The sequence below is a fragment of the Onychostruthus taczanowskii genome, unplaced genomic scaffold, assembly GCF_017590055.1.
Source record: "Onychostruthus taczanowskii isolate IOZ18803 unplaced genomic scaffold, ASM1759005v1 scaffold118, whole genome shotgun sequence".
Taxonomy (NCBI): Eukaryota; Metazoa; Chordata; class Aves; order Passeriformes; family Passeridae; genus Onychostruthus; species Onychostruthus taczanowskii.
Genome location: NW_024498329.1, coordinates 611,959 through 714,891, shown reverse-complemented (window position 1 = coordinate 714,891; position 102,933 = coordinate 611,959). Strand labels below are relative to the sequence as shown.

Here is a 102,933-nt window from a genome sequence, read left to right as displayed (position 1 = left end):
CGCGCGTCCCGCCGCGCTGACGTCATCGCACCCCGCCGCCACCGCCCGCCCGCAGCCGTGCCGGCCCCGCCTGCCCGCCCGGCCTGCGCATGCGCGGCTGCCGCCGGTGAGGCGGTGCCCTCACCTGGTCCCGCACCTTCCACCCGCCCCGCCTGACGCATGGCCGGCCCGCGCCGCTGAGGCGGTGCCCTCACCTGGTCCCACACCTTCCACCCGCCCCGTGCCGCTGAGGCGCTGTCCTCACCTGGCTGCACACCTTCCACCCGCCCCGACTGATGCATGGCCGGCCCGCGCCGCTGAGGCGCTGTCCTCACCTTGCCCGCGCCTCGCCCTACCCTGAGGGTTCCCTGAGTCGGTTCCCGCGGCCCCTTGGGCAGGGCCAAGCTCGGGGCTGCCCTTAGCCCCTGAGGAAACGCTGGGTCACAGAATCGATCCGCTTGGGAAAGGCCTCTGAGACCATCGAGTCCCACCTATGACCGAACACCACCATGGGACCTAGACCATGGCACCTATGACCGAACACCACCTTGTCACCTAGACCAAGTGCCATGGCTACTCTTTCCTTAAACACCGCCAGGGACAGTGACTCCATCACCTCCCTGAGCAGCCTGTTCCAAAGTCTAATCACTATTTCTGTGAAGAAATTCCTGCAGATGCCCAACCTAAATCTCCACTGGTACAGTTTGAGGCCATTCCCTCTCATCCTGTCACCCTTGCCTGGGAGGAGAGACCAACCTGCAGTTGGTAAGTTGTGGAGAGCCAGAGTTCCCCCACACCTCCTTTCCTCCAGGAGCCCCTGCAGCTCCCTTGGCTGCTCGGGGTGCTCCAGACCCCAGCTCTGTTCCCTCCTCTGGACATCCTCAAGCTCCTCCATGTCTTCCTTGTAGTGAGGGGCCCACATCTGACCCCAGGGTGTGAGGTGTGGCCTCAGCAGTCCCAGCACGGGTCACTGCCCTGCTGCTGCTGCCGCAGCACTGCTGTTACAGCCTGTTGCCCACCAGCAACCTTGTGGCACACCTGGGCTCATGTTCAGCTGCCATCAGCCTGATATGGCTTCCTGTGCCAGTGTGATCAATGAGGTCATGGCAGTCAGCCCCCAGCATCCAGCCCCTCCCCACTGCTGGGAGCAGTAAATAACTGTGTGCAATACATGGGGTACAGGTATAACACAGGCACTTAATCCTGGGGTGTAACACTGAGGTGTGATTTGGGCTACTGCGTCCAGCTTGGCTCCTGGGAGCATGTGGGGCTTGTGAAGAGGCCAGCCTTCCTCATGGGGTCTGAGGCCTGGGAAATGTGATTTGTGAGGAAATACAGGACAAGTGGAATCTATTAAAACGAAAGGAGATGTGGTAGGAGTGTTCAAGCATGTAAAAGCATGATGTGAAGAGAATAATTCATTTCCCTCAGTGTGACAGGAATAGCAAGAAGAAAGAGGCCTAAATGATAACCTGGACAGCTCAGGCTGTCATCTCAAAAACATTAAAAGTCCTGAAAGGATGGCGATAGATGGCTTGGGAGATCATACATGCTTCAGCTGGATCTGCAGCAGCAATAAAATCTCTCAGAAACTACATCACTCGCCCGTGGTTCAGAGCAGAGAGCTGAGCCATGAAGGTCCCATCCCAATTCCTCACAGTGCCATCCTTTGATACTGCACTTATTATTTATAAGCTGCCTGCTCAGTGTGTGGCTGAGCTGAGTGCCCTGATACTGTGTTGCATCAAATCCTGCTGTTCTGGTTTGATGCCAAATCAGATATAGCATCAGAAGAATCTCCTTTTATAACCTATTTCCTCAGATATTAATAACTGCACTAAATGCAAAGAACTAGAAAAACAGGTCAGTAATGTCTGCAGAGTATAAAATACTTTCTGCAAAGGCTTATGAAACAATTAGAACATTCAAGAATTCATATTTGGGTACTACTAAAGCAAACTACTGTCACTTTGAAATCCAAACACAGGGTATTTAAATGTGATGATCTTTATAAATAAATTGCTGCTCAGTTTTTTTCCCTTACTTAAATCTAAAATCAACAACTTTTATAATGGAAAAAGGGAGGATTATCTTTGCATGCAGGTCTTAGATAAACCGTCTCATGCAGCTTAAAATGTTGACATGTGATAATAAGGGGAATATGTCAAAATGGAAGTCTATCTAAATAAAGCTACTGTCAATCAATTTATTCTGACAGTGTATAAATGACATACATTAGAATAAAATGAATCAAGCCTTATTGAAGTCGAGCAGTGATTTATAAAACTGAAATGTAGAAATGTCAAAAACTTACAGTGAACACCAGATGGATAACTTGACTTGTTAGAAATAACTGTTCAGGGGCTGGGGCTTGTGCTGCTGGACAACTGCTCTCATGCAAACAGTCCAACAGACCCAATTATACTCACAGAGAAGAAATTGTGTTGAACATGACATTCTAACATTCTTTTTTTTTTGTTACCAACAGAATGGCTCCAAATAGATTTGTGACACACTGCATGTGATTTGGCTTAAGGGAAGGCAGATTTTCCAGAAAAGTTAGGAAGTTCACCACATAAAAAAGTTTTTATATAGCATGACTTGTATTCTGATTTTAAAATAGCTTCACTGATTCTCCCTTTTAACTTACAATAGTGATGTGTTTGCTATGCAAGTGGTTAAAATAATGGAGGGAACAGAAAAACCTCTCTTTTCCTCACCTGCATTCATACCAGAATGGTCTTGAATTTTATTATACAACTGGTTTAACTGTGTGCTGGGAAAGGTCTGGATTGTATTTTGAGGTGGAGAAGAATATGATTTCCTCTGCTTTCCCCCTTGCTGAGATCCAGATTTTTTTCCTAATGTATAGGATATAATGAATTTCATAATAATAAATGTGGTCTTGCAGTTTGGGTAGGCACTGAAATGTCCAGTCTGATACACTTGTCAACCCTTGAGTGAAGATGTTTTTTGTGGTGTTAGTAATGCATCAGACAAAGAAAACAAAGCATCCTGAGTGCTATTTCAGAAACTAATCAAATTGTATTTCTGTCTTGATTGCTCATAGGATTTGCTTTGTCTACACATGCCACAAGTAGTAGGACTTAATTCACATTTTGTATATGTGATTTATTAAATACTGATGGGAAATTTGACATTTAAACCAATAAAAGATATTAGACTTAACTCACTATTAGATTTTTTAATGGAAAGACATTTCTTATACAGGCAGGAAATTGCAATAACACATTTACTGATTTATTGCAATATTTTACTCTCGGATCTTCAAAATGAACTGTCGTAGCTCTTCACAGTTAATAGAATTGGAGGTGAACTGGGATCAGTCCATCGCTGTCGCCATGGAAGGGACTGGACAGTGCAGCAATTTCCATTACCTTGGGGCTCTGTCTAAACAATGGTGTTCGTGGAAACACAGGTAGGTTAATCTCACTTCTTTCTGGCTAAAGGAGGAATTTTGGAAATACCCTTGTATTGAAAGGAGAAATAACAAATCTAACAATGGTCCTACATAAATCTCAACCAAGTAACAATGATTAATTTGACCACAATGGGGTCGGGATCAGAGCAATCCCAATTTCATGTGACAGCTGTTAGGAATGATATTCTTGAGGAGGCCCCTGCTCATTTACTCGATGTATTTTCAGTTTGTCTGAGTGGTCAATGAGGCTAAATTTATTTTACAGCTTTCTATTATCTGTGTTGAACAGATATTAAAACTTGTATTGATCCAGTTATTAACTCTTACAAAGCCTCGCTTCCCTTTCTCTTTGCCTCAGAAGCATTACTTGTGAGTTGCGCCCTTAAGCAAGACTAATGCTTGTTCCTTTTTGGTATAAAGCTTTTGCACACCTTGTTTCCTGATCATCTTCCCCTTGTTGATGCCTGCCTGAAATTCTGGTAATCACAGAATCACAGAACGTGCCGAGATGGAGGGGACCCATCAGGATCATCCAGCCCAACTGTGCGTCCTGTGCGGGGCATTTCAAAGAGTCACTCCTACCATGTCCAAACGCTCCTGGAACTCAGACTGTGGTAAGTCACTTCAGTCTGACAGGCCTCACTAATGTTTAACAGTTGGATAATTCTCAATATATCCCGACGGTATTTGGTGCCTTTCCGTGGTAGACCAGAAAAGCCTGGGCGAGAGAGGCCGGTTCCCGAATCGCCCGCACGGCGCGCAAATGACACCGCCGGCCGACTGCGGCCGCGGGCCCGACCCTCCGCCGCGGGCCCGACCCTCCGCCGCGCCCCCCGCCCGGCCGGGCCGGGCCGGGCCGGGCCGCTGACGGGGCGTGTTGCTGTGCCGCAGGAGGAAGCGGAGGAGTACGCGAGGCTCAGCCCGGAGGAGCAGCAGCGGCGGCTGAAGAACATCGTGAAGAAAATCGACGCGGACGCGGACGGGCTGCTCAGCGAGGGTAACGACGGGGGCTGGGAGGGCCGGGTTGCTCCGGGCGGAAAACGCGCTCTACCCGTGACACAGCCCGTGGCTCTTGTGCTGGCGAGAATCCCCGTGGAAAACATCACGATCCCTTGCACAGTGAGTTAGAAACACTGACAGGCTCATATAGAGGCTATCTCCGTGCCTAAGGCTTCTGTTTGACTCCAGAAGAGACCACTGAGAGGGGACCCCACTGATAGGTGTAAATACCTAAAGGAAGGGCGCTAAGAGGATGGAGCCAGGCTCTGCTTGGTGATGCCAACTACTTGGACAGGAGGCAGTGAACAGAAGCTCATGCTCAGGAAATTCCACCACAATATGATGAAGAACTTCTTTCCTGTGCAGCGATTGTGCATTGACACAGATTGCCCAGAGAGGTTGGGGAGTCTCTCTCACTGGAGGTACTCAAGAACCTTCTGGACACAATCCTATGCCATGGTGCTCTGGGATGACCCTGCTTCAGCTAGGAGGTTGGACCAGATGACCCACTGTGGTTGCTTCCAACCTGACCTATTCTGTGATGGAAGGAGTGTGGCCAGCAAGAGTTAGTGTAGGTCAGAGCAGTATCAAGTTGAAGGTACCTCCTTTGCATTTGTACCTGCTTCTTGCGTATCTGAAGCTACTTGGAATCAAATGGGTTTCCATGTTTGTAATCCTGATATGTGCAAATCAGAGAGCAGGTGTAAGATGGAAAGAAAGTACTGCAGTCATAATTCTGCATAGGTATGCTTCAGTACCTGGTGACACTAAGTGACATTGAAGGATCATATTGCATCATAGTACAGTATCAAATGGCTCTTCCCAGACAGGTTTTCATCAGTCAGACTTAGGAGCTCCATGGTAAACTCAGGCCCTTTCTTTCAGTACTTCATTATGATAATCTTAATTTAATTTTAAACCTCATTATGAACTTTTTTTTTTGTTCTGCTGTGATTTTGACAAAAAAGTCTCATGTGTGCATACACAAAGCAAGCAGAATCCTTGGTCAAATGCCAGAACATTATTTCATTAAAATGACACTAAACATGTAGGAAGCTTTCTAGGTGAGAGAACAAAATGCACTTTTAAAGACAAGATTGACTGTCTTTTGAATGCTTTACACTTTATACACTGGATTTAATCAACTGCACCCTTATTTCAGTGTTCCTGCATGGGCTGTGTAAAGGTGAGATAGTCTGTAGCTTCAGTAGGATGGCTAATCCCTGTCGTCATCACAGGCAGCATGAAGGCTTTAAGAAAAAACGTCAATATAAAAGTACAGGAATTCCACCCATACTGTGTCCTCATGTGTATTTACTGCATCTGATTCTCAGTCTAATGAAAATTTGCCTTACTTTCACTTCCCAAAGGTAAAACTCAGTGGAATGTGTTTTTTACAGTAAGAAACTTATGGTACTAAATCTTTTTGAGCTCAGTTATTCCTCAGTGTATTGCAAAATTCTTCAGAACATCTTCCTTACTAGTGCCTCCATTTGGAGGCTGACAATGAGAGAAGATGAAATATATTAATGCTGCTTCTCTAATCTTGGAATATTAAGTATTTCTGATTAATGGCACTGGCTATTATGTGGTCACATGGCTGTGCCTCACACCTTAAGTGCTGGGAAAGAAACCATTAATTAATGGTGCCCATCTTTAAGGAATGTTGCAGTTTCTTGTAAGGCAGTGCTGGTTTGTGCACAAGCCTAGCTGGCACACACACCTCTGCATGTTCAATCGATTCACAGAATCTGTTAGCAAGCTGGTCCCTTTGCTAATATAAATTCAGTACTCAAAATGTGTTTTAAAAAATCCCTTGCTGCTTTTCAAGGATATTTAAATAAACCTAATAAAGTTGTATTGATGCCTCTGCCAAGGAAAGGATAAGATACTTTAGTATTTAATAAATGCTGCAAGACTTTTCTGTATCAAAGTATTGATTTCTATAGGACTTTTTTTTTTAGTCATCATGACTCTTCAGAGCAGGATTTCAGTTGAGTTGATTAGGATGTATAATTTTTGCAATGCAGAGGAAGATGTTTTTCACTTCCAGGCACCTGAAAATAACGGAGAGATACTGGGAGAATATGTTCTCCCAGTCTTCTCTAAATGAAGTAACTTTAATGTATTTCTGTCCGTTCATTAGTGTGTTAAGTTTTATTTCTTTTAGCTACATTTGTATAAAAACAAGCAGCTAAAAAACCTTTCCAAACTATGTGAGGCTTGATTTCGGCCCCAAGTAAAGGGAAAATAGCACTATAGAAGTAGTTAATATTTTATTTTGGGTAATTAAGGCAATGACACAAAATAAAGTGGTTTTTATTTCAGTTTGTGGATTTTTTTAAAAGAAACCCCAGAGTGATGGGAACAATGGTTTTTTGGGGTACCAAATTAGATTGAGAGTTGTTTGTCTAAACCATACTCATCATCATTTTCATAAAGCTCTGGAGAAAAAAGAAATGATGCTAAAGTGTTAATTTCCTTCAGATTAGAAAAGACAAGGCCACATAACCATTAACAAACTCCCTGAAGTCTGTAGCTGTGATCTATTCCATCATTCACTTACCTTGGAAAAAACCACAGCATGGAGCAAACAGACTGGTTTGCTTTAAGTAACCTCTTGCCTATATGTTTTCATCTGAATTGTAAAGTGTATTCCAGACAGAATAGATCTGTGGGATCTTCACAATTTTTATTGTGCAGATGATTCTGATTTTCTTTATTTTACTGTATTTTTAATGTTTTCCACAGATGAGCTGAGCTCCTGGATACAGCAGTCTTTTAAGCATTATGTTACACAAGAAGCTAAGCAACACTTCAGTGACTATGACAAGGATGGTGATGGACTGGTGTCCTGGAAGGAGTATAACTTGCAAATGTATGATCGTGTAATTGATTTTGATGAGAACACTGTCCTGGAGGACCAAGAAGAAGAATCATTTCGCCAGGTAAAATGTTTCAGCAGCAGCTCCTGTGAGCTGTTGGCCAAAGGCAGCAATATTTGTTCATTGTGACAGAACAAGATGGGTAGAGAAAGCAAAGCAGCTGGCATATGGTTAACATGTTATGCTATCTGAGATAGGGGACTAATTAAAGGAAAGTAGTGGAGTATTAAAGCTGCTACTGACAAAATAAAGACACAGTGAAATGGTACCTCTTGAGTGTATTTTGCTGGCTGAGTGGATCATAAGTCTATTGACAGTCTTACAGCAGAGCATGGTCTGCAGCCACCATCTTAAACCCAGGCTGCAATCCATTGGGTGAGGTCTGCAGCCTGACAGGGTCCTGCCCTCAGCAGGGGCCAGCACCAGTGGGGCTGGGGCAGAAGGAACCTCTTTAACCCCTTGGTTGCACTGTTTCAGCCATTCTTTCAGTTACTGCTCAAGCACTCAGTATGGGCTGTCAGTATTGCCTGCTGTAACATTGCCTGTCCATTAGAAACCCACAGAGAAAGCAACAGCAATTCAAACAGTTTTAAGCAATGAAAATGCAACTGTCACAGCTAAAAATGGATGTTTAAACACAGAAGTTGTCTGTGAGTCACGTCTATGAAAGCAGATGCTTAAGCAGGGAAGGAGGCAAGAGAGGCAGGGAGAAAAGGTTCACAAGAGCTACCATGTAGCAAAACCTGTTTCCTTTCAAGTTCCCCATTTATAAGTACATGTAAATGTTTCTGAGAAAGAAAATAAGTGTGGTTTTAGACTATTCCGGCCAGAGGTTTATTTTTTTTCTGTGAGGGTTGCTTTGTCTTCTTTTAGTAAAGTAGTAGTAGATAATATAGGATGTTAACAGAAGTTAAACTATATAGTGAACAGGGGATTTTACACACTGAAGAAACAAACTGTAAAGCTTAGAATGTCACATAACTGAATAATTACATAGCTTTTAAATACCACGAGGCTTCCCAGAGGAACTTCCAGTCAAAATATTGATTCCATGTGTGAGACATTGTCATCACAGATACATAGGGAGCTATAAATCTGTAATCTAGGATAGAACTGCTTGCTGATGTTATGACTTGACTGCTTGCTGCGTTTGCCTGCCTGCTGACTTCTCCAATGTAGATTGTAAATGAGCAGCATTGCACAAGCATCACAGGTCAGGCACCTTCAGCATTTTCCTTACGTTTTCAAATTAGTGGTCCTGCTCTGATCAAGGTGAAAGATACAGTTTAGAAGTGACATTAGGAGTTTACCAGAAGGTGGCGGCCTTGCTCATCACTTCCCAAAAAACACTGGAACACTTACTTTCTCCCTCAATGGTTCAAGCTTACATTGCAGTATAGTACTGTCTGTAATTCTTCTGGATTGCCTTCCTAGTTAAACTCCCAGCTAAGGTCAGCTTTTCTCTAAGAGGACATTGAACTATTTTGCAGAATAGTTAAGATCTTACACTTTATTTCTTACATGTTATGCTCTGTGTTCATCAGCTTAGCCTGATTTTGAGAGAAGTGTCAATACTCTCTGGTAGGATATAAACCAGAAGTACAATTTCAGATGGTTATTTGTAAAAAAATGTTTATGTCCTCTGATTTGCTGGCTACTCCCGTACCCAGATCACTCACACTGATAGCACAGCACACTTAAGGATGGGATTCCAAGATTTTTATAGTTCACATGATCTGCAGTTTGAGCAGAGATTGGTTGTCAATGGTGTGTGTCTAAAGAGATTGTACAAAACGAAACAAGAAAAAAATAGGAAATCTTTGCACATCTGGAAGACAGAAATAGGAAGTGCAAGACATTCAGAAATAAGAACTTGCCTGCTTATATTAGATATTATTTATTTTTTAATGGCATGCTAATACATGTACTTGAAACAGGTTAGAGAAGTGACTTCTGTTTAAAATGATCCCGTGTAATGGACAGCAGTCCTGTAGTAAAGGAATGTGGCCTTAAAATGGCTTCAGAAAAGACATTTTACATACATATCTTTCAAGACCTTCTCTGAACTACAGACAGCCCTTGATGTAGATCCAGAAAGTTAAGTGTCTTTAAAATGTAAATTTTGGAATTCGCAATGGCTGCCATTAATTATAGTGATTGTACTCCAGTTTATTATTTTAGAAATTGGTGACTTTTAGAAGAGGATGCACATATCAAAATGTGAATTTTTGGTCTTTTAATTATCTCTCTTTGGTTCATTTTAAATGTTTCCTTAAATTGAAAGAAGCAGGGGGTTTTGTGATTCTTAGAATAAAACCACCTCAATTAAAAGTGTAATTCCTATTGCTCTCAGTGAGCCGTTTTTAGTGAAAATTTAACATCAGTATAGTATGAGTAGGTAATGTGAAACAATATCCTAATGAACTTACAACCAGCTACTATTATGTTGTTTTTCCATTCCAGTAAGGGCTCTAACTAAATCTATTTTCTAAGCTTCATTTAAAGGAGAAAAAACGTTTTGAGAAAGCTAATAGAGATGATGTTCCTGCTCTAAATGTGGATGAGTATATTGCATTCGAGCATCCCGAAGAGGTGGAGTACATGACGGTAAGATTTAGGGGAGCACCTTTACCAGCCTCTGTGTGTGGGTCTTTTCAATGTGTGTCCTTAGCCTCAGTAGCACTGAGGAGGTGGAGCAGTTATGGATATAGTTTGGACAACCCAAATTAAAATCAGGTCATGTCTTGTGGATCCAGTGCTGGAGGCCAGGAGCTGGAGCAGGAGTTCAGTGCTTTCCTTTGAAATCTGTTTCAAGAGCTGGGATTGCACAAGTATCCCCTGCTTTGGGGACTGGACTGACTTAGCTGCCTCTCAGCTTTGTTAGGCTGCAAATCCATCAGTGAGATTTTAGCTTTTGGTTTTGGCTCTCTGGTGGACAAAAGACCAGCCAGTTCTCCTGACAGTTCAGTTAAGTTGCAAAAATGCAAATTAGTGAATCTACCAGATAAGAAAAAGAAAAGCTCTATCATCTGCTTTGTACATATTCATGTTTCTTCGTTGCTTTTGCAGTTTCAGTGTTGAAGGATTCCAGCTCTATGGGCACCTTTCAGATTTGGTTTTCATGAAATCTGACATTCTGAACTCTTAAGGACAGATCTGTTTTATTGCACAGGAAGCAATTACTGCACTAGTCTGCATAAAACACAAAAAGAGATTTGAAAGGAGGCAGTCTTTCATTTAAGGAAATTAAGTCATTGCTCTAAAATGATTCAGTGCTGTTTCTCTTGATCACGAGTTGCTAATTTTGCTCTTTGTATGTACACAAAAGGACTTTGTTATTCAGGAGGCTTTAGAAGAACATGATAAAGATGGTGATGGATTTGTTAGCCTGGAAGAATTCCTTGGTGATTACAGAAGAGACCCAAGTAAGGAAAAACGGGAAGGGGCATGAAAGAGGGAAGTAAAAAACTTCTGGAATGGGGAGAATTGGATACACCTTTGTTTTCAGCTTTTCATTGTGGATCCAGTGCTGGAGGCCAGGAGCTGGAGCAGGAGTTCAGTGCTTTCCTTTGAAATCTGTTTCAAGAGCTGGGATTGCACAAGTATCCCCTGCTTTGGGGACTGGACTGACTTAGCTGCCTCTCAGCTTTGTTAGGCTGCAAATCCATCAGTGAGATTTTAGCTTTTGGTTTTGGCTCTCTGGTGGACAAAAGACCAGCCAGTTCTCCTGACTGTTCAGTTAAGTTGCAAAAATCCAAATTAGTGAATCTACCAGATAAGAAAAAGAAAAGCTCTATCATCTATTGGATGATAGAGCTTTGTACATATTCATGTTTCTTGGTTGCTTTTGCAGTTTTGAAATGTGTTGAAGGATTCCAGCTCTATGGGCACCTTTCAGATTTGGTTTTCATGAAATCTGACATTCTGAACTCTTAAGGACAGATCTGTTTTATTGCACAGGAAGCAATTACTGCACTAGTCTGCATAAAACACAAAAAGAGATTTGAAAGGAGGCAGTCTTTAATTTAAGGAATTGCACTAGTCTGCATAAAACACAAAAAGAGATTTGAAAGGAGGCAGTCTTTCATTTAAGGAAATTAAGTCATTGCTCTAAAATGATTCAGTGCTGTTTCTCTTGATCACGAGTTGCTAATTTTGCTCTTTGTATGTACACAAAAGGACTTTGTTATTCAGGAGGCTTTAGAAGAACATGATAAAGATGGTGATGGATTTGTTAGCCTGGAAGAATTCCTTGGTGATTACAGAAGAGACCCAAGTAAGGAAAAACGGGAAGGGGCATGAAAGAGGGAAGTAAAAAACTTCTGGAATGGGGAGAATTGGATACACCTTTGTTTTCAGCTTTTCACATTAGACCTACAGACTCTGAGGAAGATTTTCTGCCTTAGAATAATTCTGTTTTCTGAAACTGAGCATAGTAGACTCCTTATTTCAGTCTGCCCCATGTGTATTTGGTGATGGTTTGTGTGTAGCCCATTCCACAGTTTCCTTGCAAGTTGCTTCTTGTTTTCTGAAAGACTGAAATGAATTCCTGACCGCAGAGGATGCAGCTGAAACAAGGTGCAGGCCTATTTGCCAGCTGAACACCTCTGCAGCTCCAGCTAGTAGGAATGTAAGGGTGAACTGCCCTGACCTTGATCGGCCTGAGCAGGCAGCTGCCAGCCTTGCTTTGGAAGGACTGAGCTGAGTGTGTTGTGAGGGGGATGGACAGGTAGTGTGAGGAGTCACTTCGCTGTTCCAGCTATCAGAAGCCTGATTGCTGCCTTTACTCTTTTGTTTGTTTGGGTTTGTTTGTTTTCCAATCTTGCCTTTCCTTAAACTTGATCTGTTCCTTCTTTGATGAGAAGAAGGACACTTACCTGATGCTTATCAGTATTTCTCAATGAATATTTTACACACTGTATTTGATTTACTAAAAGCTAGGGCAAATAATTCTACCCATTCCAAAAAGCCCAGTAGCTTCAATTTTGTGGAAAGTCTGCTTGTCCCAAAGAAGTGCTAATTCTGAATTGCATCCTAGCTGTGGAGAATTGTGTAAGCCACATGAGGATATGGAGAACCAGGGGAATAATCTGTTTTTCTTCACTCTAATCAGCCACCTGGAATTTCACGTTTTATAACCATCTTTGTTTGTCAGAGCCAGTAAAAACAACTGATCTCTGATGCAGCTGCAGGGTTCTTTATCTTTTTCCTGCTCTAACATGAAAGAAAGCTTTTCCAAGCCAGTCCTTAAAAAGTTGTTGGAAAGGAGTAAAATTGTTGCAGTAATAGAGAAGATAACAGCTTTGTCATTACAACTTGTTATCAAGACTTGAGAATCAGCTGTGATTGTACTTCAGCTTTTCTCTCCTGGAGACAGTGTTCCTGCAGCACTCTTTGAAATGACTAATAGGCTGCATGGGGGCTCTGATTCATAATTAGCTCATGATTTGGGGCAACACTGTATGGTGAATTGTGACATAAAGGGAAAAATCTCCTTTCAAAACCAAATGTGAGAAAGGAAGGAGAGACTTCACTTTTTCTTCTTTAATAACAGAATTGTAATTATTTTGAAACTGTTGCTTACCTACTTGTGATACCTGCTACTTTTCATAAGGCTTAGAAAGCCAGTTCATGCTTGTCTGCAGTGTTTATAATTTTGATGAATTACTTCTCAATTCCTTGAAGAGTTAAGGACAAGTCTAAGATTGCTGTAGGCTGCAGCATGCAATACCTGTACATTGGGTAAGGATAAAACAAGAGTGCAAATAAATACTGACAGTAAATGAAATTGTTTTCCTTACTTTCCTCTGCCCATTAATGTTTGTTTTGGTTAGTGACATCACTTCTAGGTAATGTTTTATGAGAATAAGTGTATTTGCTTAGGAGAAAAGATGAAAACCTCTGCTATAAAGTGAAGAGTAGCTTTAAACTTTACAATTGTGTCTTACTAGCTGCAAGGGAAGATCCAGAATGGATACTTGTTGAGAAGGACCGGTTTGTGAACGACTATGACAAGGATCATGATGGAAAACTCAACCCTCAAGAGCTGCTGTCTTGGATAGTACCCAACAATCAGGGTATTGCACAAGAGGAGGTTGGTGGTTTGACTGCTGGTTAGGTTTTAATTACTGCAGGAGAATTTTAAGAATCACAGTGAAATGAGAGAAACATTCAGATTTATCATGTCTTAGTTATTGAAAAAAAATGTATCAGTAGATCTTTGCATATATTTTTCACTTCACTTTGACAAGGAATGCAGGTCCTTTAACTGCATTAGGCAAATGTGAAGTTCCCATTAATTGTGTAAATGTTTGTAAATTAACAAAGTGCTTTTGTACATGTTTAAATAGCTTATCTGCTTTGACTCAAGGGTACAGAATTTTAATAAGTCATTTTTAGTTGTTGTAGGTAAATCTAATGAGATGCACTACCTAAAGAAACTGCATAATTTTGAAATAAGAAATTGATTGTAATTCTTCTAACTGGATAAATCATCATAATTGTAGAACTAAAAACTGGTTTTAAGTACAAGAAAATGGAAGTACTCTGTGATTCAAGATGGTGTAAAGCAAACTTTGATGATGCTAATTAAAATGGTTTAATCAGGGGTAGAACAGCATAATAGCTTTTAAGTGGATTCTCATTTTAGCTTATTTTTTGTGGCAGTTTCCAGTCCCTGACTCCAGTAGAGAGGATTTCTGCCTTTTTTCTAGTAACTTCTCAGCTAAATTTTCCTTGTCTTTGCTTTACCCTGGAGGATTTTGGTGTTCAGAACGGCAGGAACGCCAGATCTTGCCACGGCCTCATGTTCCTGGGGAAGAGAGGCACCTCCCTGTGTCAGACACTCAGACACACAGCCATGTGCTGCTCCCTGAGCTGCCATGTGCCCTGCTGGGCTCTGGGGCTAGGAGCAGCCCTGTGGCAGCAGCAGCAGCAGCAGCAGCAGCAGCAGCAGCAGCCCTGGGTGCTGCCATGTGGGACCTGTGGGATGCTGAGCAGTTCTGGGAGTATTGCTGTAAATGGGGATCTGTGAGCCTTTGCATGGCCTTTTCTGGCTGCGGTCACTTCTTAGTTCACAGAAACTGTTCTGATGTGAGCTCTGTGTGCTGCTGAGGCTGTTCATGCCTGTGGTAGCTTCCTTTGGGGTTTTTTTAGCTCTTCTTAGCAATCTTTCAGATTTTGGCTTACAGCAAGGCCATGCTATAGTAATAGCTCAATTCTGCAACTAATAATTTGTTTTATTTGTTTTTCTAACTTGCTATTTTTTTCCTTTGGGTAATATAAAGGCTTAGCAAAGTCACCTGTTCTAAAGAGAAAGTAGCATTGATTTCAGTCATAAACTGCTGTTTGAAGTCAGAGTATCACACTTCCGTTTCAGCATTTCAAAATCACTTGAGAAACCCAGTAGTTAAATAACAGAAAAATAGAAAAAATACTATCTATTCCATCTTCAGGAATTGACCTGTGGTGGCCAAGATGTCTGTCATATTAATCTTTCAGCTTTTGCCATGCAGAGTGCTTTTAAAATCCCCTTGGCTGACGTTTGTCCCCGTTATTTTTGGCTCGGTTACACTGAGCCAAACCAATCAGGAAAAGTGGCAACAGAAGGATTCTCTAAATCACAGTATTTGTAGATGCTCAGCAAATGAAAACAAAGCCCATGTAATAGCAGGACTCCTATTTCTCAGAAATAAGAGGTGCAGTAGAGCTGCTGCACAGCCTGTTAGCTTTGAACTATGAAATGAGCTACAACTAAAATACTCTGCATTTGGCTCTTCATCTTACTGCTAAACTTCCCTCTATTTATAATATATAAATAAACAAAAATCAGAATTGTTTTAACTTGGTGCATGTGGTGGTCTGTTTCTTTTACAGGCTCTGCACCTCATTGAAGAGATGGATTTGAATGATGATAAAAAACTTTCTGAAGCAGAAATTCTTAAGAACCAAGATTTGTTTCTTAACAGTGAAGCAACAGATTATGGTAGGCAGCTTCATGATGAACGTTTCTACCATGAAGAACTTTAGGTTATTTATTTTGTAATCTTTTTTTCTTCCCTTTCTTTCATTTGAAGCTTTTGTTAAAAGCACTCATCATCTGCATTGCAAGTTTCATGCTGTAATTACAATACACTAATGTTTGTGTAAATAATTTGCATTCAGAATTAAATTGCCCTCCTGTAAACTTCCTAGGCCTCTTTTAGCCTTCAAAATTAATTTGAAATACTTGCTATCAAAATTCTGTAGTGTTGGGAAATAAATTACTTCAGGGTAGTACTGTATTGTGAAGAGTTGTTCTACTGTACTTGAAGAAAATGGAGAATCTAGATGGTTCTGAAAGAATGCAAAATATAGTAACTGAGACTACTATTTTTCTAATCAATTAAATTAGGGCAGAGTGTGGGGAAGGTGGGGGGATGTTTAGAGTTAGTATTAACTGTGTTTTGTTTAATACCTTTGGAGAAATACTTGCATAAATGCCTCAGTTGTTTAAGAGGTTTCTACTTGATTTTGAATGGTTTCTATACTGTGTTTTACTCTATCATAAAACTTGCTATTTTTACATCAATAGACAAGAATTATTTTTAATGTACAGTTGTAGAGCGTTAGCAATGCAGTGGTATTTTACTGTGTCGAGACCTTCTTCATTTGTTGGATTAAAACTTAAAATGTTCTATCTTTCTGTGTTTTGTACATCTATTTCTCACCTTGGGTCACCCATAGCAGCTCCTGGAGATGTGAGCAATGTGCATAATGTCCAGTGGCAGCATTCTTGGCTTTATTAACCAGAGATTTGTCATCTTATCTGGCTGCTAAAGAAGATTCAGAAAAAAGCAAGGTGTACATTTAGCATTTTCTGGACAAGTTTGCAAAAGCAATTGTGTTTATTTTTTTATTTGTAGCATATGGAAGGCTAAAGCTTCAAGGCATTACATAAATAATATTTGTAGTAATAACCTCTGAAAGTTAACCTCAGCTGAAAGCTCCACAAGTGACTGCTGTCCCATTTTGTGATTATTTGAAATAAGGGTTAATGAAGGGTTAATGGCACTATAGGTTCAGTGTAGGAAAGTCCAGATATTCACTTCTGTCTTCTGGAAAGAAATGAGCTGAGTATTCCAAAGACTCACAGAACAGCTTGTGTGGTGTGTGTTAGGGTTTTTTAATTCCTTTATAAATAACTCTTGTAGTGCTCTCACAGTGCTCTCCTTGACTAATGTTTTCCTTCCTCCCAGCTCTGTTGAGTGAAAGCAGCTAGTTCTGCCTTGTTTTTTTCCCAGGATACCACCTCTTAATTATGCCCAGAACAAACGGAATTCCTTTTGGGGTAAGTGCTAATGTGTCAGTAGAAGGTTAGAAATTTTGATTCAAAGCAGAACCATGTACACTATATTTTTAGATGTCATAGTAATAGAAATTCAAAACACTTTTTCAATTTTAGTGGCTGAATTTTTTTCTACCCATATTTTTTTAATGTCAGTTCCTTGGGAATATGAGTACAGCTCTTGCCAATAGTGGTGGTGAGATCTGATTTTCAAAAAAATGAAGTCTAATAAATCCAGTGTGCCTAGAAATATTAAAACAAACAAAAAAAATTGTAAACTGACTGGTGGTGTTTCTAAATGAGCACATATGCAGAGTATTGGCTAAAATGTGCTGAAGGAAGCTAAAGTGTTGTCTCCCATGATGCTGAACAAATCACTGCTGCTGAAGAAGGGACATTTGGTCCAGAGGCAGACTTGCTGGAGATGATGTCTGGGACACAGATCCAAGGGTCCTTTTGAGACACAGAAACCTTCTCAGCAGCACCTGCATTGCCTGCTTGGCTAATGAATGTGCAGTACTTGCAAATGAGTAGTGATTTGCTGTGAATTAAGGCATAGAGAAAGACAGTGTGTTGATAAAGCATTCAAAAGTTGTCAGAGAAATTAAAAACATCTTTCAGAAGTTACCTGAATTTATAACAAGAAGAGGGCGCAAAAACCCAAATAGTTTCATTTTCTCTTTCACAAAGTACTTTTATTTTTCTCCCAGGAACAGCCCGATCCTGTTTGTGCTATTCAAGGCCCCAGTGACATTGCACTTCTCCACAGTTCCCTTTTTCCTTTGTTTGCCTTTGAAACATCTTCAGGGGTAATGATAGTTTAAACCCATACAGAGCACAAAAAGACCCCACATTTCTATGATACAATTATGTTATATACAAAGTATCACAGTGTTAATTCTAGAGGAAATCCATTCATGTTCTTTATGATTATGGCAGAGGCTGATGATCTTTCTCTTGGGTAAAACAGCAAAACAGGGTCCACCTTTCAGTGATGGCCTCTATCAGAAACTGCTGTGAAATGTTGCATAAGAGGATTTTACTGAAGCAGAAGGCCAGCAGGACTGTCTTGCACTGCGAGACTGCTTTTGGAAGGCTGTTGCAGCAGTTCCCTCTAACAGGAGCAGAGGGAGTTCAGTTTCAGGGCCAAACAGAGCCTGGGGTGGGGTGTGGGCTGTGCTGGAGCAGCCTCCAGCCACAGCCACGATGGCCCAGAGCAGCTGGAACAAACCAAGCCAGGTGTTCCGAGGCTGCAGTTTCAGTTTCCATGGGAACACAGACTGGCTCCTCGCAGAGGGCAAGGTGATTTCAACATTTTGAATGGGTATGATATGGGATCATTTGCAAGCCCCTGCCATTGCCTACGTGGAAATTCAGAGCTCATTCGTATGGAATCAGAGCACAGCAGCTGAATTGTGTCTATTTCAGCCATGGTTCTCCTCTGGCAGTGGTTTCCTTGCCTTTGCTGTCCCCAGGCTGTGGGGCCCAGATGGACACCAGGAGCTGGGCTGTTGGAGTTTGGACATGGCTGCACTGCAGCTGTTGTTTGGAAGCCGTATGTCAGATGTAAGGTTCAGGGGGCTGGGAAGGACTGCACCAGTGCCTTCCAGTCTCCATTGGCATTTCCCAAAGCACCATTCCAAGGGACCACAATACACCTGAGGAATTCTGACAATTGTCTTCTGCCTTAAAGCTTTTCATGGACTCCCTCATCCTCTTGCTATGTATAGTAAAAGTCAGAAACATTTCCTCTGAAGAATGTCTTGCTTGGCATCCTGGATGAGCACAAAAATGTTTGTAGATGCTATTTTCATATTTTACCTACTGTCAAATCCAAATCTGCCACCCAAATCCCTGATAAAAAGTTTTGCTCAAAGTAGTATATAGTCGAAAATTAAAACTGATTTTTTCTTAAAAAATCAGACTTACCCTGACTTTTTACTACAGAATGAAAATGGTACATTCTGCTGCCAACCAATTTAATTACTGGGGGGAAAACCCTCAGGAAGTGTGTTCTTGGCACTATGAAACAGAACACCTGATTTTTAACCTCTAAGAGCAGAGGTGGAAGGAGAGGCAGTGGCTGTCAGGCAAGAGTTCCACTTAAGGCTCCTTGTTGACACTGCTGGATTCCCGAGTGAGCCTGTCCAGTCAGGCTGAAATCCCGTTAGTGCTGGAACCAGGAACAGTTGCTTGGAACTCCCCAAGGCTGGCGCTCGGCAGCCAGCTCGGCTGGAGCGCGGTTCTCTTACATGGCGCTGACGGTCTGCGCGCTTCGTCCTGATTGGCTGAACCCGCGGCCACCCGGCCAGCCAGCCAATGGCTGCTCGTGTCCGCTCCGGTTACACAGCTGAGGTCATTGGTTACCTTTCGGTTATGGCGCTGGGGTTATGTGTAACTGTGAGGCCTTCGGGCCAGCTGTTAGCACCACAGCCTTGGTGTCCTGTTCCTGCTTAGAGCAGAGGGGATACGGAATTGTGTCCCCCTTGTAAAGCCCTGCAAAGCCTGGCTACCCCTGCACGGCGCAGCGCCCCATGGACATAACCCAGCGCCACCAGGACCTGGGGCAGGGACCCAAATCAACCCAAATCTGCTTCATCACAGCCGGGGCTGGGACTCACACCAGCTACTCTGACAACTCCTCAAAGTACATGGACTGGAGACCTGCTCAGGGCTGTTCCGAGGAGCTCACCACGGCACAGTGAACTGCCCGTGCTGATGGCGTTGGAGCCAGCATCCCTGGGAGCTGCTGGGAGGTGACTGTGCTGCACCAGAGCTCTTGGGTGGCATGGGTGCCGGCACAGCCCAGCGTGAGGTTCAGTCAAATAATTGGCTTTGTGGTTGGAGGCCAAACTAAAAATAACAGGAAAGTAGTGTAACATTTTAGAGGGCTAAAACACGCTCAGTTTATTTTTATGAACCCCTACAGCAGCAAAGATGGTTTCAAAACACAGCTGTAACTTGGAAATAGCAACAGGAAACATTTGGGTTTGGAAGGACTGAGATAAAACACTCTAAAAAGATCCTTTTATTTTTGGATACAGATCAAGTATGACCAGTGCCCATGCCCTCAAAATACATTTTTTCAAGGAATTTTCCCTTCTGGAAGAAAGCTTCACTCCTTTCTCCTCAACACTGTCTGCAAGTGAATCCTCACATTTCTCCTCCCACTCTCATGCAATGATGCTTTCTTCCTGCTACACCTCTGACCCTCCAGACTCTCTCTACTTGCACCTCATTTTCCCTCACAAAGTCCCTGCACATTCCCTGTCTTCTTCAGACCATCAGGAAGAAACCTTGCAAAATCTTTTAAACACCAGCTACAGGAGTGAGTAGGGGCAACTGCAGCCCGCAGAGCTCTGAGCAGAGCCCGAGCCCTGCTGGAGCCCAGGGAAGTTGCAAGACTTCCTCACTCCGGAATGATCTGCCCGGGGCTGCTGCTGGGGGCAGCAGGGAAACAGCAGCGCCCAGAGCAGCGCCAGTCAGTCGGTTGGAAATCAGTAAGTCCTGATGTATTCTTGGTGGGGACAGACAGCTTTTGCATGGGCAACCACCACAGGACTATTTTTCTTTTCTTTTCCTACACCCCAAAAATGCGAGTGAGTATTTAAAAACAGGTATTTAAGAATGCTTAAAACATCCTAAGAAGGTGAACAGAAGCAACCTCACCTAGAGGAATTTCTAATCTTCTACTGACACTAGAGGATAAGTGCTTTGGAGAGGGTTTCAGGGAAGCTTTAGTAGCGTTACCCTGTGCTCAGGTAGTTGCAGCTGTGTTATAACAACTGGAGGAGCTGATTTGGGGAGCTGCCTGAAATACCTGGTGTCAGCAATGTGCTGAGTGTGGTCTGAGTGCTGCTGCTTCACTGGTCTGTGAGGCTTCGCTCAGGTCCTGGTAGTAACAAACTCTTAGCTCTCTTCTTTTTCAAGACTTTGGATTTTACTTCTGAATTTCACATATCTTGCATATTCATATGAACGTTTATGTGAGTGCATGCAAATCAGGAGTGTTCTCAACATTGACATCCAGGTATCTAAATGTGTGCAGACACCTGCACACTTCTCAGGGTTCTTAATTTAGCCTGAGTCCTGAAAAGCCTTTCCAGCTGCAAAATGCAACTTTGAGCTAAGCTTCTTGTGTGCAAGGGCATGGGCCTCTGCCAGCCCCAGAAGGTGCTGCAGAAATGGGGCACCTATGTTTCTTTTGCTTCTTTTTCTTTGCAAAACCACATCTTTAGAGAATAGCTTGTCTCTGTGTATTGTGCTGGTTTCTTTTGCACTGTAATTGTCCTCTCTCTTCCTGCAGCCGATCAAATCATATCACTGAACTTAGTGCCTTTTTTTCCCCCTCTATTTTTTTCCTGTCCGCTCACATGCACCCATGGCAAGGAGCGGCCTGACACCATTTGACATCTCCTTGCTTCCTCATTTCAATATTAACTGTTCACCAGAAGAGAAACAGGTTTGGGGTGCGGGTGCTGAGCACTTGCCTGTCTCTGCGTGTGAGCCACAGCTCTTTTGCCCTCTGTCCCTCACAGCCACAGGTCATTTCTCTGAGCTGCCTGGGACAGCCCCATGCTAGTGGCACCAGCCTGACTTCAGGAGGGACAGGTCTGTGGATGTGCTGCACTCTCTGCTTGGGCTGGGGTGCAGTGACAAGGCTCAGAGCTGTTCCTGCTGCTGCTCTCACCCCACAACAGACTTGCTGAAGGATTCCTACCCCTCCACAGAGCAATAATAATGACCCAGCTGCAGTTTAAAGATGCTTTTTGGGTAAGTGAGCATTTACTATGCGTTTCCTATATTCAATGTATCTGTATTTTAAATTTTTTAAAAACACAGCTTGGTTCTATATATAGTTTAAAACTAATTTAATGCTGTTCTGTGTTCCCAATTTAGTTTAGTAAAAATCCAAATTTGTCTCCAACCAAAAACATGGTGTTTAGTAATGTGTTTGATCCTGGGCAGAAGGATGCAGTGTAAAGAATCTGTCCAGTCCCTATAAAACCACTGGCATTCCCAGTTCCTGTGCTAGGGCCAGAAACCACTTTTGAAAGGGACATGGATTTGTCTGTCTCACAGTGCTAAGAACCTGCTTGCAGTGAGTGTCCTCAGCTCTAGAATGGCTCCCAGAGCAGGTGAGCTGTTGCTAATTATAGGCTAAATTCCCTCCTGTTTAGTGAAGAGCAGAGCCAGCAGCTGTGAGCAAAATGCTCCCGCACAGCTCCCTCCAGGCTCCCACCCTGCTGCCAGGAGCATTCCCCGGCATGCAGAGCCCAGGAGCTGTGAGGCAGCACAGGTTAGAAAGGATCAGCAGTGACACTCCACAGCTAAGCCCAAACTCAAAGCTGACCTAAAAAAACAGCAAATACTGAAATGAGAAGATCTGCTCCATACTTGTTATTTGACTTTTGTTTGAAAATCCTTTTGGTCTCCTGTTTTCAAGCTCTTTCCCTGCAGTTACAAGGTAAAAGGACCTTAGTCATTTCTCTCACTATGATAATCTGAGGCTCTCTTGCAATTGGAGAAAGTCCAAAATCAAAATTCTGTCGTTGCAAAGTCGAGTAAACAGGATGTTATGTGGTTGCCTCTTTTCTGGGCAATCATTTATCCACATCAAGGACTGACTTAAAGAAAGACATGAAGCCGTATGAATTTTTTCTGCCATTGCCTGGCTGTTCTTTCTGCTTGTGCTCTCTTTCTCTCCACCCACGCTTCAGGGTAAACCCTCTCTTGGTAGAAAACAGAAGGGCAGAGGCAAAAACACATTTCAGTGAACCACCATCCTCCAAGCACTTCCAGGAAGCCCTCCCCACCCCCACTGCAATACTAGATTTGAACAGTTAAAAAGAATAAAAATACAATGAGGAAATACGAAAGTCAGTGTTGATGTTAGGACTAACTGTGCATGACCACACCTATGTGAGATTCTCCTCATTTGTGCACCCACTGAGTGCACAGTGCACTGCACAGGGTGGGACACAGCTGTGGGCCAGTGCTGCCCTGCGAGCTTCAGCCCTTGCATTGCTGAACTTCCTTGGAAAACAAGCCACCTGACTTTTAGAGCTGGTATATTTGGTATAGTTACTTTTCAATGCCTTGGTCTTCAGGGAGAATCAATCAAGCTCTGGGAGTAGTGTGAGGGTGATTAATGCCAGCTGACAATCTGGCCAGGCTGGTTCTTCATGGCTCTTCTTCCCTAAACTTCTCTCCTGTGCTTAGTCACATTACCATGACTCAAATCCTTGCTTAGCTTTGAAGCTAACAGCTTATTTAAAGGAAAGCATCTTTGGATTTCTTTATTTTTTGGCTGGAAATGTATTGCCCAGCTTGATTGAGAGGGCAGGAATGTATCTGATTGCAGCACAGAAGCTTTAGCTACGCAGTAAGTCTTTAAAAGTGAAAACTTACAGGATATTGCACAACACAAGTGTGCAGCATGCCCCCCAGATCACAAGATCAGCAAATATTTTTGCATTCATAAGGATCTGTTGTGAGAGGAAAATGTATTCATGTGGTTTGCTTCAGCAGGCAATTATTTCCTGTATTTGGTCTGTACACTGAACAGAAACTGCTTTTCTGATTGACACCCAAAAAGTGTTTGCCCCGTGGTGGGTGCCTCAACACAGAGCCCTGATCTCTGATTGCTGCACCCCCTCTCTGTGCTTCACCCTGATGAGGTGTCCCTGAACAACAGCTCCCTACTCCATCATCAGGGAACTTTTGGATAAGCAGGCGTTTCTGCAGGACCTGCCTCAATGTAAAATATGTAAAGAAACCCTAAAAGCAGGAGATGTCCCAACTAGCAGAGAAAGAGCACCATTCATCCCTCCCCAAAGTTCTTCTTGTTCATAGAACAGGGTGTGCTGTCGTCCAGGAAAATGCAACTTGTTCCTCATAACAGGTTTAAGTTTTATCTCTCTTCCAAATAAATGTAGCAGTGATAGTACTATACTAAAACTTCCACACTTAGTTAATTTGTAATTTTTTTTGTAGCATAGCCTGAGCAAAACCCGTGGTTTTTTTAATTACATTTTTATTTCTATATACTCCACACTCTCTGTAATGGTTCAAGGGACAGCTGCTCGAAGTCTGCACTAAAATGTGCTTCTTAGAAAAAGTTTTCTGTCCTCTGATAATATTTTTTGGAAAATGTTAGTGAGATGGAAATTCAGATCGGGTTTGATAGCCATTGCAGGGCAGTTGCTGATGGATTAATATTCTGCTGGGCTGCTGTACAAGCCTGGCAGATGTTACCTGTCTTCTCTAGCATCATATGAGACAGGTAGGGAAATGTCCATGGTAATGGGGAGTGTGTATGTGGCACCAGCCGAGTTCCATGTTAATGGGGTTGTGTTAACAGGCAGAGCAACAGTAATTTTTTTTTGTTACAAAAACCACTATCTGAGAAAATCTTTCCCCCTCAGTCACAGTGTCTTTCTGAGTCTCATTCTCTGTTCTTGCACTCATTGTTGCTTTTCCTTTGCAATTTCTGTCATTGCCTTTTCCTTCTATTTAGTCTCCCTCCAACCTGCTGCTCAAAACTGCAGCTGCAGCCCCTGAAATGCAGCTATTTCTGGCCAAGAGGTAGGAAGGTACTGGCACCACTTCCTGGCTTTCCATACCCACCTGGGAACAGGGAATGAGGGAAAGAGGAGGAGGAGCTGGTTGGTTTTGGGGCAGGCTCCAAAGTGCCCAGAGTTGAGTGGGAGCAAATCTATTCTCTCGTACAGCTTTGAATCAAACTCAAGCAGCCAAGTCAATTCTGAAAATATGTCATGGGCTCCTTAAAAATAAGTGCTTGAAGTGTGAAATGCTTGCTCCTTCTCAGTTGTGGGATGAGCTTGGAGCTTGTGAATTCTCACAGCTTACATATAAAAGTGTGGGGGTGATGCAGGCCAGCAAATATGAAGCAGGCCTTGAACATGAGCTGGCAGGATTTGCTCCCCTGCCCTGCTGTGGGCTGGTCCTTTCACAGCCCTGCCTGTGGACCCGTGGTTGTGGTCAGACACTGCAGCAGAGGGAGTCATGGAAGTGCTCCAGGAGCAGGGACTGTCACAAAGATGCTTAATGTCTGTTGCTTTGATTTCAGGCTATGTTCAACCTCAGGTTCAGTGTGAAGTTGACTTTGTATATTGAGCCTCTCAACTCCTACTGTAGCTTTTTTCACACAATGGTCTGTTATAGACGCCAAAAAAGATGTAATTAGCTTCACAAATAATTTAGCTTCTGATGAGACTCTTAACTGTGGAACAAGAGCTCCGTGGTGATAAAAGTCACAGTAAAGCTATTTCCTGAACTTATTAGGCAACATGCTGAAGAAATACAGCATCAATTGTTTTACTCAATATAGGAAGTTTTTTTATACCAGGAGCTACCCTGTTTTCCTGTAGAGGTTGAGCTTTGCAGGGCCCATTGTTTTGCAGCAGGTATGTGAGGAGGAAGTGATACTGGGCAGGTTTGTTGGGAGGAACTGGAGCTGGGGAAGCTCCTGCCAGCCCAGCACCCTGAGGCTGAGCTCGGGCAGACAGGAATGAAGCTGGCAAACCTTCCAGCCTGGCATCCCAGCTTTGCAAGTGGGTGCCACCAAATTTGATTTAAATGGCATGGCACCAATTGCATCTGACCCTACTGACACAAGGCAGGTTAAGATAAATCATCTCCCTGCACAAGAGCACACAGGTGGAATCTTCTGTCAGCATGTCCTGCATCTCCCTGAGCTCCAGAGGCAGAGGCATGGCCATGGTCCTGCACTCCCTGAGCTCCAGAGGCATGGCCATGGTCCTGCACTCCCTGAGCTCCAGAGGCATGACCATGGTCCTGCACTCCCTGAGCTCCAGAGGCAGAGGCATGGCCATGGTCCTGCACTCCCTGAGCCCCAGAAGCAGAGGCATGGCCACAGCACTGGTCACATCCAGGCCAAGTCATCACTGCAGGATGTGTAGAAATGGGGAATGAAGGGGGAACCAGCTTGGAAAAGTTGGACTGATTGCCCAGCTGATGCCTGTGTTTGCTGTGAGGTCGACTTTATCTCCACAGAAGAGGCTGCTGTACTGGTTTTTTACATGTAATTTCTTCCACCATTTTTCCAGCTGCTCTGGGAAGGACACTTGGCTCCCTGGGGCAATGAGAAGCACCCATGGAGGGTGGAGGGGGAGCAATCACAGCCGTCATTGAAACTAGAGGAAATTACAAGTAGAAAACCTGAGCAGTCACTGTGGCTATGGAAACACTGGTGCTTCACAAGTCATTTCTGGGCAGAGCACAACAGCTGAAATGAAGCTCAAATGAACTAACACTAGATGAATGGATTTACAGAGTTCATTTTGGGTCAGTGACTGAAATAATTAGACAGTTAAATACAGTTTATTATAATTTTCTGATGACCATGTTGCAACTGAGAGGTTTGAATACTAAAATTCGTTGATTGATGAATTAAGTCACTGTGACGACTTTGTTAGTATTTTTACACAACTGTATCTGGTTTGTTTTGATCCATCCTGCTCTGCAAAAGTTGGTTGGTTTTACTTGGGCTCAGGGAAGGGGAGGATTCTTATTTCTGCCAATTTTAAGTGTGCCATGAGTCTGTATTTTAAATATGGAGTAGGTGAGTCATGGACTCTTTGCCCACATGTACACGGCCACGTCTAACCAACACCACTTAAAGAGTGTTTGTCACACCCAGCTTGAAATGGAGCCTCACTCAAAGGTCAGAGGATGTCTCTGGCTTGTTAGAGCAGCCCACTGAGGTGCATTTTCTGAGGCAGAATGGCTGAGGCTCAGAGGGGCCTCTGGACATCTCCAGCCAAGCCTCACCCAGCGCCAGTCCCAGCACGGAGCTCAGAGTATCTCCACAGGTGGAGAAACTGATACTGTGTCTCACCACCTCTCAGCAAAAACCTTCCTGGGCTTAAACAGGACTTCTTGAATTTCCACAGGTGCTCCTTGCCTCTTGCCCTGTCACTGAGTGCCCCTGCAAAGTCCTGGCTCCATCTCCCCTGCTCCTCCTACAGGAATTTAAACACACTGAGCACTTTTCTGCAGGCTGAGCAGTGCCAGCCCTCAGCCTCTCCTCCCACCATGGGTTCTCAGGGTGAATCTCAGAGTGTCCCAGGAATCTCATTTCAATCGATTTTTTCCTGGCAGGACCAGGTGATTCATGCCTGTCCCTTTCCTCCCTCCAGGCTGACACTCCTGACACTCCTGCAGTGCAGCAGAGCTGCCTCTCCTTCTTCAGCCACTGGCTGCAGACACTGAACTTGGGCTGCTTCCTAGGCACAGGGGAACACCTGGAATTTCAATAAAGTAATACTCATTGCATGCTTGTATGGAAGGCAAGTCAGGCTGCTTGGTTATATTTCAGCTCCTTTAGCTCAAGGAGACCTTCTTCTGATTTCATTTTCCTGCCTTGCCACAGCAAGGTAGATTCCAGCTGGCATTTGGCACAGAAAACACTAGTTTCATCTCCAGTTTAATCTAGGTTTTGTAATAAAACTTCTCTCAGCAGCCATAGTTCAATAATGTACAAAGCTTGCTGTGTCGTTCAGTAAGAGTTTGGGGATTTGAGGCTGGGATGAGGTGAAGGCTGGGGGAACAGCTCTGTGTGGAGATCACTCAGGTTTGCTCAGGCTGTCACAGTGAAGGAAAAAACCCACACTGAAAATACGCATCTGGATCCCAATAGCTTTTCAGTTCCCCAGAGAATTATTCCTTACTGTACATAGAGTTTAGTACTTCTTTAAAGTGGTGGAAAAATGTCACTGAACAAGACTGAGGAATTGAAAAGTTCCATAGCTCCTCATGCAACTTTATCTTCGCTTGAAATGAAAGGCAACAGTCTTGGGAATTAAGTGAAAATGTACCAGCTCAGGCTAGCTTAGAGATACCAACTCCTGTGGTTCCATTCAGAGCAAATACATAAATAAACACAAGCTTTTTTTCTTTTAATGTAAGAGCTTTTCAAATCCAGAAGATATTTTGTGCTGCTCTCAATTTGTCCAGGCTTAATGTATTCCTAATATGAAAGAAAAATAAAAAATAAAGGGTGGGGGAAAAGACAAAAAGGAAAATAGGTGGTCAGCAGCTCTGAGGTCTGAGTCTCATCACTTGATGCTCCTCGGAGTAGGTGCTGTAATTACTGAAGGGTTATTAACAAGTCAGGACTGACAAACAACCCTGGGGCTGCTGCTCAGCAGGATGGAAATCCCCAGGAGCACCAGGAGAAGGAAAGGAGGGCCCTGCCATTGAAAGAGCCTGGATGAACATTTGGTTAGGACATGGGGGTCTGACAGAATCTTTTGTGGGAAAACACTGTTTTACTGGAAGTAGGGGTGCTGTTTTGGAAGATAAAGCTGGGCTTTGATGAAAAAGTTCACACCTGGTAAAGGCTTTCTCTGGAGATGGAAAATTAAGGTGCATTTGCTAACCAGAGAGGAGGAGAACAGGCTCCTAAAAGCCCTCTGTAGTTCTGGGAGCTCTGCAGGGGGAAGGCACACTCTGGAACAGGAACTGGAGCTTTCCTTGCCCACAGCCACTGCCTGCAGCCTGAGTGCAGGCATGCCTTCCCTGGGCCACGAGGTTCACCCCCACATGAAACAGCTGGAGAAAGAGGTTCAGATGAAATTCCCCTTCCCTGGACAGGCAGCAGATGGGGGGTGGTGTGGCAGCTGTGGCAGGGGGTGTCTCAATCAGACACTGATGCAGTGTAAGAATGTTGCATCATATTGAGTAATAGGATATGTTGAAAATTATTATTTAGGTGGCAAAGATCTCTTGTGAAATGGAATTGGTAACATGTAGATATTGAAATAATCTTTACTAAGAAGTGAAGTCAATTTTTAATTCATTCCCCTTCTACAGCAACAATCTGGGAATATTTCCTGAAGTTTTACTCTTCCCCATGTGCCAGGGGACACTTGTAACAAAGAGAGCATGGGTTCAGCAGTGACTTTTATGAAGTACCTTTTTCAGAACTGATAGGAAACAATTCTAAGCATTTTAATTCAAGGAGGAAAAAGACACATAGTTTTTTAAAATAAATTAATGTACTAACTAAGCAGGTCTGGTTCCAGTGGCTCTGTAAGACCTGGTGGACAGTTGTCTCTGTGCTTGAGCAAGTCAGGGCTGTTTCAGATTTCACTCACCGTGGCCTGGGACTGAGCTCACAGTGCTTGTAGAAGGAGAGGAGACCTCTTATAACAGAGAAGGAAACTGGAAGTGGATGAACTAAAGAGGAATAGAAACAAAAGTAATCTCTGACCATTATTTTGTGTAAAACAGAAGTATCCTCTACTTGTAAAATTCTATTTCTCCTCATTTTTCTTCCAGTTTCTCTTGTGTAGCTAATGTTACTCAGTAGGAGACTGAAGGAACATCTGATCTCTCCATTGACATGTTTATCTGTCTTGCTTCAGAAGGACCATGGCAACAGTGCTGTGCCTTCTGAAAGACACGTGCAAATCCTCACTTCTGGCCTCTCTGTTGGCTCCCAAGGAAAAGCCACTTTAATTTATGGATTTAGCTGTTGTCTGAAGTCATATGGAGAAAATACAAAGGGATGCTGCCACCTCAAACCTGTGTCATGTAGCCACATCAAACTCCCATTAAAATCTGGTGAGGGATTCTGCTGCCTCCTGTCCCATTTCTTACAATCCCTGTCACAGGTGTTCCAGAAGTTTGTTCTATATGGATTTCCTGAATGGATTCCTAGTTTTTCATCATGCTTTTTGTTGTGATGCATATCTGTCTCCTGGCTCCTTTCTCCTTCTGCTAGCACAGGAGCACTGGGGCTCTGAACTGCACTCAGAATAATGTTTAATCAAATTATTAAGAAGACAACCTAAAACAGAGATAATAAGCACAAGCAGAGTCCTTTTAGTAGGCTGGAATTGAGACTTTCCTATCTCAAGGCTGTTCCCTGTGTGCCATGAGTCTGCCAGCCAGCAAACCACCTGCAGAAGTGAGGCAGGCTTTGTGCAGTCATCACTTTGGATCCGTGCAAATCAGGGGTGATAAAATATGAAGAGAGCCAAACAATATGCTGTGACTGTAAGAATGCCTAATACATAACATATGAGCAGTCTAGGATGCCAGTGAGAGGGCTCGGGCTCAGGAAGCTGAGGAGTGAATTCCTCTGTCAGCAGAACTCTAAATCAGCCATTTCCTTCTCGGAGAAAACCCTCAGGGTCAGGAGCGAAAGACCACTGGGGAGTTGCTGTTCTGATCCGTGTCATTTGCACTGCTACTGTATAATTTGTGGATCCCAATTTCACTTTGACTATCCTGGCTGCTGCAGGTTTGAAGTCTGGTGAGAATCTCACTCTAGGGGCAGTGGGAGAGGCAGTCTAGCAGCCCAGCAATTGGAATGCTGCAGAGGCAGTGATTTTTCCCTTGTGATTTTTGAAGGTCCCATTCAAGGTTCACCTCTATGCTGTTTTCTGACAATAAATACCATTTGCTCCCATGCAAGGTACTGCATGTCAGATTTAGGTAACGGGCTGCAGCAAAACTGCAAAGTAAGCCCTTGTGGAAAATGCCCAAGTCAACTTGTGGAATTATCACCAAAATGTCCCTACCTATATCCTGAGCAAACATTTATGTTTTTGATACACAAAGAGTGAATTTACAAGAAGTGACAGAAATCTTGTACAGCCCGCTTCAATCCACCTACTCTTCCTTGCTTTTTCTGCTTATATGGGGAAAAAATCAATACTTTAAAAAAATAGATTTTTTAAAGCTCATATAAATTCTGCAGTCGGTCTTGGAAAGCACAAGTAACCACCACATTCCCATCCATTCCAACTGATTTCAGCCAGTGGGAAGAAGGAACTCTTACACAATAAAGCACCAGCAAATGCTTTTAAACCCACTAAGCAGTTGGTTATGACATGAACGTGTATGTAAAAGGTCTCATATCACACCCAGCACTGGTCAGGGGAGAACATTTTGGTCAGAGGTTTCCGATGTGACACCACTCTGCTTTGGGCATGGTGACCTTCCCCCATGTGTGTGCTCAGCTCAGAATGGGGTTGCTGAGCTGCCTTTTCAGCTGCTGGCACATTCCCAGGGCCAGGCAGAGGAGGGCCAGGCTGAAAAGCTGGGGTTGGTTTTGGAAAGGGCTCCTTCATGTGCCCCTGCAGTGGAGCAGAGCTGGGACAGCAGCCGTGCAGCAGGAAGCAGCAGCAAAGCAGCTCTCATCACAGCAGGGCACCCCTGAGATAAGAGCTGGACAGGGGATTTCAGCACACACACAGCAGAGTGCTCACTGCTGTCCTGTTTATTCCAGGAGAGTGGGATGCTGCAGAAAGACAGCAGTAAACTACCCAAAACACTATCTGTCAGGAGTATGTTTCTAGAAACACTAGGAAATTTTAAAGTGTACCAGGGGAAAAACCATGAAACATAAAGCAAGTGATTGAATTACAGTGAAAAGCCATGCCATGACAGGAAATATCCAGTCCAATGTACTTAGTAATTACTAAGTAATATTTGGCTGTTAGGTCTGTTTGCTGCTCCTCTACATATACAAAGCCCTTGGCAGAGCTCTTGACAAGGAGACTGGCAGATCAAGGGAACAAGACTTGAAACACTCAGAGCCAGTAGCCAGTGGTATGATGCAAGAATACAATTAATTGATTTAACTCAGTCAGAACAACTAACTTTCAGTCCAGGACTTAGCTATCATGTATGATACCACTGTGGATAGAAAGGATTTATTTCTGACAGTTGAAAAAGATATTGTCAAAATGATGTTTGTTCAAAACTTCACTGTGCCCTGATCTCTCTAAACTTCCTCCTCACACCAGTAGTTATTTCCTTTTTAACTCTGAAAAAGTGGATCTTAAGTTTTTATTTCACTAAAACTGTTATAAGTTTACCTAAACTAAGCTAGATATGAATACAAATACAGTTTGATTTAGAGAAAAATTCCAAAAATACTCATAACATATTCAGTATCAATTATTTTTCTCTTTGAAAATCTGTATTAATAGTTTATTTGAATCAGGTAGCAGCATTTGGCATTTTCAGTCCACAACCATGTGAGAACACTTCTGATACAAGCTTTTGAAAAATATCATTAGGAACCAAGATGAAGAATGAACTTTGATAGCTAAATACTTTCAAACTTAAGCAAAAGGGGGGGGGGGGCGTGTTAAAAGATTGTTTTAAATGTTAGCAGATAATACATTTCAAATAATTCCTAAGTGAGGGCGGATTAGGCTGAAGGAGCCCCTGCGAGCTCTGCTATGGCTGTCATTGCTCGTGCCAGGCCCCCTGAGAGGCAGAGCAGGCACTGTGTGTGGATTCTGATGCTGTGTTTAGCACCAGAACAGCTCAGCACTGTCCTGCTGGGTACTGAGCAGTGCACCCAGTGTCTGCTGTAGAGATTTTCATTTTCCAGCCCCTCCTGCCCATCAGGGTGGTGCCACTGCCCAGCTGTACCCTGGGGTTACTGTCCCTGTTACCTCCTGGACCCGGCTCCTTTCAGAAAGCAGGTGAGCAGGTGCTGCAGCTGGAGATGCTGGGATGAGACCTTTCCTGCTGAGAGGCACAGCTGCAGCTCCCAGAGCCCTGCAGCAAGCCCAGGTGGAGCTCTGGCGCTCCCCAAACAGGACACACAGCCTCAGCAGCAGAGGCTGCCCTGGGGGAGATGCTAAGGTGCTGCCAAGCCGGCTAATCCTGCAGGAGCAGGGAGAGCTCTGAGTTGTGCTATGTAAAGCACCTCTAAACAAAGCCCTGGATGGGGAAGCCAGGAGCCAGCATGGCTAGAAATGCTTCCAGGAGAGCAGCCACAGCAGAAAAGCCCAGAGTTGCCTCACCACAGCCACAATGGCTGATGAGCTCACATCACTGTGACCATCACCAGCTGGACATGCAGGGTGTGCCATGAGTGCTTTGTACATGACTTTGGATGGGTTTGCTTCAGACCATCACCACCTGGACGTGCAGGGTGTGCCATGAGTGCTTTGTACATGAGTTTGGATCATTTTGCTTCAGTTCAGTCCATTGGAAAAGCTATTTACTGAAAGCTGCTTCAGAAACGAGCACAGCATTTTAGTCTTTCTTCCTTGATATTATTACAATAGTAGCCTTTTTACTTCAAAATGTAAACTCTTGTACTTAAAAAAGCCTTGCAGTTCCATCTGAGCACCCAGCACCACAAGGCTCAGAGGAATATGTTCTGGAATAAGGCTGATCCTTAGGGAGTTAAAGGCACAAGGTCACTCAGCTTGGTGCCACCAGAAGGTAAGAAGAAATTGTCACCCCCCAGCAATCCGGGTACTTCCTACCCTCTGGGCAGGGAGCTGACACTGCTAGTCTTCCCTTGCAGACTTCATCACCAAAGCAAATTCCCCGGAGCCTCTCCCTGATGGCTGCAGGAACCAGCTCAGAGTCAGCCCTGAATAATCTCTCCCACAATTAACTCCCAGCATTTGCCTGGGTGGTTACCCATGGAGAAACCTGTACCAGGAGGGACAGGGCAGTCCCAAGGCACAGATCTCACAGGAAAATGCTGATGGGAGGAGGGAACAGCATTGTTAATCCTCAGAGGGAAAAAGAAGTGGAAAGAAGAATGGGTATCCCAGCATGCTCACTGTCATCATCTCTGCTTGCAGGGTTCCATGCCTCCTTTCAAGTGTTCTAGGAAAAACTGTTCTGCTTAAACTACAGCACAGAAGTTGTAGTTTATCCTGTCACATAGGGTAGTTTATAGGGTAGTTTATAGGGTTTCAGTGCTCTAATCCCCTCCACATTTATTTTGTCTCTGAAAGAACAGTGCTGCTCATTGCACTGGAGGGAAGCAGCTTTTTTTTACTGGGTAGAGGGGAGGAAAGGCTGCCCCTCCTTTATCAAGGATTTTCAAGAAGAAAACAAGAAGAAAATCCCCAGGCAGAGAGCAGAGCACACGTGCAGAGTTAGGGGGTGAATTTCAGGACAACACAACTCTGCTCAAAACACTGAAATTCTGTCAAGCATTTCTTGTTGGTAATTATAGGCCTGTTGGACAACAAGGAATAACTAATCTTTTTTAGTAACAAGGATTAAATCCTCTTTCACAGCCACACAGGCTTTGACTACGCAGAATCCCTTTACTGGCAATGAGAGAAATTACTGGTGGTGAGTCAAATCGCCCTCTTCTAAGCAACTAGATTTTAGTATAAGCAAATGATGTTTTACACATTTAATGCCTATACTTATTATCTAATTAAAGCATTTTTCTAATTTCTAAAAAATATAAAATAGTTCTTTGACTATTCATTAGTTCTTAGAATCATAACGAAATCTTTCCTGAGAAGTACCAAGCATTGTCTGACTAGTGCAGCTTAACAGCTTTTGCAAAACCACTCAATGCGGGTGCTAATTATAACACAAAATGGTAAATGGAAAATAGAATAGAGGCGAGACAGCTTAGCAAGGCTAGACAGTTGTTTAATGAGATCCAATCTTGCTGTCTGATTGTCTTGACAAAGAAAATGTGGGGTCAGTTATGGTGCTACACAGGAAATCCTTAAGACACTAGATAAAAACACAACGGGGCTGAACAGACAAAGCAGGGGAAGAACTCTAAAATGGGCAAAGACACTGATATGGGGGAGGTGCTGGATCCTGCCATAAGACCTGAAGAATGGGCTGGAAATAGCTGTGCTTGAAACAAATAGGTAGGATGAAATATTGTACAGGAAGTATCTGATAACCTTCAAGCATGAGGTAACAGAAAACAGATAAAAATCAAAGTTTCAAAGTGCAAAATGGGAGTAAGAGATCAGTAATGAAAAAATCCAATATACTCTGAGACCTTGTTGAATAAAATAGCAGGAGGGAGAGAATTTCAGGTATATCTCTAGATCATAGCTCATTTAAGTGCCACTGCTATGATTTGATAGTGAAAGAAGGCAAATACAATCCTCTGATGGACCAAAAGTGTTTTTTTGAGAGCTGACATTAATGCCATGGTAAAAAGCGTTACTTGGTCTTTACTGGAGTGGTAAAGCATCATCCTTGTCCAACAGGGATTTATTCAGCCTTGAACAGGTGCTATAACAACACATGGGAATCAATGGGATGACAAAGCAGAATGCCAGGAAAGGGCAGAGGAGGTTTGTTTGGATGCAGGGAGAGGCTGAGAGAGGATGCAGTTGTACAACACGTGAAAGAAGAAATAGAGCTGTTGAAATAAAAGAGAAACATTTGTGTAAGTAAGCTGAAACCTGAGTGATTCATGGCTCCCTTGTGGTTGGAAATTAAGAAGCAGTGCTGCAGGATGAGTGACCAGAGCAGCTCACACTTGTCTCACCCTGGCTGTGGCGTTTCCTCTCCCTCTGCAGCCCAGGCAGGTGGCACGAGCTGTTCAGAGCACAGCCAGAGCTCTGCCTGCGAGCCCTGGTTTGGATTTCTGACCCTGGTGGCTCTGAAACAGGGCCTCCGCATTCTTTGGGAACACAGAGGAGGACAAGGAAGCAAATTTTGAGATGAATGCCCCCCAAAATGAAGATAGATTAAATGAGTCCTCCTTAGGAGCCAAATCTCTCGACAAGGACCAGGTAGAGGAACAAACCCCAGAGGAACCTGGCAGGCAGCGATGCTTCCAGGGGCCTGATGAAACTGCCCAGTGGACTCAGCCCATCAGGCTGACCCCAGCACACTGCTGTGTTTGTGTGCATGTTTTTGGGTTATAACAAGTTGGGGTTGCATTCTCTGCTTAGGGAATTTAATAAGAGTTCTCTCAGACATAAAGAATTTGTCGTCCTTTCAGTGTAACAACTGCACCAGTTTAAAAGAGGTGGGGAAAGACACCAGTTGAGTTTTAGCATTCACTGGACAAAGAGAGATATTGAACAGAAAGGCAGACTAACTTCACGATGAGCTTATCACTCTGCCTTCATTGCCTGTGGCAGTGGCTGACTGCTGTGGTGATACCAACCCACAGGATATTTTCTCTTACCTCATGGGCAGCATTTCTGGGACAAGAAAGCTGTGTACACAGCTATGGGATATAGCTGATTGCATCTGAAAATATACAATTAAAATGCTGGGGGTGTGAGTTGGTTGTGGAGCATCTGACCAGAGTTTCTGCCAGGCAGAGGGAGGCATTTATAGTAATTTTTTTTTGCAGCAGCAATGCCTTCTGCCATTGGAATGTCCTCAAAAAAAAAAGAGAGAGGGGGAAGTGCTAAGTCCATTGTCAGGGTATTACCCAGAAGCTTTCCTACTTTTGTCTCTGAATGGCAAAACTTGCTGCTTCTCATTTATTTCACAGCAGGACCCCTTCCTGTGATGTGTATGTAAATTGCCCTTGGAAACATTAGGAAAACTAATGTTTTGGGCTTGAGATCTTGTTTCTTCAGGGGTAATGGCTTTAACAATGGACTGTGACACTGGAAATGTTACTACAGCCTGTAGGTTTACATCGATTGTCTGCAGAAATTTATCCTAGCTCTTAAAGAACCAAAAAAAAAATGTTCCTAGGTCTGCAAATCACCACAGAAGCCCCAAGGCCTGTGTGAGCAGCACCTCACCTGGCTGAGGCTGCCATGGACCGCCTCCATTCATCCCCAGAACTCCCCTGCTCCTCTCCAGTCCCAGCAATAGGAAGCCAAGGCACAAGCCCAAGTGCTCAGCAGTTGCTTGCCAGAGAATCTTTTCCAAGTACCAAAACTTAAACAGCTGTCTTCTTCACAGTGGTGGTGGAAAGTAATAAAGTAACCCATTTATTAAATGGTAACTGCTTAGGGGACAGTGGATGGATGTATAAACTGCATTCAGTTCATATGTAAGGGCTTGTATTGTAGATAAACTGCTTGAGGGAAGGAACACACTCATTCTCTTTATGGTTTCACAGCCCGTGATTTTACCATAATGCTGTAACATAAAGCTCAGAAAACAGTCCCCACTACATTTTCAATAGCATTATCACTATGTACTGGTTAACTCAGGCTCCCTGTGGAAAAATGGCTTGTCCAGATCCTGTTGTGAGGCAGTGGGAGGAGCAGAACACAGAAATGCTGTCCATGAAAACACCGCTGCCCAGGTGGCACAGTCACTGCCCCACAGGCTGATATTTGTACTGAGCTGACTCTGACCTTTGTTTTTAGAAATATAGTAAGAGGAATTAAGAATCAAGAATTACATTTAAGGTAACAGGAACTGATGTGCTTAACAGCTATTACTTTTTCTTTCTGTCTTCAGTGCAAGGAGTTCACCTTCCACACTGGCTACGAGGTGCTCGTACAGCGGCTACTGGAGGGGAAGAAGATGTGCAAAGATGTGGAGGATTTGCTCAAGCAGAGGTATTGAAAACCAGAGTGAAAAAAAGTGTGAACAGCCTCCTTTTTTTGTCTCATTTGGCATCTGGAAGGGAATAGCAGGCTGTTTCTCAGTTTGGTATTGTTATGAGGTTTCATATAAAAACCTGAGTAATTTGAATCCCAGCCTTGTGCTGTGAAGGTCGATAAATAGAAATCTCAAAGACTTGAGAAGGGAAAAGAAGGTTGAAAGAGTCAGAAACCCAGAGCTCCACTAAGCTCCTCATTATGAGTCCAGAAGCACACAGTAGCACCTACATCCACAAGTAGCATTTTTAAGTTTCCCCTTTTGCAGGGCAAAAATGACTTGCACATTTTTGTTTCTCTTTGAACATGCTGTTGCCACAGGCACTGTTTCAGTTTCCTGCCAAAAATGAGACGTTTTTCAAATACAAAGCTACATAAAATGCTACCTAAAGCCTTACCCAGACACTCAAACCAGCCCCTGTTGTTCACCAGCCTTAGCAGGCTTTGAGTAACGATGTTGTAGTTTATGCTCCTGATTATGTGCTTCTTGGTGCTTCTCAACAGCAACTATGGACAGCTGACAATTTTATGGGTGAGAAAATATGTATCACACTGCTGCTCTGGCTCCTTTGCCATTCATTTTTGTAGCTGTGACTTAGAAAAACAGCCCTGAAATTTGGTTCTGTTTTTAGGTGCCTTCAGCAGCTTCAGCATGTAGCATGAAGCACACACTTACTCAGGCATGGCATGCAGGAAAGACCACACAAACAGGGCTTATATATCCAGGAGGCAATCTCAGAGCAGCTCATCTCAGCACTGTCACCTTATGAATATTGCTCTGCCTTCCTGCTTTTTCTTCCCATGCTGTCCCCATCTACTTTTTTGGGTTTAGAGTGTTTTTCTGAAGGCTGATTTTAAAGCCCTAGGACTTGCAAAGGGGTGTGACTTGTCAGACTCAAAGGTGGCCGTTTCACATCCTGTGAAGTCTCCCATCTAAACCTGAAGCTATTTAAGTTGCTTTTCTCAACCACCAGTGGAAGCCTGTGGTATTGGCACACATCACACAGTCCTGAAGTCACATCTGCCTGATGGCAGCTTAGCTGCCAGTGTTTAAAATAGCTCCTTTGTGCCTCATACCTTGCAGAGACCAGAACTGCACTGCAGGCCGTGGGCAGTGCAATTCTGCATCAGATGCTACACACGCCTGTGCTTCTTCCAAAATATCACAGAGGCTTCTGAAAGTTGCAGGATAAGGTTTTTCCTGGTTTATGGTGGAGGCACAAAGTTCTTTCCATAAAGAAGAAAAAATACATGTACAGTCATTTTGCAAATATTTCCATGGGATTTTTCACACCCCCAAGACATTGCAGAGATGGTATGTAGGTGTGTGTGCCTGTGTGTGTACGTGCCTGCTGGGGGGAGGAAAAGGAGAAGAGAATGGGCACCAAGTCAAAGATGTGATTTCCAGTTTATCACTGGCAGATGTTTGTTTCAGCTTGTCCTCACGTCACTCGTAGGAATGACCCAGCAGAAGATCAAAGGATGGGATGAATCTCTCTTCCTAGAGGCTGCCCATACCATATGGTTCACGTTGGAGTTTCAGCAAGGACTCCTGCAGTCCTGAAAGCAGCTGCCCTGGCCCTGGCCACACTAACACTCCACAAAACAAAACTTCCAACCACAAATCCCCTAACTAGCCCAGAGAAGGGCCTAAGAGGTTTGGGAGTGAGAAAGCAATTGTATTCCAGTTGTATTCCAGAACAAAGCCCAGGGTTAAAACACAAAGTATGTTCTATCTCTGAATGGCTGCAGGGAAACCTAGAAGCTGTGTGCAGGACTGCTGGAAAGTGGAAAAAGCAGCATAAAGACGTGAAGAGATGGTGTCAGCCTCCTGTCAAATTCATCTGATCCTGGCCTAATCCAGTCCCATCCATGCTGAGGTTTCAGGAGCTGGGACTGGCTTAAAAGCTGGCCATGCTTTTTTCCATGAGATACCTGTGTACTGAGCAAGCAAAGGGGGAGTAATTACTGGAGTAATTCTCATTGCTTCACAGGCACTGGCACTAAGCAAAGCCTCTGACACAGAAGAGTTTCTTGATACTGAAATCAGAAGAAAATTAATCTGCTCTTCTTCTGCAGCATTATGTGTCTGGAGCGTATTTCCATTTTGATGAAATTTCATTCATCTAACATGAAAAAGAAGTGGTGCCTCTGCATGGCCTGTCACCATGATTTGCACCCTATTCCTCTAACAGGAATGCCAAGCAGTGATGTAGGAACACCCCACTGAAACACAGCAGTTCTGGGTGCAGCAGCAGCACATGCAGTGTTCCACACGTAGCAGCCATGGACAGAGGCCAGGAACACTCTGCTCCTGCTGCAGGGCCAGCACTGCTGCCCCAGCAGCCTGACTGATCTCCTTGGGCTGGGGAGAGTCCTGGCATGAGCCTGCCTCGGGTGCCAGGAGATGTGGGTTTGCACCTGAGCACCTTGGCTGCAAGGCAAGGTGCTCCCAGAGCCCAGGGGCAGCAGGAGGGGCGGTGGGACCCTCTCAGGGACCCACCCCAACAGCTGCCGTGGGGCAAAACTGCAAGACCAGCCTTCAAACTGCTGGAAAAGGCATACAAAGCACCTCCCGGCAAGTGGGAAGATTGATGGGACTAAAACCCAGCAGGGTTGTACGGCCTTACACCCACATCAAAAGAGTACGTTTCTCTAAGGTGCCAAGTTTCAGCCCAAAACAGTTTGAAATGCTTTGAAACTGCTTTTGAGAACTGGACCCTAAACAAAATCATCCCTCCCTCCAGGTGGTAGCACCAGGCTATCTGTTCATTATTTATTATTGACCATCCCATAGTTTTTAGCAGCTGCTCAAGACTGACAACTTGGTTCCACCCTGGTCTTGCCCCCAGGAGAAAGGAAGTAGCACATTTAGTACAAATACTTTTTTTAAAAGAGAATAGAGGTTTCCTCCAGTGCTGGGGGAAGGGAAAGCAAAGGAAATATTTGTATTTCTTTATTAACCATAGAAACAGAGCCACTTTCCTGAGTCACCAGTTACAGTTCCCCATTAGGTGACATTGTCCCTTCCACAAAGCTGCCCCAGCCTCACCACACAACCACCAAGGCTCCTTTGCCCCCAGCCTCCATGGCAGCTCTTCCAGCAGTGTCTCATCTTTGTAATGGATGGAAATACTCCTGCTACCCTTGGCTCCCATTTATTCTCAACATTTCTTGGATGAATCCTTTGGAACCTACTCTTCACTGCCCTCACAGCCGCTGTTTTCATGGATTGAGTCAGCCATCATTTTTAAGTTCCTTTTGTTCTGTTCTGAACACCTTCATATTGTCTCTGTTCACCTCCTTCTTCCCAAGAATCCATGTTTTGGGGGCAGAGCTGAACACAGCATTCCACAGTAATCAAAGCCATGAAGATGGGCTTCATTTTTATCTCATTTCTTCCAGAAATAACTTACCCAAAGTATTTCAGAGGTTAACTAACAGCATTAGGATTGAGGAGACAGAGAAATCAAATAAGTTGCATTTCTGATGTTTTGCACCTCAGGTACAATTACAGGATTTGTGTAAATGTGATCCTGGTACCACTAAGAGAAATTGAGTAAGTTTTTCTTTTAACAGAGCACAAGCAGAAGAGAGATATGGGAAAGAGCTGGTTCAAATTGCCCGAAAAGCAGGAGGACAAACAGAAATCAAGTAAGGAATACTTTTATTATCACTGCAAACAAAATTATTGTGGAAGAAATACCAGACTTCTGTGTTTTGCCTGTGAATGAGGGCACAACCACTCATTTCAGTACACAACTCTTCACAATGTATAGGGAAAGTGGGGAAACACCACAGTCCTTCACAGTGGGATTCATTATTTGTGAATAGTCTCTATTTAGAAACTGCCAGTAGGTCCTTTCCTGAGATTTTTTTTTATTTTTTTATTTCAAGATTCTTAATGTTTAATATTTGCTTCCTAAAGCAGACCAAATGATGGGGAAAAAAGAGAACGGAAAAGGTTGTGAAATGTTGAGGATGGTGGCTTGACAATTCTGGAAAGCTGATGAACACTGAGAGGCTGTGACAGAAATACAAAGAGCCCAAAAATCAGCTTCTGCAGCAGGAAGAAAGGCTTAGCTTAGGAATACAAAATGTAAATTTCTTTGAAGGGACCTAATTTGAAATAATTCAATGGAACTACTGAAATACACTAAGATGACATATATTTTTCTCTGTCTCCTCCATTACTATATTAAATGATGTATAAATTGTGTTGGGAGGGGAAGATAGATATTGGTAAGGAATTTAACTTAATAAACACTGCTGATAAACTGCTGCTATTATTGATGGCAGCTGCAATAATGAGACATTTTGTCATTATTGTAACAAGTAATAATACAGTAATAAGATGGCAGAGGATGAAGATGTGGGGTCACAGAAGACGCTCCTGAAAGAGAAGACCTCAATCTAAACACAAACCAGCTCTATTGATCCCTGGGGCCTGCTCCCCTCCTCCATCCCATATCTCATTTCTTAATTGCAGTCTCCTTTTCACGTTGATTTATCACTGCCAGTGCAAGTGGTTTCCTGTCCATATTTTATGGGGAAGCTTGACACCAAAGCTCTGCCCTGCCATGGCAGGCAGGTGCCAGCGATCCCCCAGCACCGCTGTGGCTCGCTGGTGGCACAGCAAGGCTGGCACAGACACTGCTGTGCCTACCCAAGTGCTGGGTAATGCCAGGGGAATGTGCAAGGCTTGCCCTGCCAGTGCTCCAGCTCTGCCTGGTCCCTGAGCAGCACCCAGGGATGCCACACTCCCAGGAGATGGCTTCTGCCTCCCTGGTGGCTCAGTTCACTGACCTAATCGGTGAAAAGGAAAGAGAAGAAGAAATATTCTGAAATTAAAACTTCAGGTTAAGAATGGATGGGTTTTTCTCAACCCAAAGGCTGAGATCAGCATTCCAGGATCAAAGAAAGGCTTCACCTCAACTCCTTTACTGGCAACACAGGACAGGCAGAGCAAATGTGTTCAGCAACAAGCAGCTTTGGCTGCCCTTTGGTAACTCAGTGCACAATTCATGGGTCTGCTTATTCTCAAGAGATTATGAGAGCTTGATTTAGAAGCAGAGCCAAGTCTCAGTGTTGGGATATGGATTCAAGTTCTCCTCAAGGTGGGGGGAAATTTGGACTTGGGCCCAGCCCCACTTTGATCCAGCAATTTTATAGCTTGGCATGGAGGGAAGGCTGAATACACAAACAAAGCTGTGCTGTGGCTGATTTACTGTGTTTCCATAAGCCACACCTGGCCAGGGAGAGACCAGCTCTGTGCTGATGCTTTTATCAGAGCAAGTGTCTTACTGTGTCTGGTCTGAAGCAGAGAGGACACTTAGCTCTCTCTTATCCAGCATCCTCTGATTGTTTAAGGAATTACACAGAGTCAAGGGCATTTGTCCAGGGCAAACAAAAAATCAGAGAAAACTAAAGTCTGTCCAGGGCTGGAACAACACAAGAAAATGCAGTGTTTGGTTTTGATGCCTAAAAATTGCTGAATTTTCTGTGCCTGTGTGTTCTCCTCAGTGTGAAGTTTCTGTTTGTTTATATGACATTGATTGCTGGCAGCAGTTCTGCCCTCAAGGTCAGTCCTTCAGGGAGACTTGAGGGAGGGAATCTATGTACTCTCTATAATAAGAAAAGCTTGAAAGGACTGTGCTGCAACTGTGCCAGTGCATTTTTCCAAGTGTTTCCTCTTTATAGGACTCCCTATTTTCATCCAGCATACTAAGTACTAATAGAGCTACAAGTACTTGATAGGCTGAGCAGGGCTGTTCACATCTTCAAATGCAGTTTTGGGTAGCAGTATTTCTTAAAGTCTAATGTATTTGTACCTAAAACTTCCATCTGACAATCACCCAAAAAAAAAGTAGCTTCCAGGGTTTTTTTACAGACATTCCTGTGCCATGCTATGTATGGCAGAGGAGCAGGAATTACTAATTTTAAATCATTCAGTCATTTTCTTGCTAATGCAAAATTATTGTCCTCTAGTCTTAAATTTAGCCACCTTTAAAATATCTCAAGATACTAAGGCATTCTGTCACTTCTCCTGGGAAATTCACACCACAGTAGTTGCTAATATCAGGAGGGTACCTGATACCCTTTCAAAAAAATCTATAAAAGGAACATAAAAAATGCATCCACAACAAACACCCAAAACCTTCCAGCATGAGAAAATTCCCAGAAGACCTTAAGAGAAACAACTGCAAGGCTGAGGTTGATATTTCAGCACAGTCAGGACAGCACAAAACAAGGTGCAGGCTATGAGAAGATGAGTAAATGCCAAGCACCAGAGCAGCCTGGAGAAGGTGATGGCCCACTGCACCACGTGGTGGCCACTGCTGCAGAAAACACTTCTCTCCCAAGCCTGCCCTAGATTTTAAAAGCATTTATTTTGGAATCAAAGAAAAGAACAATTTCAACATTTTTTCAGGCTTGCTCCTTCTCCCCCCAAATTCTGCTTCAGCTGGAGCAACTTGCTGAACTCAGCTAAATGTATAAATAGATGCTACTGCCCTTTTTTGTTCACCAAAGACACAGATGAAGGAATATGCTGCTGACTCAAAAGATTGTAAGGAAGGCTAACTGGAATGTAACAGCAACTCTGGGACCACTCTCTCTTGATTCAAGAAGACTCTAGGTGACAGCAGCCACCAGGATGCCATCCTGTATCCCTGGATGTTCCCTAAGCATGGCTCCAGCTGCTCTGACAGAGAGCTTTGTCCCAGGCCTGGCAGGGACAGCTCCAGGCCAGGCACACAGAGCCCTTCAGGGCCAGCACCAGCTGTGACATCAGTGACCTGGGGGAAGAGACGTGGAGTGTCCTCTGAAGACCCCCCAGCACTGAGAACCACTCTGAGCTCAGGGCTAGCAGGGCCAAGGTCTGGTGCTGCTGCTGCAGCAGGGACTGGCCAGGGCCCCTCTGCTCCTGGGCACAGCAGGGCAGAATGGCCCTGGGAGCCCACGGGTCAGGATGTGTCTGACAGCACCAAAACCAGCAAGGCAGACACACTGCACTCGGGTTGTTTCTGGAGTTCCCAGGACAGAGGAGGAATTGATGAATCTGTGTCCTTAGAAGGTTAATTTATTATGATATGACATGACATGATATGACATGACATGATATGATATGATTGATATGATATGATAGAATGCTATACTAAAACTATACTAAAAGATAGAGAAAGGATACATCAGAAGGTTTAACAAGAATGAATCATGAAAACTCGTGACTCGCCAGAGTCCTGACACAGCTGGACTGTGATTGGTCATTAAGTAAAAACAATTCACATGAAACCAATCAAACAATCACCTACTGCATTCTAAAGCAGTAAAACAAGAGAAGCAAATCAGATAATTATTATTTACATTTTTCCCTGAGGCCTCTCAGCTTCCCAGGAAAAGAATCCTGGGCAAAGAGATTTTTCAGAAAATATGATGGTGACACTGCACCTTTTCTTATTTTTAGAAAAAGCCAGGAAGGGGTTTTTTTCTTTTTCTAAAAGAAGCTGGTGCTGGGTACCACTGACAGAGCAAACAAACACACCAGCTTCCAGCTCAAGAAGCAGTTCCCTCTAAGTGCTAACAGCCAAAGGGCACCATCACTCAGTAAGCTGCTGGTCCTTCCAAAAGCACTGCAGCTGGTACAAACTCCTTCCCTCTTCCCAACCCATGGCACAGCTCTCCCTCAGCAGTTGCTACAGGCCTTGGCAAGCCCATTTCAATGCACAGAAGGATGCACACACTTCAGTCTAAGACTGCATGAAGGATCACAGAAGCTCAGACTAACCCCTTCACCTTAATGTTCTGTCCCCAACACTAGATCCCAAGGGAAGCGTAGAACAACAGGGCAAGCACATAAAGATTTTTCTTCTAAACAATCTAGCCATAGCAATCAGTAAGTTCACAGGATGCCACACCAATAGCAGCTTTCTATGGAATAGCCTCCAGTGTTTTCTTGTTTTTATTGTTTGGAGCCCTGAAACATTTTAGCATCCACTGAGTCAATAGGTAAAGCAATGCATGCCTGTTATCCCACTTTTTAAACTAAAAAAATGAAATCTGCATCACCATTTCCTAGTCTCTACTCATAAAAGAAATTACAAAAAGCTGTTGACAAACCTACAGCCATGTTTTCTTGGCAAATGACAGCTTATACCCATATCCAGCAGGGGAGAAAGAACTACAGGTTTTGAAGTTTAAAGGGCAGTGTTTGTACCCTCAGTGGTGCACACATGGGAGAGGATGTACAGAAACTGGGATTTTCAGCCAAGTTACAGACTGAGATCACAGTTGCAACTGTTTGCTGGGAATGTACACAGCAGTGGTGCTTCTCACACTAGAGATTGTGCCTTTAAGAGGAAACACCCTTCTGGCTGCAAGGTGCCTGGGAATTTCCATGCAGTGGCTTTGGGCAGCTCCTCAGCACAGCAACATGAAAGCAGAACATGCTACAGAGCCCAGTTCTGAGCTGCACGCTCAGCTTCAGCCAAACCAGGGCCTCTGGGAACTCTGTTCTTCTGTGAAATAAATAACTGATGCAAACATGCATTAGCTGGTTAAACTCTCCCTAGGCTGACAACAGCTATTTTTGTCATTTGCTCTGCTTGTCTCTTCCCATGTATATGATTTCCTTCATTTTACATCCCTTTTTTTCCACTACCACCTCCTTAGGACCTCTGGAAAGGGTAATTCCTTCAAGCCCATATGTGCTCTGCTCTTCTCTGCAATGCCTGAAATAGAACATTTCAGTGAGTGTGAGGTGAGGGCATCTGTAATGAAATGCCAATTGCTGTTTCCTGTGGATAAAAATAGTGCATCTGTCACTTAATATACAAAATCCTCTGTGTTACTCCACACAAAGCAGGCATTTTTGAACTGAAGCTAAAAGTCAGCGTGGAAGGTCACATCCTTCCATGGTTGCTTATTCTCCACCCAAATGTTCTGAACCCACACAGAATTTATACACTAACACTTTGAACTTTCAGGACTCTGAAAATGGACCTAAGCCTTTGCTCAGTCCCTGTTAAGTTTGATCTAGATAAGCTCTCTGGTGACGAGGACAGGCATTTTTGAGCAGTGCCACTCTCTTTGTGAGAGATGTGAGGAAATTTAGTTTTATGTTAAAGGTACAAAATTTGTTTTGACTGTTTTAACCTTTGATTTGGATGGCACAGCTCATTCTGGAGCCACAAGGAATCTAATTTGATGTCAGGTTTACAGGGAGGAGAAGGAACATGGAGATGTCTTCCTGTTTGCTGCCCTGCCCCAGTAAAGTCTGGGGGGACGTGTGTGCTCCCAGTGCCCAGCCCTGAGTGAGGACACAGCCCCCCTTCCCCTGAGGTCAGGGCTGCTGCCCCTCCTGACACACCTGGAAATAGCCAAGCAGCAGAACGTGGATGTGAACCCCCAGAGCACGAGAGGAGCCCTGCACACAGGTTGCTGCTGCCATGAAAGCCCCAAAATCGCAGAGCTGTCCCTGAGCCCAGGCTGGTGCACAGTGCAGCCTCTGCAGCAGTGACAGAACAACTCGTGTGGCTCCACAGCACAGCCCAGCTGGGGCCTGGACACAAATCCTTCCAGCTGCACTGAGGGCTGGTGCCTTTCTGTTTGTGGCTCCTCTGAGGACAAGAAAACGTCCTGGCAAAATGAATTCTTCAGTGTTTTTACCACATGCCCACTAAAGAAGGTCAGGCAGTGCTGTGTGCCTGGCTGGGACTGGGCTGTGACTCAGGTACTCCCTGTTGAAAGAGCACAACTCCTCCCCTTCATTTCTCTTCTGCAACGCAGACACAGTCCCAGGTGGGAATTAGTTGAGAGCGGATGATTTTGGACACATCTCCCCACACTTTGCTATCCCCACACTGGGTTTCACAGAAGGAATTGTTGGTGAAGCCACACTGGGTGTCCCCTGTGTGCCAGGAGCAGAGGCAGGGGTTAAGGGTGGCCTCGGAGGGGACTGTCACTGCAGGGTTTCACAGCTCTGCTCTTGGCATCCACATTGCTGGGAGCTGAGGGCAGACAGAACTGCTGGGAGCTGTCTGCAGAGTTCATCTGGCACACACTTCTCTCAGTTTCAGAAAATGTATTTTTAAAAATTGCAAGAGCAACTGAACATTGTAGATCGTACCAGCGTCAAAATAGAAACCTACCAAAAAGGAAGGTGGGGTTATTTCACACTTCTATTCACCAAGCAAAGGTAGAAAAGAAAGAAAGTTAAAAACAATCTGTGGTTTTCCAGTTAGAAGAACCTGTTTTACCTTCCTGTGTGCAAGATATAAAGGGACTCTCTAAATTACTCAGTTAACCCAGTGTCTAAAGGCAAAGTACTGGGAACAAATGCCCAAACTATCAAGCTTGGTTGAAAAAATTGAGGTACAGACAAAACAGTGTGGTGCAACAGTGTACGTGGTGAGAACAGCTGCCCGCCAAGCACTGCCAGTAACGGGGCTCTGCTGATTACAGCTCTGGTGAAACAAAATTCTGCCTTTGCTGGCTGTGAAGCAGGTCAGAGCAATTCCTGATGATCCCCGTGGCACAGAGGACTGCTCAGCACAGCTCAGTGTTTCAGCAAAAGCAAGGTCCACAAACAAACAAAGAGAGAGAAAGCATAAAAAAGCACAAAAAGCCAAAAGAAGCGGTAAGAATCTTGTACCACTAGATGGCAACCCCCCACCGAGGATGCTGCGGTGGCTCTGCCTGCTCCTCCTCTTCCAGTCAGGCACTCCTGCTTCCAGCCAGAATGAATTTTGACAAATCCAATCTTTAAGTGTACAACAGGGAGTCGTTTAACAAACACACAGAGTAAATTTGTGTGCAGCCTTATTTTCAAGGAGACACGTGCAGGATTCTCCATGTGGGGGTGCCCAAAGGGAAGGCTGGAGCTCTGTGTGTAGCCAGAGTGGTTTGACAGTCTTCCAGAATGCATGTGAAAATCTCAGAAGTGAACAATTAAAAAAAAAAAAAAAAGTCAGATTTTCAGTGGTGCTTGAATTGTTTTTAACGCTAGGTTTTCTAATTTAGCTACAGGACAAACACAAGAAATCAATTACCACCAGAATGCTAAGCAAGCAGCATCTACTGAGGGTAAAACACTTTCAGAGTGTCCAAGAGAGTGAGATGTCCTCACTTTGGATGCCTCAGAGTAAAGCCCATATCATCCCACTGCAAAGCCAAACCCACCCAGAAGCAATCAGTAAGAGGTGCTGTACATCCACACCAGCACAGATAGAATTAAACCTCATTCATATATCAGCTATTGGAGTCACTTCTATTAAACCCTGTGAAGCACTGAAATATTTCACTGATATAATCAGAACATCCAGGAACAAATCTATAGCACTGCTGCTGCAGCCCAGGAGTCATAAAGGGAGTCCTGATGGATCCACAGGTCAAAATTTGATTGATTTATTCTCTCCCACATGTATAATTTGGCATTATGACATATTTGCTGGCCCTTTAAGCCCTGGAAGGATGTAAGGATCCAATTAACTGATTTTAGAGAATTATTATAAAAATAAGGAAGGAAATGGCTTAAGCCTATTTCAACCTACTTGCACCAGTCAGCAGCTACGGAATTGGCTGGACAAATCCTTCATACAAGGAAGAAAAGGCCAGAGATTTCTGAAAAGGCCATTAGACACCATGCAGGGGAGAAATTCATCCCTCTTTGGGTCACAGCCAGATGCATTATTAGAGCAGAGACCCCCTTGGCCTTACAGAGAGCCAGCAGAAGGAAGGAGAGCAGCTCCCTGGGTGGCGTGTGGCCATGAACTGCTCTGGGAGCTCAGGTGCCCGGAAACCAAAAAAGCAGCAAATTGCTTTTGTCCTTGATATATACTGAGAAAGTGCTATTTTTCATTATCCACTACAGCAATTTGGTCCATTTTTGCATAACTTGAATCACCAACAACAAAGGGAAAAAATCTCTGAGAAAGAGAAATCAACATAGAATGCAAACAGTATGTCCAGTTTGCAACTGCCTTGTTTTTTTTTTAATTCTAGTATTTACCTGTTTCAGGCATGAAGTTGTTAGTACATTACCCACCTCCTATTGGAAATCACTGACTGGAAAAGAAAATTTTATTCCTTGTATATATTTATTTTTTCAAAATAATCCATTAGAAAAAGTTACCTCTGCTGTTGATATTCATCTTGTCTTTTAATGCCAAGCTTTTAATTAGCTGAAACTAATACTGCTTGTTTCCTTTGTGGTGTGAAAATTTAGTTTCCATCAAAATTTCACACCAGACTAACTTTTTACAAAACAAACTTCAAATGTTATTAAACCCTGTGAAGCACTGAAATATTTCACTGATATAATCAGAACATCCAGGAGCAAATCTATAGCACTGCTGCTGCAGCCCAGGAGTCATAAAGGGAGTCCTGATGGATCCACAGGTCAAAATTTGATTGATTTATTCTCTCCCACATGTATAATTTGGCATTATGACATATTTGCTGGCCCTTTAAGCCCTGGAAGGATGTAAGGATCCAATTAACTGATTTTAGAGAATTATTATAAAAATAAGGAAGGAAATGGCTTAAGCCTATTTCAACCTACTTGCACCAGTCAGCAGCTACGGAATTGGCTGGACAAATCCTTCATACAAGGAAGAAAAGGCCAGAGATTTCTGAAAAGGCCATTAGAGACCATGCAGGGGAGAAATTCATCCCTCTTTGGGTCACAGCCAGATGCATTATTAGAGCAGAGACCCCCTTGGCCTTACAGAGAGCCAGCAGAAGGAAGGAGAGCAGCTCCCTGGGTGGCTTGTGGCCATGAACTGCTCTGGGAGCTCAGGTGCCCGGAAACCAAAAAAGCAGCAAATTGCTTTTGTCCTTGATATATACTGAGAAAATGCTATTTTTTATTATCCACTGCAGCAATTTGGTCCATTTTTGCGTAACTTGAATCACCAACAACAAAGGGAAAAAAATCTCTGAGAAAGAGAAATCAACATAGAATGCAAACAGTATGTCCAGTTTGCAACTGCCCTCAGTTTTTTTTTAATTCCAGTATTTACCTGTTTCAGGCATGAAGTTGTTAGTACATTACCCACCTCCTATTGGAAATCACTGACTGGAAAAGAAAATTTTATTCCTTGTATATATTTATTTTTTCAAAATAATCCATTAGAAAAAGTTACCTCTGCTGTTGATATTCATCTTGTCTTTTAATGCCAAGCTTTTAATTAGCTAAAACTAATACTGCTTGTTTCCTTTGTGGTGTGAAAATTTAGTTTCCATCAAAATTTCACACCAGACTAATTTCTACAAAACAAACTTCAAATGTATAAGTATTATTAGGAAATCATTTAAAAATACTCAATCTAGAATGTTCTCCCTGGCTTATCTCAGGAGATTCACTACAATCGAATTGAAATATGATAAAAAATCAAGCAGCTCTTCTTTTTTGTCTGAAAGTCTTCCTTATATTTCTACAAACTTAGATCTGGAATGGGTTTCCAGGCAGTTTTTGCTGAGGACAGGCCCAGCCTTTCCCTTCACTTGTGCATTTTTCTTATGCCTGGCAAGGCAGCCTCCCTGCTGGGAGAATGTTTGATCAGCAAACAGATGTCCAGCCACAATTAACACAGGGCAATTAGGATCCTTCCTGTGCCTCAAAGGGCTCCCAAAATGGCCCAGGAGATGCAGATTTCCATGCCCAGCTGTGGGTGCACGTGGCTGGGAAGTGATAGCATCCTCTCCTGGGCTCTCCAAGAAGAGAGATTTGGGGGAGATTTGGGGCTCTTCATTCACCAGCTCTTCCCTGGGCTCTGCCTGGCCCACACCAGGGCTCCACGGAGAGCCCAGAACAGATTCCTTCCAGGAACAACACACTCTGGGGCTTGAAGAGATCATTTCCAGATCTGAAAAGCTTCCAAGTAACACCCCAGCCCTGGCCTCTGTGTATGCAAACACAGCCGGCCTGCACGTTCAGAGCTAAAGGAATTTATTAAGTCGAAAATGCCTTTTACACACCTTGTGCTCTCTCATCACATCTGTGCTGATGTCTCTGGTGCCTTCTAGAAATGCACTGCCCCAGCCAAAGACAGGACACCAGTCTGCGGCTGCCTCTCGTGTCCTTGTCGCGGAGCCCCGTGCCTGCATCCAGCAGCTCCGCGCTAAGCAGCGCGCCGGCATTCCCGGCGTGGTTTGCTGCTCACGCCGTGCTTGTGGGATGGGCAGGAGCGGGGCTGTGTGCGGGGCAGGAGCGGGGCTGTGTGCGGGCAGGAGCGGGGGTGTGTGCGGGGCAGGAGCGGGGCTGTGTGCGGGGCTGTGTGCGGTGCACACGGGCAGGGATGGGAGGGAGGAGCAGGGCAGTGTGCGGGGCAGGAGCCGTGCACACGGGGATGAACGGGAGGCAGGAGCGGTGCCGCACGGGGGTGCTCGGCAGACACGGTGCCGGCGCTGCTGCGGAGCAGGACCGGGCACCGAGCTCGGGAACGGGGCCGCACACAGCTCCACCCTTCAGGTCACTTCACCCTTCAGGTTTCGCTCCACCCTTCAGGCTACTGCTCCAAAAACCCCAATTCCCCCCGGCCGCCGGCGTTTCATTGGTAGCTACCTGCAAGGTGCAGGACGAGAGAAAGGGCTGTAAACATTCACGGTCACAAATAGAGTGCGACTGAGGAAGAGGGTGCACAGAAGGAGTGGTGCAATTCCCTGCTTCATGGAGCATTTTATTGCGTTTCCTGATGGTAACAGATTGATGCTATTGTGCTTGTTAGCATGGTCAGCTTTTATTACTAGGCCATTAAGGGTTTTATCTCTATGTGGATCTTTGAGGCTCTGAGGGAAGGTTTTTTCCCTGGATTGCCAACCCACCCTTAGAAGCCGGTACTAATAAAGTGTCTTGTTTCTGCCCCACAGCACACTGAAGGAAGCATTTGAGATGCTCAAGCAACGTAAGTGTTTCCCTGTTCCCTTCTGACCTGGGAAACACAGGCACCCAATGTGTCCATCGTGTTCCCCACACCATTCCCAGCTTTTCTTTCACAGCCTGTAGTGCAAAGAGGGGAGAAAAAGGATGCCTAGGTGTGCCCAAGGCTCAATGAAACCCTTTCACTCACACAAAATGCAGCACCATGAGAGCCAATAGGACACTGTAGCTGGTCACTGGCACCTGCTATTCACACCAAAACTCCCTCTTGAAAAGCAGCTGCTGGACTGAGATATTTTTAGGGCCTGGGTAGGGGAGTTCAGTATTTCTGGAAATTGCAGGGTTCCATTTCAGAGGCACTGAAGCTGACAAATGCAGAGCAGTTCCCAGCCATTTCAAACAGCACCAGCCAGGTGCTCTGAAATTCAATCCATCTTGACTGATCCTTGGAAATTCTCTGCATGCAACCTTATCTAATGACTGGCTACTGCTGGCAGCAGCTCCCAAGAGCAGGGACAGCCCAGCAGCTGTCACAAAGCACACACAGGGATGATGGAGGCCAGGGCTCCTTCCCTCCCTCTGCACAACTACTGACCCTCAGTCTCGAAGGAAGGGGGCAGCTGGGGTAAATGGGGCCATGAAGAAACACACTCACTCTGTTCTTGAGCCCTCAGCAATGTCTGCATGCAAAAACACAAGGGGAGAGCTTTTTTAAGGCTGCCCTGCCTGTGACAACTCATAAGGCAGTCACATCACAGAAACATCTCCTAAAAATGTGACTTTAAAGACCTTCCCACTGACTGAATATGAATTCTGATTTGCTTTAGAAATTGAAAGTGTTGGAAACTCTCATATCCAGCTGGCAGTTATGCTGAAGGAAGAACTGAAAGGAATAGAGGAGTTCCGAGAAAGGCAGAAGGAGCAAAGAAAAAAGGTGAGAAACTGGGGAAACGTTGAAAGAGATTGGGTCAATGGGCTGTGCTGATGACCTGTCTCCAGCCGTAGGATGGGAGTTGTGCAAAAGTTGTGCAAAGGACCAGCGTGCCCTGCTCCCTCTATAGATGAGACTGTAGAACAAAAACCTTTTTCTGATCCCAGCTGGAAATAAAATAGTGCTCTGAACTAGGTAGCCAGAAGCTTTAGTCCCTTTTACTCTCTCTGGTGTAACTGCAGATGCTGTTATTATTATTTCTGTAAGAACTTAATCCTTCCTTTCCTCTTTTTTGTACCCTTGCTAATGTTTTTCTTTGATATGACCCTGCACAATCTCCAACACACACTAAATAAAGGCATAACACAAACGTTTAAAAACATGAAAGCAAATTAATGTCATGCTGGATGCAACAGCAATATATGCTGAATTCCAAATACATGGAATAAGTAGCATCTAGTTGATGCTGTACACAAAAAAAGTTTAGTATATTTAAGGCCATTTCATCCCCTTTGACCTCATCAAGCCCTAAGTCTATTGGAAAATAGCTCATAATAGAGACAGCAGTGACCACTCTCACACCTTCTCTGGGTCTGTGGGCTTGAAGACAAAGACAGGACCATCCCTTCACTCTGACAGCACAGAGTGATGGAGGAGTAAAATAAATATTCCTTTCTTTGCTAATTTTAAACAGGTGAAAATGCATATAACCAGTATCTAGTGCCACAAAAATCGTGTGTCTACAAGCCCCTGACACACAGGAACTTGGAATAGCAAAGAATTCTGAATATGAAAGTGGGTGAAACCAGTGCTGCTACTGAGATTTGAGGTTGACAGTGATCTGATGAAGCAAGTGAGGCATTAAAAGACAGACAGTGGGCACCAGGTTCATCAGTGTTTGTCCCCCATTCCCTTTGCCACAGGGATGTGCAGAGAGGCTCCCTCCTGCTGAGAACTGTAAGCCTGTAACTCAACTGGGAGCAGTTAGAGGGGCCTGGGGAAAAAAAAAAAAAGGAAAAACTGCTTTGGAGTCTTAGATAAGCTTTTATTCTCTGTCCAGCATGTGGCTGTGAGGAAGCCAACATTAGACATGCTGGATGGTGTCAGCAGTTTTGGTAACCTCCCAAAGTGCTGTGATTTGTGTTGTACTGAAGCTGTCTCAGGACTGAGCCCAATGTGAAACATCTGGGTAGCCTGGAGAGAGTTTTGCTTGAGCAGAATGTAAAGATTAAAGGACCAAAAGTCCCCCTGAAGAAAGCCATCCCCTGCCAGCAGGAGCATATCTCATTGTCACATAAAGCTGGGCATCTCACAACTAAAGCCATGAAAGAGAACCCAGTGCTGTCCTTCCAACACGGCCCAGATGACTCCAGCATGGAAATCAAATCACACGGAGCATAAAGTTGCCAGAAGCAGTGGAATATACAAGAGACAGGAATTGTTTGGATTGAAAATGGACAACCACCTGTGCTCATGTGGGTGAGACCGTGGTTTGGTCTGCAGAGATGTGGGATCAAGCTCTGGCAGCAGCAAAGCAGCCCTGCTGGCAGAGCCTACTGTGACTGGCTGCTGCAGTATTTCATCTCCTTAAGAAAGAAAAAAAAGCAAGGAAGAAAATGAAGATCTACATCCTCTCTGCTATCAATGGAAACCACTGAAGCAGAATTATCAGGGATTATTTTTTTACCTGGCACTTTGATGGTCTCTGTATCACTTAGAAACCTGTCATTTATAAAAGCAGAGTGAAGTAATTTTGCCCAGAGGGAGGTGGCTTATAGAAAGACCCTGACTATGGTTCTCCTAATAGTGCTGCTGGAAGGGGGAGGAAGAAGTCCAAAGCAAGAACTGCTGACTTGTGTGTGTTTCTTACAGTACGAGTCTGCAATGGAGCGGATGCAAAAGAGCAAACTGTCCCATTATAAGAAAACAATGGAGGTAAGCAGGGAGGGCTGGGCAGGTTTCCTGATGCAAACTGGCTCCAGGAAAATCTGTATCACATGTACCTCTATTTAAAGAAAGGTCAAAGCTGTGTGAGTGTGCAAGAGTGTGTGAGGGAGGGAAGATGTCGTTCCTGCTGTGAGGAGGAAGCTGATCTTCCCTGCTGCACCCACTGAAATGTCTCCAGAAGGTTAATGCAGGGTGAATGGTGCCTCAGGTCAAACAGGATTTCATTCTCTCCAGGCAAGGGTGCTTGGAGGAGTAAATGTAATTTTTCAGTGTGTGTAAGTACAATTTTAAGAACAGTGAAGGAATCTTGTAGGCAGGAGGAATCCTCTCCATCTGAAAATCTTGCAGATACAGAAACCACAGGCAGCTGGGTTTGGTTTCCAGTGGGCAACTGCCTCTAAAGGAAAGTAGTTGCAGACCTGTCAGTGCTACAGCTGGAAATGTGCTAGTGAATTTTTTTTTTGAAATGTGGTGGTTCTAAGTGCATCTCTAAGATACAGAGATGTTTTGGTGCAAATAAAGATTTCTCCTGTTCCTGAGAACTACACCAAGACTGTTGCCTGTGGGGTGCTGGCTCTGCCTCACAGCTTGGAGCAATAGCCAAGGCAACACCTGACAACCCACCCCCTGGCCACCCCGGAATGTGGGCTCCCAAATTCATCTCTCCACGGCTCCTGGGCAGATGCCTGGTGCACCAGTGGTGGTAGAGCAGCCTGTGCCTTCCTGACCCCTGCAGGGAGTTGCAGTAGTACAAAGCAAGCAATTTCAGGGCTGCAGGAAAAGGATACAATTTGTGCTGTCAGCCCCTATTCCAATGTTTCAGTTCTATTTTCCTGCCTCCTTATGGTGCCATTGGGATTTTTTTCTATTGCCTACACTGGGCAGTGATTTGCTGCCCCAGACTGCAAAGGAAGAAGTGGCTGGAACATCTCTGGGGGAAGCCAGCCCTGCTGTCCCAGGCAGACCCTCATGTGTGATCTCATTTGCACCCAGTCCAAGAAGACCTACGAGCAGAAGTGCAGGGAGGCGGACGAGGCCGAGCAGTCCTTTGAACGCACCAGCGCTGCAGGCAACCCAAAGCAAACAGAAAAGGTACCTGAGATGACAGTGCTGTCCGGGGGGAAAAGGGGGGTTTGCCTTCTCCAGCTACAAGAGAATACAATTAATCCATTCTATAGGATGCCAGGGGCTTTGTCTTGAAATTAACCCCAAAGAATCCTCAGAGAAGGGACGATGTTATCTAATTAATTTATCCCAGGCTGTGATCCAATTGCTCTATGAATCCTGAAAGGAAACTGAATGAGATTTTTCTCTGATATTACTCATTACAAAAAAGAAACAAGTCAAAAATATGTCATGCTGTTAGTTTTGCCTTTTGGTCTCTTACACTTAGTAGGCGTAGCATCTTACATTAAAATGCGTATTTTTCCTCAACATTTTTCTCCTCACGGTGAGTTTAATTTCAACTAAATTTACAGACTCAAAAATAAATCGTTGGAAATTAAGGCACTGCAGTCCTTCATTGCATCGTCTTGATACTTGCAGCTGACAATTCACTAACTTTTAATGGGAACATTTTACAGGGAAACAGATGGAGAAAACAAAATAAATGAACTCCCTTCGGCTCGATAAAAATCAGTGCAGTGTAAGCAAAAAGGATCAAAAATCATCTCAAGGAGGGGGGTGGGGTGGTGGTGTGGAGACTCTAAAAACAGCATCAGAACTTTACATTTTATTTCCAGCATTCCCTAGTCTTTGATGAGAAAACCCCTAGAGCTTAGCTGCAAAGAGGGGACGGAATCCTGGCCCTGCCAAAATGACACCAAACATTTCACAGCTTCAATGGCAGCTAAACCTGACCCCGCTCCTTTCGTGCAGAAGGATCCCAGGGTGCTCCATTGCCATTTCTTCCCTGAACATGCCAGCATGTTGGGAATGCACAGAGGCAGCTCCCAAGCTGTTTAATTCTGCTCAGCATTTGCAAACAGTTTGGGCCAGGAAACAAATAAGAATGAACCTTCGGTTCCCAGCTTTCTTACTCCAGGTTTCCCAGCCAGCTGTGATGAGGAATATGATCAGAAGAGCCCCTGCCTGAGCCTTGTCTTCCAGGGCAGGGTGGAAGAATGTATTACACTGATGAGCAGAGCATTACTGTGCTGTCATCCCCATCTGTGCAGAAGGACCTGCTAGTACAGACCTGTCAGTGATGGCTGTTTTCTCATTTGCTAAAAGCTGCAGGTTTTTAAAACAGAGAACTTCTGCTTCGAGTGAATTTCGCTTTTAAGCTTCTGAGTTGTTATGGGAAATTATCTGGCATTTGCAAAGTATTTTAAAAGGTGTGTGCTTTTCATCTGAGTATTACATGAGGAGCTTGAAAGATGAAGAATTTTAAATGCCATTTATTTCTGCTTATAAATATCTATTAGAAAAGCACATCAAACAATTGAGGAAAAAACAGCTCAGCCAGCAGGCACAGCTTCAGGCTGGATCACACCGGCTCTGAGCTCCTCTGGCAGGGATGTCTGAATGGAAAGCTTTCCCTGGAAGTCATTGCATCTATGGCTGCACCTGGGAAATTCTGGTCCCTTCTCCACAGCACACATTCAGCAGAACTGTGCATAAAGGGGGGACAGCCAGGAAGTGCTTGCAAATTAGAGCCTTTCCCCTAGAGGGGAAAAGAGAGCAGGCGGCACAAAAAACTGGGGCAGAAGCAAAAATGTGTCAGAAGTTAATTTGGGGTGTTTCTTTTCCTGTTTCAGAGCCAGAACAAAGCCAAGCAATGCAGAGATGCAGCAAATGAAGCAGGTGATGCTGTTTGCAGCTAAACTGGACTATGAGTCTTCTCAGCAAAGATCTACCAGCACAGGATTTTGATAGAACACATCCAAATCACCCAGGCTGTCAGGGTTCCCAGAGTCATCTACCCAAATATTAATGAAGAAGCCTCTGAACAGCAGCAACCTGACAGTCATTGGCATTCACTCCCCTTTGTGGAAATGCCAGTGTCCTGCTTGCATTAAAGAATTTACAGAAGACTTCCTTTAGGGACTTCACCCAGGGAAGAAAAGCTCTTCTTGAAGCAAGTTTGAAAGCACAGTAGACACTCAGTTTGCCCTGAGACAGCTCAAATCACATCCCCCATGCCCATGTGCATGAGCACAGTAGTGATGTCCAGCCACAAACGTGTGTATGCCCAGGAGGACAGGCCAGCACACACCTGATCTGGCTCAGGAGCTCAGGCTTGTGCCTCCCTACCCATGGAATAGCTTACACCAGATCACGTGGCTCACCTGGCTGGCTTGGAATGGAAAGAGCCTAAGGATGCTCAGTGCCCAAGCATGGTCCAGGCTCTTCATCTCTGAATTGTGTTATCCCTACCATAAAGTTTATAACTGATCTGCAAACCACACCGAGAGATCCTTACTCTAGTACATAGCTACAAAGAAAAAACCCCAATAATTATTGTGCCCCACCAGTTACAAGCTCACATATTCTTGTGGTACCAAAGCAAACCACACGCCTGAAGTGTAGGAATCACAGGAAAGGCCCAATAGGAGGAAAGAGAGAAAGGCTGCAGCACTTTTCCCCTGACTGCTGGGTTTCTGTGTCTGTGTTTACAGAGAACGTTTACAAACAGAACATCGAGCAGCTGGATAAGGTCAGGACAGAGTGGGAACAGGAACATATCAAAACCTGCGAGGTAAACATTGACTTTTTGCAGTGATGTTTGCACACTCTTTATTTTATCCCATTGGAAGATTTCAGTCTAAGGCCTGAAATGCCATCCCAAGGGTTTTGCTGTTTGCTTTATGTGGAGTCTCAACAGATGTCTTTGCAAAATTACTGCAAAAACCAGAGCTTACTTAGACATAGCTGCTCCTGTGTCACTGACGTTCTCCTTGCTTGGTCAGCATCCCTATGTGAAAATAAAGGAGGGGAATAAGTGCAGAGGTGGGAGAGCTGGAGCAATGTATAACCTGCTGCATACCCCAGTCACTCTTTATGTTTCATAGCACTTTAAATTCACCTGCAAGAATATTTGTCCTCTGCCATGAAATAATCCTTCAGTTAAAAGGCAGTGGTAGAGAAGTCTCTATCTCCATTTCACTGAGGATGGACAAGGAGATTTGCACTTGGCTATTAAGTTTTGCACAAGAATTTACAGGAACTGGTTGGCATCCAAATCAGCCTCTCATTTGATCACAGTAATCCTTCAAGTACATTTGCCCATCTGCTAAAGTCTGATTTTGCTATATTTACTTGTTGCAGGCTTTATTTCCACATAAAATAAAATGCCAGGAGGATACATTTCCAGTTCTCTGCTTCCTCTTAAATATTCCCTATCTGAGAGGACTGAAAAGCCCCACAACTGGCACAGACATTTCCACAGATATGATGCCAAGCCTTAGTCTTCCAAAGATGCATATTTTCTCCCTTCTTAAAAAGCCAACAAACCAGTGAAGCATTCCACAACCTCACACTCTTTTTTGTCCCGTGTAGCTAAATCCTGGCCAGCCCACAGAGCTTGTGACCTGCTTACTGCTTAATCCAAATAGCCATTCAGAAAGTCAGGGCATCTTTAATGCCTTCTTTTAAAAGTGCTTGTAGAGAGAAGAACTGATACTCTTTGGGGTTTTTTGTAAACTAGCAATTAGTACAAAAAGCAGCTTAAAATCCTACACTTGTGGCTGCATAGCGGGGAATCTGGAAGTGCTGGGGTTGCTTGGGTCTGTAACTGAGTGCTGGACAACCACAGCCTGAAAATGCTGTGGCAAGTGGCAGCTCTGGGGTGGCCTTTGTCACAGGGCTGGGCCACGTTGTGCTGCAGTGCCCTGGCTCTCCAGGGATGTGGCAAACACAGCTTTTCTGGGTGCTGACAAGGGCTTGAAAGGCCAGAGGCACTACACTTCCCTCTTGGATTAACTGCATTTCCTGACAGGACACAATTTACCTGGAAAATTCCCCATTGGCTCTGGTGCTGTTCAGCAGCCTCGAGGGCACAGGCTTTCTAATCAGAATGAGCATTGAAATACTCATCCTCCACCTGGCAGGCTCTCTTTAAAAGCTTTACTCTCAGAAACCAGTCCCCACAGCATCTTACTCCCTTGACAGATTCCTTTTTCTGGATTTCTTTAGTTGGTAAGTTATTAGATGGCAGGAAGCATACCCAACGGAGTGTTCTGCTGAACGTTGTATACATTTGTGGTGTTCTGGACATAATTACTAGCAAATAGAGATGGAAACAGATGGCTGGAGGCATCTGAGATTTTCACACCTCATAGAAAACCAAAACTTTGTTCTACTTTTAACAGTATAACGTAGAGATCAGGGTGATTTGGTTTTTTTTCCAAGTTTTTAAAGAAAGATCTTATCTGCCTCTTCCCCCAAATCAGTTCACACTTTTCTCTCAGCCCCCTTTCCTCTTCCTAAGCAGTGCAGCCACATGAGGAAGCAGACAGATGAAGGAAGGCAATAACTCTGAAGACAGAAAAATGCCTTCTCTTTACCACAAAAGTAACCTTCGAAATGCAGAGTCAACTCCAGAGAGCCTCAAGTACTTTCAAAAGAGAAAAGTTTACAGAGACATTTTAGATGGCAGAGATGAATACTTTTGCCTCTACCTCTAACATAAATACAACCCTTTCATGGCAGTACTCTACTGACCTGTTAAACATCCAGATTTCAGTGTGATGGGCAGACAGCACCCTGACTCCGAAATCCTCAACAGCAGAAGTAGCAGTCAAATCCAGACCTGGATTCCTCTCCCCTGCTTTGTTTTTGTCTCTAAAATATAACTTTAATTTGGTGCAACCAAATTTTTGAGCACGAACAGTAGATGTAGTTTCACCACCAACTGAAAAAAAACATCCTTTACCATGGTGCCCTCAGCATAGGTTTGCACCCCCAGCCCTGTCCCACCTGCAGAGCCAGTAACTCAATGCCACGAGGCTCCATCACGTTTTCTGTTTGGCTTCAGGTCTTCCAGCTGCAGGAGTGCGACCGCATCACCATCCTGCGGAACTCGCTGTGGGTGCACTGCAACCAGCTGTCCCTGCAGTGTGTGAAGGATGATGAGGTACAGCCTGCCCTGCCCTGCCCTGCCAGCAGTGCTGGCTCCAGGGGAATATCTCCCTCCTGCTCTCCCAGATGCACGTGTGCATGCAGGCAGTCTGTGTCACAGACTGTCACAGTACCTGGTGGCACTGGCGTGTGTCCTCCTTGGTGTGCTGGGCAATGCCTCCTGCTCCCAACTCTGCCCAGTGTATTGGGCTCTGACACCATTTCAAAAAAGGCATCCAGTCATGGCCTCAAAAGTGGGAGATGTAAAGAATACACTAGATTTAACTTTGAATGGTTGTTTCCTGCTATTAATGTCTTTATTGAAAAGTTCTGGACTGCCTTTGTCCTGCCCTCTTTAAAGACCATGCAGAGCACAAACAGGTTTACAAGAATGTTGGTACAGGGGGCAGGCTAAAGAGCAGCCAGGTCAGACATGTACCAAGTATAAAGTGTTTCTTAAGGGGACAATTACTACAAGAGCACTGTTTGCTAATTCAGCATGAAATGTTAAAAGTTAAATTAAGCTCTTGGATTCTGTTTTGTAGATGTATGAAGAGGTTCGGGTCAGCTTGGAGAACTGTGTTGTAGAGTCAGACATAGACTACTTCATTAAGACAAAAATGACGGGAACACAACCTCCAGGTAATTATTCCTACTGATCTTGTCAGATGGTTTGTGCAGTACATGTCCTTTGGAGGTGAAACCAGCTGGAGGAATTTCTGCTCCAACTTTTCTTTCCCACCTGCCATGGCTCACTTCCCCCACACTGTGCTGCCATCACTGCCTGAGTGATGCTCTAAGTGGGATAGCAGAATGATCCAGCTTAAAAATAACCCTCCAAGGAAGAAAAAACTTGTTTTGGCTTTGCAGCCAGGCTCATTTCACAGTACAGCTGAATTGACACCGCTAAGGAGGTGGCAAATTGCCTTGCAGAAATGGCAACTTCAGCTGCCTGCAGTGGTGAGGAGACAGAGCCACCTTACCAAGTCACTGCATCCCAGTGTCCCCTCGGCAGAGGTGCTGCCTCTTCGCTTGCAGCACAGAGAAGTTTTCTGTTCTGTTCCACATGCCCAATGGGGAATAACAAATTTTCTGCTCTCAGGAAGTTTGCATAAGCCAAGGCTTTGGCTGGGAGAAATTCTGAATGAAATTGGCTTTGTCCCAGCACGCAGAACTGCTGTCAGGTTCACAGGCTCTGCCCATTCAAGCCAAAGCTGCCTTTCCCTTGACTTCAGTGTTCAAAACCTCTGGTCTGAAATGGAGATCGACCCAGCACGAGGCAAGAGCAGATGGAAAATGAAAACCTGCTGCTCCAGGGCAGGAGTTCTCCCAACACCCTGCAGGAAAGGAGCTGTCTGATGTGACACATGGCCAGGCACAAACCACACCCGAGCACTTCAACAGGCAACACCAGAGAGTTACACAAACCCTTCCATGCTGGGAGTTGTACGGGTACAAAATCAGCAGTGTGAGGGCCTGATCCCTGTGGGTAATTATCAGCTACAAGTTCCCCCCCTTTGATTTCACTGCAGAGCTCCAAGCTGGCAGGAATTACACCCCAGGCCCTTCTTCAGCAGAGCTGGGTGCTGCCACTAACTCAGCACTGAGCTATCTGAGGGCTGCTTTTCACTCAGCCTTTTTGCCATTTGTCTTATGGTGGCTAAAAATTGGGATTTTGGGAATTTTTAAAAACTAATATATTGAAACTGATGCACTAGATGCCATTTTGCTGCTATAGATTATTCTTCTTCACATGGGGAATTTAAATTTAATGATAAGGAGAATTTCCCCAGGAAAAATTACATTTTCAGTGGCAGAGAGCAGAACTGTGCCTTGCAACAGTGTGAAACAACTTCTGTATACTAAGAAATGTGTAATTCTCAGCTAGGTTTTTTTGGTTTAGGTTTTTGGGGTCTTTTTCCTGTATGAGATTTGTTATACTCCAGTCACCTAGGAAATTTCTACAAAAAGCTCTTGGCCATGCCAGAGTAATTTCTAATAAGAACTAGGTGGAAAAAACCCTTGAGAGCTTTATGAAAGGCAAAGAAAAATCTGACTTGGTTTTTTGTTGTTTATTTTTTCCAGCTTCTAGAAGGCAACATGTTCTGGAAGCAATATCCTAATTTCTCCACAGCTCTGGCTAATGAGTGTGCACTGCAGCACGTGGTGAGCTGTTGATCTGTGCTAGTGTTTACTAAAGGCAGGAGGAAACCCACGTGTAGTTTTGCATTGTGTGGCAGAAAACCTTCATCCTGACCAAACCTTGATGGTCTTGCTCACTTCCTTTTCTACCCAGTCTTACAATGCCCTCTAGGCTGGAAACTGCACCGAGCTGACAGTGCAGAAGGACAACAGGAGACCCTTAAATTGGTCAGAAAACTCCCTAATTACTACGAGTCTTATTTGTAGGGATTATTCACACTCTAGCTCTGCGTGCCTTGGCTGATGCAGTGTGCGAATGTCAACACAACCTTTAGCCCAAGGCTAATGTCTTTCTTAACCTGCTGGTATCGGGGCTGGGTAAAACACTATCACAGGCTTCACTGGTGTTTGTTTGGCTCTCACAGGAGCAGGCAGAAAGGCTGTGTGGCCACCAGCTGTAAGAATTGCACTGGGAGCTCTGAGCTGACAAATAAATCCATCTGTAACTATTTCATCTGCAAAGTTACGCTTGGAAATGGTCTGAATTTCACCCTTAACGACACCATAGGGGAGAGTGAACTGCAACCTAAATGTGTTTGAGAGAACAAAACCCAAATATCTCTGGGTAAACAGCAAATAAGCTTTCGGGAGGTGGATAGGGGAGGTATGAAAGGTGGGGGAACACACAAGCAAACACCAGGAAATTGCTCCTTGTTGCTGCAGGCAATAACACTCAGAAATCTCCCCAGCCCTGACAAAATTCCTGACTGGATATACTAAGAAGAAACAAAATGTGCTGCAGCAAATTCTGTCATGAACACGGTTTAGGACACTCAATGACCATCCTCTCCCCCCTTAAATCCTGAGCTTTGAGGCCATAGAAGAAACAGCCATGGAGGAAACTGCCTTCCTCATTAGGGCAGTCCCAGCTCTTGGAGTGGCCTCAGGCCGAGGGTGCCTTGCACCAGGGCCGTGGCTCTTTACAGCCCCTGGAGTGGCTTTTGTCAAAGGCTCCCCTGAGCCGCTCCATCCTCGTTCCAGGTGAGAGCAGATTCCAGGGGCTGCCCTGCAGTTTGCTCCAGCAGCCCCAGGACACATCCTGGCAGGGAGAAAACAGAGTTTTCTCGCAGCGTTTCCTGCTGGGACATCTCGTTTTTGTCGGCCCGCAGATGCCATCGGCTACGAGAGCTACTACAGCCGAGAGCCGTGCCGGCGCAGCTCCAGCCCCAGCGCCGGCCAGACCTGCGGGATGATCAAGAGGTGAGTGCCAGAGGGCTCCTGCCCCAGCAACAGCCACGCCTGCACAACACCGCCAGGAGAGTCCTCGCTTCCTCACTGCAGAAAGAGGCATTAGGTGAAATGAATGGGCAGAAGACCTTTCTCCTTTTTAATGCCTTTATTAAAGAGATTCAGCTCAGGTGGGGAGAAATCGACGGGTCGCGCCCACGCCGCCGCTGTCCCCAAGAGTGGCACGGAGGAGGAGGGTGATGCAGCTCTGTCCGCTGGTCTGCAGGCAGAGCTGGGGACTGCGTCCTCACGGGAGATTCGCAGATTTCTTCTTTTCGGGCCAACACTTCGGGTCCCCTCCCTAGTGAACCTCCTTGCGGTCAGGGTGAGAAGCAAAAAGGATCCAAGCAGGCACTGGACTTCACGCCCATCCTTGGACATCACCTAGGTCCCCTAGTTCTATGTTGGCTCGTTGTTTTTAGGGGTTTTCCTGGAAAATTGTAAGATTTAGTGCAATGCATTTCTCATCTGCATACTAGCTCTGATGCCACTCCCATTCTCCTGGTACTGCAGGGTCCCTGTGTCGCTCCCTGGCAAGCACCAGGGGGACAATGGCTAATCACCAACCATTAATGGGCAATTGAAGAACTCTTAACAATGAAGCTCCCTTAACAGCAGCCGGTCCAACCGGTTTTAACTCTGCAGCCTTAAACAAAAATAGATAACTTTTTATTCATAACATTAGGTATCAGTAAGTGTGACTTGACAGAAGAAGCGAAGGTATTAAAATGGAGTGAGAGTAATTTTGCCGTGCCCCAGTGGGGAGAGGGGCAGGGGATGAGTTCACCACACAATTCCTCAGCCAGCAGTGGGGAGCAGCCACTCCTTTCCTCCTTCCTGCTGAGTCAGGGCACGTAGCACCACAACAAGTTTGTTCCAGGGAGGGTGAAGGTGAGTGTGGCTGGGAGCAGAGGCTGGAAGAGCCTTCCTTTGGAGCCATGCCTCCATGCTTAAGGCACCACTCAGCTGAGCAGAACAAAGAGCTGCTCTCTCTGTCTGGATCAAAGGGGAAAAGCACAGGGTGGGAAAACTGTGATGATCAGGGAGGCAATTTTCCTCATTTTTGCTAATAAATGTGAGAACATGGATGCAGTTATAACAGCAGAAGAGCGTGGTGCCTCTATTGGTTTAAATATTTTATACTGAAATGGCAAATTCACAGTGGGGAGGGCATCACAGTTAAAGCAGAAGAGATTTAAAATTTAACAAGGCCTATGACATGGCAAAGACAAGGAGCAGGCAGTGATCTCCCATTTGGAATGTGGTCCAGGCTTGCCAGGGAGCTGCTCAGGGTTTTCAGTTTTTTTGTTTTTCAGTTGGAAACTGGATCTTCTCTAATAATGAATTCAGTACTGCATCCTGTGCAGTTACATAAGACAATTGTGCTGCCATTCAGAGCACAACTGTGAGCAGCATGGGCAGGGAGCCTGGAGAGACTGAGCCTGAGTCTTTCAGGAACTCCTGAGAGAGGATATCCATGTTCAGAAAAACGGAACGCTCGCTAGCTGAAAAATCAGACCCTTTAAATATGCCTTAAGCATGCAATGCTATTTCTATCTCTGCTTGAGAATCCTAACCCATTTTCTCACTTTACTTAGTCTTCAGTACCCAGCTGTGATACAGGAAATAACTAGGGATAGATTAAAATAAAAACTCAAACTCGCAGCTTTTAGAAAGGTTTGTTACACAAGCTCTGTATTTTAAATTGTATCAGGGTTTTCCTTCAACACAAAGAGATGTTAATCTCTTATAAGCAACTCTTACAACTCTTATAAGCAATTTTCATAATTTTAACATTGTGCATTAATTGGAGTTTCACACCATGAGCCTTTGGGTCTACAAAAAATATTATCTGCTGCATTTCATGCACAATTTAGTAAAGGCTGATGGTTCAATAGTCTGCTGCACTTTTAAAAATACATTTTTAAAGGATGATAAATATATCTACAGCGTAAAAGAAAATAGAAGGCCATGGGAAGAGATGACATCTACTCTGAAGCAGATGGAGGGAAGGCTGAGTCAGAGCTGAAATGAAGGAATGCTCATACCCAGGCCTGTTCACTCATTTTGGTTTTGGCTTCTCTTGGTTCTGCAGATTCTCTGGACTGCTGCATGGGAGCAGCAAAAACAACACGGAAACTGCCACTCCTTCAGCCCCTCCTCTGGGTATGCTCTGCAGGAAATCAGTTCAACAGATGTGTTTGTTTTAGATCGTGTTGCTAAACCAGGCTTTGACATGGAGCAGAAATGTACAGCACATATTCACATGTTGGCAGGCAAGAGGAGTCTGGACATTAATTTTGCTTGGATGTGTATTAACAAATTTCCCAGCTTTAAGTGCCAAATAATCCATAGAGTCTTCAAAACCTCCATCTAGGCAGGGAGGGCCTGTACATTCAGAGCAGCAGTCTGACACAGATATTAGTTTTCTCCTTGTGTAGCATAACTACCACTAAAAAGCCCCACAGAATACATAAAATTTTTAACACACCGGGCACATGGCTTATGAGTACAAATATCCATCTCACCTTACAGTTATACTGTTGTCTTGTAATCCTTATAACTAGGAATTTATCAGAATGATATTTAAAACACAATATTTTGACTATGTAAAAGGGAACAGTTTATTACATTTTTTATTGGTTTGATAGTAAACAAAAACATTTTAACTGTAGTTCTTACCAAAAGAAAAGTTGTTTTCAAACAGCTTTAACGTCAACTGCCTCTGTCAGCCCTGCCTACCTGGGCACCCAGAAACAGCCCAGACTCTCCCTTGCTGCATTTGGTGCTCAGCAGGGGAAGCCCCCAGACAGATGCTGGGAAGAAACGAGAAGTTTCCCTAATTACAACAAGCTGTATACAAACAAAACATCTGCAAAAAAAGCGATGTCCTTGACAAATAGCTGTGTGAGAACTATAGAAACCATTGGAAAATGTCTGGTGACCCATTGGCACAGTGTTTTCCATTTTTCTCAAGGGGAAAAGTCCTGTGTAAGCCAAGGAACTGCTAGAATTCTATACTGCCAGTAGCAATTTGTTAAAGCATTTTAACCAGTGTTTCCCTCCTTAGATGACTTGGATTGTGTTTTACCAGGGGGAACATTTTTCCCAACCTGAGGCTGAAGCTAGTTTCTGACCTCCCACAAAGTTCAATGGGTGTATTGTCATCCCATCAATGGGGGACAGTTTTTGTGCAAGATTTACCTACCTCTCACAGCAGCTTTTCTATATGTGTGCATCTCCAGGCAGAGAGAGAACAGAAAGCCTTGTATTTGTGAACTCTTGCATATGATCCCACGCTTTTATAAGCAACTGAACTCTTTGTTTCTGTGCTGGGTGTTTCTTCCTTATTCCCCCCCTTTGCAGAGAGAACAGAAGGAGTCTATGCATCCATTTTGGTAAATGAAAAAGCTGAGATCACGTCATCGCAGGACTACAGAGTACTTTATGACTACACAGCCCAGGTAAAAAAAGGCTTCAAAGTAAACACTTCAGAGAGTCACATTTAAAATAAGTGATGCTGACTGAAACATCCTGAAAGTGTAAATTCTGTGAAGGAGATGTTATTGTCATCTTACAGCCAGGGACACGAACTGTCCTGCTCCAGTTTAGCACACTGGTTCTCCGTGCTGGAGAGGACAGAATCCCATAAAAGACATTCTTTCCCTGTACTTCCATGTTGCAAGCTGCAGAATCCCAGGGGATATGGTTCATCTGCCAACAAAAGACTGTTAAAGATAACCTAGATCCTGACCTGGGATATTGAACTCTCCCTGACTCCAGTCCTAGCTAGGCAGAATACCATTAGTAAGAGGCTGTGAATGGACTGGTTATAAATATTTGCTAATTCTGATGGACTCCAGAACCTGGACTCCAACCCCACTTGCTTTACATGTCATGTTAAAGGCTCCTTTTGTTAGTTTTACAGCAAAAGAAGTTTAGTTAGATCAGCAAAAGAAGCAGCATCCAGGAGGTTTTATGTCTCAGTGCAGAGAGAGCCTCACACCAAGGGACCTGCCACCAACGGCCAACGTTGAAGGAACGTGACAGTGACAAAATAGATAACTGCCAGATAAATTATGAAAACAGAGAAAAAGCTCTAAAGGAGCACTATCCTTTCGGTACAGCAGTATTCCAACACCTTTTATTCAACAGTGGGTTTTTTTGGGGTTTTTTTGCTTCATTTTAAACTTTCTTTTATTATTTACATGAATTTTCATGCAAGCACAGTTGAAAGCACCTCATTGTTAATGGCAGTTCCCCTAAGGAGAATACTGGATCACTTCATTACTCAAGGAATCCCTTAAAACTGTGCCACACAGGGATATTACCTGCTGAGAAAAGAGCCTGTTACTACCTTTAGTATATTGTATATTGAGGCCTCTCATTTTTTGAGTCCATTCTTACCTATTCAGGTGCATTAAATTGAGTTTTAGCTGACACCTCAAACATCTCTGGAAGCCTCCCTTACGCTGTTTTCTATTTACTACACTGTGGGCAGCAAAGTGGTTTCCTATGGAAAATAGGACAGCACCACTGAACACTGATGGCTGCCTGGGAGCTCGGGGAGAGCTTATTTGCAACTGCTGCATTTGTCTGGGGATGAAAGTCACTGCTGTCCAAGAGCCACTGTCCCCCAGTGGTTACTGCTGTCCCCTGCTAAAAGAGCTGAGAGACCTATTTCAGGCATGGATTAGCAGAGGCACTGTTATCCCCCTTGGGAATTAAGCTGTGCTCTATTTAGCAACACCTGCAGACTATGCAGGTCATGGTGAGCTGCTTTAGGGGAGAGGTGTTTAACCCCTTCTGGACTTCCCCAGTGATAAAACCATCAGGTTGTGCAGGAGGAGGCGCCCTGGAGGCTGGGGAAATCTGAGCATCCTAAAGAAATAGCCAAAGTGCTTAATCCCTCACTGTGTGGTATTTCAGAACGAGAAGGACACCGGCAAGACTGTTGATGAAGAGCAGGGTTAAAAACCCCCACCAGATATTTCCTGGGCCCTCCTGTTCTGTCAGGCTGTCCCATCTCTTTCCCTGTCTCCTTTCAGAACATGGATGAGCTGGACATCAGTGAAGGAGACACCGTGGTTGTCATCGCAGAGAACGACGACGGCTGGTGGACAGCAGAGAGGAATGGGCAGCGAGGCTTCGTGCCAGGCTCTTACCTTGAAAAGCTGTGATGAAAAGAATCCCCAGTGCTCAGACTTTACAAATATTCTGTTACTGAAACAGCCAGCACACAAGGTCTGCTTCAGCTGGCCAAGAGCATCCCAATAATAATGTTTTTTACAACCACCAGTCAGGAAATAACCAACTGACCATGCTTTTCTCTCCCTTGCTCCTGCCTCATCCCATTATTCTCCTGGCCTACTCTATCTGAAAAAAACTCCTGAGAGATTAGGACTTGCACGTTTTGGCACAGTCCTACCCTCAGCACACTGTGCTGCCAGCAGCGTTTCAAAGCTTGGTGATCCTGGGAGTAAAATCCGGCGCAGATCTCAGCTGTGCAAAGGGAAAGATCGGAGAAGCAAGTGCAGTTTCTGCAGGCTGCTGCAGTTTCTGTCCCCAGCCAGCCTTGGAGCCACCCTTATGGTCATGACAGCCACATTCTCTGCCACAGATCCCTTTCTCTCCATGCACAGGCCATGCTGGCATTTTTGACAGAGGGTGGTTTATCAGTCATGGATGAAAATAAAAAAATCAGTGAATGCACCCAGAGAGGAGCACCTGAAGGACCAGGACACATCCCTTGTAGGAAATCTTGAGACAGTCCCCATCACAACCATCTCCTAACACAATGAAATCCATGCTAGCCATGGGCTCTGCTCTGCTCTGGATCCTGGGACAGATGATGGGCCCGAGGCTTGCTTTTGTCTTGGCTGGAAGGTTTCCCTAACGCCTCTCTGGGATTATGAAGTTTAAAAATCCAACAACACAAACAGCAGCTAAGCCAAGCCTCCAGGAGGGTTGCACTGCCCTGATTGTCTCCTCTGAGCCCCAGAGAATTGCCAATTTCCTGCCCCTGCAATGTCAGCAGAGCAGCCTCCCTTCCACCTGCTCAGCTCTGCTGCTCTGTCTCCTTCTGCAGCCCCTGCACCTCTGCCACAGGGACATCCTGGGCTCCTTCCAGCACCTCTAATGTGCTCATTCTGCAACAAAACCTGTGCAGAGATGTTGCACTGTGTGCAGGTTCACTGCATTTCACAGATTTCAGCTCTATCAGTCTTTCTGGTTTAATATTTAAGAATGTTTCCAACTGTTACTGTATAAGGAATTGGTGAATAGTTTCTGCCATTCTTCCCTTTTCAGCATTTCAAGGTAGTTAAAAAGATTTAAAACCTAGTGATTTAATTTTAATCAGAACAAACTAATTCTGTGGGCAGAATGACCATTTGCCAATGTTTCAGGCCTTAAAACTGAATCAAGACAATGAAAATTAATCTTATTGCTAACTGAAAGGCAATAGAGGGACTGTTAGCTCAGACACACAGAAGAAAACAAGAGAAAACAGGACAAAAGAAAAAGGTGTAATGGTCAATTGCAATCTTTTCTTAAATGAAACACAGTGAAGGTCAGAGGCACTTGCAGTATCTTATTCAATCCTTCCTTCAAGGATGGAACAGAAGTTCCAGGCCCCTTCCCTCTGGCTGCCTGCACTCCTTGCCATACTCCCTTGTCCTTGCCACACTCCCTTGTCCTTGCCACACTCCCCAGCTCCCCCAGCACATCCACAGCAGGGCTGGAGGGCCCCGAGCCCCTGGCACCAGCACAGCCTGGGGGCTGGCTCCCCCAGCACATCCACAGCAGGGACAGCACCAGCACAGCCTGGGGACTGGGATGGCACTGAAGGCAGCAGAGTGAGAGCAGCAGCACTGGCCAGGCTGGAAGGGAAGGAGAGGCCCCTGGGACACACCTCAAGTGACATAGAGGTGCACAGTGGATCCAGCCCGGCCAGGACAGGACGAGGGGAGGCTGCCACAGCATCCCTTGTTAGCTACAGCAGGAGAGGAAACCAAAAGCACAAGAGATTTAATGTATTCACTTCTTGAACACTCAGCCTTCCACAAAGAAGACTGTAATGAACCAATAAATAAATAAATAAAATTAGATGGATATTTTGCAGATTATCTTAATTAAACAGGAAAAAAACACCCCAAAACCACTGAGATGCACCTTCTTTACTGGTGTGGGATGCACAGATTTTGCAGGACTCCTCAGTTCCCTGGGGGCCCAACTTCACACAAGGCACTGCAGGACCTAGTCTTGATTGCCCTGAGACCCAGCTGCAGATCATCTCTGCTTCCGTGGACCACATGGTCTACATCACCAACAGGCAGCTGGTGGAATGGTGGCTGCTCTTTCTCTCCCATCAAATCATTCCATATTTTTGATGTTAAAATCAGGAAACCAATTTCCTTTCTACCAATCTCTTCTTCTGTCGAGTAAACACTGTTGAATGACAAGAGGCTATAGGTATTTCAAACTCTCCCCAGTGTCACAGCATTTGGGTCCCACATGCTACCTCCAGACTGTTCAGGAAATGAAGAATCAGCAGCAGTGTTTTCTCATGAATCCTCTGCTTCACATTGTCCAGATATGGCTTGGAACTACTTATCAGCCAAATTCTTCAGTTTGCCCTATCTGCATGGCAGCACTTGTCACAAATAGAACAGAGATATCAAGAAATACCCACACCCTCTGAGAACACCCACATTTTAGGTGTCATCCATCTACCCACCCCCATCAGCAGGAAAAGCAGGAAGGTCAGTTGTAGGTTACTGCCTTAATAACAATGCCCTTATTAACAGTTCCTCTCCAGTTTGATAACATTTGGGCAATAAAACTGACACAATCAAGTTATTTTTCAATTTTCAGCTAAGGTGGAAAGCTGAAATGGGCCCTTTCCAGTGGCATTCTTATACTAAAGTCAAAACATGTGTATTATTTTACCATTTACTACCAATTAAGGAGAAGAACAGGAAAACCTGTATGAAATAACATTTAACCAATGACAACCACACGTAATTAGGAAATGTCTGCAAGTATAGGGTGAGGTCCATCTCTTCACAGAACAGATTTCTCATATTAAGAGCCCACAAGGCAGTAGTAACAACAAAGTAGTATCAGACTAGAAACAGAGATCCAACAGACCCAGCGCTCGAACAGCCAACACAGCCAGGCCTGCTGCCAAGCTCAGTGATCCATAGAGCCAGCCAGCTTCCAGCATTTCCAACAACCAGGCAGCTAAGAGGAAGAAATCAACCTCTTCCCAGCTGGGCATGTAGCAACAGCAGGAGCACTGATCAAGGTTTGAAGAGTTTGCCACCTCCCCCAGGACCCCTGGCTTGAGCTCTGTAGTGTGGACAGGCTCAGCACACATCAGCCAGAGTGGTAACAGATCATGGGCATACCCAGCAGAAACTCTTACCCTGGCTTCCTTCATTGTCACGGTGTGATGTCATGGTTTGCCTCAGATACCCCGGGTTTCTCCCTGAAGTTTTCCTCCCAGGTGTGTCAATCCCCTCTCCTTCCCCCAGCCAGAGACTCCTGCTGGGCACTGGCTGTCAATCCTGGAATTCCAGAAGGGGTTGAGTGATTGGGCAGATTCAAAAAGTGCCCTCCACCCCGGGGGGGGGCATTGGGCCATGCAGGTGTCCTTTGTCCCTTAAGATCTCCTCTCCCGTCCCTGGTTGGTGGCTCCCTATCCCTTTCCTCCCCCTCTTCCCCGGGTTTAAAGGACAGGCAACTACACAGCCTGGGCTCTGCTGGAACTGTTGCTGGATTCAGAGGCCTGTAATAAAAACTCTGGATTAAAACCCTCCATCAGAACTGACTCCTTTCCATCACCATCGCTTCTCCAGCACAGGGAACCTGGGGAGCGACCCTCCACAGGAGGAAGCTCCACGCCACCGCAGCTCCAGCACTCCTGGACTTGTCTCCACGTGCCCAGCTGTAACACCCAGCTAGCCAAAGGTGTCTCCGGGGTGAAACACCACAGTTGCCACTGTTTGGCTCAGATGCAGGGGCCAGGCAAGCCAAGGCACGTCCCATCAGCAATATTGGTAAATACCAATACTTCGTGTCTCAAGAGCTGAACTCATGGTCTGATCTCCTCTCCAGAGGTAATTTTCTCCCAGTTGCAGCTCACACCTCACTGATTACTGAATGCACTTGAAGTGGAAGCGCATGGATCCAAGAGGAGACCATTTCAGCCAAGCTGGGTGTCTGACAGGAGCCTGGGTGGACACTGAGGAACACCACCCACACTGGTGGGTAACTTACACTCTGTGGTACCCCAGGAGCTCCTGGCAGTATCACTGCTGTGGCTCAGATGAGCTACATCACTGCTATCCAAACACGGTATGAAAAGTCACTGTTCACCTCCAGTGTGGAGAGGCAACAACTCTGCATGGGACAGGACAAACTGTAGAGGCCTGAACAGCAGCCTAGGCTGCTCAGCACCATCTCTTTCCCCTGGCTTTCTTGTTCTCCAGCTCGCAGGGCTGGGGCATTGGACACAAGAGCAGTCACCAGCCACATAAATACCAGTACTTCCCATGTCCTACACAGGACCACACTCAGAGCTAGTGAGCAAGTCAGGAAACAAAGCTGTGATGCTGAGTCTTACCTGCCTTCAGGAAAATAAATGGCTGCTGAGGGACTACAAGGGCTGATGTGCTGGGTTTTGCAGGGGAAGAATACTTGCGTGGAGACTGAGATTCTGGAAGAGGAATTAGTGTCCTGGTTATTAACGAAATGCCAACGCCACATTCACTTGAGAGAGCAAACTACTCCAACTGTTAGTCATCATCTGTTCTTTGTTAGCAATTACCTAAATTCGGCAGCCAGCTCACATTTTGCTCAGAGCCACAGCCACCTCAGATTTGTGCACTCCTGGATCCTGCACAGTGCAAATCTGATCTGTTTCTAGAAGAGCTGGATAATCATATTTCCATCAAATTAGCCAGTTCCACGTGGTACAGTGCTCAACTTGTCCTTCGACCAGCTGCTGAAGGACGGCTGACACCTGATCTGGGACAAAGCTGCGGGAGCACCATTAAGAGCACATTTGCAGCCTATCACTGCTGGGTGACATGTGGCTGCAGCCATTCTGTCCCACACACTGGCCCAAAAGGCAAATGTACTGTGTTGTTCTATTCTGACTGAAAGCACAGACTAAATATTGCTTTTGGATAGAAAACTGTAACAGAAATCAGCGGGACCTCCCAGCAAAATCAGCAGAAATCAGAGCTGACATCCCTGAAATTTCTAAGGAGAAAGTATCATCCAAAACCACCAGGCAAACAGAACTCTGAGCACAGCTTCGAGTTTATAACCAGGGGTTCCACATATCATCCTGAGGACTGAGTGTACAAAACCTGCTGGGGAGCAGAGGTGAAATGGGAACAAATACCCTAAGAGGATGTTTGAAGGCAGGAGGAATTTTACTTACCAGATCTAAATGAGCCATTGTTAACCAGATTTGGAAGATTAAACCAGCAGGCGTATCCCAGCTTTGCTGCCCTTACCGGAATTCAAGCGAACACCAAATCAAGGCAGACATAAAGAGAAGTAACCAGTGTGTTAATGGGTGCAATGCTGAAGGAGCTACAGCTGCAAAGTGGTGCTTTGAAATTCTCTGACTGAAATGCAGGCATTTGCCGCAGCCTCTGCCTCAGGGTAAATGGACACAGGACAGCCCAAGTTATTCCATTTTAACTTGAACGAATTTTCCTGCGTGTCGGATTACACACTTGGATTGTTCAAGCAGCCCAGGCTAAACCTTGAATAAATCAGTGGCTTCGGAAGCAAAGGTGTGACTCTGGAGAAGTCGCACCTCACCCCTCAACTTCCCCATTCATCGTGGGGAGCTTGCAATCCACTCTGACACCGAGCTGAAAATCCTTCTGGCACACTCAGCATTTTGGTGATTGTTCAATCTCAGACCCAGCCTAAACAAGCAAGCACTGGCTGGTGGTCGGATCAATATTTGCAATGGAAAATCTCATACAAGAGGACAAATTATATTGTAACGGGACTGTTTTGTAACGGGACTGGCTGGCTCTGAGGAAGGGGCTGCAGGCATAACACTCACACTCAGTGCAGGGAGCCTCTGGGGGAGCTCAGTGCATTCCCTTCCACTCTGCAAGGACACAAATACTCAACAGCTGCATCTAAAGAAGGATTGTTCTGAATTTTTAAGCCGAAAACAGTCCATGGAGGAACTTCTTGGGAAAGTGGTGAACTTTAACCTCGCCAGGATAAGAATGCTAACGTAAATGTGAATGGGAAAGCTTTCAATGCACTGATAGACGTGAGAAGTGCTTTGTCTTTAGAGAAAGGCTGCACAGCCCTTCTTGTGTCAGAGCCCTGGCTGAGGAAGGGAGACTTAAGCGACAGTGACTTTGTTCCGCTAAGTGGCAGCTAAAGGTTTCACCAGGTCACTGCTCAATTCAGCAGCCATGGGAGGATGCAAAACCAAAGAGGGAGAGAAGGCAACTGGAGAAATGCATCCTCCCTTCTCTGCAGGGTCCTGTGCCAGCTTTTATAACCACAGCACTTATCAGCACAAGTTCTAAATTTAACCTATGTTTCCTCAGTGCACTTTTCAATGCTGAAGGTGTTACTGTGCAGGGGTAAACGAAGCCATCAGGATAAATGCTGGATTTAGGCTTTCAAAGTGGACAATGCACTCAAAAGGCAGAAACACTTTACAGAGAGCAAGGCTACTGCACCGAGCATGCTTCCCAAGGATGGGGCCTTCTCTGAGCTCTGGAAGTACAAGGAGTGCTTAGTTCTACAGCACATACTGGGAATTCAGTCCTGCCTGTTGCCTGTGAGGTGCTTGGTAAAGGCTGGCACAGAACTCAATGCCACCTTTGTCACAGGTGCTTTATCCCTCTCCTACTCTCAGCTGAGAATGTATGAACACTACCCCTGCACACACCTCGTGCTGGATTTGTTCAATGCAATTCAATGGCAGACTCATTCAGGCAAGAGCAGATCTTGCTGCTTCCTTTGTCCAGCTGGGAGAAAAACTTCAGAACTCAATCTCAGAAGTGGTTTTCTAGAGCAGACTGCTTGTGCATGCAAGGCATCCTAGATACTGTCAAACCCCACAGCTGCCAGTGGTTTGCTTAAATGTTTTATTTGCATGGGGGAAGTGCATTCCAGTTGTCAGTCACAGCCTGACCTAGCAAAGGTCTGACAGAACAGCTATCCTGGAAAATGTCTAGATTATACTCTGAAATGGGGCAGGAGCCCATTTGGTGAGAAGAGCTGGTACCTGAAGCACCACACATCCAAGTGAAGGCAAAGCTGTTTTCTGGAGTGCCAACAGGAACAACTCCACGGTCCCATGCTGCTGTGGCTCACGTTACCCCAGGCAACCCAGTCTGCAGGCTTCCCTCAGCAAATAAAGAAGTTTCAACTCAAAAGCTCTGACATACCGTTAGCATTCAGGGCCAAGAGAAGCAGGTGAGAGAAAATATGTGGTTCAGTGTGTATCACCAGAAAGAAGTGCTTCTTTGCTCGCTCCAGAAGGATCACCAAGTCTCAGGTCGCCAGACAGGAGCTCTGATAGTCTCTCACTTGTGCAAGTTTAAGTTCATGTCCACACTTAATCTACAAACTCTGCCCTGCTTTTAAATGCTGAATAAACTTTGTGTTCATCTGCAGTGTAAATACCCCACACAGAACAACAGAACTCCTGTCCTGGAGTCCAGACACTGAAAGAAGCAACATCTGTTGCCAGGCACAGATCCAGCAGGGATTACTGCAGCCACAGCAAGGACTAAATCAAAGGCATATGCCTGGAGTAAATATGTGTTGTGAGCACAAAACCTGTACTGTGAAGGCCATTGCCAGACTGAAGAAATAAAGGAGCGGGTGGACAAATCTAATATTTACCTCTGCCACCCCGGGCAGCTGCCAGGACATTAAACATATCCAGGGTGCAGCACATGGCCATGGAGCAGCTGTGCTTCCCCAGCACCTCCTCCTCCACCTAGCAACAAGTGTCCTGCAATTTAGCATTATTTTAAACACCAAACCTTGTGTTAAGGTATACAGAAGGAAACACAACTTGCTACAGGACTACTTCAGGACTATCTTGTAGGCGTTTTGCAGATAATCCTTTCATGTGGCAGTAGAAGGGCAAGGTTTACACCTACTGCTGTGTAGGGCACAGGCAAACTACGACTGCCCCATCAAAATCAGATCATACCCAGACTTTCAACAGATCAGCAGCAACAGAATTCTGCTATCTGCCAATGAGTTTGCTCTCTCCTAATCAGTCCCAAAACTGAGATGGACAAATAGCAAGCTCAAGAGATATGAGAGATCCATGCTGAAGCAGCACAGGAATAGCAGACTGATCTGCAGGACAGTGGGAAACAGGCTAACACTGCCAGCACCTTACCCTCCCACAGCCAGGCATGGCCTACAGCAACCAGTTATGTTGCCACTTCATAGGGCACTGCATCACACCAGCAGTTTGGCAGAGGAAGCTTTGTGCTCACATCAGTTCAGATGTGGCACAGATGGAAGTCTGCTCTGTGCCTTTCAGCAACAGCCCAAGCTTACATCATGGTTTAAAAGAGGCTGCCCCCAAGAGAGCTTTCCAACTGCTCAATGCAGCTCCAGGGGAACAGATCAGCTACGAGAGGCCCAAAGAAGTAAAACTAATCTTATTACGTGTAGCAAGGACAGCTGCCCCAGTCAGTAGAGGTGGCACCCAAGAGCAAAGACTGCAAGGGGCAGGATAGAGGCTCAGGTGGCATTCTCCAAGCACTGCAGTCACCCCAGAGCGTGCTGCTGCTGCTGGACACAGCACACCAAAGATCCACTGCACTTGCAGACTTGTCGTGCATTCCAGAGGGATTTGGCTCAGGCCCAAGATTAAGTCAGTTACAAGATCCACTAACTGTACTCTGAAGGCTATCACCGATACTATTATCACAAGGACTTACCTCAAATCTTCTGAAACTGTAGTACTGAAGAATCTCATGAGCTGTCCTCCTCTGGCTATCAAGGTAGAAACATCTTTTTTCACTAACTGTGTTAAATTGAACTTGTTAGACCACTTCTCCCCTGTTTATTAAGGCAAATAGAGAGGATCATGCCTTACTAGACCACAATCTGAATGAGACCCTCCAATTCTCATAGGCCTCCAATTAGGGTGCCGAAGGGCAGTAAAGCACAGGGCTTGCAACTGCAATGTACTTGAGTCACTTTAACAGCAGTGAGAACAACAAAACCCAATTAAAAAAACCCTGAAGGCAATTCTAATTTCCTGTGTTAAACCCCGCTGGATCAGGTAAGGTTTAGTGCTGCAGCAGAGCTCCATGCAGCACACACAGATTCACTCAGTCTGGATAACATCCTGTGCAGTCTGCACTGAGCCCTCTCAGACTCCTCAGCTACAAGACAGCCAAGAAGAAATGCATACAGGAACTTAAAAGCCCAGACAGAGGAATCAAGGAAATAAAAGAGCAACAATGAAACTAAATCAGCCCTTGTCCCCAAAAATGCACTGCCAGATAGGAATGTATTAATTAGGAAGGCCAAACTACAGCCACACCAACACTCCTGCCTAATGCAAGCCAAAGTTCATTCACTTTGTTCAGTAAGGGAAGGAACAGACCTACACCACTTGTTCCCAGCTTCAGTGAACCACACAAAACATGGTGTATTAGACCCCTGTAAGTCTGTGTTTGGTTGGCTTTTTGGGTGGGAGGATGGGGGTTTGTGAAGTTGGATTTTGTATTTTACCCAAACACCACGAAACTTCATTCACACATCCAAGACTTACTTCAAACTGTGCAATTCAAGAAGGTCACTTCACTTGCAGGCTCCGAGAAAAAACTAATTCACAGCAGTTAAAAGTTCAGTTGGGCTTTGTTTAGAATATTAAAAAAGTTGTAAAATATTGAGTAGTTTCCACATTCCAGACAAATATTCTGCTTTTTAAAGAGGAAACAGACTTCCTTCATTTACATGCAAGTACTGTCAAGTCATCTGTAATTCAAATCCATGTCTTCCAGCAAGATTAACAAGCACTGTTATCTCCCCCAAGCTATCCTCATTTCCATATGCAGGCTCATGACTGTGGAGTTTCTGCCTTGCAGCTGCTAAGAGCTGCCCACCTTTTTAAGCATCCTTAGCCTTATTTTGTGCAACGCAGGTCTGTCTTACAACCTCTCCACACTGATTTTTACAAGCCAGGGTCATCTCAATCTTACTAGTCCTGTATTTACAATATGCAATGCAATATGAAGATAATGAAATGCAGAGAGCAGGCTTGCTGCCACATCTGGGAAATCTGATACCACAGTCAGGAGGTCTCTGGGTTGAGCCACATGCTGTACTAAGAATGAAAATCTAAGTCCCAAGGGAGTATCATCTGAAACCCACCTTTAGAAGTTCACAGTTTTCCATAGGTACACTTCCACAGCAGTATAACAGCACTGAGAAAAATCCCCCAGTAAACCACACTGGCCTCAAAAGTGTGTACACATTAGAATTTTCTTTTTGAGTGATGTTTCTTTAGTTAGAGATTATCTTGATGTCAGTTTAGCTGAGCATGTCTGCTTTGTACATCAGCAACTGGTAAAAATTCTGAGCATTCCTGGCTTCTGCAAAGGAGGAAGAACCTGAAGACACTGAAAGTAGGGCAGTGACTAAGTATCTGAATAATGCAAGACACATTAAAACATAACTGACATACAGCAATTACAGTAAAGCTATTCATTACCCACTGTTTGGAGGCAACAAATTCTTCCTTAATTGTATGCACAAGATGTAAACTTTCCATCAAGTTCAGCCAAGTTTGTTGTTCTGTGTTTCACTGCTATTGTTTCAAATAAAAAGAAGAAATACAATACAATCAGGTTTCCAGCAAACCATAAATTGAGATCTATAGAAGTGAAGCCACCCCAAACAGTTGTTTTCACACAGTCTGTGTATCCAGCACACCCAGACTCCATTGGACCAAATACACTGGAATCTTACACAGAAAACAAGACATGTTTATAGGGAGGATATACAGAGATTTATTTAATCAGGTTTATTATTTACAGTTGAGATCACTTTCACATACCACTTTGCTACTCTACATGGCTACATTGTTTCCAAACCAATTGAAGGGCTACAGTCTAACAGTTCACTCAACACATAAAACGCTCTTCATAGAAAAATGAAATATTTCATTATAGAACAGTAGTGCATACATTATACTCCCAAAAAGCCAGCTTGTATTTTAAACCACTAATGTCTGAAAGACTGGATCTCTGAAGGTTAAAATTGCAGTCACATAATCCTAAAATTGATTATTTTTTTCCCCTACAATTTCTTTACATATAAAGTGTACTGGACTTAAGTGTTTTTTTCTTTTTTAAAAGTGACACTGGTGAGGGGCAAGATTAAAACATTTTTTCTTCTCAAATTAAATACAGCTGGCTTCCTTTGTACAACTTTGGCCAGAAAAGTTCCATGTAGTGAAGGTTTAAGACTTCCTCTCTCTATATGCAAGAATCAGCCAGTTAATGCTTAGAGGTAATCTACCAAAGTAGGCACACATCCTTTGACTTTCATATCAACCAAATTACACTTAACTTGCAAATGGTTCTGAAATTAGAAAGTTTACTAGCATACTAAAACATTTAGATACATGAATAGCTGGCTAAAACAGTGAAAGTCACAGGTAATTGTATGGGTTTGTGTAAAGCTGTTGTTTTGCCCGTCACCAGTGCACAGTGCGGCTGCCCTCATGTCTGAAAGGTGTGCTTGGACTAAGCTTGGGGCAAGAAAGCTGTGGAAGTAAACCTGGCCCGTTCACCTTCCAGGGAAGTGGGGAAGATTGAACTGCATGTTGGAATTCTCTTCTAGGCATAGGTTCCACCAGCAATGAGTAGCTCGTAGGCAGGATCCCGACTCCTCCTACATAGGACTATACAGGCACACAACATGCCCAGAAGCTGGAGAGAAAAAAGAGAGAACAAGCTTGAGAACAAGGGAGATGCTTCAAGAGACTCAGCCCCAGCACAGGCTGCCAGCATGCTTCGAGACTGTAACTAACAATGGCAACAAACCACCGCTCCTGAAAGAGCCTTGTCTCCTGCTGCCAACGCCCAGGGCCACAGACTTCAGCCTCATTTTCTTATGAGATTACCTGGACAAGACTTTTAAGACTTTCTTCTGGTCAGCCACTTGTATTCTGCCTCAGTGATTCAGATGGAAGAAACTCCTAATGTTTTTTAATGAAGGTACAGATTTTTTCGATGCTGTATCTGGTATTTCAAGTGCAAATTCAAGTGCAATTCAAATGCATCAGCTTAACTGCTATGCTGAGAATGGGCTTTTGAAAGAGATTTCATAGAGCTACTTCTCCGTGAACATGTCATATTAGAAAGCTTAAATCTAAGGCAAATAATGCACTTTTAGACATGTTAAAATTCACAGCACCACAACTGTGCTGGCATGCTTACCAGGATTTAGGGTATGATTGCCCTGTGTCCACTTATAAGACTTAAACCACATGAATAATCAGGGATACAGGGCGTGGCATTTTAAAGAAGTTGCATGTTTACTGAAGGTAGAATAAGACTGTAGCAACTAAAAAATAGCAGGTACAGTGTTGTGTTTTGTGGTTTACAATAACTGGCAATAGCTTCTAGTAAAGTATGAGATTGTATTGCCTTGGTTGTATGCATGGAAGTTGATTCACAGATGCAAATACTTCAGGAGGCTCCTGTCCCATCTCTGGATTATAAAGCACTCTGAACACAACTCGATTTCTTAAAGAGCCCACTCCAAAAATACACCACAAAAACAAAAACCCCTCAGACAGAAAGCAAACTAGAATGAAATGGGTGAGCAGACAAGTGTAGATCTTCCTCTCTGATACAGCAAAAGCCCAGTGAAAGTAGTACTGGGACAAAAGGAGAATTACTGACTTTTTAAAAATACCAATGCAAAAAAGGCCAATGCAAACATGAGATGTGTAACATGTTTTAAAACTAAATGATGGTACATACAATATAGTAGTCCAGTCTGCTGAAAGACTGAAAATGTTTAAAAATCCTAAATCTATATAGGCAGTGGTTAGGAAGAGGCATAATGAAATTCCACTATGAGCTTTTAATTTCCTGGAAAGGAACAAACTGTAAAGATCAATACTCTGCTTTGTCTGCAGTGCATTATCAGCTTTGGATCTATAGCAGAAAGCAGCTCAGGTTAAAAAAGCATATGAGAGTAACAAAGTATGGTACTTCAGCTGTTGTTAAAAACAGCACCTTTCTGCACTCAGGTGATTGCAGCTCACAGACTGACTCCTAAATATATTATCACAGAATCATGAAATGGTTTGGGTTGGGACAGACCTTTAAGAGCCATCCAGTCAAGCCCTTCTGCAATAAGCAGGGACATCAACTACATCAGGGTGCTTGGGTTCATAAATTTGTGTCAGAGCAAGAGGAAACAAGTCACATGGGAGAATGACTTGTCACGGACACAGCCCTGCTCAGTGAGAAGGGAATATCTACAATTAAACCCACTTCAATTAGACTTGTAAAACAGAGTTTATGCAAGTTGCCAGTGGCTACAGAACTCTCAAGAAGGCTCACAGCCTGCACGTACAAAAACTTCTCTGCTGTTCAAAGCCAGGATAAAATGGGAAGTGTGATGCAGAACAACACCTCCTTCAGTCCTTCGCTAGAATTCATTCTAGCCATGTACATCAAATGAATAAAAGCAGATCCAGCACACTTACAGCTATTTACACAAAGACAGCCCTGTTCAATGACTCCCTGGAGATATTTAATTTATACAGTTATGTGAAATCTCAAACATTCAGGTACTACAGTAAAACCTCATGCAATTAATTTCTAAGATACTATTTAAACCATTTATATCCTTTAGGAGGTTTCTGAGCATATTCCCAGAATTCACTATAAACAAAGAAGTGACTCGCATATCTCCACATTCTCTACAGGCATTATTTATTATGTCATTAAAAAAGTGCTAGCACCTCTAAACATTTCCAGGCGTTTGAGTCTGTTTCTCTTTGGTTGCTATTTAATATTGTGAACTGCTATTTTAGAAATCTGACTTGAGGAAGGATCCATGCATCCTCCTCTTCAACAGCATTCAGGGAAGTTTAGACACCTCCTGCATTCAGGAGGTTTGTTTAGTTTTTTTATTAATTTTGGTTTTAAATTTGTCTGCTAGCAATAACTACATTCAATCTTTCCTCAAACCTATTTTGTCTAAAAATTCACTGCCTGTATATACAGGTGCCCTTTGTAAATGATCACCAGCCATAAAAAGCTGTGTCTTTGCTCCCTATCTATTAATAGTTCTGTGCTGTCACTGTGGCTGGGGCCAGGGAATTATTGCACACTGGAAGATCCCCATGGTAACTGAAACATGAACATACCAAAAATTGCTTCTATGCAGAAAAGACTAAGTTGTCAATAAATTTCAAGCCTTGCACAAATACTCTAAGTCTTTTAATTTTAAAGCAATTACTGAAGGTTAAATTTGTTGACTATAGGCTATCAGAGGTAATGAACTTTGAACAGCCTCATTGCATAACAAAATAATCTGTTCAGAGGAAGCTGTGCAGCCAGCATAGGGAAGGTAGCAAAATTCCAAAATGGTAAAAAAACCCATAATTATTCCTCTAAGGTTACAGGGTATGACCCAAGTTGCAGCCATGTGCTGAAGTTTACATTCTATCTCTCTCTCAGTTAGCCCACAGACCATTTTGCTGAGAACTGAGCCAAGTACATACTTGAATTCCATATGGCAAAGACAAAGATGTCAGAACTTTTGTCTCAAATTTCAGGAGATCAATAATAGAACATTTTGAACAGAAGGGTGCAAGCAGCCACACTGCCATTGCAAGCATGTGTCAAACTCTGGGCCAGGGCCAGAAAGGATTCTGACTGTGCTGCATTTTGGGGCAGGCCTGCTCATCAACCCACAAAGTCCAGAACTAAGAATAATGCCTCCTCTTGGGATTCTCCTCAGCCAGTGTCATCAGATACACTTTTTTCCTGACATAAAAAAATTTTGTCACAGTAACTATGGTTGTGGTAAGACATCAATTTTCAGTACACAAATACGTTTCATTGTTCAAGCAGACCAAGAATTGCTTTAACAACCAAAGTTTTAAGGAAGACAAAACTATACCTTCCCTTCAGGAGACTGAGCACAGATCTCACCAAATTTGAAGTTCCACAGCTGAAGTAGTCTGGGTCTGAACAGTTCAACATGACTGTATACAGTACTAGGAGTACATCCTTGTAACGTTGAAATACAAAGGGAACCCTCTTTTCACAAGACTGTTTGCAAAAGATTTACCTTCAAACATACAATCTGGTTCAAAAGCTGCTTTTGAAAACGAAAGTGCTTCAATTGTCAGGCTTGACAGGTATTTTCTGAATTCAAATGCTATTAAGAGCACTAAAGTAACTTTGAAATTAGTTTTTAAGTCTCCTGGGATTCAGCACTACATGGCTCAGAGACCATACCATAGGCACAGTCTGAAAATAATGTCATTAATGTACTAAGTCTGCCAGTTGATGAGCATCCAGAATTTCAATTTTACAAATATGTTTGGGAGACAGTTCTAGTCATTTTTTAATAAATACTAATACATACATGAGTTTATTTCCTCAGTTACCTTTCTATGACCAGGGTAACTGTAACGAGGTTCATGGAAGGGTCTCCAGTTTAGAGCCTCTTTATGTCCAAAACCCAAGAAATCTTCAAGACACAGAGCAAAGCCCAGTTGCACACGAGCAGAGCACACTATCAAAAACCTTGGGTTTTGATATCTCCTGAGTGGTCCTGATATTATTTGTACACCATGAACCACAATTAAGATAATGTACCTCTAAAACAGTATGAAAAATGAGTCGTTTAAAAGTTGGAAATTAAACACTATGCAAAATCTTCCAAGTGTTCAATGCCATCACAGGACACTTATGATACTTAATACCAAGATGATTAAGTTTCCACAAAATAATTTACCATTTACATCAGAGTGGATTACTGCATAGAACACTGACTGTTCAGCTCTAACAGAACATATATGCCATAGCAGTGGGAAGTTCTGTGTTAAAAGGTACTATCTGTATGTGCATACCTGTAATTACTGTACTGCAGTTGAGATCTAATTTGAAAGAAGTTAACAAATAAAGAGCATTCTCTTACCTGAATAGCAGCAAATGCTAGTGCTGCCCAGATGACATACATCATGATCTCCTGAAGCTTCTTTACAACCAGAGCCTCACACCCCTGAAACAAGTAGGCTTCTTATGTATCAATCTGGCAATCATATTTAGACACACCAAAAAAACCCCAAAAGCATCACACAGAGCAGAAAGATAATGCTAATACTAAAAAAATTAATTACATGAAAATTACTCACAGATGAAAAGAGGAGAGAGAAGAATAACCACATCTACTTTCTGTTAAAGCAAATGCACCCAAGATTTGGTTTCTCCCAAAGAAAATGAATTGTGGCTGTGTCAGTTCATGTTGTGGCTGCCTTACCTCTGAATAAAGGTCCATGGGGCGGGTCAAACTGCCAGTGCAATTGCTGAGGGCTGCTTTGCAACAGCTGAGGGGCACACTGTTGTTTTTAGTTTGTTTGAACCAGATAGTATTCTCCCAGTCTGAATAGTTATGGATCCCACAGCAGCGCAGCTGGAAAATCAGACAGGTAAAGAATTCAATTCTAACTGCAAGACCAAGAGGACAGGTATATTATGTTCCACTGCAGAAAAATACTTAAGTACTACATATTTGAGTACAAGCACAGATTGAGATAGCTAATTATATAAAAATGTATCTCCCTGTCAGCAATAGTATTAATTTTAACAAAGCCATTAGTTGTCCATTTAGCAATTTCCTAGAGTTGTCAGAGTGGAGGAAGGACATGTACACAAACAGCAGAGCAGCAGCCTCTGTGTTTTAAGGACAGAAAGGAGTGGAAAACTGGCCCACATCTCGCCGTCTCACCTGCCTCTGTACATAGTCAATAGCACGACTGGCTGCATCAGGATTGGTCCCATTGTATCGGTTGTACACTTTCTGAATGCTGTGATCAACTTCATCCTCTACCTAGGAGGGGAAGGAAAGCAGCTGCATCAGCTCACCAGAAAAACAGGCACACGTTAGGTAACATTATTTTGCTTCCAGTTACAGCATTTCAGGAAACCAAGGTAGCTCCCCATCACCTGAAATCAGCATAATTCAGTGGTACAGCTTCCTAAAGTTCGACCCTGACTTTTGCTAAGATGTTGCCACCTTACAGCTACAGAAGAAGGAAAATCCAGGCAGCTACCTTCCAGATCTTAGGCAAAGCTACTTTGCCTGCCTCTCAGAAAAGAAACACGCTTTTCCTGTGACGGTGTGGTAGAGATTTCATGAAGTTAAGGCTGTCTGTGAGAACATGCACTCACCTCTCTACTTCAAGGTTCCAAACAAAAACCATTATAACCATCTGGGCAAACTCATTCCCCTTGGGACTACGAGGATATCGTGATCAAAAGGTACTAAGTCATACCACCCACTCTTCTGGTTGAAGAACAGGTAAATAAATTCTCAAAGATGCCTTCTGGCTGACCCTACAGTGACCAGGCTGTCTGTTCAGCCCTAGTCTCCCAGGGCTTCTCAAGGAACACCAAGGGCAGCACATTGTGCATAGCAACATTTACTGCAGTAGGTCTTAGAAATACTGCAACTGAGTCAAGATGCTGTCAAGTGCACGTGTTAGAAATGGATGCCACTCTAGAACCATCACTTGTCCCCTCAAAAGGCATTCTATGATGCCTGGCTTGGAGGAAATCTTACTAGAACCTTTTAAGTACTATATTTTACTGTAAACTATTACTTAAACAATACAAAGTTTAGTGCAGATAAACATTTGTGCAATTTTAAGATTAGCTCTGATTTGATTTTTTTCTATCACCTTCAGCAGGAATTATGTGCAAGGAATGCAATTTTAGGACTGAGGACTAAGCATGCATATTCTTCAGATTTGCAAGCTACAGTAGGAAGATCTTGTCAACACATCATTCCTTTAAATACTTCAATGGAAGATTTTTCTGCAGCAATACCACAAGCTGAATTTCACCACCACCCCCTCCTCAAGAATGCTGCCTATTTCAAGATAGATATGCATAAAGTCAATGTAGCCTGGACAGGCAACTTGTTTCAGACCAGTTTAAAAGCAATTGTTTGATGATTTAATTTGATTCACAACTCCAACTCAAAACAGCTGTTCAATTTGCCATATATATTTTAAAATAATTTATTTCAGTGCTTGTGCATCATTTGGCTTGCAGTTCAATCAGGGCAACATTATGCCTGAAATCCATGCAAACTCCCTAAAATCCAAAGATAAATCACTAGCTCTAGTTAACTGGCAGGTTTAGTGAAAAATGAATAGAGTGAACCCCTCCACCCAGAAGAAAAAAAGCCTGCAGGTCCTCAAACAACCAAGCCTTTTATTCCCTACTGGCACTTCCAAAAAGTCTGACTTTTCCAGCTAAGGACCAATGCTGGGAGGCTCTGCAGCAGCTCAGCCCATCTGAGCAGGGCCTGGGCACGTTTCACAGGGCTCTGAAAAAGTCTGAATAGGATCAACAATGGGTTTACAGAGGGATGCTGGAAAATTAAGCAATTTTCAGATCAATAATGGTATCTTAAGAGAGCACAGTGCCACTTCCTTGAGGCATTATGCCCAATGTTACAACTGCTATGACTTTAATCTTTCCTTTTGTTTGCAAGTTTGTATGGTGAACACAAAGTACTTCTAACATGATTCAGGTGCCTTTAGAAAAACCAAAACAAGGCTCCCACAGATGTATATACATACCACGTCAGAAACAACCGACCAAAATTAACAAAGCATAAAGCTGACTTATTTATCCTGGCAAAAATAATCAGAAGGCTAAGCAGACTTCCTCTCCCAGCTCACTGGTAATAAATTTATTTGTTTATTTCTGTAACACTTGAAACCGTAGTTTAAGATGCTAGACACTGCAGGGTACTAGAAAATTGCCATCTTTACTAGCAAAACCTGTCTGTCTTTTCCAAAGATTTAAGGCTCAGTTTTCAAATACTGACTTCCACAAACAGCTTAACAGGCTGCCACCAAAACCAGACAACCTTCCCTCTTCTCCCAAGCTCTGGCCCTGCATTACCTCCTGCAGTGAATACTGCATGACAGCAAACCAAAAAAAGAGAAGGAACAGGAACACACAGCTGGGCAAGGCAGATGCATGAATCTGCTGTGCATACTGCTCACTGAAAAAGAGCAAGTCCCTTCAAGATGGGAACATGGAAGACAGTGAGATGACTATGCATAGTCCAGATCAGATCCATGCTAATTCCTGCACATATTGAAGTATTCCTCTGCAAGTACTGAAACAGAAGGAAACCACTGAGATCACATGTAAGAACCCACTTCCTACTCCCCTGGAATTGTAGTGCTTTCCTCAGTGGCTTCTAAGGTCTACTTCCACTACAAACTTAAGAATCCCCAATGATCATCTCAGTTCACTGCCAAGATACCAGAAATCAAATGCAAAGCATGAGAAAAACATATTCTGAGTTCAAGCACGGCCAGTAGAGCACTTCTGTTGAAGCAGCCTCTTCTAAGTGTTATGCACCAGGTCTGTAACACAAACACTTCAAGGTCCTGTGGTCAGCTGCTTACTCCAAGCAGCATTCCCTGGAGCCCAAGCAAAAACACCACTTTTACTTCCAAGCTGGCTCCCCGTTTGTTCCAGGATAGCAGGAGAAAGCAAGGAGGAGAGAATGCTGAACCTGTGTTGTTCACAAAAGGCCAAAGAGACAACAGCACTGTAATTCAGCCTACTGGTAAGATATCTCCGAGTGTCCTACACTACAAACATGCTCCACATCACAGCTAAAATGCCTTCTCTGGTCTTTTTTTTCCCCCAGAATTTAGATACAGACATATCAAAAGCTAGTAAACCGTGCAGGTTAGAAATTTCTTCAAGTTACATTGCAGCATCTCTAATACCATGCAATATCTTTCCAACATGTATTATGCTGGAAGAAACACATCTGATTTCATTCTCCTGGTCCTGTTTCTTAATTCCATTAAATAAACAGTGGGAAAAGTTGCAATTTGTTTAGCTATAATCCCTGTCAACAACCTGAGTAATGCTAGAAAGCATACATTAACACATTCAATCTATTTCATTTTATCATTAAGCAGCGTTAGTTTGCACATCAAAACACAGGACAACATTGAAGTTATTGCCTATCAAAAAAAATATGCCCTATGTTCAAATATTGTGTAGCCTCAATCATTCACAAAGTCAAAGCATAAACAAATTAGAAGACCATCTGGAAAATGTAAAGGTATCAATTGCTGTGACTCCCTTCTCCTGTTTAACTGTTAATGATGTGTTCCAGGTAATTTTTTGCCTACAAGATAGCTCTCTGCATTCATGTTCTAAATTTTAAAGTACTGGTATCACAAATTAATCCACTCAGGTGTCTGATTTTAATCCCTTAACAAACACCCATTAACAGTTCTACACAATCAAACACAGTAAAGATTACACTTCTGTATTATGGTCAGAATCCACAACAAAATATTACTGAAACTGAGTAGATCTTACCTTTGCTCTGTAAATGTATCCAAGAACCACGACCACAACTTCGGTGATAAAAACCAAGAGCAAGATGATCACAAACTGCAAAATACAATCAAAAGTGTTTGTGCCAAGAGTTTCATTCATTTGCCTAATCAAAGGCTCCACACAGATTTTTCTATTTAAAGTTATTTTTGCCTCAAGGTTTTGATTTAACAGATAATTTAATGCAGGCACTTAAATTGACCAGATGAGCCCAGAATTCATTCAAGAAACTTTAGTCTTCACAGCTTCACCAAGTAATAAGAAGCTGCCCAGTCAGGCAAGTCCAGCTGTCATTAGCACTGAAAATGCCATACTGCAGGTCTTTAATCAAGTGTTTCTTTCAATCTTCTTTGCTAGATAAATAGGAATGTCCCATCAGAGAGGCTACCCAGGCAGTTACTTAGAGTGGTAGATGGACTAAGGGAATGTTTCTTAAGATTAAGCTCTGTAACAACTGAGCTGGAAAAGACAGCAAGCTATGCATTTGTCTTGCTATATTTAAGAGCACCTTTAAAAGAAGTCTACACAGCACTTAACAAAAGAAGCCCCAAACCCTCCTGTGGGGACAATTCAAATACCAGCCTCTCCTCTTCTCTACCTAGTTTTCAAGCTAAAATTACAGGTCAAATACTTAGAAACACAGGGCATAAAATACTGCAAACCAAGTGCTCCAAGTAAGCCATGAAGAAAATAATCAAGCATTATGACAACCCTAGTTAACCCTGATGCAAGACACTTAAAGCAAGAAGGCTCCTGAATCACTTTTCTGTCCAATTCAGCTTTTCAACCACAACAGATAAAATTGAGATTTAAAAACTGTTATGACTTAATCATATGGTTTTACACTTTTTAATGAGATTGCCACAGTTCTAAAAAAGGTAAAACTGAGATGCCTTCTGCTGCTACAACTGTTTAATTTAACACCTTTATTCAGAACAGAAAGTTGAAATAAGACGTTCCTAAAAAAATTAAGCAGATAACTTTTAAGGCCATAAAGAAAAAAACTTCAAGTACTATTTTAGGAGTTTATTAAGAGAGAAGGCAGCCAAACCTACACCAGGCCAAGACACTGTAGGAGCTGAGCACTCACCGTAGCCAGGCCACAGCGACTCTCTCGAATGGTAGCGCAGCACCCAATCAGTCCAATAATAAAAAGCAGCGTTCCCACAGCTATGATGATAACAGCTGGAATGAGTGTGTAGACATCTTCAAAGAAGTGATCATAGTCATCATATGTGATGAACACATAGGCTCCCACGTAGCACAGGATGCCTGCTGCTGCCTGCAACAGGCACAAAAACAGGGTAAGTTCCTTGGAACACCAAGCCCGTCCTTCAGCAAGGTAACAATTATTTTAACAAACACCATAAAGTAGTGCTCCTCAAAAATTTTGCCAGTTACTGTCTATGACTTACTGTTACAATAAAATAGGTGTACTCATTGTGAACTTCAACCTCTGCCAGGGAAAGATGAACTGCTAGAAACAACAGCATTTCTGAAGAGTTCACAGCACTGTAAGAATCTGATTCCAACCAGAAAGCAGGCAGAAATAAATACAAACCACCATCTACTAAAAGGCAGAAGCAAATACCTACAGAAATGTACCACAAACTTGCAAAATTGAAGTTCTCAGAAGGATTGTTTAAAAAGGATAATCTAGTACCACAAACAGTAAACTTGAAATTACTGCAAAATAAACCTTGTAGGACAAATCTGCAACTATCCATATTTAAACAGTAAGACACAGCTCTCACATGTGTCTGCCACGACCTTGCCTCCCTCCCAGTTACAACGATCCCAACACATCAATACCTCCATTATCTTTAAGCTGAGCAGAGCTAGTGAGAGACAACTGTTGCTTGAGGAGCCAACTAACACATTTATTTTTAAATATAAGGGCCTTATCAGTTTGTGCTTTATAAATGCCTTTCCTAACTGCCCTCACACTTGCTACAGAACGAAATAGCAATTTGCAATGATGGCCAATATAATCTGAATGTTTCAAGACAGGCTTTTCCAATGTCCCAGTACAAGGCCCAGCTAAAACAATGCACCCAGAAGATGCAATGGCTAGGCTAAGACCTGGGGAATTTCATCCTGCTGTGAAGGGTAGTGTCCCTATTACAAACCAACCGATACCCTGGACACAACAGCTCTCTCAGCTGGAAGGTGACACACTGCAGTTCCAGTCTGAGGGACAACACTGCAGGCTGCCTCCAGCCAATGCTCCCACTCACTGGCCTCACAACTCCCCCCTCCCTGCCAGTGAACAGGAGGGCAGACACAGATACAGCAGCTTCCAGCAGCTGTAATACTGCAAGGCTGGATTGTGCTGGTGCACAACCAGAGACTTAATCCATAATTCAGTCTAGCAGAACATCATTTAGCCCACCTGCCTGCACAAAGCAGGCTCAACAATGAGTTCAGACCAGGCTGCTCAAGAATTAGTCTCAAGCCTCGGAAGTCCTCCTTGGGAAGCCTGTTCAGTGTGGCACAGAACAAGACAAGCCACAAGACAAAAGGTATCCAGGATTTCAGCCCTGTTTGCCACTACATGCTAGATGTATTGCAACATTACTGCAACTCCTTTCTATAAAACAATAGCACACAACCACTACCAGAATATTACTTTATGTATGGAATATTCCCTGCAGCACTTTGTTACAGAAACACTATGTCAAAGAAAAAGATATTAAGAGCCAGCTCAAAAGTATCATCATCTTCATGGATCTCAGCAATACATTTGACCTCACCACCTCTTTTTCTGCAGCAGAAGTAATTGTGTACTCTGCAGGAATCTTAAAGGCATCCAGGAGGCTCACATTCATCCAATAAAAGGTGCTATGTACATATAAGGAGAGGGAAAACTGAAAATTCAGTAACAAAGACCAAGAGCAAGACATCTTTTCCAGACAAGAGCGAACAAGCTGTTGCAAAATCACCCCCTTGCACAGAAGATGTTGAAATGCTAATCCATCTGTACAAACCCTGCCATATTAGGTACAACATGGCAACATGCAGACACACACTTTCTGTACACAAAGCAAAGACTCAAAGTAGTGTCACTGAACAATGGAATTACATTAACTGTTGCCTAGCAATGAAGCATGTGAATGGCAGGCCAGTGATGTAATCCCCTATTTCTAAGAGTTAAAATGCTTGTTAGAAATATGGTATGTTACAAGGTAGCTGATGAAAAACCACAGCTGTGGTTGGCACCAGGCAAAGGATATATACCAAAAAGCTGAAATCAGAACCATTTGTGAACTCCTTTGTCCTTCTTTTGTTGTAATTTAACTGGCTTCCTCTTTAAGAAAAATCTGCATCATAAAATGCATAAGCACATGCATTTGAACAATGTATTTGAAGTAAAAGGAGTTTAGCCTTAAAAAAAAAGAAAAATCCAATCTGTCTACAGGTGTTATCTTTCCTTCCCTACTTCAAGAAACACATGCATTTTAAGAAACATTGCTTTTGCAGCCTTTAGACAGATTAAAAGCTGTCTGGTTTGAATACTTCATTAAATCCCTTCCACACATGGTACAAGAATGACTAATCATCCATGACAGCACTGGGCCTTAGGTTTTACTTCTGAACAATGTTGAGGAACTGGTGTTTCTGAAACAGACACTGCCTCTGTGATAAAGTGACCATACTCTTCAGAGCTACTGCTGCTACCTCTTCAACAAGTAATCTGCAGGGGGGAAGGTCCTGACAGCAGAGGTACCTGCTGGGGCTTGCACAAGGTTTAAAAGCCATGAAGATTAAAACTCCTTCCCCATGTATCACTGTTGAACACTGATTTTGGACAGGTGCAGGACTTAATCTATCACAGAACAATGAAAACAGCAACACTACCCGGATAGTTACCACATAAACAAGTTTGAGATGACCTCCCTTTTCCTTTCATATCACAACCACGGGACTGTTTATTTCAGCCTGCTCTAAACCAGCAAGGGGGAGGTCTCTGAAGTGCTTTAGCTGGGACAAGAAAAGTGCTTTTGAAGCAATCCTTTTTGCTCAACTTTTGACGATTTTATCTTACTACCTTCTGGCTTGCATCACTGGATGTGCATCTTAGGAGTGTCTAAGAGGAGTCACTTTGAGTGAAACTAAGGTACAGGTACAGTTCTTGTGCTGACTGCTCCGAGGTGTTCAGTCAATGGGACTGCACTGGCACCAGGTCCCTCCCTCTTCAGAGCTCAGCAGCTCCAACACGAGGTCCCAGCACAGCGTCATCCACTGATATAAATAACATAAACACTGTGACAGAGAGGGCAGTTTTAACCACACAAAGTGTGCAGTTTATGTTGACCAGGGCTGCACCAGTTAAATGCACATTTACTACCTGTTGCAAACCAAGTACAAAGTTGAATACATGTGTTTTTTAAAGAAAAAAAACCAAAAACAACTCCAAACCAACTGACTCTCCCCCACCTAAAACCAAACAACCCACCCCAAACCACCCAAAATAGTTCCATGTGCTCAAACCATCTATCTCAAAATAGGAATCATCTAAGGAACCCAAAGTCTCTACAGACATAAGGATAACTGAAAAAGTCATCAAATAATCTAGATCTCAGTGTTTACCATCCTGCAGAGTAAAGAGAAAATCTGCAAAGTCCGACCTTGCTCAAGTCCAAGACAAATGAATATACAGTTACTGTGTTTACAATCATGTATTTCCTATCATTAAATGGAAGCCAAATATATGAACTGCACACAGTTCAAACAAGTCTTTGATAAACAGGGCTTGAAGGAAGAATTCTCCAACTTAATCTGCTCAGTGCTCTGAATAGATGGCAGCATTTCCTGAATCTGTGCCAGGTAACATGCATGCTCTAGGGACATGACTGGTTACTCAGCATTCACACATCCTTTTACAGTTGTCTGCATCTAACTCGTAGTTCTGAGCCTAAAGCAGCACACTTATTTTAGGATGAATTAACCTTTAAAAACACTGATATAAAAGTACAGTCAATGAACACAGCCCATTGCAAAAGGCTTGAGCAAGTCAACATCCTTTTAATCAGAAGCAAGTTTCACAGACACGTAGATCTCTCACAGTTCAGAAAAGGATTGATTTTACTGCTTTGGCTGGAGCCTCTATGGAGTTATTAAAAGCTCAACAATTACACAAAGAACTGGAGGGAAAACTGGAAGATCCAATGACAAAACGATAAGCATCACTCAACACATTCTGGGAAAGCTCAGTTAAAAATCGAGGTGACAGCCTCTTTAAGCTCATGGCTACTTCACAAAGTCAGCTTTCACCTCCCACAGTCCCTGAGGTGTACAGGCTGTACTCTGGCCAGCTGCACCTTGAAACAGTTTCAGGGGTTCTGTTTGCTTGTTTGTTTTCCAAGTAGGCAGCAAACACACACCAATAACTGTTTTCATGTTTTCAGTAATGCTCACACGCTGCCACAGTTTGAAAGCCAAAATTGTGGCTACCTAAGATGATGAGTGCAGGATATTTAAACTTGTTCCACTGATCATTTATTTATCAACCATGGACACTGCAGCTTCATTTACAAGCAAAGTTTTCTTTACACTACCTAATAGTGTTACTGCCAAAGAAATCTGATCAACGCTACTTACATGTCCACACTTTTACTCTTCACCTTGCTATGGAATTTTCTTCACTTTGGGACCCTAACAGAACACACGGCAGAAGTTCTGGATTTCTTTTGTGGTACTGTTTCAATTAACTCTGCCAAAGAATAGTATTTGTCCCTTCAGAGTCTGTTTTATTCACTGTTTTAAGAAAAACACATACTCTCTGAACAAGAAAATTAAGGTAGCAGCAAAGTAGGAGAAATCTTCGGAGAAAACACACCTGATATTCAAGGTGTGAATGCTCCTATTAGACAAGAGGAGTATTTAACATTTTTGTTAAGGACACCTTCTTATGAATTCCTACTGCTGCCAACCTTGCCACTGCCAATTGGTAAATGTTGATAGCAACACAGACACCACTCTAAACCAATTATTCATTCCACTGTGGAAATATCTTTCAAGCATGGGATTGTTAACTGCACCCACTGATATATTCTGACAGACTACCTACATCATCTTTGATAAAAAGAACCTAAGGATAAAGTAAGAAAAAAGCCTTCTACACTAACAGACCCTCAGCTTTTCTGCCTGGATCCTGTTCTAAGACAATTTTCCCAACATGTCTATTGCTTTCCTCATGTTAAATGTGAGTGTATCTTCGTTCTCACTGCCTTTCTAGCACGTTTTTTAAAAAAGCAAAGCACATGTCTACTCCAGGCTGGATTTTTGAGAGTCTACAGTTATATCAGTTTCATCCTCTTTAATGGTTGCTTTTGTCTACGCATACCAACTCCTGAACATTTCCTATCCACAAGCAGGAACGTAGGTATTGTGGTCTGCCTCCAGATTTCTGGGCTTCTTGGAACAGTACCTGAATAAGTGGGTTTTTTCCCCACATTTCTCCATTTTTTGGCTTCTAGGGTACTTCTGATATTTTTGGTTCTTTCCAACACTAGAGTACTCATAGCCTGATTATTGTTATAAATAGAAGAGGATGACAAAAATTTGTAAGTCTTCCTTTTAGCTTTCTGTTCTTCAAAATTTATTTCCTTAACCTCAAAGGCCCAACAGGATCTCTATGGTGTTTATTTCTCTTACAGTTTTCCCAGCACTTCACTGCTGTGTAACTCTCCACTCCCCTCCCAAACAAACCCACACCCCTATTGATATCAATATCACACTTGGTATTTTCTCTGGTTCCTGAAACTGATGCATAACCAGCTTAGAACCCAGCGGTTTCCTGACACTCTTATCTTTGTCCTCAACAGTAATAATTTAACACTGAGCTATAACTGTCTTATAAAATCTTCTGGGAGAAGAAAGACAGCAATTCCGTTCAGCTCTGTAACACGGTTAAAACTATCTTTAAGACTTATAAAACAAGCAAGCCCTGTGAAATTCAAGCAAGCCCGACTGCTCTGTCTGTACTAGCCACATTCAGTTCTGCAGCACCGTGCCCGAACACCTCGCATTCAAAGGCTTTTCAGGCTAAAGCAAAAGGCTGAGCTAGGCTGCTTTTGCATTCAGCATTACATATTTAAAGCGCCACTAATTGCAAGATGCAGAGCATCTGAGTCTTCTACCCTTTAGAAGCCAAGGCAACAATAGAGCCATTCTTTTACACCATTTAGTCACCAGGGCTGTAACTTGAGCTGCTGCTCTGCTGTTCCCAGGTTCCTTGCTCTGCAGGAGAACAATGATGATCACTCCCTGCTTCCAAGTTCATCGGGTAAAGTGATAATACAATTGCCTTGTACTATTCAAAGGTATCACATTAGCTTTGCAACTTGGTTTTGTTAGGTATTAGACCTTTTAAGCTCAAGTTCAGATACTAAAAATCCTGAAAAATCCCAGGCAAAGACCTGAAACTCGTCCTGTAAGGAAACATGAATGACACACCATGTTGCTTAAAAGCACATCAAAGTATTTATAACTAACATTCAGGACCTGGCCCATGTTTGCTATCTGAAAATTCATATTCAAATATTGTAAGAAAAATCACTCAGAGGGCACAACACTTCAGAGTTTTAAATCTTGATTTTTTTAATGCACAGGATTCCAAACCAATATACAATCCTGAAGGATACACTCTCTTCACACTACCATAGTGGTAGAAGCAGAAAACATTACATTTCTACATCCAGAAACAACGGTCTTTGACAAAAGGGCCTTGGACAAGTAATCCCTGCAAAGTTACCTCTGGGATTATCCATCAATTACAGTCTTTGATCACCAAAGAACTCTCAAGAAATTTGTTTTAAAGTCCAGAGCAGTAACTATTTTCAAGCTCACAATAAACAGGAGGAATTACTGGGCTTATTGCTATGTGTAAGAGAAACTGAATGCTCATCTTCCTTTCTACTACTAAATTTGAATGAATTTTCCCATTGCTTCATTTTCTTTGTTTTTTTTCCTAGCAGAAATCCCTAAACATATTACACACACATTGACTGCTGCAGCTCCTCTGAAAAAATCCTCCATTTCCCCATACTCTGCACTATGGTGAGCACAGACCTGCAGAAAGTATTTGTGCTCTACAATTTCTCTAAACAATCATACCAAGCATGTTTTCTAACAGCTTAGTCAAATGAAATGTCAAAGTAATGATTTCAAGCCAGCTAAATACTACAAGAACAACTTAAACAGTTTGCCACTACTCAGTTGACGATATTGTAGCAGCAGAGCTCATTCCTTTTCTCAAGGAGAAGGACACGAAGGTGAAAGATAAAAACCTCAGCAAGCACAGGATATCTGGCACTATTTTAGCAGAGCAGGTTGTCAAAGCACATAGATTCCTTGGGAATATAAAATAGATTCCCTTTTCTGAAGCAAGACCCCATGGAACTCTGAATATTTTAGCATTCTCTCCTATGAACTAAACTAAGACTGAAAAAACTTCCTTAGTATTTTTGTCTTCATCTTCTCTTCACACTGGTTTCAACTGAATTATGCAAGTCACACCATGAAGCCTTAAATTAAGGGCACACAAATAAACACATTTGACAGCAGTATTTAGATATTTGTTCCAGGTAAATCTATTTCTTTCTCTTTCAAAATTATGCAGACCTTAACTTAGGAGGTGTCCTGAAGAACATGCTATTCTCAAATACCTTACTATAATTTTTTTCTTGCAATTAATCATTATCAACATGTCATCAAGGTAACAAAAAATCTTGCTAATTATGAAGATATATGTACTAGAAGTTACATTACTTTACTTCTAAGCTGTATTGCCTTTCACATCACAAGTACTTCCCATGCAATACCCCTCCTTAAAGGGCTCAGCATCCCCTAAATGAAGTCACCAGCTGAACAAATACAAAGTACTTCCCATGCAATACCCCTCCTTAAAGGGCTCAGCATCCATCCCCTAAATTAAGTCACCAGCTGAACAAATACGTCTTGGGCAAACTTAAGGCAAAGGTCAACTGAAGGACTGGCTTTCCTTTGCCATTTATCATACCAACCCAAAAATTAACTCACAGCAACGAGACACTAATAAACTATTAATCAGATCAGTACTCCCTGGTCTAATGAGGGCAAGTTTTACCTGATGCTTCATAGCAATGCATTTCTTGGTAAAGTATTTTTGATCTTCAATCTTCAAGTCTTTGACCAAAGTTTGAGTTTTACCCAAAACTCAAGCACGCCTTGCACACAAAATTTACACTCTGCTACTCTTTATGACTACCAGTCCTGATACTGTTTCCTTACAGAGCTGTATTTCAAAGGCAATATGGGCACTTGCAGAAGATGCACTCAATGCTTGCCCAACACCCCTGCAAATACAACTCAGCTGAACTGTGAAAATACCACACCAAAAATGTGGAAAGGTGAGTAAAGTCCATTCAGCTTTCTACATGATAAACTAGTACCTGCCCTGCTTTTAGACAGCTTTCACAGCCTATTTTCTTTAAGAAATAAAAATCCTGAAGTATTACTAACATGTAGGAAAGTATAATTAATGTAAGAATTTTACACAGCAGAAAGATGCTTTCACAAGACAATAAATGACTTTTTATAGTGTCAACAAAAATTTAACAAGTAGCACAAGACTCTTCAAAGTGAGATGAACTTGTGGAATTGCAATCAGTAGCTGTAGGTGGCAAGTGGTTGTCACCTGTCAGCAAGGTCTGATCTGCTACTTTCAGACTTGAAAGACATTTGTAAAAGTTAGAACCAAGACTTCAAAGTAAAACAAGTAAAACAATCTCTGCTATTTCTTCACAGCACTGATCACTTTCTGAACATCTCAGTCATTAGACAGATATAAAATCTCTCTGAGCATTCCCATCATCCCAAAAGTAACAGATCCATGTTATAACTTCCCAGAGGGGGAAGTTATAATCCACTGTGTAGTCAAAACTTGCTATTCCTACAGGTGACCATGAAGATAGTGATAACACACAAGAATGGTGCATGAAACCTTAAAGACAGTAAACTTACAAAAGCAATTAAAGGAGATTTCATAGTTACTTGACCAATTCTAGGCATTTGTCTACTGTCAAGTTTCAGGAAATCCCAATGATCTAATTACCAATATTGGAACTACAGTACGACAAGGAAAAGTTTCCTTTAACAGCACAGAAGCACTTCCACTGCCAACTAGAAGAGCACCAAATGTTAACATACACAGCTCAGTCAACAAATGAGCTATTGACTCTAGCTTGTGAAAGAAAGGAGCACCACTGATTTCTGTAACTCACTTTCAGAAAGCCTGCCTCATTCTACATGCAGCTGATGAGCTGCAAGGTTGCTCCAACACAAGCAACCCAGTCACTTATCTGCCAAAAAGCTATCAGCACATGCCGACTTCTTAGGCTGGAGGTGGCTTGCAGAATACAAGATTGATGACATTTTAACTTGACGTGAAGTACATCTTATCTAAATACTGTTGTGTTGCTGTTCTTCAAATACAGTCTGCCCATTTTAAATTAAGCCAAGTTTGTCCCAAAAGTAATCAAAAATTGTAAAGCACGAAGTTCAGCATTACACAAGATACCTTTGACCCCCACCACTGTATGAAATGAATAATTCCAAACTCCAACATGCAGCTAAATTACTAAATGCAGCAGACAACTAACAATACATATCACAAAGCTTCTGGAGCAGAGGAGAAACTGCACACAGAACTTGTGCTCATCTACTCCAAACAGAGCCTCGTCTATAACAGAACTACAGGAAAATCTACTTCAAGGTGCCATCAAGAAGGCGACCCACAAAAACTGTGTCCAGTCAAAAACTTTTAAGTACGACGTAGGAGTCGTTAAAGAGCTTTCAAAACGTCACTTGCAACTATGCATGAAACAAAAAGCCACACCCAACAAAGCAGATTCCAATCTTAGGCTGCACTAAGAGACTGATGTCACGACTTTTTACTTTAAAGATAAGAATGGAGCCTGTGCACCTCAGCCAGAATTACAAACTTCTAATCTGCACCACTTAAAGCCGAATGTGCCTCACCTTCACTGCTCCTCTCCCAGAAGAGCTGTATAGGCAAATGCCGGTAAGAATGGGCAGATATGCATTTTCCCTGAACGTGATTCATTTCCAGGCACCCTTAAGGAGCATTCCTTCGTAAAAATTCAGACAAGAACAGTCATTTTGTAAGGCTAGTAAGATTTCATATGACTTTCAATAATAAATGAAGCAGCTATATATAGCTATACTTTTATGGTCCAACAGCTTGCTACCCACTATTACGTTTTCGAAGATGTAATCTCTGAACAGCTGGGACAACAGATATTCTGTTCCTGGAGTTGGGATTAGAGCAGGAATAATGCAGTACCTAAATGCACAAAGGGAATGCTTGAAAATTTCACAAACTATTCTTTAATATGATTTGAGAGTTACGCTATTCTGACAAGCCAATTGTTAGAGTGAATACAATGCCAAGCTAGAGCCTGTATGTCCATCCTGGAAAAGGTCATTTACAGCAACCTACTGTCCCCCTTCTGTAAGCTTTTGTCTTACTGTCACTGTAGCCGTGGGAAGTTTCAGCGATGCATACATACTACAGTGTGGCTAGTGGAATACATGACGCATAAATACATGAAGATCTAATTCCACATTTCGCGTTACCAGCCGCAGGAGGAGAACGGCGCCCCGGAGTCCCGCGGAGCGCTCGGGATGTCCCGCCGCGGACAGCCCAACCCAGGGGGCCACGAGAGCGCCACGAAAATCAACAAATTGAACTGCCAGAGACCTCCAGAGACACGAGCAGCTCAATAATGCTAGAGAAAAAGGCTGTATGCGCTTACACAACAGCCTCTACCGAGAGCTCGTTAAACCTTCAAGGCCGGGTTCAGCTCCCCCCACCCTGGAAGTCGGGAGGAGGACTGCGAGGGAAGGGACTGCGCCAGCACCGACCGCCCACAGCCCGCGAAGGGGCTCGGAACGCCCGTTAGACATAAAGAGTTTAAATACGATCTGAACCCCTGCGGGGCGGCGGGGGGCAGGCTCCTGAGCGAGGCCCGCAGCGCTCTAGGGGCCAGGCTCCGACCTGGAACCCCGGAGCCGCCGTCTCTCGCGAGGCGCGGCCGGACTTACCCAGAAGATAAGGTTGAGGAAGACGAGGACGGTCTTGGAGGAGGTGATGCCGCACTGCCCCATGGCGCCGCAGAGCCCCGGCCCGGCCCCGCGTCCCTCAGCGCCGCCGCACGTGACCGCCCGGCCGCGCGGGCAGCTAAGATGGCGGCCGCTCGCGTCACGTGGCGCGAGGGGGCGGAGGCACCTAAGATGGCGAAGCGCTCCCCCTTAACGCGGTCCCGCCCTCAGGAGGTGTTGCGTCTCGGCGGCCCCGATGGCGCGTTGTTGTGAGGGGGAGGTTAGCCCTGCCCTCTAGCCTCGGAACGCGAGCAGCAGTGTAACAAACAGGCTCTGCTTGTCGTTCAGCGCCTGAAGCGATAATTTTCCGACTACCTTACGGTCCTAAAACAGGTGCCAAAGAACTCTGAACATTCACACACATCCTCCCTCAAAAAGCTGCACCGTAAAGCTGGTGACATCCTCCGGAGACCTTCGGCTCCTGAGGAAATAAGGCGCCCGATTGCCGGCTGAGGGGAGGTTTGACGGGCGGCCTGTGCCCTGAGGGGCCGCGAGGGCCGGAGAGCCGGGCGGCGGGCAGGGAGAGCCGTGTTCGGGAGGAGGGCAGCCGGCATCGCACGGCCCGGGCGTGTGGCTGCTGGAGGAGGAGTGTCCCGGTGAAGTAAAACGGTGTGGCTCAGAACCGCACAAACTGTCAGGAAAATGCAGGCGCTGGTAGTTGTTGGGCGCTTTGGACACATCCAAAAAGGGCAGTATTTTCCAGCGAAGAGCAAAGGAAAAGTGAGTTAAGAAATTAAATACATGAATGGTTTCTAGAAGTGGTAACACCAATCCAAGATTTGCTGCCCAATTTATACATATACTTTATTTTAGCATGGCCAGGATCCAGCCCTTCATTTTAAGGGCCTTTTTCTTTTGTCTCACTAATCAAACCA

General features: G+C 43.9%; 3 protein-coding genes across 4 annotated transcripts; 2 read left to right on the top strand and 1 right to left on the bottom strand.

Moving 5' to 3' along the window:
- The first annotated feature begins 3,272 nt into the window (after nt 1-3,272).
- On the top strand, nt 3,273-15,982 carry RCN2 (reticulocalbin 2). Its single transcript, XM_041427656.1, has 7 exons — nt 3,273-3,418; nt 4,129-4,418; nt 7,172-7,368; nt 9,811-9,912; nt 10,634-10,730; nt 13,257-13,399; nt 15,181-15,982. Exons 1-7 carry the CDS (start codon nt 3,273-3,275, stop codon nt 15,331-15,333), a joined length of 1,128 nt encoding a protein of 375 aa, XP_041283590.1. The 3' UTR covers nt 15,334-15,982.
- Nucleotides 15,983-20,005: 4,023 nt separating this feature from the next.
- On the top strand, nt 20,006-70,531 carry PSTPIP1 (proline-serine-threonine phosphatase interacting protein 1). 2 transcript variants are annotated; one of them, XM_041427741.1, is made up of 16 exons: nt 20,006-20,130; nt 21,169-21,403; nt 36,818-36,918; nt 40,540-40,614; nt 51,829-51,863; nt 52,666-52,772; nt 54,642-54,704; nt 55,710-55,808; nt 57,476-57,521; nt 58,337-58,416; nt 60,694-60,792; nt 61,322-61,418; nt 64,088-64,178; nt 66,301-66,371; nt 67,572-67,669; nt 69,254-70,531. In XM_041427741.1, exons 2-16 carry the CDS (start codon nt 21,371-21,373, stop codon nt 69,383-69,385), a joined length of 1,227 nt encoding a protein of 408 aa, XP_041283675.1. In that variant the 5' UTR covers nt 20,006-20,130; nt 21,169-21,370; the 3' UTR covers nt 69,386-70,531. The 2 variants fall into 2 exon arrangements, with proteins under 2 accessions (XP_041283675.1, XP_041283674.1); XM_041427740.1 differs by lacking the exon at nt 20,006-20,130 and having other exon boundaries at nt 21,096-21,403.
- Nucleotides 70,532-80,237: 9,706 nt separating this feature from the next.
- Nucleotides 80,238-102,158, bottom strand: TSPAN3 (tetraspanin 3). The gene is made up of 7 exons (XM_041427652.1): nt 102,002-102,158; nt 90,984-91,175; nt 89,876-89,950; nt 86,235-86,336; nt 85,767-85,919; nt 85,425-85,508; nt 80,238-81,181 (listed from the first exon to the last, which is right to left on the bottom strand). The coding sequence occupies exons 1-7, from the start codon at nt 102,062-102,064 to the stop codon at nt 81,089-81,091; spliced, it is 762 nt and encodes a 253-aa protein (XP_041283586.1). The 5' UTR covers nt 102,065-102,158; the 3' UTR covers nt 80,238-81,088.
- Between the last annotated feature and the right edge of the window lie 775 nt (nt 102,159-102,933).

Bases quoted from the DNA above. Each gene is read 5' to 3' on its own strand.
- RCN2 (XM_041427656.1), top strand. From the start codon at position 3,273: ATGAACTGTCGTAGCTCTTCACAGTTAATAGAATTGGAGGTGAACTGG. The intron at 3,419-4,128 runs GTAGGTTAATCT...TTTCCGTGGTAG, and splicing joins TGGTGTTCGTGGAAACACAG to ACCAGAAAAGCCTGGGCGAG. The intron at 13,400-15,180 runs GTTGGTGGTTTG...TTTCTTTTACAG, and splicing joins AGGGTATTGCACAAGAGGAG to GCTCTGCACCTCATTGAAGA.
- PSTPIP1 (XM_041427741.1), top strand. From the start codon at position 21,371: ATGACCCAGCTGCAGTTTAAAGATGCTTTTTGG. The intron at 36,919-40,539 runs GTATTGAAAACC...TTCTTTTAACAG, and splicing joins GAGGATTTGCTCAAGCAGAG to AGCACAAGCAGAAGAGAGAT. The intron at 58,417-60,693 runs GTAAACATTGAC...GTTTGGCTTCAG, and splicing joins AACATATCAAAACCTGCGAG to GTCTTCCAGCTGCAGGAGTG.
- TSPAN3 (XM_041427652.1), bottom strand. From the start codon at position 102,064: ATGGGGCAGTGCGGCATCACCTCCTCCAAGACCGTCCTCGTCTTCCTC. The intron at 85,509-85,766 runs GTAAGGCAGCCA...TACTTGTTTCAG, and splicing joins CCATGGACCTTTATTCAGAG to GGGTGTGAGGCTCTGGTTGT. The intron at 81,182-85,424 runs GTAAGAGAATGC...TTTTCTCTCCAG, and splicing joins TAGCATTTGCTGCTATTCAG to CTTCTGGGCATGTTGTGTGC.